Source organism: Filicampus tigris, chromosome 13, assembly GCF_054856515.1.
Source record: "Filicampus tigris isolate MCC_2025a chromosome 13, RoL_Ftig_1.0, whole genome shotgun sequence".
Classification (NCBI taxonomy): domain Eukaryota; kingdom Metazoa; phylum Chordata; class Actinopteri; order Syngnathiformes; family Syngnathidae; genus Filicampus; species Filicampus tigris.
In genome coordinates, this window is record NC_141229.1 from 11,315,290 (window position 1) to 11,459,468 (window position 144,179).

General features: G+C 40.0%; 3 protein-coding genes across 10 annotated transcripts; 2 read left to right on the forward strand and 1 right to left on the reverse strand.

Annotated features, from left to right (window-relative positions):
* The first annotated feature begins 7,190 nt into the window (after positions 1 to 7,190).
* Positions 7,191 to 39,434, forward strand: LOC147137595 (interphotoreceptor matrix proteoglycan 1-like). Of its 6 annotated transcripts, none has more exons than XM_086049111.1 (19): positions 7,191 to 7,299; positions 7,369 to 7,672; positions 16,772 to 16,990; positions 18,852 to 19,018; positions 19,305 to 19,333; positions 19,727 to 19,776; positions 19,863 to 19,909; positions 19,981 to 20,130; positions 21,824 to 21,882; positions 22,116 to 22,300; positions 22,379 to 22,768; positions 22,836 to 24,367; positions 25,469 to 25,558; positions 30,111 to 30,330; positions 31,883 to 32,093; positions 34,492 to 34,677; positions 34,757 to 34,940; positions 37,737 to 37,820; positions 38,828 to 39,434. In XM_086049111.1, exons 2-19 carry the CDS (start codon positions 7,603 to 7,605, stop codon positions 38,909 to 38,911), a joined length of 3,957 nt encoding a protein of 1,318 aa, XP_085905237.1. In that variant the 5' UTR covers positions 7,191 to 7,299; positions 7,369 to 7,602; the 3' UTR covers positions 38,912 to 39,434. The 6 variants fall into 6 exon arrangements, with proteins under 6 accessions (XP_085905237.1, XP_085905239.1, XP_085905238.1 ...); XM_086049113.1 differs by lacking the exon at positions 7,191 to 7,299 and having other exon boundaries at positions 7,310 to 7,672; positions 22,379 to 22,510; positions 22,592 to 22,768; XM_086049112.1 differs by lacking the exon at positions 7,191 to 7,299 and having other exon boundaries at positions 7,310 to 7,672; positions 19,727 to 19,761.
* A 1,425-nt stretch (positions 39,435 to 40,859) lies between these two features.
* LOC147137596 (unconventional myosin-VI-like) lies at positions 40,860 to 86,843 on the reverse strand. Of its 2 annotated transcripts, XM_086049118.1 has the most exons (33): positions 86,623 to 86,843; positions 82,009 to 82,132; positions 78,829 to 78,898; positions 78,680 to 78,753; positions 77,680 to 77,809; positions 76,786 to 76,891; positions 76,612 to 76,667; positions 76,405 to 76,502; positions 76,154 to 76,318; positions 74,429 to 74,509; positions 72,487 to 72,667; positions 70,946 to 71,090; positions 69,502 to 69,659; positions 68,809 to 68,900; positions 68,417 to 68,489; positions 66,727 to 66,854; positions 65,305 to 65,400; positions 64,751 to 64,921; positions 62,686 to 62,724; positions 62,508 to 62,601; positions 61,816 to 61,946; positions 61,647 to 61,724; positions 61,431 to 61,560; positions 60,771 to 60,861; positions 59,574 to 59,724; positions 56,268 to 56,476; positions 56,094 to 56,172; positions 50,476 to 50,636; positions 50,258 to 50,308; positions 45,782 to 45,885; positions 43,906 to 44,040; positions 41,728 to 41,946; positions 40,860 to 41,482 (listed from the first exon to the last, which is right to left on the reverse strand). In XM_086049118.1, exons 2-33 carry the CDS (start codon positions 82,123 to 82,125, stop codon positions 41,283 to 41,285), a joined length of 3,813 nt encoding a protein of 1,270 aa, XP_085905244.1. In that variant the 5' UTR covers positions 82,126 to 82,132; positions 86,623 to 86,843; the 3' UTR covers positions 40,860 to 41,282. The 2 variants fall into 2 exon arrangements, with proteins under 2 accessions (XP_085905244.1, XP_085905245.1); XM_086049119.1 differs by lacking the exon at positions 50,258 to 50,308.
* Positions 86,844 to 89,954: 3,111 nt separating this feature from the next.
* On the forward strand, positions 89,955 to 93,764 carry colec11 (collectin sub-family member 11). 2 transcript variants are annotated; one of them, XM_086049499.1, is made up of 7 exons: positions 89,955 to 90,161; positions 90,701 to 90,855; positions 90,923 to 90,994; positions 91,695 to 91,766; positions 91,995 to 92,048; positions 92,136 to 92,231; positions 92,914 to 93,764. In XM_086049499.1, exons 2-7 carry the CDS (start codon positions 90,726 to 90,728, stop codon positions 93,321 to 93,323), a joined length of 834 nt encoding a protein of 277 aa, XP_085905625.1. In that variant the 5' UTR covers positions 89,955 to 90,161; positions 90,701 to 90,725; the 3' UTR covers positions 93,324 to 93,764. The 2 variants fall into 2 exon arrangements, with proteins under 2 accessions (XP_085905625.1, XP_085905626.1); XM_086049500.1 differs by having other exon boundaries at positions 89,957 to 90,161; positions 92,932 to 93,761.
* The last annotated feature ends 50,415 nt before the right edge of the window (positions 93,765 to 144,179 follow it).

Consider the following 144,179-nt stretch of genomic DNA (forward strand, 5'->3'; position numbering starts at 1 on the left):
CAATCATGATTTCAAATTTCAGCTTTGATTCAAGAGGTTTCACAAAAAAACATGCTATTTAGAAATTAGAGACATTTTGACATGGAGTGGATACGTTACTTACAGGGGCTCCAAAGTATGTTTATTAAGGAATTTTATTGACTGCTTCTAAACATTTAATTGGAATCTATAAAAAAATTTAAAAAAAAAGCAACATTTTTTGGGGTGGATTTTTTTTCAAAGCATACATCAGACCTTCACTATTAGCAGGTGGTAGTGAATATTGACATTCCCCTAAAAATGACTATGTAGTAATTGAGGTGGGCATTTTACTACATTTTACTGGTCAATCATCCGTCATCCGTCAGAGTTTTTGGGTACCCCCACAGTGACGGTGACGGACTGAAGGATCGGTCCGTCAGTCTGACATAACGCCTCTGGTAACTGCCCATATTAGTAGTCCAAACAAGTGGCCCTCAATATGCAACCTATTTGTGGCGCCTGAACTGATACGGTCTTTTCTGAGATGGGCACTCTCAAAGTCATAGTATGAAAGAAGCACCACTTTATTTACTTTGAAAATCACAATGTACCGTGGACCAATCATTCATTGTTTATGTGAGGCATGTGGTGGGTGCACCCAAATTGAAAAATGTTTTCCTTCATTATGTGTCTTGTTTGGGTCAGAGTGTGTATACCAGGACCTGTCTCCATGCCAACGATACACATGCAGACACAAACGCACAGAGTAGCTTGTTACTGGGCCACTGAGTTCACTGCCACTTTTGCTGATATTTTGCCAGGTGGAGGAGTGTAGATTGGACAAAAATGGCATGGTCTGACTTCACTGTTAAACCAAAGTGGAGAGTGAAAATCGGCAATTCATAGAAGAATGGACTGAAAAATTTGCATTCCGTTCCCGTCCAACCAGAAGATCAATGTGCTTAATATTCTGGGAGACTATAGCTGTGATAATCTAATGTCCAATTTGGAATGGCATTATGAGCCAACGCATAGACATTTTGAAGACACAATTATTCAAAATTCAGAGGTAAGAAAGAGAAAAGTAAACGCACTCAAATGATATTTCAAATGAGGCTGCAAGTCAGGTTCTTGTCCCATCTATGACACACACAACATAAAAAGCAACAGTGCTCACTCAGTGGCATGGACTTTTCGAAGATGCAGATATAATAAAACAATGCATGCCTGATGTGATGTACACAATGGGTGAGGGCAAACCAAACGAGAAAATGACAGCTAAAATTAAGCACTCGCACTCCCACACTCCACAGCAATTCCACAGCAACCAGACGTACTGAAGTATTGACTGGTGATTTATTTAAGCAGCTGTGTGATGGAATAAAGAATGCAGAGTGCATTTCCCTAGCTTTGAATGAGTCCACTGACACTCCTGATAATGCACAGTTGATAGGGTTAGGGTGGAGGTTTTATGATGAGTCAAAAAAGAGGAGTTTGCTCGGCACATCAAGTGGAAATGACATTTTCTTTTAGTTCATATTTTGTTGTTGTTTTGAATGAGGATATTTACAGTTTCATCGCGTGTGACCAACCTCAGTAAATTGAACAGAAAAAACATATTTGAATTCGAGTATCTATTCTAAAACATAAATATACAAAACATTTTGTCTATATCAATGTCATATTAAAGTGAGAGCTACTTTTTCAATACAGATTAAAGGGTGTGTGAAGGGCTACCAATATGATACCCACTTTTGAAATAAAACATTTGCTCAAAGTACCTTCATTCATTAACCTTATCATTGTTAGCAGTAATTAATTATATTTATTTATATAAAGACACTGATCATGTTCATAAATTCTCACAATAAATGGGAACCAGATAAATATCAATATGCAACACGCTACTTCTAAAAAATCTCTGCCAAAACGATCTTCTCGACCCCTTTCCTAGAAAATCACAATGTCACATCATCAATGAGCTATTTTTAGAATACGCCCACAGGCTACTCATATGATCCTTGGAGACTTACCTGCGCCTGTGGGCACCACATTGGTGACAGCTGGTATAATGCAAAAAAAAAAAAAAAAAAAAAAAACAAGTATACAACACATTTTGCTGCAAAATGAGATAAAGAAATTTTCATTTTTTACAAATTAGATACATAAAAAATGCCATTTATTCATTCACCTTCTACAACGCTTGCTAACTAGTTAGTTATAAATGCAACTGAATCTGAATTTGTATTCTTGTCTTTACAGGCAACAGCATAATATTAATGAGAAACAAGTTTTTGCAAAAGCTAGAGTAGCCAAAGTAAGAATTTTTTTAATTCAGCATGAGCGTCTTCAAAATGGACTGCACTACTGCATTCTTTCTTTTTAAATTAGCTAAATAATAACAAGTATTTAGACATTTGGTACATATATACAAGGTGCCTAAGAAAAACAGATAATGAAAAAAATGATATCAAATGATATTATAATTGTAAATCAAAAAATAATTAATGCGGATAATAAAAAGAGAACAATAACTTTATCTGCTTTGGTTTTTCATTTTTTTGGTTTCATCTCCACATCATTAAAAATCTATATAAAATAAAAGAAGTAAATTAACCCATTTGAACTTTAAATTTTTTTTTTTTTCGAAATATAAATCTTTATTGACAAGAAAAAATGAAGCTGTAAAAATCACAAAAGAGACAGAATTTCACAACAAGCTGCAGAAAACCAGATTTGTTTTAGTTTTTGCGTTACTTGTATTATTATAAGCTATTCTAGGAAGGGAGAAGTAGTGGTTAGCAATTTTCCCTCACAGTCGAGAGATTCTACGGTTCAAATTGCTATTTTTTCTCCTCTATTCAAAATCAATAAGAAAAACATGCAAATTAGGTTCATTAAAAATTCAAAATCTTTCGTAGGTGTGAATGTGAGTGTACATGATTGTTGGTTTATACGCTAGGCCTTTGTGATCTGTGATTGGCTGGAACAGAGTTCAGTGTTTACTCCGCCTCACACCCAAAGTCAGCTGTCATAGGTTCCAGCTCACCTGTGACCTTATTGAGGACAAGCTCTACAGAAAATGAATAGACACACACGTCCAAACCTACAACTAATATAATAAACGTGCACATGCACCCACACATGCGGCACACCGGCAATAAAACAATTACTTCACAATATAATGTGTTGCGCCTCAGCACTCGCTGGTTCCAAATTGAGATTAGTGTGTCAGAAAAGTGCCAGGAGGGATTAGGCTGCTCTTGAAGAGGCTTATTTACAGCAGCAATTTGTTAGCAACTAACATGAGCGGCTAATCCTCTTCACAGGAGGAGATGAGGGCGGAGACTTGCCACACGGAGACTTCCCGCCCTGATACGCCCCGGCGACAGCCGGGGCCGCACGCCAACATGTCACGCTGTCAAAGCGATGCCAGTCCACAATATTGTTGTTTGTTGTTTTGCTTGTGACATGACCAAACACCTAAACAGGATGAGAGATGCTGAAAATGGATGGAAGAACGAATGGCTTTCTTTTAAAAATTGTAAACTGATAAAAACATGTACATTGGAGAGTTCCACTTTATGTTAGCATTTATTTGCAATACTGCTTTGTAAAACATAATGGTTGAGAGGAGGCGGTCAGCTGTCAGAGAGAGAAAACAAACAGCAGAGGCAACAACTCGGCTAAAATGTGTGTGTGGTTTTGGATGGGAGAGACAGCTAAAATGTTGAAGCTAAAAAGAAATTTGACAATAACAATATACCAAGATAAAAAAACAACAACAACATACAGCAGTAAAAAAATCTACAATACAAATAACAACTGCTTGTATGTAGTGAGAGTCGACTGACAAAAAGCAATTAAAGGGACCAGGAATGCCGCAAACATTGGCACTCATTTTATAGTTCTGTACTTAAAACTGATGGCAGTGCTAAAAATGACCTACCAAAATGACACAGCAGTGAATTTAGGCTTGTTTTGTGACAGTATTCGTCAGTCTTTAAAAACGCCCACTTTCAAAGAAAAAGTGTCAACTTTTTGACGTAGATGCGGGGACAATGCGATGCTGAGTTTCATTTTTTTTTGAAACTCGAAGAATTACAGGTAAGCAAAACAAAACAAATGGGATTGACCAAGCAGAGGAGTGTTTTTTTTTGCAGTGATCACTATAATGATTTTATCTTGAAAGATTAAGTGTTTTTGTTGGAGTTTGGAACTAAATGGCTTACGAATAAATGGCCCCCTCAACTGCAGTCATAGTGCTGCTGTGCGGCTCCTCGGGCTCGGCTATTGTTGAAAATCTCCTTGCACGGATAGCCTTGGTCCCAGGGCTATGGACCTAATCGCCGTCGAGCTCTGTGGCAGTCAGGTAGCAGTGATCTTCTAGCTCAAGGATAGGGAACTCCGATTCCTTGAGAGCCATATCCTGCCTGTTTTGGATCTCTCGCTACTACAACACACCTGATTCTAATGATCAGCTCATCAGCATGCTCGATAGAAGTCGGAAACAGCATGCTCGATAGAAGTCGGAAACAATCCTGATCATTTGAGTCAGGTGTGTTGTAGGAGGGAGGGATCCAAAACAGCCAGGATATGGCTCTCGAGGAACCGGAGTTCCCTACTCCTTTTCTAGCTGCTAATGTGACCAAGGCCAGCCGGACGAACACTGGCTTCTTTCTGGATTCTCATTGCTGACAACCTTGATTTTCTCACCTCACTGCCTTCCTCTCAGTGGAAACGCTGCCGGCAACCCTGCTACTCCTTTTCCCACTTGTTTTTTTTCGGATGCAAAAGCGTCCCTTGGTGTCTTAAAGAGCACTGTTGTAGTGCATTTCTTTGAGAAGTTGGATCCGTCCCAGCATCCCTCCAGAGAAACTGGATGATGGAAATTACTTTACTCACTCAGCTTTGGGTGATCTGAACAATGTTTTATTCTGGCAATGTACAGCTGGTGTGAACGGACTCTAGTCTCCCAAAAGGTGCCCCCCCATAAATATTTTGTGCATCCCTCCTTATAGAGACCTGCATTACCATTCAATATTGCTCGTTACATATTCATCTCTATAAATAAAACACTATAGTCTTTTGATCTCCCACCTGAAAACCTGCAGGAGAGGAAGGTTCAACCTTTGGACCTCCAAATGGTCATCTCAAAGTGCAATAAGGACAATCTTTTCCTGCCTTTGCCAGAGCTGTTTACTCCTCCATGGGAAATCATAAAAGTTTTACAGTGCTCTGGCCCTTTGTTTCCAATTCACTAGAACGAGTTCTGTGCCCTCAGTACATGACACACTGGCCAGATTCTAACTTAAATCAAAATTAAACAAAGAGATAAATGTAATGTTGACATTATTATATATTATCATGTACCCAGCTATATAAATATAATTTCTTATATTTATGAAAAAAAATCAGGTCTGCGTGAGAGAAAAATAGTAAGCACCCCATTTACTAATTTCCTCTCTTATAGTGAACAGTTAAGGAGAAGCTTATCATTGTGAGATTTTCAGAGGTTGAAGTGCGCATAAATATGTCCACATACATTTTAGTGCTGCTTGACCACAGTTTTTTATAAGCGGCGTATGTTCTGTGATTTAGATGTGTGCAAATTGTGTCCAGTTCCTTCGCTGACATCACACCAAGATATAGGGGGACGAAGGTGGTCATGTCCATATTAAAAAGATAATTGGGCTTTTCTAGAGTAGTTAGTTATTTCCAGATGTGGGTATTCCGTCTGATCCACCGGTCCATCTGTCCGTCTATGACGGATGCCCGTTTTGCTGACGTTAGACGATAGACGATACACAGGAAACTTTAAAAAAAGATGGACCAAGCATAGACGGAAGTGGATTTTCCTCCATCTGTGTAATCATAACAAACCTGGTGAAGTCCAAATGGACCTCACAGCTCATTATTGACGGACGCCCGTTTTGCTGAAGAGAGACGGAAACACGACCCAGACTGCATTGAATGTACAGCAGGTGGCGGTATGAAACAAAAAGAGAATCATGTGTTAGTCAGGCTGAGCATCTAACGATCCCAAACGCTTATCTAAGAAGTAATAAAGTACCAATCGGTTTGAATACAGACACAGTTTTACAGAGACGTTCTTGTGAGTTAAGTTTTCCATTTCTATTTTTAGTTTTTCAAGGATTGTGGTTAGAAGTTGTGAAACTGTATTTTTCTGGCCCACACTCCATTTCACAAGGTGGCAGTAATGCACAAATAGTTGTTTGTCAAGCACTAAAAGACGGGGAGGAGAAGATGCAGAAGACAAATTAGAAGAAATAAAAACATTAATTTATTGTAATTCCTGCTTTATGTCTGTTCGCGAGGACTAGGAAGCATTTTAATCCACCAGGATTGTACATTTTGTCAACAATGTGACACAGGATTCTGGTTAAGGTAAGCAACACTTAACCATTTTAATCAGACAATGGATGAATGAATGGATGAAAGTTCTGTTGGAACTTTTTTTTCAGATTGACGGACTGGGGGACCTTTGATGTTTACTGATAGAAGCACGGCTAAAATAACGTGACGGACTGGCCAACAGACGATTACAGTTTGGGTTAGGGTTAGGGTTAACCTAAAAAACAGACAGATTGACGGATGACAAACGGGTACCCAGGCTGTTGACGGAGGACGAATGACGGACAGGCAAACTATAGTAAAATTTCCACCTCTGAGTTATTTCCTGATTTTTCCAAAAACAAATGGATAAAATCTAAAATACAAGCTAGTTTATCCCGATCAAGAGTACATCAAGTTTTTGAGTGGAAAAATTGTACCTTGATGAAAGAGACCACAAAACGCAATAATAATAATAATAATAATAATAATAATAATAATAAAACAATCACAACAGTACAAATAAAATTGGTGGTAGCCTATTTGGTTTGAGAGAGGATAGAAAATGGACAGCAAAAGCAGTAACAGACAACAAATAGAAATGAAGAAATGACACTTGGCCTTTCCCTTGGTGAGTCACTGGAATGATCTGTTTATATCTGCTTGAAATTGACATCATTCAGCAGAGGTTGCAGCACGCATTACCTTGGAGTGCACACGTCCTTCCAAGCCACACGTTTGGTTGTGTAAGGAGTAGGACTGAAGCTCATTGTGCGCATGCATAAATAGAGGCCTTCTGTCCCACTTTGCGCTTCACTTTGTCTCAGCAGGCCGTGCCAGAGCGGAGTGGGCAGCACCATCGAGCAGGTTCTTTGGAAGTGGCCCAAACGTGTGCTCAGCTGACAGGGTTCGCTCGTGTCCAGAAGGCGACTAACAGGATGAGGCCGGGCAGCCACGTGGTGGATTACGAGCCGCGAGAAGAAGGTAAAGAGATTAGAGCCTAAACAGAATCTGCTGTCTTAACCTCATCACTGTTGCCACTCTGACGGGAAGTAGCCTGAGCTCGAGCTGGGATTCCGAGCGTGCCACCCCGTTGCACCTCTTTCCCCCCCTTCGCTCCCTCTGCTCGTCCATCCATGCAGCCGCCTCTCCCGTCCACTGGGATCCCACCGAGGCATCCAGGAACTTAGACAACAACTTTAACGGCACTGATGAGGACACTTGTACACACTCTGCAAGAGAAGACATCCTGGACATCCTATATACCACCTTGGAAATTAACCCACCATGCTTGTTAAATTAGGACTATTCTTCTTCATTTGGTGTCCGCTGGGCCTCCAAGCAAGTCAAGTTAAAGGTAGGACAGCACTAGAGAGGAAGTATGCTTGTTTTTGTCAGGTCTGCATCGTTTTGTGAGAAAGGCGACAACATGAAGTACCTGCACAGTATAATGCAATCTAAAACAAAAGCTGCAGTATATCAAAACATTCATTCTTTTTGATTGTGAAAGGTAAGAATCCATCTTGACAAATTTCACAAGTGGGATCCACTGCATGACTGGTAATTGATCATCCTGATTTTCCAACAAAGACAGCGAAGACCACTTTAAACTTAGCAGTTTTATTATCACTGGTAACTTCAACTTGAGTGTGAGGCGGCACAAGCAGTGAATCAGTGAAGAAAGCTCATGGAGATTTTGTGATAAGAATGAAAGATAAAAAAAGGGAAATAAAATGTGATGAAAGAAAATTACTTTATACTAGAATGTGATTATAAAATAAGGACAATAGTCCTGTAATACGCTATGATGAATTTCTGGCATTAGAATTATAAAGGATTTCTTTCTTACTATGCGATGTACTATGGTTCTTAATGCACCTGCAGATTGCAGTAGTGAAAAACTTTACTGCATCGAACTGCGATCTATTTTTCTTCTATAGTACTGGGTCAATACCATTGTTAACTGCCTTTGGTGTCCTCATCAGAATCACTCAGTCATTCTGAAAATGTAGTGGAATAATGAAACTCTGTAAGCGGCCAAACATTTTCACACATACCAGTACAGTGATAAGAATCTTCAAATGTTTTTCCTTAATTTTATACACGTTTTGTCTTTGTGATTTTGTTACGTCCCACACACTGCTCTGCTAAGTGTTTGTTTAATAAGTGGTTGATTGATACTAAATCAAAGAAGTTTTATGTGTTTTTATTGTAAACAATAAGTTATTTGATAGATGAGTCCTTTTTATAATGTATATTGCGTTTTCATAATCATGTTTTGAGTTTTTTGTAGTGTACTGTATGTGTCCACCCTCTCATTATGAGGTTACAGTCCCTTTAGTACACACTGTGATGTTTTCAGTGACATTAGGACCAACATTTTGTCTTTTTCAACTGAGGCAGAAACAGTGGAGAGTAGCGGAATTATGTTTTGAATTTGTCATATTTAGTATATAGCTGGGTGTTGTCTAGCTTAACATGTCCATGCAGTCATAGTGAAATGTCAATTGATCTAAAAAAATGTCAAGAAATTCAAAATAGTGTCATGTCATGTCATGTCATCTTCCAAACCGCTTATCCTATATAGGGTCGCGGGGAGTTGCTGGAGCCTATCCCAGCCGTCAATGGGCGAAGGCAGACTACACCCCGAACTGGTCGCCAGCCAGTCGCAGGGCACAAAATAGTGTACATTTGTAAATAGCACATAGTCAGCTTGCTTAAGGAAACATATTGTTCAAAAAATGCTAACATCAGCTAAAAATATCCACCCTGGCATTGTGAGAATGGACAATCAGCAAACCAGCAAGCTCACATTTTTTGCTATTTGCATGTACATTCTGTGCTTGCAGTTAGTTAAAGTAAAGAAAAAAAAACAATAAATAAAATGCGGAAGTGTCAAAGGCACATTATGGTTGCCTCTATTATAATTATATCATGATTATTATTGCCATGCAAATGGCTGACAACCAGTCCACCTCTCGACTATAGTCAGGTGGGATAGGCTTATCATCATCTTTATTATTATTGTTATTGTTTTTGTTATTGTTATTGTTATTATTATTATTATTATTATTATTATTATTATCATTATTATTATTATTATTATTATTATTGTTATCCATCCATTATCCAAACTGCTTCTCCTTAAAAGGGTCGCGGGCGTGCTGGAGCCTATCCTAGCTGTCTTTGGGCAGTAGGCAGGGTACACCCTGAACTGGTTGCCACCCAATCACAGGGCACACAGAGACAAACATTCGCACTCACAATCATACCAAGGGACAATTTATAGTGTCCAATCAATATACCATGCATGTTTTTGGAATGTGGGAGAAAACCGGAGTACACGGAGAAAACCCACGCAGGCACGGGGATAACATGCAAACTCCACACAGGAAGGCCAGGGCTGGATACGAACCTCTGCACTGTGAGGCGGACGTGCTAACCAGTCGACCACCATTATTACCACGCATTATTATTATTATTATTATTATTATTAATAGTAGTAGTACTAGTAGTAGTAGTAGTAGTAGTAGTAGAATCATCAATGCTAATGATAGCAATGTAACATAATTAAATATGTTTCCTTTTTAGGTACATTATTTTTTTCAACAACAAAAGGAATAAAAATAATTACAAGTGGCTGTGAAAACACTGCCCTACATTTACCAGCACATGGTAAAAAATGTAATGAATATAAAAATAATTAAATGAACATGCAGAAAGATGGGTTTTAAGGTCTGATTTAATTACAGCAAAATATCATAAATGTCTTGCAGTATACTACAGTGAACACCACGGCAAACTACAATCACAATTGTATTGTAAACAGTGCCAATCAAAGCAGTGCATAAGGCAGAATCTTTGATACTGCCCTTGTGTTGACAAGAGTGTGCAGGTATATCTAATGTTGTGGGCAGTGGTATTTTATTTTCAAGCACGTTGGAAGGCCCACACTGCGGAATGAAAATAGGAACTTTTTATTAGATCCACAAGAGCTAGCTGAAGCTCACAAGTGTTCTCCATGAACAAAACAGGAGGCTGTGTGTGCGTGGATAATATAATGTGATAACGTCTGGTGTCTTGATCGGTGTGATGTGCCCGCTTGAGCTCATTACGCCGAAGGAAACAAAAGCCATTCTGTTCCCGGCGTCACAGGACGCTAATCTTTTCTGGCTCGTAACTCCGCCGGGCGGTCTCCTGCGCCTGCGTCAGCCATTAAGGCCTCTTGTTCTTCCTCCCTGCTCTCACCCCCGTGCCTGTGCATGTGCACAATAAAACAACCCAAAAAACCTTTTCAAAAATCATGCGGGGCCAACTTTAATATTTGGAAGTCTAATCAGTGGTGTTTGCCTGAGAGCCCCCCAAAAAAGGGATATTAGCCCCTTAATGACATTTCATCAATGATTTTTTCATTACATTTTTCAAGAGCACTTTCATTGGGGTCGCAGGTGAGTTGGAGCCTGTTCAAGTGGACTTGAGTCCAGAAGTGAGGTACACCCTGGGCTGGTTGGCAGCTAATCACAAAAGACAAACAAGCATTCACACTCATATTCAGTGCAAACGGATGGATATTAAAATAATGTCACGTGTAATGCAAAGTGAATGATTCATTCCAGGCTCACATTGTCAGAAATCATCCAGCCATGCATCTGCACGACACTTTTTAGTTGTTGTCACTTTTTTTTTTAACAGTATTTTGGGGCGCAAAAGATTCCGCCGCACAAATGCTCCCATACAACAAGCACAAAAGGGTGAGCTGTTGTATCCTGTGACCATGATTCTTTGCACATTGTCAGTTTCAGGCCATTTTGTATTTGGATTTGTGAGTGCATGCTTGTGCAGGGCCAAATAATCCTATTCCTCCATCCCCTTTAGCATACGTATGATGTCAAGGGTGTTTGTCCCACAAGGCAAAACAATACACCGTGCTCATGTAATGCAAAGACATGAACAAAAGAAAGGTTGAATGAAGACACATAATCGTCACAAAAGTTTTGTTCATTGGCAGCTGTTCCCTCACACGGCATGTCAGAGGTGCTCCATTCAAAGTGGAAATCTGAAAGACGTGCTTTGGAGCGTCAATCCTCAAGGCTGACGTAGGAGGAAAACACACCCACGCCGCATCCTTTCTTTCTAAGTCACATTCTGAGCATTTGACATTTTTATCAGGTACCCTTTTCATTGTTGAATTAGCAGTACAGTATGACGCATGAAGAACACACTGTGACCTTGTGTCCATCGTCACGTCACGGTAGAAATGCGCCCAAACCTTAAGCAGCATTACATTTAGCTGTTTTAGCAAAGCTGTGAACATTCATACCACATTCCGTACATAACCCTTTGTCATTGTTTGAATGCAACCAGAAAACAAAGAAAAACATAAATATACACAAATACAAAAAAATACATATAGTTGTTCTCTTGTGCAGTATATATTCCCAAGAATCTGCATGACAAAATGAACTAGTGTCCAAACAAAATGCACACAAGACCAATCTCGGGTGTACCTCGGCTCTCACACAGAGTCAATTGGACAAGGCTCCAGCTCATTCGTGACACTAATGAGGATAAGCCCTATAAGGAAGTGGATGGATGGATGGATGGATGGATGGATGGAGGGATGGATGGATGGATGAATGGATGGATGGAAGGAGGGAGGGAGGCAAAATGCAACTGAACATATTGACCCTTGGCTATTACGTTGAAGATGGAATTGTAAATAATCGATGCCATCGAACTGCGGCCACTGTAAAGCCATTAATAACTGGGCAATACAGGCCTTCTTTTTATGTATTATTGGAATTTTTTCAACCAGACATACAAATGTAAAAAAGAAATAACTAAAAAAAAAGGTGAAGTCTTAGGGCCCAATTTTCATGCCCAGCGCAAGTCTAGTACAAAGTGCAGTCTAACCGTGGGCATGGGTACAGTTTTCTTTCTTTTGGTATTTTCCTGGACTGGCGCAGGTAGAAGGGGCGTTTGCGCGGTTGTGGGAGGGGACTCAGCCGACTTGTTTGTCATCCAATCGAAGCGGCTCCCTTAATTCTCTTTAAATGCAGCATAGAAAGACGCGCACAGTCTACAGTACATGTCGATGCAGGAGATTTAAAAGGAACTGCAAGATCTCCACTTGTGGATGATGTAAAGTTGGCCGTTGCCAAGTGGGCACTTGGAGACAAACTTCAACTCCCGATTGTGCATCAGTGTGTGACGACCCAAGCACCTACAGTACTTATAGATGTGCTGTGGTCAGGGGGTTGCTTTCAAAGGTATTTCAAAGGTGACAATAATAATTATTATTTCAATTAACTGATTTATACAATGATTCAGAAGGATTGTCCCAACACATACGTAAAGCTCAGAATCGATCAAATCCACCAAAATTCCGTTACACCACTTGCGCCACAACTTAGCTTAACTTAACTTAGCCTTTAGCTAAATTCTAGGCTATTTTCTGTCAACAAATTGTCAGGTGCACCAGGGGCATGTAATGAAAAATGCCCTTGGTCTGCCAGAACGCCCAGCAAGGAACAACATGGTCTGCCAAATGACAAAATACAGTAAACTAAACACAGTAGACTTGAAAATGAAGAATGAAACGAAAATGAAGATGCGCCAGTTTTTACGCACGTATGCCTGTCTACCAAAATAGGGCTCTTAATGATGTATCACATCATTCATCTCACTTTCACATCTTTAGCGATTAACCACGATCATTCAAACGGGAAAAAACAACAACAATGAAATTCAAATAATCCGTTGACGGTTCAAACTGTTGCCAACATAACTTTAAAGGCATTTTCGGTCGCCTCATGTTTCTCAGTTAATCATTCTTGTCATACAAGTGTTAGTGTTTTAATTCACATTAGGCCCAGATGCAACACAGAGTAAAATGAATACGAATGTCAAAATTTTTTCTGTCATTCAAAACCAAATTAACCACTGCAAATGTTGAAACGTAAAAACAAGAAAACAATAGTTTAAGCATACAACACATTTATGTTGTTAAAAGTAAAACATTTAAGTAACAATCTATCTTAACTTTATTTCAAATTTAAATAAAAGTGAAAAGAGGTATTTGTTAAACCATGTATCGGTCTATTTCCTAGAGCTGTTTACAGTGTAATGTCAACGAGAGTTCTGTGAGGCCTTTAAAACAACAAAGCTACTGTGCATCTGAGACGTTTGCACAAACAACACAACCTGAGTGCTCAGTGCTGCATGCTGTTTGTCCGCTGTCTGCACACGAGCGTGCATGAGTCGCTTGCCAGAATCGAAAGAGGATCACGTCGCAGAATTGATCTCTCATTTTGTTTTCCTCCCCCAAAAAAACAAAGGACAACAACCCTAAAAAAACTTTAGTTTTCTTTAAGATTGGTAGATAATCCAGAGGTGGCCCGTTTGTTATTTGGGTCTGATGACTTCCCGTCTGTGTTTGGGGGCTCATAAATCCTGGCTTATTGTCTTAAGGAGCCCTCTGAGGGTTGCCACCTGGCATCACAATGCCGGCTTTTCTTCTCAAACAGCTCTGATGCAATACTGACGACTGGCGCACTGGCTTGTGTAACAGCGGGGAATTAGCTTCTGCTCATACCCGCCATCCGAGCCGAGGTCTCCTGCACGTGAGCAGCGTGTCGCACCCTGTCCGTGCCCACATGGCCGTGTTGGAGTTATGCGTCATATTTGTTCCATCCATCCATTATCTGTACCGCTTATCCTCACAAGGGTCGCGGGGCGTGCTGGAGCCTATCCCAGCTGTCTTTGGGCAGTAGGCGGGGGACACCCTGAATTGGTTGCCAGCCAATCGCAGGGCACACAGAGACAAACATCCGCACTCACAATCACACCTAGGAGCAATTTTAGAGTATCCAATCAACTTACCATGCATGTTTTTGGAATGTGGGAGGAAACCGGAGTACCTGGAGGAAACCCACGCAGGCACGGGGAGAACATGCAAACTCCACACAGGGAGGCCGGAGCCGGGATCGAACCCACGGCCTCTGAACTGTGAGGCGGACGTGCTAACCAGTCGACCACCGTGCCGCCCGTCATATTTGTTGATTTTCATAATCTTTTTTGGGCACCTGTTGTGCTAATGGTATAATACTACAATGAATGAGACTATGTATTGTACATGAACGAGGGGGCCTAAAGATACCTTTGGAATCAGGATCGGAATCATTTTGTTTGCTATTTGTGTCAACACCACATCGAAAAACAATTAGCAAGTGACCAGCAGCATACAAACTAAATACACCGCAGAGAACAGCAATAAAACTTGGCTGGGGGAAACATGTCCGCTTGTGGAAAAGACCCATAATGTCCTTACAGAAGGATAAACTACTGCACAGAATAAAATATTTTACAACACCTATCATAGAAAAGGAGAAATGGTCCAAGATACAGTGACAGATAATAAGCACATTATTTTCATTTCATTTCATTTTGAGTTGTTCAGGCTGAGCACAGCACAGGGGAAGAAACTCTCAGCAAAAGGAGAGGTGGAACATTTAATAGAATGGAAACGTTTGCCTGAAGGCACAAGAACAAAAAGGCTGGCTGCAGGTTGACCTGTAGGCTAATTTACAATACTTAAGGCCTGAGACAATATGCCTCAGTTCGGCACATCATTGTCAGTTTTCTGATTCTTTACAGTTAAGCTACCAAACCACACAAAGATTGGACAGGATGCTGTCAATCACACGTCAATAAAAGTTATATACCATATGATTGACGTTCAGACCAGTCAATGACGGCTCCTACAGTCAGGGACCACGCCAAACGGTGATAATGGTCAAAATGCTAATGATGGAGGGGTCTCTTGACACCTGTGTTCTTAGGAACTATTGGCCCATATCTAAGCCTCTGTATCAAAAATTGTCGGAACAAATGTTGTAACACTGTTAGCCACTCTATGTTGAACACATGTACCATTTTTAATTAAGTTCAGTCAGAAAGAGCTCTTCTCAGGTTCTGGAAGACAATTAGATGCTGGTATATGTTTCTGTTTCTGCTTGAACACCGAGCAGCTTTTGATACCATTGATCATCACTTCTTAATAAATAGGCTGAGGAAATGGTAAGTGTCCTGCGGACGGCCCGTATGTGTTTCGTTTCTTAGATATCAACCTGATTTCTTTCTGTAGTTTTTGGCTCCCATGAATCATTTTGTCTCCCTTTCTTGCGGTTCTCCTCAAGGGTCCATCTTAGGGCCCATAATTTTTGCACGCTATATGCTTCCTCTCAGAGATCAATTACGACTCACCTGTTTTCTGAAGCTTAGCCATGATTGGTTGTTATCTGAGCCCTGAGCAACTTCAATGTCATCGTCAGTTGACAGTAGTGACAAAATTGCCGCTCCCTGAGCTAGCTAAAAGCGGGCGTATTTCTCATATTCCACAAACGCAATATTAATCAGAACACCGTGTTTAGACTAGTGGGCCTGCATAGGACATATTCTGGAAGAAAATATGTTTGTGTTGAAAAATGCTTTAAGGAACCCTGGGGCCATATTCAATCAGGCCATGCTTTTTGTTGAACATATTAAACCTGTAACAATTTTGCACTTTTTCCACCTACAAAACATTTCTAAATTTAGGTGCATGTTATGTAATTTTGAACTAGACAAGAACAATTATGTATTTGTCTCCTCTTGACTTGGATAATACCAGTCACTCTTCACCTCTCTCCAACCAAGACTTCAATTATAGTTCAAAGTGTCACCGTAAGGCTTTTGTTTATAGACTAGACATTTTTTTTTTTTTTTATTAGTCCCAAAAGTTTCCAGCCTCACCTTGAAAATGAATACGCACCGCTGATATCTTCATAGAGCAGACAGGCCAAATGTAACAAACAAGGTGCTCCTCAATCACCAGTAATCAAGATGCCAGTACTTTAAAACATTGTGGAAAACTTGAAAGTGGTGCTTGGCTGTTGCAAGATAATGCCCCAGCTCACACAGCACAGGTTTCAGTGAGGACTGCGGGCGACTATGTATACCCGATCCTCCCGCACCTTCCTTATTCACCAGATTTGGCCCCATTGAACTTCTTCCTGTTCCCCAGACTGCAACATGAACTGCATGGTCAATATTTTGATCCTGGTGAAATCATCATAGATGCTGTAGAGGCACTCCTTGAGGGGTGTCATCATACCTGGTTTTGTCATGGAGTTATGTAACTGGAGCATCAAAGGAACAAAGGGATTTAACTCCATTTAACTTTTATGTTGAAAAATAATAAAAGATCAGCATTCTATTTTCCTCTTCTGGGCGGAAATGTTTGAGACACCACTCGTATTTTCTTGATGTGTTTATTCTTATATGACCTGTAAAATGTACTTTGTAAAATGTTGTAATTCTGTATTTTATAGTGTGATTGAATGTGAAACGTGCTATAGAGGTATCCAGAAAATATATATCGGTAACAACAAATGCTTTCTGTTCCTCCTCCTTGCAGACATTCAGCACCACGGTATCTCCGGACTCCGGGATGTGAGATACCGGCACTTTCTAGAAGCTTCCAGAATAACGAAATATAACAGTAACAAAGTGAGAGCTAGCGAGGATGTACATCGAAGGAAGAGGTCGACCATTCTCACCACTGGTGTCAAAGTATGTCCACATGAGACCATGAAAGCTGTCATTGGCAGCCATCGAGCTTACTACAAGCTCCGAGGTAATTGTGCTCATGCTTTTTTTTTTTTTAACTTGAAGTGCATCTCACTCATATACTCAAATGTTGTTTTTAGATTACAATATGTTTTAATGCATTTTAATAATAAGTCCGTTATTATAATAAACCGGCCCAAAACATTTTTTATTTTATTTCATTCATATATTTTGAATATGATTGTAGTCATCTATTTTTACACTGGGAATGTGTGTTTTCTCCTTTTGGTCAGGGACAGCTTTCACTGGTGGCTCTTTAGAAATCTTTGAGCAACCAATTATCTTACAGTTTGCCGTCCTCATCTGTGTCCTTGCCTTGTGTGAGCTTGTTTAGTTTCAACAAGGGTGCTTCCACAAGTTAACCTTGTTTTTTAGTTAAATCGTTTTGGTCTAAATGTGCTTGCACTTTTCACAGAACACTTGGAAAGCGTATTTTTTATTTCAGAAGAAAAATACAAATAATTGACACGTCAATCATGGCATAAGCAAAAGTATGTTTGAGTAAAGACACAAAGAAAGCCTTGATATTCAACATTTGTATGCAAATGGACTCTCTCCAAAAATGGTTTGTGTTTGATTCAAGCAGCGCATTAAAATGGCCGCCTTGGCTGTTACAATACATCAGTTGATAACATGCATGACTCCAATGAGTCATTAAAAAAAAAAGAAGCAAGATGACTTTGGTGTTGTGGACACACTCGCTAGATGCAGAAATTAATTTGCCTGGGAATAAAGATGATGTTGGACACTTTGGACCTTGCAGGCACAAGAAGATTCCATTGTGTTTCGGATATTTATATTCATAAAGATATGCAAATGCGGCAGATTAAAAAACATGAACAAGTTGACCTTTATTGAATTGAACCAACAGCGTTTCGTACTTTATTTATTTATATCATTGCACTGTATTTGGAGTTGTGCTCAAACACTATTCGGAAGCAATCCAGTTTGTACTGTGGATTAACATAATTACATTGATGAATATATGAATAATTATCAGAATGGAATAATTAATTTCAAGTAATTAATTCCAATTTACCACAATAATGTATGCATTCTTGCACATCATTTTTCTGTGCTCCAATTTTCCCATGAAGAAAACTGTAAGAACCCAAGTACACATTTACATTTCATATTAAATGTAATAAAGGGCGGAAACAAACCTGTGAAAATTACCAATCCCAATTCCGATGAAGTTGGGACTTTGTGTAAAAAGTAAATATAAACACAATACAATGATTTGCAAATCCTTTTCGACCTATATTCAGTTGAATACATTGCAAAGAAAAGATATTGAGGGCTTTATATTCGTGCCCATGGCAAGTCTAGGGCAAAACGCTGTCTAACTGTGCGCATGGGTGGTGTTTCCTTACTTTTGTTATTTTCGCAAACACACACAGCTTGAAATGGTGGACCATTGTGGGCATGACAACACGTTCCAAAAAAGCAGAGGCAACAAAAGACTGGGAAATCACGGCTCATGTGACGTTCGCAAGCTGAGACGTGATTGGTCATCACCTGAGCCCAGAGTACATGTGATGTAATTTTCAGTCGACAGCAAGTGGCAAAATGCATTTTTAAATGTGTTCATTGCACATGAAAAATAATGAAGTTATCAAATTCATTATAGATAAAATATTAACTTTTTACTGCTGAAAATTGCAAAATTAATGAAGTATCCCTTAAAAAAAACACCACTTTGCAACATTCCGCAGGTGGACAGATTAATTGGAAACATATGAGTGTCATAAATGGGTATACAAGTTGTCTACAAGCAAGGATATGTTGAGGTTCACCACTTTGTGCCAGTTTTTTCCACCGACATCATTTGGCAATATAATAACACGAAATTGCATCTTCTTTTCAAGTTTGTCAGGAAGCCATTTGGGAGGCCTTTCGCATTTTCCTGGACAGGGTGCCAAACACTGAGGAGTATCAATCTTGGGTCTACACCTGCCAACATGAAAACCTCTGCATGGACGACCTGGCTCAGAACTTCAGTAGTTCGCAGGAGCATCTGGACATGGTGGCCCGAGTGAGTACTACTTTGCTTGTATCTTCATTAACATAAACAAAACCCCAAAATGCAATAAGAAATAATAATAAGAAATGTTAAAAAAATAATAATAAATCAAAAAACAAAACCCAAACAGTCTTAAAGATTAAATGTGAATGTATTGAACTTCAAAGTTAAATACAACTGAATCACATTTGTGGGTGATTTTCTTGTGTACCATTACAGGGAGCTTGAATACCATTAATGTTACACATACTACACTTTTAGAATTACAGATCAAATGTGATTTTTTTTTTACTTTCAGAGAGTGGCTGAGCAGGCTGAACTTGAAGGGTAGGTGCAAACTCAACTTTTTAAATAGCTTTTTATGTGTGTTTCTTGACATTTTTCTTAAAGTAAGTTATGTATTTCAGTATGTACATTGGCCAAGTTAGATCCAGATTTGCGTTTTTTTATTTTTTTAAATACCGTTTCATTGATGTAATAAGCATGTTGTTGGTTGTGTCATTAAAAGTTTTGTCCCTTTACCCATACATCAATACTTGTAATTTTTTCCAAAGTACCATGCAAACTATTACAGCCTAAGATACATAAAAAATTGAAAATATGGTGTCCACTTTCACTGAAGTTTTAGTTACTAAATAGGATTCTTTGTTTAATATAGGACTTCTTTCATAAAACTAAAGTAGAAAGTCATGTTCTAATGGCTAATGTCTCATTTACCAGTGTTGTATTGGAAACACCGGAACCGGGGGTGGAATGTGAGTTAAAAACAAGTGAGCTGATGACATATCAAGTGCAGTACACGTTTAATGTTGATTGAGTAATATTATGTTAATTTGTATATTTACATTGGTCTCAGGCACCTGGACACCCCCCGTGATTCTCATTCCAACAGAAGATGTTGTGGTATTAAAACACAATTTCAGCTTCTTTTAAATTAAAATGGTTGCACTGAATAACGACTTTGTCTTTGCCAGATAAAAGAAGAGCCAAACATGATGAAAGAGAACTATGGGGAGTATATTGTGGAGTTCAATGCTACCATTGTGGAGCCATCTTACATCGAGCTGCTGCATGACCCCCAGGCGGCTAATGCTGATGACATCACTGGAGAAATAACGGACAAGGTACGATCTAATGAGGGATCCACATATTTTGAGAACTTAAGTCTTCCTATGAAACAATTTGGGTGAGTTTGGTTGTTGAAATAAGCACATAATTGTCCAAACTATGAAACCGCTTCAGTCTCACCTACTGGTATAACATCTTCAAGGCTGTATTGGCCTTCCTTTACAGACTGTAGCTACTTCATGACCTGGACTGAATCCAAGTAGCTCTTTTCCCTTACAGCCACATTGGGTTGGTGGAGTGTGTCCACTTTACTCTTGGCCCAAACACAGTCATGAATCAATGTCCACAGGGGGTCCTATAGCTTACAAGCCAGAAGGTTAGGTGTCAAGCTAATTAGGTGAATAAGTACGCCAGTGGCACCTCATACTCTCAATGGTTAGGGAAGGGTACCATCCTTGACATGATTTATTCCCCTATCAACTCAAATTTTCAGCCTTTGGCAGTGCAACAACTTCCAGTGGACTGGAAACTCATAGCTGTATTTGGGCCACACATTTCTTGGCAAGCCCAGCATTGCTATGGAAATGGAAGTAATCAATTAGAGGCACTGATATGGTAGTGATAGTTCCATGCTGGGAGTTGAGATTTGGGAAGGCAGGGAGTCGCAATCTGCATTTCTCAACAGATGTGTTTTTAATTGGGTTTTAAATCAGTTGAGTGATTTAGAGTTGCAGATGTTGTCTGTGGTGGAGTTCCAGAGAGCTGGGGCAGCAACGGCAAAGGTGTTGGGGTGTAACATTGGAGGATGAATTTTTGGGAAGCAAATGTACATGAAACTGTGCTGTACAGAGAGCTAGTTTATAGGTTGGGAGACGGCTGTGATGTGTTCTGGGATTTTACAGAAGTACAATCCAAGCAAGTACTTTATTTGTCAAAGGTACAGCAACATTTGTTGTCTGTGTTTAACCCTAGCATGAGGATTAATCGGCAGAATCAAGATCCCATAGAAATGCCCCAAAATTGGGTTGCGTCTAAAATGGAATTGAACCAGGTAAGGTATCAGGTTTAAATACTAGGACTGGGTGACCACCAACTTTGAGCGAAAAGGTAACAGTAGAGCAGAGGTCACCAACTCCGGTCCTCGAGGGCACCTGTCCTGCAGGTTTTCAATCCCTTCCTGCTGTAACACACCTGTTAAAATGATCAGGATTGTTATCAGGCTTCTCAAGAGCTTGCTGATGAGCTGATCATTTTAACAGGTGTCTTAGAGCAGGGAGAGATTGAACACCTGCAGGACAGGTGCCCTCGAGGACCCGGGTTGGTGACCCCTGCAGTAGAGTTTTGGGCGATGATGACATCTTTTATTGCAACTCAGTTTCAAGAAATTACTGGTCATGGTTGTTTTTGAGTGCGGAACAGATAATAGGACCCATGCATGGTTTTAGTGGAGACAGAAATCTGGGGATCATTAGTATCCCAGCCCAGTTTATGATTTGTCCAAGAGGTAGCATATAGTTGAAGATCACAAGGGGACCACGAACCAAAGTTTATAAAACAGTGTGTGTAACTTGGGCTGCGTGAGATTGAGTGAGATGCATTTAGTGATGGAAATTAATTCAACAAAGTTTAAGAGATAAGATCAAAGTCAGATTAAATGTGACTTAATTTTATGTTTAAGGGGAAAAAAATGATGGTAAGCAGCAATTTTCTGGCTTGTATTTGAGTTTACGCCTCTTCTTCTTCTGGCAGATGCTTCATGCACTTAAAAAAATTCCAGGATTCAAAGAAATTCGCATGTTGGGATTCAGGTGAGTTTACTGTGTTTGTGTGTTTCTTTACGTTAAATTGAATGATGCTTGTATTGTAATAACCAATAGTTAGTACAAAAAAGCAACATAAAAGAACACAATTGTAGCACATTATTTGTTTCCTGAACACATTTTTGTGGTGATTTTGTTGCTGAGTCATCAATGTAGCCCATAGTGCATAAACAGTTGTCACTTTCATGCAGCTTTGTGACTTGACTTGTTGTGCGCTTCAGCTCGGAGGATGCTATTCTGAATTATGCGGTGGTCTTTGATGGAGACACTGAACTCAGTGATGACCCAGAGCCTCCAGATGGCCAGACAAATGTGGATGCTCCTAAAATGAGGCACATGATAATGAAAGCCTTACAAAAGGAGTCATCGCTTCCGCTGGACATCCAGAATTTAATCTTTGAAGCTGGTGAGCACAATTTTCACGCTATTCAAGCAGAGCTGCTGAAGAGAAAGAAAAATTGATTTTTCGTGTGTCTCCTCTCAGTAACTACAGCTTACCCAGATGCAGCACTCAGCATGTACACCACTGGGAGCGGTGATGTCGTCAAGGTCACTGAAGGGGACACCACCCCAAAGTTCTTCCCCACAGTGGCAGCGACAGAAAACACATTTGAAAGTACCCAAATTCAACCTCAAACACACACCTCAGTGCCTTCTATACCGACCAACCTCCCAGAATCCACCTCTGCACCCACAGCCGCCGATGAGGTGCCAGCGGCAGCAGCAGCAGCAGCAGTGGAGGATGCATCCGGAGGTGATCCTTCAGGAGAGATGAGTGACGTCATCGCACCAGCTACAACACCAGAGGCCACCCTAGAACAGGGACAAGAGGCGGAGGTCAAGGACACAAGTGCAATGGATGTTAACAGTGGAGGTGAGGCTACAAATTTAGCATTTCTCTTAGGTTAAACATGTTCTGAAAGTCTTTTTTAATTTGCAAGAACCTGCAGCGGAAGACACAGGAGAGAATGATTACATAACATCGTTACCACCAGATTCCAATCCGGAAGTAGTGATCATTGATGAAGCTCACCTCTCTGACACAGAATCAGCATTGTCTGTTCATGAGGATACCATCATAGGCATGGAACCAGAGCCAGACATGCAGCCTAGACCGCCACCTGCAGACAAAGTTGATGCCCCCATTGACGTCACCAATGAATTAACAAGCGTTGTCTCCACCAAAGCCTCTACCGACACCTCCAGTGTAGCCAACAGCGGCTCCTCCAATGAAGTTTCCATCGAAGGACTCAGCAAAATCTTTAATGAAGCGCCCAGCGAAGCCTCCAGCAAAATTTCTAATGAAGTCTCTAGTGAAATTCCCAGCGAGGTCCCTACCAAGTTCTTCCGCAAATACCCTAGTGATGCTCCTAGTTATGCCCCCAGTGAAGCCCCCATGGAAGTCCCCAGTGATGTGCCCAACAAGGTTTCTAGCGAAGCTTCCAGCGATGTCACCATCAATGTCTCCAGTGAAGTCTCCAGCGAAGCTTCCAGGGAAGTTCATAACACAGTCTCTGTTGAAGCCCCTGATGAAGTATTCAGTGACAATCCCAGCGACGTCACCTACAGTGTGCCCATTGAATCCACCAGTGAAGCCCCCAGTATTGTCCCCAATGTAGCCTCTAGTGAAGCATACAGCAAGGTCCCCATTGAGGCCCATGGCAGGCCACAAGTCGACGTCCTCAACGATGTCTCAACTGAATCTGCCAGCGTGATGGACAACGAAGCTCTCAGTGAAGTCTTCACTGAGGCCTACAGTGAAGCTGCCAACCCAGTGCCCATTGAAGCCCCCAGCATTGTCCCCACTGAAGCCCCCAATGAAGTTTCCAGTGAAGGTTCCGTCGAGGCCCCCAGCGAAGTCCCCAACCCAGTCCCCACGGAAGCCCTCAGCATTGTCTCCAGTGAAGTATCCAGTGAAACCCCTGGCGAATCTCCCGTCAAGTACTCCAGCGAAGTGCCCAACCCAGTCCCCACGGAAGCCCCCAGCATTGTCTCCAGTGAAGTCTCTAGTGAGACCCCTGGCGAAAACCCAGTCCCCACAGAAGCCCTCAGCATTATCTCCAGTGAAGTATCCAGTGAGACCCCTGGCGAATCCCCAATCTCAGTCCCCAGTGAAAGAGTTGGAGTTGATTCAAGTGAAGGACGCAACGGAGTGATCCCAGCCTTGGCGGACCCTCCTTCAGAAAACTCCAACATCCAGGATGATGTGGAGCTGAAACAGGGTGGGTCGGAAGTGACCGAGCATCTAGAAGAGGACAGCAGTAGTGTTAGATATCCTTCAGAGGCTGACGAGCGGTCCACAGCTGCCCCAGCCTCAAGACAAGCCAGCACTCCCGTGATGGCCGCGGTGCAGCAGAGCAGAGAGTTAGTGGTTTTCTTTAGCTTGAGAGTGACGAACATGATGTTTTCTGATGACCTATTCAACAAGACCTCCCCAGAATATAAATCACTGGAGAACACCTTTCTCGAGCTGGTAGGTACACAAGCTTTTGCGCTAGATGTAATTTTGTTGCATGCTACCTTTTGGTACTTTCTTTTTTGAGCTCATCAGTGTGATGAAAATGTTTATTTATTATTTGACAAGGTCATTGGCGCTCAATATGGACTTTGTGAGGCTGCACAAAGTAGCAAGCCTTATCCTCACAGCTGCCAATTGAACCAAACATATCCGAAGAGATTTCTATTTTTTTTCCTTAAATTATATATTTTTTTAATAAAAGTTGAAAAGTTTGATATGGTGTTCAGCAAAGGCCAAATTTGTAAAAGTGTGCTGTTGCCAGCAAATAGTAATTACAGAACTGAGCACTCTGTGAGTTACGAGTGGAAGCTCAGCAATAAATGTGTTTGATGTCATTTTATTGATTTATTTTTTACTTGGTGGCTGCCCCTACAGTTGTTAAGTGTATTTGCTTTTTCTACTGTGTTGAAATGCAAATTGTCTGTGACAATCATTTATTTGCTAACTGGCAGACCGGGTCAAAGCTAAAAGAAGCTAAAGAAGCCAAGCCAATGAATGTATGTGCTAAACACTAACAAAACTTACATAAACGTTGTGTGATCATGTGAGCATGCATACCAAAAGTTTATGTGAGTACTGCACACGCCTCTTGACAAAGACTTTAGCACCAACACTAGCGCAGAATACACCAGTGTCCTGGATCGTCCTGAATAATTTAGACCAGGTGTCTTCAATCCTGTTCCGCGAGGGCTGGCGTCTTGCTTGTTTTCCACCCCTCCCTGCTGCAACACACACCTGATTCAAATGAACAGGATCGTTATACAGCTTCTGCAGACCTTGCTGATTATCTGATCATTTGAATCAGGTGTGTTGTAGCAGGGAGAGATGGAATACAGGAAGGACACCGGCCCTTGAGGAACAGGATTGAAAACCCCTGATTCAGACTATTATGCCAGGTGATTTGGGGTCGCTTCTGTTTTGTCCTCTCATTACAAGCCAGCGTTCCAGCACACTGATTTTAAAGCTGTTATTTTAAGGTCAAACGATTACTTAGTTTTAGTCAAGTGTCGACAAAGACGAATGAAAAAGTTCTGCCAATAATTCTGTTTCACTCAGACTCAACACTCTGGGCCCAGAAAGCCGCCAAATCCTGGAGCATCCAGTAAATCTGGGCCTAGGAGACAGACAACTTTAGCCTCCATACCGGTATTTTTCTTCCATATTGGAACTCACATGTGTGACATCTCAGAGAGAGCACAAACCTTTCTACCTAACCAATTCCTAATTCATCTTTCCTAACTCAGTATTACGAATTGAAGGCGCACTAACACACTTTTCACCATAGTCATCACTGTAGCTGCCTTTATATTTAGCTTTGGGTCATCTTGAGTGTTGCCTTAATTCTGTCTTCAGCATATAGAAAGTTAATTAACAAATTGTGGCTGTCTGTTTAACGGACTGTGAGGGAAAAGTTACTCACATAAAAAAAAGAAAGAAAAAAAATTACCACTAAGGCTCATTTATTAGCATGCTACATTGTGATTTGTTTTAACCTCTATAAAAATGAGAAACATGCAGATTTTTATTAATTCACAAATTTTCAATTACACTCTAAACCTATAGGGGGCAGCACACATTTTCTTGTAATACAAAATAATGAGAATTAATCGCTAAATTTGTCCCAAAATATACTTATATATGTATAGTTTAGTAGTAGTATATAGTATAGTTATTGAGGATAAGAATATCAAAATAACTTGTAGGCTACTCTTTTTTTTTTAGCAATATGCATACATCAATATAAATAAATTTAACTTGAGCTAGCTGTTAAGTCTAAACATAAATAACCCATTTTTCGTTCAGAATTTGGACTTTATTTTATATTCATGTGTGGAATAAAGCTACATTTTTGCTGTTGCATAGGAAGTACAGTATGTTTTTTTTCATTTATTTTATTGTGAGTGAAACTTATAACTCATAACATGGCCTTATCAATAATACTAATACAAGGAGTCTTGTTCGTGTTCTTGTGTGAAGTTGTAAGATTTCATACAAACAGTAATGTACTGTAATTATTAGATAACATCAATAATGAAAATAGTTTTTGTTAATTGTGTTTTTATGAATGCATTGTGTTAAAAAAAATTACAAACACCACAACCATTTTCAAATGATGAAAAATTATGGCATTGCTTGTCCAACAATTGGAGTATGTCGCGCAGTAGGCTACTACCACAATTCCGTTAAATAGTGGTTGTCACTTTAATAGACGCTGCACATCTCTCCATATTTACCAATTTTTCTAAACTTCATAACATAGATCTGCATCCACATCTGCAGTGTAGTCAATACCAATTGCACTATTAACAGAAATACAGTAATTGTATTGAATAGCCGATATCGGGAAAAAAAAAGTTGGTGCTTGAGTTTCACAGTGATTAAATTCTCTTAAAACCAATGTTAGCAGTTGTATACAGCATATGATTATCATTATAATAACCTTTCGGAGAGAGGGTTCCCATTTTTCATTTGCTTTGGGGTGCTACAGGTGTGTTGTTTGTTGCTGTTTGGGGCTGCAAACCGGCCCACGCACTGTAGTCTGAATCATGAGACCTTGGTCTGCCTTAGTCATTGTGGAGGTTTGTCATTTGTGTATGCTAAGAAGCTTTCTGTTATTCAGGTCAGTTCCTGCCCTACACACGTACACACACGTTATTAAAGGTTTCAAGCTGCTTTGCGCCATGTGTGGGCATCTGCATGTGTGTTGACACTCTCTACCCTGCGTGTGCTTGTTTGGATATGAAGACAAACGTCATGTATAATGTGAATAAAAGTGAACAACTGTTACTGGTTGAGGTTTTGTTGAATAACTCTTCTGGGTGAACATACTATACTTTGTATCTACTGTAGCAACTAACCAGTATACTACCAAGCATGAACCTCAAAGGACCAACACAAACCAATTGCTTTGGATTGGGAAACATTTCACACCCAGTAAATAAAGGACCATCCAACCAACGATCTTAAAACCTTTAACTTGTACTGTTCATCATTCACTAATACAAGTATGGAAGGTTTATTGAAAAGTTAGCGGTCGCCTCTCATTTTTGTGACTCATCTAGGTCATTTTCTATTGCAAAAAAATGAAATGAAGTTAATAGCAAAATGTAAAACAAAAAACTTCACTTTAATGACTCAGGCGTGATGGGAAGGTGAGTTTCCTGAGGAATCTCACTTTCTGACGTTCTCACCTGTTAGACAGGAGTAAACGGAGGTTATCCACTGTTAACATTAAAACGTAAAAAAAATACAAAACACTTGATTTTAGTCTTTAGACAACAAAAAGTAATGCATTGCTGTTAGCCAGTATTCATAGTAAAAATGCAACAAAACTGTCAAGTATAATGAAGGAGGATTCATCTTATTGAGTTGTTGCCTCATCCGTATTACCTTTTATCATCTTTACATGTGTAAAAGGAAGCTAACCATGGCGAAATGTAAAGCAAAAAAACAAAAGCCAGCCATTTTGTCACAAACGGGTGGATTAACTCTTATTCCACAAATGCAATTTAAAAAAAATATGTTCGTGGTGACTTCCCCTTTCAATAAAAATAGCTAATATATCGAATTAGTACACATCTTTCATCCACTACAATAGCAAAATATAAACCCAATGAAACTCTTATTATTAATGTATGACGTTAAGGGAGACGTATCACTTCATTTCACTTCTTTATATTCTTACTTGTCATACAAGCATAAAAAAAAGTTTACCTTGAAAAACTTACATTCAATCGATAGTGAAATCTCATGAGATTTGAGGCGTTTCATTCTCCCCCAAAAATTCTCAAATCGTATGTCCACCGGTTTTTTAGCCTGAGGCGAGCCTGCAGGCCACAGAGCTTATTACTTCTCACTATTCTGTTGGTTTACTTTGAGCTTCTTGCTGAAATGAACTTATCCTGTTGATGATGTCAATTTATTTTCCCACAGAGAAGCAAACCCTCTCCCGTCTGTCTGAAAACACATTATCAAATTTTCAAAGGAAAATGATAAGTATTCATTCACAAACATGGACAGAAAAAATAAAAATCCTCTCCATCTCCATTCTTTAATGGTTGCCCAAACAAAGGTTTGTGCAGTTTATCCTCATCATTCCTTGTGTTTAACTTCCTGGAAGCACAAACAATAATGTGGTCAGACGTTTGAGATGGTAAGTATTTACTGCCTTTAATCAATAATAGTCCATTAGAATAGTCCTTTAAATGGGCTATTTGGAAAAAAGAAGGGAACATTTGACATAAAACAGCCCATTTAAATGCTTTGCCAGACCCCCATTAGTGATGCTGCACACCCAATGTTTGACATGTATAAGTTTGTATACATGAAAATCTCCTTTTGTTGCTGTTGTGGTTGTTGGACTTCCTCCATTACTGTACTCCTGTACCTACTGGTTTGTGAAGCAACCACTAAAAACTGGACATGGAGGTTGGAATAACTGATGGACAATGATGCAATTTTTGAATAGCAGGTTCCTATTCGTTGTGACGTTTGGCCTTGTGACACCAGACAAGGGATGTTTCACTGGGAACCAGTAGATACAAATAGTAGTAGTTTCTCCTGCCTAGATGGGACTGTTGTGAGGTTTTGCGATAAAACCACCACTTCGACCTTCTGCGTGCGAGACCGCCAAGGCACTGATTGGTCTCTAATCCATTGTTCACAGTTAATTTGACATCGACGCTCGGGCTCGGAAACGAACGGTTGGGAATTGGGGATAACAACCTTGCCACTCCTGCCGTAGACCGTTAGCCAAAGGGAAGTGGCTGTCACTAACGTGTCGGCCGGCGAGATGCGAGGTAACCCCATCAGAGGCGAGCTCCTTAAGTCCTCCTTATCTCCCGCTCCGCAGCCCATCCAGCTAAGGCCTAATCTCCTCCGCTTGGTGTTTGCCTTCGTCTGCAGCACGACATGAAGCGGCTGGGGGGTGGGAGTGCGATCGATGCCCATTGATGCGGGGCCATTACTTGAATCGGTTGAAATCCTTCGCCGCTAAATATCGCCAGAACCATCAGTTTCTATAGTCTTACGAGGTTTCCCCCCAGCCTCAACCCCCCCTGCCCCCCCCCCCCACCCTTGGTTGTATTGCAGCTGCAGGCTGCTTTATATAAAAGCGGCATTTGTGGTCTGCTGTGTATGTGTGTTAGCTTTTGGTTGCCTTTGCATGCGAGGCCTTGATTGTTACACTTGCCTTTTGCTAAGCGGTTGATCCCTCTCCATCTCTATATTGCGTGACTACAATTAGCACATTCTGTGCCGCGATACGCGATATGCAATCCCTAATTTTGCCTCTCGATATTATTATGCAGAATGCCGTCATGGCGGGATTTCATGCTCGCATTAAAAATTAAACCACAAACTATTCATAGCTATCGCACTGTGTAATGTGACCTGATTAGCTTCTGGATCGGACCATGCGGTGTCAACCTCAACAGCAAGACGATTCAAAGTAGATCCTGTTGCTGTGCGCTACTTCTGAGGGCGAACGTAGATGTTGAATGCGTCTTGTCTTCCCAGGATCAGGACACTATTCCTACTTGCTCTGATCTTACCTTCAAATACTTATTTCACAGCCCCTTTTTCAGTTTTTCTCACGTACTAACCGAGCTTGTAACCACATAGAAATCCAAGAAAATCAAATCATGCTTCAACTTTTTGTCAGGACAAACTCATCAAAAATGAATTTGCCTCCCTGCAGCTTTTACCCTACCTCGAGTCCAATCTGACTGGATTCAAGCAACTGGAAATCCTCAACTTTCGCAACGGCAGCGTGGTGGTGAACAGCAGGCTTAAGATGGACAAGGAGGTGCCGTACAACGTGACCGAGGCGGTGCACTGCGTGCTTGAAGACTTCTGTAGTGCCGCGTCCAAGCGGCTCGACATTGAGATTGATAGCCGCTCCCTGGAGATAGAACAAGGTGAGGTGTCCTTGCTGATAGAATCTCTGCTTCGCTCCCTGAAAATAAGTTTTTATTGCTTTCTCTGTCCTTTTACTCGTACAACCAGAAAAAACTAGTGCAACTCTCAGAAAATGGAAAAAAGCCTCAAACCTCTGTTGCATCTCAATGCTGAAATGTTGTGAGAAATTAGTCGTTTGGATGCATCAAGGTCCTTCCACGTACATTTTTCTGTCTATGATCTGCTATGCGAATTCAGTTGCATCATGGACATGTCCGCCCAATTTTGTGTCGACCTGTACGACTGGCGTCTGAGGCTAATTGTAACTTTCCTTGGACCCCTACTGAGTGAGTGTGGCAGGTTATGTTTGGGTCCCTTAAATTGCATATATTTTACCAGGCTACACAAAGCTGAGCCTCCTAAAAAGGCAATTCATTAGTCTGACGAAATATGGCCACTGGCTGGTGCTTGGGACACTTTCTGAACGGCAATACCAGGGCTGCGTTGTCACATCCTTGTTTATCTATGATCTTGTTCTTGTCTGTGATCTTCTTGCAAAAAAATGTCCAATTTTGCATATGAATGCTGAGAGATGCTGTCATCAAATTGATATGCCAAAGGAATAAATGAATCAGCGCATATAATGCACGATTGGGCGCTTAGCAGACACATTATGGCAATGCTGCTACATCTTTTGAGCAATTATCTTGCCCATGATCTCAACGACGGTATACCATGCTTGATTGAAATTGTCAATATCTATCATGGAAACTGTGTTGAAGCAAGAAAAAAAAGATGAGGTTTTACAGTTGTTATAGCTCACAGCTTAGCATGCAAATACTGTATGGTGCCGGCCATTTCCACATGCTCTCCATTCATCTTTTTTCTCTAGTGCTTGTCCTCATTAGGGTCGCAGGTGAGCTGGAGCTCATCCCAGCCGACTAAGTCAATAGGTGGGATACACCCTGGGTTGGTCAAAACTAAATTGCAGGTCAGCAGGCAATTTAGTCTTGATTACCGGTAACCATGGTTTGGAATATGAGAGGAAGTCAGATTACCCGGAGAAAGCCCACACAAGCACAGGGGTGACAATGCACACTCCACACATGAAGGCCTGAGGGATTAGAATCCTCAAACTCACAATTGAGAGTCAGATATGCAAACAAAATGGCATTTGGTGTTTTGATTGAGAAAAGTTGGAGCTCTTTACATTCTTGTATTGACTTCACATCCGATAGCGCGGTCATGAATAGTAATACAAAATTTATGGAGCTTGACTCGTTCTTCTCTAATGAAGTTCAGTGAGTTCTGGGCTCAAGTCGTATGCTTATTCATGCCACAAGGTCAAAGTCCCCAGTCGTCCCTCGTACTCGCACTGCAGCATAAACGTGATGCATCTTGTTTGCACGCACGAGCTCCCGACTGTATATCTTATTAAAAGTCGCCGCTTCGCCGCTCATCGATCAAAGCGCCCTTTCATTTCTCCTCTGAACCTGGAGATGGCAGTTGGCTGGCTGGCTGACTGTGCACGCCGCTCTCATGCTAATGTCGCTCTCCTGCTTTTTCCCGCAGCTGACGAAGCGGACCCATGCAAGTTCCTGGCCTGTAATGAGTTTTCACACTGTGTGGAGAACAGTTGGAACAACGAGGCCGAGTGTCTGTGCGAGCCGGGCTACAGAGCAGTGGATGGCCTTCCTTGTCAGAGTGCATGCGACCTGCAGCCAGACTACTGCCTCAATGGAGGCCTGTGTGAAATCATTCCTGGCCATGGAGCAACATGCAGGTACAGTACTTGGAAAAAAGCACTTAGCTATTGCAGCTAATGTATTTCTTGTTTGACAATAAACGCAAATGCACGCAGAAACCTCTTTCCAGAGAAGTATTGAAGGATATCTTAGAGTCAAGGATTGTCATCTCGATGAACATATTGTATAATGTTGCCAGACAGAAAAATAATCCATAAAAATCCATCCATCCACCAATTTTCTGAACCGCTTATCCTCATTCAGGTCGCGGGTATGCTGGAGCAAATCCCAGCTGACTTCAGGCGAGAGGCAAAGTACACTGCGGTCTAGTCGCCAACCAATGGCAGGGCACATATACACAAAAAAATATAGACAACCAATTACATTCACATTCACACCTCAGGACAATGGGCCCACACAGTGCAGTGATGCCATATCCATTCCAGAGGTTTATCCTCTTCCGGTTTGTGGAACTGCGAAGAAAAATAAACAGGAGTGAGCCTTATTAAAGATTGATGACATGAGGTCTAGAAATTCGAGTTATTAACTCTTGATAATGCACAGCTGTGAACTGAAAGTCGTTCCAGGTCATAAAGCATCATCCGCATCATAAAGTTGACTGAGAAAATACCAAGATATGTAAAGCTGTTATCTGGGCAAAAGGTGCGTAAGAATGTAAATTTGAAAACATATTGTTTTAATTAAAATTGTTTAAATAATTCCATCAAAATTTCTTCAAAGAGTCGATGACTTAAATTATTAATCTACGTTGCAGATTTTTTTTTTTAAATAATGAACAACACAGAATGAGAGGGTGTTTCAAAACTTTTGACTGCTACTCGAAATAGCGCATTTCATACATATGGTAACTCAATGTGCTTCACATAACAAAACAACATTTAAAGCAGGGGCAGAGCCAGAACGTGGCTAATGGGTGGGCCTGGAAAAATCAGGGTGGGCCTGAACATTTCTCTCACTGAGCACAATCCTCCTGACCCGACACATCGCATATTCAAATAAAACGACAAACTGAATAATATGAAGTTCGGAAATCCCTTAGACAACCACAATTATGACATTTTTAATATTCAATAAAATAAAAAACACAACGAAACACTAATTAAAAATAATTCAATAATAATTTACTTTAATAATTAATTTAAAAGATTTTTTTTTTTTTCATGAATCCTACTGGGTGGGCAGTCTGTCAATCTGGGTGGGCCTGTGCCCACCCAGGCCCACCCATGGCTCCGGCCCTGATTTAAAGGCAACATTTACTGCCAAAATTACCAAAAGAACATACAGCGCAAAAACATGATTTTGGAAAAATGTATTATAAAAATGTTCTCGTCTAAAAGACCTTAATCATAGGCGGAATTTAAAAAAAAGTATTCAGGACCCACACACCATTCAGTGATTTAACGACTAATAGAATCATTTTCAAATCTATTCTAAAGCTGACTGGGAGCCATTGTAAAGTCTTTAGGACTGGAGTAATATGTTCTGATCTATGTTCTGGTCAGAACATGAGCTGCAGCGTTTTGAATGAGCTGCAGCTATTTGATGCTCTTTTGAGGGAGTCCAGTAAGACCATTACAATAATCAAGTCTTCTCGAGATAAAAGTATAAGCTTCTCCTGGTCTGCTTGGAGCATGTAATCCTTCAATCTGGGTATGTTTTTTCAGATGGTAAAAGGCTGTCTTTGTGATTAATACAATACTACACTTCTATGTAAGTGTTACAAAAACCCAAAGAAAACACAAACCAATAATTGTTTTGTTAATTTCTGAAACTCATTAATGGGTAAAACACACTAATCGAGGAGGAGGCGGCACTCAGTGCCACTGTCACATTCAGCACAGGCTGCTTCATATTTTCTCCCAATATATATTTTATACAGTACATTACAGATGACTGAGTGAGTTGAAAAATCAATTTCCATAGGGCGTCTTCCTGACTTTCAGTTCCCGCGGACTCTCTGTTCCTGTTCCTGCGCAACATCGTCAGCCATTACGTTTGCCACTCAAAGAGCATGTTTGAACACTTCTCTGCCTAGCGACAAGTGACTGCGCCACGACAGAAACAGAAACAAGATTCTGAGCCGCTCTGTTAATCTGTTTCTGATTCTGTAAAAGTATAAATAATCCATAAGGAATTATGCCCGTTTGTGTTGTTTTGTAAACTGACTGAAGAAAATTGGAATTAAACATGTATATAATATACACATTCTCTAGATTTTAACCTACTTTTGATTTGTTATTCCCATAAAGCATAACAATATGGAAGTATATTCACTTACATGGCAACCCAACATTCCTTCCCATAAAGCATGGCTGTTGGGTGGCATATTCACTAAAATGATGACAAAATATTTAGGAAGTGGTTTGTTGTATATGTGCCCTATTCTAGCTAACCTAGATAATTTCCATGTTCCAGATGCCCTGTGGGCAAATATTGGCACTACCATGGGGAGCGCTGCAGCGAGCTGGTGTCGGTACCACTCGACCCGTCGCTAATTATAACCTGCCTCGTGGGGAGCCTCTGCCTCGTTTGCGCCATCATCGGCATTCTGGTGTTCATTAACAAGAAGTGCACAACGACGAGGAAGGCGCTGACTTTGGTGTAAGTCGGAAACGCTTCAGCGTTCTCGTTATTGTTGTGATGTGAGGCTTTTGAAAAACGACTTTCCACCCCCCACTAGGCACAGCCTTGCTCCCTATGGCTTTGAAAATACTTTGAGGGTCAACCCGGTGTATGAGAATGACGATGGCATTTTAAGCCAAGTGTCCACACTGCCGTGGCCCTCCAGTTCGGCCTCATCTGGCTCTCAACAGTCTGAGCAGGAAGTGTATGCCTCAGTTGAAAACATACATCTCAGTATTGAGGTACATGGTGCTGAGCGAAACGAGCACTTGGACTAACAACCACTCTACTAACCGCTCAAGTAGCCCACTCACTGCTCTAACAGACTCTCAGTCATCTTTGACATCAGAATGTCTAACTGCCAATTGGTTTGGGTTTTGAAACAGTTTTTCCCATAGGAAATAATGGGAATAGAATTAATCCGTTTCACACCGCAGAACAAATGCAATGAAAAATGACAGCGGTCCTTTTTTGGGGAAAAGTCTGAAAAAAAAGTCACGATATTTCAAATGAAATGGCAAAACGTGCTCATTGCTAAAAGGCGTTAATCACTTCAATGCTAACCTTTGATGCTCAGTTGTCTTTCAGCTGAGCTCTCACGAGAAGCGCTGTGATGTCTCGCAGGTAATGAAAAAGCATGACAGTGGCCCATTTTAGAAAGTCCTGAAAAGCCAAATGTTGAACGATAAAAGGGGATAACTGTCAAAACAAGCTTAGGTGATTCAATTGCAAAATTTGCTCTCATTCGTTTGCGTCTGCATTTTCTGATCCTGTTGCTGCAAACATTTTTAGACCCTAGCATGTCTTTCAAACAGCCAAGACTTGCTACTATTTTTTTTTCCAGTGAGACATAAATTCTACCTCGACACAAGTGGCAGACGTATGATGAGAACAGGGACACAAATCTGAGCAATTAAGTCGATGTTCGTCGCTGTGGAAAATGGCCGCGTAGTTGTTATGGTGAATTATGCACGTCTGTGTTGTTTATTACCGTGCTGTTTGGCAGGAGGCCATCTCACCGCAAGTCATGCATAACAGCGGTTCATTTCTGACAGCCACAAGTCAGAGATAAAGCATTCATCATTAACTTGAATCACTAAAAGGCGCTAATTGTTTTTTGATGTCTAATACAGAGCAGTGATAAGATAAGATAAGATAAGATAAGAATGGCTTTATTGATCCCACAGTGGGGAAATTTTCATTGTTACAGCAGCAAAGATATAGGTCACACAGGGACGGCGGCATAATGTAGCCATTAATGTATAACATTGACGGCAAACATTCAGGATCAAACCTATGTAAATATACGCAGTAACATGTGTATATACACATGTATATACACACCAACATACATCTACATAAAAAGTATGAGGAACACTCATTTTGGCCTGTACATAGTACAGAGGAAAAATACTCTTAAGTAAGTGACAGTGCTGCAGTGCTGTAGTGAAATGTATTGGACAGCCTAGATAACATTTCAAAATTCATGTTCATGAATATCATTCATTTCATGGTGTGCATTTTTTTTTGAATGGGCAATAATTTTTGTCTAACGGAACATAAGTAACAAAAGTATGATGACAACAGGAACAGGAATCCGAGCAACTATATCGAACTACATTGCCACATCTGCAATTTTGCTCCTAAAATTTGAGCAATTACATGTTTCATCTGCTTGGACTGTGCAACTAGTAAGTTTGCAGACTTTTAAAAAAAAAGTTAATATTTTTGAATCTTATTTTGTTGCTAACAAACCGCTGCCCCACATTTCAACCCATTTATCCATTCTATAGTGAAAATAAGAGGAATGAGTGATTAGTGTTTTGCAAGTCGACTTACCTAAATTTTCCCCTAAATTTTCTACTTGGACCCCTCAAATTTCAGGTTAGGAGCCATTGTGTTGCTCGTAAAATAGTTAGTTTGGAGCCCTGAAAAATGGTTTGTGTGGGTTACTGTAAATAAATTATGCACATCTGTGCTGTTGGGAAACATACCGTGAGAGAAAAAATACAAGGCAAATGCTAAGGTCTCATGACGCTTCGTCGCAAGTCATGCAATGACAATGGTCCATGTAATTGGAATATGTGTTGCCAAAATACAACAAAAATCCAAAGGAAGCGAAGAATATGGAAATTGTTATACACCCCAATCCTTCAAATATGTTTTCATTTTTTTTAAACTCACAGAACTGATTTCTGTCATGTATGCAAACTATCTTATTGTGGATTAGGTGTTGCAGAAAAGACCAAAGTAAATAATGTACCCAGAATTCACCACTCGCTGACATTATGACATTGTAGACGTATATTTTTCATAAATATCACTGGCCAACAACTTTTTACTTAATTTTTAAAATCAGCGATTCAAGTAAACGTTTTGAGATTTTTCCTTTTTTTTTTTTGCGCTGATGCCAAATCTGCCAGAAATATACTATGTAATATAGCAAAATATTTAGTAATATTTATTTATGAAGGGTTTCAGCAACAGTTGGATTTTTGTTCGGAAACATCATAACTAAATTACAATGCATGGTAAAATCCTTATTTCGCAAGCTTCTATATAGGTCAAATTTAAAAACAGAAAAATGAAACTCTCTTAAAGACCTGATGTGCGAGGAAGTAGTAAAGACACTTTTGAAATGGGCGTCAAAAATACATTTAGGGGCACATAAAGCCATCCGTGGTTAAAATTTGCTGCTGCTGAGAGTATTTTGCAAGAATAGCAATCCCAACTTTCCAGGTATTTAAACTGTTTAAAGGATCTGCTCTGAGGACACAAAACACAGATGAGGCTCCCTACAATGTCGCAAAACTTCCAAATCTGCTGTGCAAAACCCTCCGAAGATGACATCTGCTGTGTAGTTATAGCTGTAGGTCAAAATGCTTGTTGTACTGTAGCTCTCGTCACTTTTTATTTACTCTCCATCTGCTTACGTGCTCTCCAGGCGCCTCTGCTGGCATGAGAAATTAATGAAGCGTGTTGTAAACTCAGCGGGTGCCCACTTTGTGGGCACGTGTGTGTGCTTGTCTTTCTCACAGATCCCCCGACAACTCTACACCACAAGATCCGAAAAGTTAGTATCGGAGCTGGTGGACTTCCATCAATGCATCCCGCACAATGAGGTGAGAAAACCACACGCTGTCAAATGACACCCGGGGATAGTAGAGTCGGAGTTGCAATGAGATGGACTCATGATTAAAAAATGCTTTACTCCCTTCAGGTTAAATATGCACCTTATCTTCAAGTATGACTGTAAATCTTTTATCACGTTTGCATGAAATATGCTGTGACGCACGCAAAGGAAAATGTGTGCATGAGACAAACCCAATCATTCCCAATGATTTTCCTAAAATCATTTGTGCATTAGAGCTCTGCTCAGAACAATGACAAATTATCTCCAGATCTCCTTACAGGTTTTCAAACTAGATTTATGTGTGGGATTTGACTGGGACGCTCCAAGACTTCATGTGTGATTTGGGCAATTTTAGCCTGGCTTGTTCATTGTTCGACCCCACCAACCAGACTTATGGAAATACCGGAGATTGTTGTTGTTGTTGTTGTTGCCAAAAAGGTCAAGCTTGGTTTCATCAGCTCATAAGACATTGGTCCTAAAACATTTAATGTTGCTTTAGACCTGCTTGCAGCCTCCCTGAGCAGTTTTCTGAGTGTTGCAAAAAGCCACTAAAATGGCCCAAAAGCTCTGATATATAACGGATGGAAGATATTCTTGTCAGTAGGAGACAGCCAATACCTGCCAGAAATTTCTGCAGCTCCTAAATGCTGCTGTAGGCTTCCATCGCAGCTTCCATGATGAATTTTGTGGGGAAGTCCAGTCCTCAGTCACATCACAGTACATGCCTTGGATATTCCTTTGTACCTTTCTGCTAACTGATGCCTTTTAAAAATGAGATCCCTCAGATTCTTTCAATCTCTCTGTGGACCATATGGCTTTTGAAAATGGAAATGTCAGGAAATTCCGCAACAACAGCAGAACGTTGTGTGGGCTTAATGAGAGGGTGTGCATCGTGCACAGTTACATTGAATGTGGAAACACTTTTGAAATTATGGCATTTCAAAAGAAGTGTACGGACTTCTTTTTATCTATTGTATCTCTTTTTCCTACTCTCAGACGTGGCGACTGCCAAATGAATACAGAGCGTGTTTTCTTCTTTGGACATCAGACAGCGAAGGCGGTGAGGCCACCGTGGTGTGATGGCGAGGCGGCGTCCCGGGGCCTCAGTTGCCACGGCAACAAACCGAGCGAAGGATCTATGCTTAACTGTATCTTTGATGCCACGCCCCCCCGAAGCCCCCATAGAGTGTTAGGTCATGAATTGTTCATAGTGATGAATGTGTCTTGCTAGACGGAGAGCTATGGATATTCCAGCGCGTGCGGTTTGACGCTGTTTTCACGTGGAATCGAATATTTATTACACATAATGAAAGGTAGGAAAATTGCCTGTATGGCTGTTCTTTCCTCACAATGAGGTATTTATTATTTACAAAGTGACACACTTGGTGGTATTTCACTTTAGGCATTCTTTTTATGCGCCAATGAATGTATTAGTTGATATATTAAAAAAAAAAAAACAAAGGCAAATATAAAAGGCAAATAAAAAAGGCTTAGGTGTTCTCTAAGTTCTTCAAACCATCTCTAAGTCTGATCATTCATCTTTGAAGATGAGTTTTTTGGTACACATTTTACTATTAAAATAAACAAAATGTTTTTGCATTAAGTGTATTTGTTTCTTTTTTGTGGCAGCTGAAAGGGTTTGAATATATCCAATCTGCAATAATAGATTGTTGGGTATACTGTTCACTGAAACTAATAAATGCCTTCGTTCTTCAGGTAAAAATATTTCTGCTAACAGGCACCATGCCTCAAATAATGGTTGCATCAAGTAAAACACCTCACCTCAATTAAAAGACTCCTTCAGCCCCATTCAAAAAAAAGAGGACATTCCTCAAATAATCACAGGGTGTGCTGACCACTGAATCAAATAAATGCCTCACTTCAAATAAACACCTACTTTTTTACGATCAGAGGAAATATTTGCTCAGACGCCATGCCTCAAGTATGTTTGCAGGGTGTGTTGTTAATAAATACCTCACATCAACTAGATTAATCCTTTTAATCCTCCATCAGTTAAAAATCTATTTGTGCAGACCATGCTGCAAATAAGCACAAGTTCTTCCGTTGACTGAAATAAATAGCTCACTGCAAAGAGACACCTCCTTTTTTCCTAGGAAAAAAACGTATGCGTTAAAGTATGCCGCAAGTAAAAGATGCAGGTCTCATACAAATAAATGCTCACCTCAAATAAAAAATAAAAAAACTGAAGCAAATATATCCCTCAAAGATGAAATAAAACCTCCTTTTTTCCAATGAGGAAATGTGCTGACCAACACTTTTCAACTAATCAAAAGGTGTTACGTCAACTGAAAAAACGAATCATCACTTCAAATAGATGCTTTCCTTTTTCCCCGTGAAGAAAAACAATATTTCCACTCACAAATGCCATTCCTCAAATAATTGTTGGCCATGTCTCCTCAAACAAGTACATGCCTCACTCATAGAATTACACTTTTTTTTTCTATTCAGTAAAACAAAAACAAAAAAAATCTGTCAACAACAACCATGCCTCAAATAATTGTCATCCACTGAAACAAACACATCACGCATAATTAAAAACATTTTTTTTCCTATCAGGATTTTATTTTCTCAATCACAGATGCCTTCCCTCATATAACCGCAGGAAGGCAACAATTCCCCTTTGATAAATAACCAGAAAACACACATTTGGAAATCTGTTAATTGTGACAAATGATCGTTTTGCTAAGATAATTAACCATGTTTATCTTGTCCAAGCACAATAAACGTGCAAGTTGAAGAACAAATGCCTGCAGTGACCCTTTAATCTGACTTTAACGCCACTGATCACCTCGTGTGCGTGTGAGCCCCGGATGAACATCAGCCACACATTTGCCTTCGTTTAAAATTATCTGTACGTTAATCTTGTTTGCCGCAATGCCCATTAGGATGTCAAGTCCAGTTAGGACTTACTTGTGCGTAACTGCTGCACTACTCACGATTCTTCACACTTTGACTTTAATGAGCTCAAGCGGTACAGGACGAAGAGTAAAACGTACAATGAAGAATATAGAGGTAATATATTTTATTCTCTACAGTGTTGCAGTGCAAATACAAACAAAACACAAAGATGAAAGATAATGTGTGAGCGTTTTGAAGAAGCAAACATAAACACACTGCAAACATGAAAAGCAAAAGGTCCTCCTGCATATCAAATGAGCATCAATACAAAATGATTAAAGACTGAGATGAAACGATGAATGTAGCATTATGTTTTAAGCTTCAAGAAACAACATAAGACGCTTACACGTGATTAAAACAACAATGAATGCACCGCTCATTAAGGTCTCAGGTTGGACTTTTTGGTGAGGTGCAATTTTAAGGCCTCTTCAAGGGGGGTGAACACAAACGACACAGCGTGAAAGGAGACTGGTAAGATTGCATGATCTATCACATCCCGCTTGTCTTCTGACATGCGTTGCCTTGCACAAGTTCACTTGAGAAGATTCTGCAGCATGGCGGTGGCGTACGTGGGCCGCGCCTGCTTGTTCTCGATGGCTTTCTTCAGGTAATGGATTCCGTCGCAGCGCTCCCAGATTTCCTCAAACTGCCTGGGCAGGATCTCGGCACCCCTCTTCCTGGTCAGACCGGTCTCTTCTAGACTCAGCTCGCACATCTCCATATCATCTTTCCCTGAGGCGGGAGAAAATTCCACATGGAGTAAATTGCGCTTGCCTCAGCAAGTTAAGCGTGAAGACAGCGACATGTTGAAAGAAATGACCTGCCATGCATATTTGGCTAAAGTGTTGTCAGTTGTGGTTGCAGGTCTGTTTGAATGGAATCTTTTTGGATGTGTTTTCATCTGTTTGACATTAAACTTTTTAATAGCTCAATTTCCTTTCTTCATTACATCCTTGTTGCGTATATTCTTGACTCACCTGCTACCAACACAATGGGCCGCTTGTCCGGGTGCAGCTCCATCTGTCGGGCGATCCACGGCCCATCAAAGTGGGCGTACCACCAGCCCTTCTTCTTATTCTGCGGGTCCTTGTACTGGTCGGCGGGTCGGATGAAAGGGATGCGGAAATAGCGCTGCTGCCGGTTCATAGCCACTTCCTGTTGCTGGGCCATCATGGTGGGGGCGGGGTTCTGTTGCGCTGTAGAGGGAGCACAGAGCCCGATTTAGTCGAAAATTACAGTCTGAACTCGACACACAAGGAAAAACGTCTCCCATAATTTACCGGCCAAAGTTAAGAGTGTTTAAATGGTGTTTTATCCTTTGCAACACATTAATATTAGACTTGCTATCATCTGCTAATAGTTGTATGACAAGAATAATGTTAAAATGTGATTTAAAACATTACCTTGCAACCTGTAAAAAAATATGATTTGGTAACAATGGGGAACAATTTTGAAAAAGAAATCTGTTGAGTTAGATTTTTATGTTGCTTAAAACTAAAAGTGGCATACTGATTGATGTTGAAAATTGCAGTCAGTTTTTTTTTTTTTTTTAGCACGTCAATTTTTTTTTTCTCCACAGACAGTGCGGTGAGAGGTGAGTGCAGCTCCCTGTAGGTCCGTACGTTATCTACAAACAGAAAGATAGCATAGTAGGAATTAAGAGGATTAGTGCTGCCTTTTCTCTTAACCTTGTAACCACGGGCTGTTAAGTTCTATTTCATTTTATACATCTTATTTATTTACACACATACACATTTATTTCATGTTTCAAGTAGATGATAGTGATAGATAAAAAACTGAGATCAGTTTTGGATTTCGCACCACAAAAATGAGGTAAAAACAACTGTCAGACCTAATGAAGGAATAATTACGAAATAGTTATCCCACATTTGCTTATTGTTAATCCCCAAATAGCAGCCACACATTTGCCTATCATACTGAGGGTGAATGAACATATAATCCTGAGTGATTGATTGCATTATATAGTGTTGAGTCATTTAGTAAAATGTAGTTTTGGATTAGAGCAATGCTATTAATGGTTTGCAAAATATAGATTTGTGTGAAATGTTATTGCCCTGCAATGGAGAAATTGCTTCTGCTGCAAAGAGAGGGCGTCTGCCGTTTTCATATCATTACTCAACAGCTGAATTAACGCCTCTGAAATGCTGATATGATAACACATGTACACAGTAATACACACACATAGAGAAACAAGTTCACGTGCTTCCAACGGCTCGCATGAACCCCACCCTTATGTTGGAAACCTATCAGGGACCCTGAAACTCAAGAAAAAGAAAGGGGAGCGAAGCTTTTGCAGAACTTAGAGAAAAGTATTGCTTCGCGGACTGTGCGCAGCAATAAATTGAGTTTTCTCTTCACTCTCCTTGCAAGCTGGTAACAAAGAAAATGAGCGCCTTCTCTCTCTTTTTGGTGTCTTATTTTGAAATTTCTAATTGATGAACCTGACACCTAACTCAACAAAAATTGTGTTCCTCGTTGTAATTTGGACACTGGGGAAAAAAAAGTAAGTAGAATTAAGATCAATGGGATATTTTGCTTTAAAAGTTGACCGGATCCAGCTTCACAGATCGGATGGCAAATGATGTTTTACACAAATCATAACAAAAACTAAAGTCTTCTGAAAACAGTCTTCAGAGAGTTGAGAACCATCATATAAATATTCGATATGAGAAAATGTGTTGTTTTTTTATAGGCCAAACTAGCATCAAAGGGTCAAACATGCTCCCATTCCTTATTAACGTCAACAATCCATTTTTGTTGTGTAAAATTCCAAAATGCAGATCAGCAGTATGCTTTCATGCATCTAAACAATGTACAATGTGTGTGTTGGTGGGGGTTGGGGGGTTACAAAGCAAAGCGGTGAGCTGTCACATTAGCGTCTGCTGAACCTGACAAAGCATGACAGGCAGTTACTTGTTCATTAGAATAAATATTTTTCAGCACATAGGAGGCGGCTGCATTTTCCGGCCGCAGTATTTTGTCGACTAATTGAATTTTGCCAAGCACAGGCATCTTATTTACAGGCAGGTCATTAATCCCTGCCAATGAATGTGAGAGGTGGAGAAAATAAACAAAACCATGCTCATGAGGTATGCAAATGCATCGGAAGGTAGGGAAATATTTCCTGAACTAACCATAGTCAGTGACAGATTTCGGAGCCCTCTGATCGCTTCCGTCGTCATTGCGTTTCTTATTCTTGGATTTCCACGCGTGATAGACCTTGAGGCGCCGGTGGAACTCTTCTCTGCAGGCCGCCAACAGGTCGATGTCTGTCCCAAAAAAAACAGACATACAATATGTACAATAGATCAGTTTTGAAAACTGAGCACTATTTCTTGGTGTACTGATTAATTCGACGGCTACCGGTTTCATATACTCTTCTGAAATAACCCATTTGCTCAAATTCCTTTTTATTATATGCTATTAATAATTCATGATATTCATCTATGCAGAGCCACTGACCAGGCTAATACTTTCTCACAACGGTGATCAACAATGATTTAATGTTATGATATTGGGAGTCCAATTGTTTACTGTGCAAACTTTTGGGCCACCTCTAGTTTTTGTTGTTGTGATGATGCAGGTGCAGGGATGTACGTATTTATTAGTATTCATTTTTTGGTATCAATGGAACAGTTCACCCTGGAGAATCAAGTTAGTCATCCTCCATAAACCAGAAAGGAGCCTGCCAACCAACAAACAGATGGACAAATGAACACAACCATGACATTTGTTAACAATTAACGGGTCTGCAGTCCATTGAGTGACATTTTAGTTCGACATGGTCATTAAAGGATTGCTAAAGCAGCAAATGCAATGGGGCGGCTAATCTACCGGTAATGGAGTTTCGCACAGTACTGTATTATGTACCATAAAGGTTGTTCAATGGATCAATTCAATCCCACCTCTAATGAAAAGTAACTTTTTGAATGTCACTGATGCCATGAGGGGAAAATGTCCAAGTTTATTTGACCCAAGTTGACATCTGATACCTTTACTTTTACAAAGGCATTACATTGAAACATGATGAAGATAAAAGTGATACGTGTACACTGAAAAAAAAAAGATCCTTGGCTTTGGATTTACTTGATTCGAACATGTACACTGGTTACACATGATTAAAATGTGGTAGGATGATGTAATTTTCACGTGTTTTCCTCAACACTGAACAAATGATATGTGTTAGTTTAACACACTTAAATCATGTGCAACCGAAAAGCAAGTACCTTTTTTTTCCAGTACACTACACAGCAAAACAAAAACATAACTTCATCTGATTTTACTGGACAGGGATATGAACCTCTGAAAAACTTGAACCTTTTAGATTAGATTTTCTTTGTTAAATTTCTGAAAAATGGGGGATTTTGATGAAAATTGACATTATGGTTAAAGAAAGATGAGCCATCATCATTTAACGGGAATATTCTCGGATGAAACCTGTACTAAAAATACAGGTTGATAAATCCAAAACTAAGTTGAACACAGACACTCTCCTACGTGGAGGCAATTGACTCTTGAGGAGTTGGATGAGAAAATATTGGGCTGAAATAATTTATTGGCCTTCAAAAACGGATTTATGTAAGTGGCTTTCACAGATTATCCAGATGTCCTTGGGATCCCACAGGAAGTATAGGAGTTGCTTGACTTAACAGTGTGGGCCATAAAGACATTTTCTGAAAAATGTTCTGATCTTTTTTCTGACTGAGAAGAAGTTGGCTCAGAATAAGTTGGAAGGGCAGAGGTCCGTCATCCTCCATAATGGCGATCACTTCTTTTCTGTGCCACTTAAAGAAAAAAAAAAAGACAGCCTAATGAGCAGCAGCAGCTGTAGGAGCACCCACTGATCCGTCTTTTCATTTGATGGGCACGCGACCTCATGTGTCCGCGTGCTTCGCACAGCTGCAGGCTCGGCTTTTTTGGCAACCGCTTTGGATACTTTAAAGCAATGACTGCAAGAAATGCACAAAAGTGCAAATGACACACACAAACAAGCGAGCTGGGTTTTCTCACCACAGGAAGTGTTGATGACATCTCGCAGCTCGGCATACTTCCACTTGCTGAGGTCATATTTTTTCACGCCAGCAGCGGCTTTGGTTGCCTGCACCTGAGGGCCCCTGTGGACGGAGACCAGGTAATGATAGTGTGTGTGACGCATACAGAAGGAAACAATGACAGTGCACAAAAAGTAGACTGTCTGCCAATGTTGAGACATTGCTGTGAGGCTGTTACCAGGAGCGTGACTAGGTCTGACGGACAAGGATGGGTTTGCGCAGGACGTGAGCGAGTGCAGCGCGCGAGCGCAAAGCTTCACAAGCAGATAACGAAGACGGATAACACTGTGTAAAAGTTTCAAGTCAACATTAGATTTACGGTGCTAGTTATGTCAGTGTTTGAATGCAGTACACAAACACAGCAAGTACGGTATGTGTACAGCATCAACCGCACACATAAGAAGTTGTTACAGTGCATGCAAAACTGATTGCAAACAAAGGTCGGTGTTGCGACAAAATAAGCCGAGCATATCATTTTCAATTAAGAAAAAATTACAGAGGAAAGTTCCTCTTTGAGGAGTTAATAATGTAATCAAAATCTAATTAACAGCTGCAATTGGTGGAAGAACGCATAAAAGAATGTCATCTGTTTGTAAGGGTGGCTATTAGCCCACTTACTCTGTTGGGACTCAGTGCATAGAGGCTAATGTCAGGACTTTGGCTCACAACACACGGTTTGCTCCGAAATACTTTTGAAGGTGCAGAGATTGCATTTTGGCACAACGTGTCTAAATGGTAGAAGAAAAAGATTACCCGATGGGGTTCAAATTACATAATAAAAGTCATATTGTCATCTTGAAAATATCTGGGACAGGCTAATTTGGCTTTCATTTATCTCTTGTGTGTCTCCACTTTCTAATCATTACGTTCCTAAATAAAATTTCATGTAATATAAGTCTTACATGATGCGCCTCGCCTGAAATGTTTCATATTTCATATCAATATTGAGCTCGATATAATTCTGGACTGCCTGCCTCACAAACGGCTTTATCTGTGAAATCCTTTCGGCTCACATTTCTAGTATTAAACATCAACTCATGTCCTAATTACTCCAGTTCAATATGGATGGCGGCGTGATGTTAGTCCATTATTATTGTTGTTGTTATTGTCATTATTATCATGATCCACTGACGACAACCATAAGTGAATAAGCTCAGCTCCTCTTGATGGACTGTAAATAGCCAGTAGCTTCACAAAGCATTTCAGATTACTGGTAAGTGACAATCTAGCATGGGAACTTTCTTACTTTCTTCTTTTGTCCATCCTTCACGTTCTTTTTCCGTTTCATGCTTTTAATCGTCTGTCTGTGCCAAGGCAATCAGATGCCATTGATGTTTGCACTTTTATTCTTTATACACACAATAATCGAATGCTGGCTAATGAATTTTTACCGGTCTCTTCCTTTAACGGGCATTACATTATAGAAAATGCATCGATTAATGCTTTTCTCATTAGCATTGTGGTGAATTCAAACTTTCTTTATAATCACAAATGCCACAACTGTGCTACAGTGAGCCATTGTTGGCTTGGTTGCGATGTATTCACAACATCATTTGTGTTTATTCACTTTTACTCTGAAACAAATATTCCATGATTGAAAAAAAACACACGTTTCTATCAGTTTACAATTGCACTCTAGCATAAACTGTCCCTTCCTAGTCCCCGACTCTTTGAGGCGGAAGTCAACATATTTTTTTCAAGAATATGTTCCCAGCAGGCCCACTGGTTGAAACAGGGCATTCTGATTAATGTTGCGTTTTTGGAATATTAAGTGAAGAATATAAGTTAAGCACTCATTTTTAGCTATCTCTGGGGGCGGCCATTTTGTCTTTTGGCGACTGAAAATAACATCACAACTGCTCACAACGACCAATCATGGCTCAAATTCAGAAAACAGGTCAGCCCTGATTGGTTGTTGTGAGCAGTTGTGATGTCATTTTCAGTCGACAGAAGACAAAATGGCCGCCCCCACAGATGGCTAAAAACGAGTCGATTAACACTTATTCCACAAACGCAATTTATATCAGAATGCCCTGTTTCAACTAGGGGGCTTGCATAGAACATATTCTTGAAAAAAAATGTTTGCATTGACTTACTCTTTAAGGACTCCCTCCCTGACAGTCTCTTTATTCATTGGCCACTTTCCAGAAGTCTGCAGGAGGGCAGCTTCCCTGTGCCTGCAGTCAATGAAGTTATAAAGACTTCCCACCAAGTCTGCGCTAATGTCTCATGCGTTTGCTAACACACACATTTCACGCGTGCTTAATTCATTTCTTGGTTGCTGTGGTCTATGTTTGCTTCGACAATGGATTCCTCATAATGGGTCCTATCAAGAAAAGGGAGGCTTTTCACAGGATTCAAGCCACATCACAAGCACGTCAGCAGGAGGGCTATGCAGCACTTTCCCCCCCATCTTCGCTGCTGACTGTTTCAGTGTGTTTACAATCAGTTTGACAACAACGTACATCTGCAGGCGTTTAGCTCCCTAGTTTAATTTATGAATCAAACGGGGGGTGCATACCTTCAGACAGTTAACAGCAAGTCTGAGCACACATCCCCATGCCGTCCTGCAGAGTCGTGCCGGCTAATTCAATAATACTGAGGAATTAAGTCCCCTATTTACAATCATCCAGATTACCATTTATAATGGATGCTGACTAAAACATTGAAACGGAGTGAGAACCATCACCAGTCTAGCTGGGACATGGGGAAGACCATGATGAGGAGGATTGTGCAGGCAGGAAACAAGCCGTGGGAGTGAAGCGATGGGCTGTTGCTAATAGGAAATGGTTGGTTGGAGCAACAAGGGAGCAGACAGAGTCCAAAATGCTTATTTTGGTCAATTACAATATGACACAACACCAGTAAAGCCTAGAAGCGGGTGTACGTGTGCTGCATGCATAAGTACCGGTAATTGTGCTTTAGCTTTGCGTGTTGCATTTTGTCGCTGTCCCGTGAAAAGCACTTATGAGCAATTTTGGGATTTTTAAAAAAATGTTCACACTTAATGCGATGTCTGGACTGCTTAAACACCATTCACGTAAAAATAAGAAAATTGAAAAAAGTGGACATAAGTGTTTTTCACATGACAGCGATGATATGCAAACACATGCATGAGCAGATTTGTGGGTAGACTCCTTCTGTGCTTAGCTCCTTGGTTTTGAGCAACCAGTTGTACCAATTGGAAACTATGCTAGAAAGCTAGGTGAACAAGGGTCAGCTTTTTGTTTTTGTTTTTGTATCTCGGATTTCTTACGAGGAGAACGAAGGCGGCGAGAAAACATAACGCTATGGAAAAGTGGAAAGTGTCGAGTGTAATACTTGCAGTTTCTACAAATTAAGATAAGGATTAAGGAACATCTGTCTTTGTCATTCCGAGCTGTGTAAAATGAAAAAAAGTGATAATTATGATATTAAATTAAAGATTTGTATGACTCCTTTCAACGGATCCAAAAATGCTTGACCACTAACTAATATCTCAATAGCGCCTTGTTAGCAGAGGAGTAGTTCGCATCGGCCACCAGCTGATAACCGGCCAGCTTGACACCAAACAGCTGCATGATGGATGATTCAAGTATAATTCAGACAAGAAGGGGAGGCTCCTTGTAGGATTAATACAGGAGAAAGCAGGGTGGTAACTTTCTCAAGATTGTTGTAGAGCAAGGTCGATATATGTACGGGATTAAAAAAATAGAAAATAAAAGAGTTTTACGTATGTATCACTGAGTTAGTATTTTTACACGTTGCAAAGCAGCTACCTACACAGCAGTATTGTGACACTCCTGTAACTCAACAGTTACGACGCAGTGATGGTGAATTTGCTCAACAGCTCATGGGTGACAAGTTGTGTTTTACTGCATGTCACTCATACTGGCATCTACAGGTATGGTATTGGACTTGGTACCTAGCAATAGCTAGGTTTACCGATTGAAAAGCTTCAATAGTGAGTACCGGCAGATTTGCTGTGGAAAAGGGAATATACTTGTGTTGCTGGGTTGCAACAATTAAAAGACCACTGTCTCCTTTTTGAATGCAATCAACACCAATTCATGCAGAATTATGATGCAAATCAATCGTTATAAAAGAATGAAACCGGCTCCCATATTGAGTAGTTACAATCCATCTTCTGAGTATGTGATGCCCAAACATCAATGTGTGAGCAAAACAGCAAACTGGGCAAACACAGAGAGTAAATAGTATGCTGAGGGCCTTTGATCAAACACAAATATCCTCGGCACATCACATCAAGTGATTCTTTCTAATCAAAAACTCTATTGTTGCATTTAATATGTGATTGTGGGTTTGGTGGGATGAACCACGAGCTTTGCTTTGCTGATCTACTCAAAGCAGTTCAGAGATGGCTATGACTGGGGTTATGGCACTAAAGTGAGAAAATAAGTGAGTGATTTATACACTAGTTGTCCAGAGGTCTTACATGGCTCTGGCTGAGGATGCAGAAATAGGAAGATCCGAAAAAGCCTCATCACTATGACAGGACAGAGTAGTAGGAGAAAAGCAGTTACTTGAATGCAAAACAACCAGACAGTAGGTTTAACTGTTTAACTTGATGCTTGTCCATTCATTTCATTGTGAGATTAATGCAATCACATGCATCAACCCCCTGTAACCCTTTTTTTGTTTTACATCTAATACCTGCGCAGACTCGGGTCCAGCTGACCATCTTCAGTGATCAGCTCGGCCTCGCTCTGAGCAATCCTCATGGCAAGCTCCCTGTCACGTCTCTCCTGCTCCAGCATGGCAGTCCGCTGGACCTGCTCCTCACGCTCCAGAGCAAACTGGATTTCAAGCTCCGCCTGTAAAATCACACCCCCACACGCACACACACCCACACACGCCCCCCCCCCCCCCCCCCAACACACACACACAGGCACACAAACAAAGCACATGTTGGCTTAATATGGATGGTCTGTTCATTGCCAGAATCTATATAACAATTAAAACTCTGCTGTCTGCTTGAGTCTGATTAAAGCTATTAATCCACTATTAAGAAAGCTTTATTGGTCGTGTGTCTAGACAAACACAGCAATGCAATTTGAGAGCGCTTTCACAACAACAGTTTTCTCCAAGCGGATTGACTGGGAGGGTCCTCAAAGAATGTGCAGGCCAGCTGGCCAGGGGCCTCAGTAAGATCTTCAATGCATCATTGTCCTAGTGACCTAGTCCCTCATCGAACCATGTGTGAAGTCGGCTAAAGTTGGCCCGATGCCCAAGACCACCATCAGCAGCCTCAACTACTGACCAATTGCTCTTATTCGATGTTAATCATGTCCTGTCTCCCATCTTTATTCAGCTTACCTCAGTTTGCATACAGAACTTACAGATCGGATGCCATTGTCACAGCACTCCAAACTGCCATCTTCCACCTGGAACACTGGCGCTATGCTAGGTTGAGTTTTGTTGACTTTAACTCCGCTTTTAACATAATATTCACAGACTGAAGTTTAGGATATTGGACTTCTCTTCATCACCTGCTGCATCAGAGACTTTCGCTCTGACAGTGTACAGTGCAAGAAGATTTTCGAAAACATAATAAAAATACTGAACGACCGTAATCTTTGGTAGGGGAAAAGAGCATAATTTTTAATCTGGATTTAAAAGCATTCATACTTTATTGGTATGTTTTGAATGTTTATTCATTCACTATTCACACTTATATCATAGGGGACCATCAAATCGTGGGACCGTATTAGACACAATATTATACGGCAAATTATAAAGGCCCGGGAGCTACCTTGTGCCTGTGGGTATCATGTTAGTGACCCCTGCCCAAGAAACTTTCCAGACTTGTTGGTTTGTGCAGCAAAAAATGCCCCACAGGTATAAAATCACCCAAAGGTTCAGGATGATATACTATATTGAACTGTGAAACATTTCTGTCACTTCTACAACCATTGATGAAGTCCTTGTAGGGTCGTTTCCTTTAAGGAGCTTTAAATATGAATAACCGCGCAGTCAATAATGTATTATTCATGCTGGTGGATGGTCAAATCAGCAGCTATGACACACGACCAGAGTGAAACATGGAGCGATCTGAGTGTTGAGCTGCTCTGCAGTCACAGAGCACAAGAAAAAAAATTATGGTTCCCAACAAAGCCTAGTGTGGCCCTCGGAGGAGCTATTCCACAGGTTTTGTAATTCTAAAGCGGACCTAAATCACAAAGCCTCTCTCTCGGAACTTCCCTAATGACACCACAACATAAAGATTTAAGGACTGAAGGGGCCAAGATATTATGATGTGAGCCCTTGATGCAGCAGAAAATAAATGTGAGGGAAGTAACTTTTTGCACACCCTTGGGCAGTCTGTTGGTTGCAAAGTTTGGTGAAAAAGTTGAGTGGGAAAAAAATGACAATGGTTTTAAGCGAGTGTATACAGAGACAAATACTTTGAATGAGTTTAGGATTTAAATCAGTCTGAGGAGAAAATGTGCAGAAACTCTGATCTAAGAAGATATGAGAAAAATAAGGAAGAAGGAACCAAAAAGTGTTAAATCTTGAGTGAGTAAAACAGGCCAAGACGGATGGATTTAACAAATAACACATGGGAGTATAGCAGATAACAGAACAAATCAGAGAACGCAATAGTAGTAAATTAGTTTAGTTAGAGGAAGATTGTCAGGGAATAAGATCATCAATCAACACCACATGCAAAGCCTTCTGGGAATTGGTCCAAGGTCAAGACCAGTCTTCATTTAGGTAACGTGGGATATGTTAGAAAAACACACTGTATAAAACATACACTCATAAAATAGAGACACATACATATAATAAACACAAATAAATAAATAAAACATAACATAACAAATAAAACTAACCTGTCTCACGACGGTCTAATCCCAGCTCACGTTCCCTATTAGTGGGTGGACATTTTTCGGTCTTTTAGCATTTCGATAGACTTTGCTAGATAGACCCCATTTTTACGCCGAGCGCAGACTCCTTTCTGGTACCAAATTTTCGGGTGAGTCAGGGACGAGGCAGCTTTGGGTGCCAGAACACCCAGAGAGGTGCAATACGGCCCCAAACACCGTAGACTAGGCTTGACGCTAGTACGAAAATGAAGTTACGCCCGTTTTTACGCCGAGCGCACATGTGCCAGGGTAACAAAATAGGGCTCTTAGAGTCAGTTCCTATGATGGGATATCAAGCTCTCTAGTTAGGAAGCAATAAAAACTATGAAACAATTTCACCTAATATGCCGTGCAAATTGGACGGACAAGAGGTGGTAAGTCGTGGCAATTTGCAAGACAAATTCTATGAAAGATTGGTTTTGCAGGTGGTGGTTTCTGGAGCCCAGCGAAATTGCTTAGTGCAGGTTGTACTGCATCGCACTATGGCTACTAACACACTATCAAGAGCAAAGAAGAGATACAAGCAGACAGGCCAAAACACTAAGAGAGGCAGAGAGCTCTAGAGGAGCAATAATAACCATGCTTCTCTAATATGCTTCTTCTTTCTGTTGCTCCTTGAGTGGAACAGTTCAAGAGCCCTACAATTAGCAACGTGACAGGATTTCCCAAATATGAAAATCTGTCAAAATGCAGAGTCTGGTTGGAAAGGCCACTTCAACCTGAGTACAACACTGCAAGAATTTTGAAAATCGGGTGAAACAGGCTGGAGAAAATCAGCTTTTTGTGTGGGGAAAATGGCATTTTTGGGGAATGCTTTTGTGTTATATTACCTACTGAAAATATGGTAAAAAAAAAAGCACCTTCAAATTAGAGTAAAACAGTATAACTTCATGATCTCTCAACATATTTCGACAAAACTTTGATTACTTACTAACATTGACCAAAAAGTTTGAATATTTTAAAGGGGTGGATGGTATTTATTTCAAAATTGAAAATAATAGCGCTAAGCTAGTCATACTTTGACATAATATATGAAACTATAACGTAATTTGAAAAACAGAAACGTTTAAAATATCAGCCTTGGTTGCCAAGGTAATAGGGACTATTAGATTTAAGTGATTTCAGTAGTAATGCTATTTCTCAGGAAATAGTGGATGGATTTGGCTTAAACTTGTTATACACCTACCTATAAAGCAATTCTGTGCAACTATTAAGTTTGGTGGTACACAGTTAATTCTAGCTGATGCTATATTTTCCTTCAATTGTAAGACGCCCCCACAAAGCTCATCTTTCGTAACCTTAACAACAAAATCTTGGGAAATGGCTATAAATAGATGAACAATCGTATTCACCATAAGAAAAGTATAATGCAAAAGCTGTAAATATTTAAAGCTGTTATCGTGAGGTGACATAAATTATATTAAAGTTAGTTGTGACGGTTTCAACTGACGTCCTGTTTTATGGATTAAGCTTGAATTCGTCCGTCCATCGCCATGCAAAATGACGGCATTCTTCAAAAGATGACTCAAGATGGGATATTTTGCTGAATGATGTGAGTAGTATTTTATTAAGCACATTCATCTACGTCAATACTTCAGTTCTATGTGGACCAGTAGTCTTAGGTAGTTTAGCAAATGGTTCATGCTTGGTCATTGGTCAAAACTACAAGACTCCACATATTTTATTTTCTGTACATCCCGCTTTGTTAGTGGAAGAAACTAAATCGATCACTCCGATAATTGAGGGGGACCGGCATGTTTTGTTTTGTTTTCTCTCCCCGAGGACGTGGCAATTCAGTGTGCAGGTCTGCAAGGGGACAATTGGCGAGACGTGTCTGCTTGTAAAACCACTTGTTTCTATGTTCGACCCTAAGCATAAAAGTCACCGATTCATGACATTTTGGATATTAATAGTTGCTGTAGGTTTCAAGGAATATACTGAAATGTGGAAGACATGTCAGCGCTCACACAGAAAGGTTACATTTTCCTTCAACTTTGAGGCTGCTGTACGGATGTCCACAGCTAAAATTGATCCTTTCATTTTAACAGCTAGTCGGAGAACCCCTACTTCCATTAGCTGACACGTTTCATCCAAATGTATCCCCAAATAAGCTCATATGGGATAACATTTCTAGGTGTGCTCCAAGTGGCACCTTAAAATTACTGTGACGTTTCAAACTGAGTCACTTGCCCTAAAAACTCTCGCTAATTAAACAGTCATGAGAAGAACAGTGTAGGCAGTAGAATAGGTCATGTACACTATGCGATCAATAAAGAGTTCATTCCTTGAAGTGTGGGATGTGCGATTTAATTTCATGTTTTTTTTTTCAGTCTGTTCAGTGAACTGTATGCACAGTTTTGATTAGCAATTTAAATTAGAAGACTTGGACAGCATTCTTGGATGGAAGTAGTAGATGCATAAGCCTTGATGTGTTGTCAAAAAAAGATCAAATAAAATGTTTTTCCCTTTTTACACAAAACTATATAATTTCTTATTGGGCTGCTTATGTGACTGTATAAGATACAATGCTTCACCATATACCGTGTTCAAATTATTATTATTATTATTACATTTAAATGTGTATGTTTACTGTAGTGCACAGTTGGTTTATGTCATGCTTCCTCTGGGTAAACTTCAGCGTGCATTGTTATCCAAATAAAAAGACTATGAGAGTAATGGGAGTGAACCCAACACAGTAAATTTGTTGCATGGAGCAGTATAAAGTCAGACAGATTCCCTGGTACACTCTTAATTTAATGTAATTTTAAACTTTATAATATACTCATTATGATGCCCCAAGGGGAAATTAAATTAGTGACTTTACTTTAATTGCAAATCACATGGAAAAACGCAATTTGCTTTTTGCAGGGGAGGATGAGCATGATGGGTGATGACTAACTACCCGAGCTGGGTTTGGGGGCATGCTCCCAATTCCATCAAGACGTCAACAGTCTTTAGGATGCAGACTGGCATGTCTCTCACAACTATTGTAGTTGTTAGGTACAAACCAACCCTTACAGATGATCTATTCTTGCCGCAATACTGGTAAGCACCTCATAAGAAAGGTAGATCATCTGTAATTTTGCTGGGTTGATTTTTTTAAGACATTGAAGTGAAACATCAGCAACATTTCCTAAATGCATGATGCTCCTTTCAAGTAAGCTCCAGTTCATCCCATGATTCAGATAGAAATGCTGTCTGAATGACTGACATTTGACTGGGTCTAAGTATCTTAGAAGTGGAGTGGGTAAAAGTGGTATTCTATAGAGAGATGGATGCAGTCCAGACAAAGTATGTTGTTTGACTCAAACACAGTTTTGCTTTCTTCAGTTGTACAGTTGTCATGCAGACGTCAATATGTTGAATACAAAACAGACATATATAACAAATGAGAACTTCCCAAACCTGCAGAACCTTCTCCTCCTCCTCTCTCTTTTTTCTGTCCTCCTCTTCCTGCTTCCGCTTCAGCTCCATCTCTGATTTCCTAAAAAAAAAAAAAAAAAGAGTTGATACAGACCAAATCCTGTTACAAAAATTACAACATATTTTATACTAATATTTCTCCTCGTTGCCACGTACAGTCTTCGTTCCTCTTCCTCGTTTTGGCGTCGTTGCTCTTCCATCTCCCGCCTCTTCCTCTCTTTCTCCATCTCCTCCTCAATGCGCTTCAGCCTCTCAGATTCCTCTTCCTGCTGTTTCTTCTTCTGCATGGAGCACAGTAGCTGCTCTGAGCGCTTCACCAACACCTGGTACTCGGTGTCAATCTCCTTCCAGTTCATTATTGAACTCTGTTGGAGGGGAGACGCGGTCACAAGAAAGATTAATGAGCTAGCTGATACAGTATAGCTGTCTTTTAGTTTTGTTCGGTTGCAATTAATTCTAATGGTGTTGTTCTTCTTGTTCAGTTCATCTGGTGAAATGTGAACAACTGAACTCTATTATTTGAACTGTGGCGCACACATTTTCGCATGAATGCTGTGCAGCGCGAGTTGAAGCTCTGCATAAGTGGTGGGTTAGAACCAGTGTTGGTAATTTCAGGGACAAGCGCAGGTTGGCGGATCTGAGAAAGGGAGGTCTGCACCACTGTAGGAGTGATCACAGCTCACTACAATTATGGCCAATCAAAGCGGCTCCTCTCATTCCCTTTAAATGCTACGCACTAGTCATACACTTACCGTCTGGACGTGGCGCAACGCCAAATCGTTTTTGTAGGGTTTCGCAGAGCTCGGTATCTGATTATGACCTGTATATCTCTATCACAATCTGATCAAATTCACCCAAATCATGTTAGACCAGTGGTCTACCTTGTGTCAGCACTTACATGTGGTCTGAGCAGATGTAAGTTTAGATTGGGTTTATGCCACTAAATTGCTACTCCACCAGGCGCATCTCTAACAACGCACCCACTGCGCACCAACCCTTGTGCTGGCACGAACATCAGGATCGGCCAGCATTTATGTCCATACGCAGATGTGCTGCCTAGTAAAAGAGAGCTCAAAGACTGTTTGAAAAGGTGGTCTCAGGCTGCTTACAAATGAAATCTTGTGTGGTTTGGTTCAAATCAGCTCAAGTGTGACTGTCCACGGACCAAGGAAATGGATTAGTAACAAATTAACAATAGAACACATAGAGATAGATCACAAATAAAGAGATGTAAAGATAGGAGTAGGAACCACATATCAATTTGCATGTAAGGAGGAACTCCCATTGCATTTTAAAGTGGACATTGTTATGAAAGCTTGACTGTTAGTGTCACTGTCATCAATGTCTGAAATTACAAAAACAAGTAAATGCTTTGTGAACCACCGCCACAGCCCATAAAAAACGTCATTACCAATGGTAAAAAACAAACCAGGTGCTTAGGTCCAGTGTGAACACTGCCTAACAGTTCATTGTCTAATCCACTCACAGATCAAGCAAACATGAAAGCTGATAAGTTAGTTATCAGCTGATATACTGATAGTTAATGAAGGTATTAAGATGGCACCAGTTTGAGTGCAACAGGTTAATTTTAATTCAATGACTTCCATCCATCCATAATGCCCCACGTATCCTCACTAGGTAGGGTAGGTGAAGCATTATCAGTGAATGATATACAATTAGCATTTCTTTTAAATCGGTAAAATTGTGACAATTCAGTAAGATTTTTTTCCACCATTTTCCCATTATAAAATGGTGTTGGATCCTTATTTTAAATGTAAAAATCTGCTATAAGATGGAGACAGATAGTTGCATACAAAAACAAACCCAACCATCAAAACATAACCTTTACAAAGGTAATAAAAATGGAATAATCTTTTTTTTTTTTTTAAATATAAAAGGTAGCTCAAACTTTGAATAACTTTTAGTGACGGTATGACCTTTGTTTGGTGCCAACATTTTTCCATGCACAAAAAGAATGAAAAACTACCAAAAAAAAGATGTTGACTGACTGGCTGCTGGACCTGTCAGACAATTAATGAGTGCAGTAGAGGTCAGTAGATTGTGCAGATTCATTAGAGTGAGTCACTAACAGGAACACAAAGACGGGAGGTGACAAGGTCTTGTCCCCAAAGTATAGAGGCCTGAATGACAGGCATTGGCATCCCATGAATTATTCACTCAGCGACAGAGTGCTCAGAGCACTGTGAGTGTTGTTATTGGGCTGCTAATAGGCTAACGGAAGAATAAGGCAGTTGAGAGGCTGACTGAGATGAAGCGAAGGATAGGAAGGGTCAGGAATCACCGCTGCGTCACTGTCAGGCAGGACGCTTAAGGCATCATCACCTCTCATTTATTGGAGCTGCTAATGGTGGACGAGGAGCAATAGTTTGAAGAAAAGCCACACTTGAGGGGAATGCACACTGGAAGGAATGTAGATTGGTTGGTGATCTGCTATGCATCTCCAATAAAAGGTGTGTTCGCTGCACGGGGTGGACTGGGATTTTGCTAATCAAGTTTGATCATTTAAGGAACAGCCATACTAAGTGACATTATTGAAGAGAGGATTTCATCCACGTGAGCTGAAAATATTGATCGAGAGACGAAACATGAGGATTGGGCACTTAGCAAACAAGACTTCTGTGAGCACAAGTGTAAACATAAAGTGGGTCTACATTTGTAGACAGCGCAGCTGAGCTCAAGTGTAAAAACGGGCATATCCAGATTTTGCTGCCAAGGTAAACCTCGATGCACATGTTTGGGAATTTGGTTAATGTCTCCAAAGGCTCCATGCTAGGCCCTCTGGCGCACCTGACAATTTGATGTCTGAAAGTCGACTTTACGCCTGCTGGAACCACGTACACCTGGAGTGGGTAGTCTAACGCAATTTTGGTGAATTTGATCGAGGTGCAGGCAGACAGATTCGGATCTCTATGGACATGTGTTGTGGATGTCATCATATTTCACAGAATGCATCTGAACCATTGAAGAAATCAGTTTATAGAAACACGTTATTATTATCATCGTTATTACGCATTTTAAAAATCATCACACAGGCTACGGCACAGCTATGGAGGGCTTCGATTGACGGGCAATCAAGTCTGTGTTCACGCCTACAACGGTGCAAAACACAATTTTTTGAATACATAACACTTCGCTCGCTTGTACGGTCCGCAAAAATGCCCAAACTTAGTCTAGCCCGCCTCTGTGCATATTCAAACCCCACCTCGTGCCAGACTTGCGCTTACACAAAAATAGAGCCGATAAAGTTCAACACTTATACCTGAAGCAAACTGAAAAACAAATAGTTCATGCACACCTTGATAAAGGCTTTAAGCAAATAGAGCATCTGGAAGACATATGATATAAGCAGCTTTACAGTCACTATAAAAGGGTTAGTCTTTACAATTGGACAATAATCCCTGGATGCCGTGAGAGAGGATGACAAAGTTTGTGATGACTCACCTTTATCTTGGCTGACAGAGAGTCTATACAGGTTGCCAGCTCCTGGACCTGCTTGGCCATCTCCTGCTTGCCCTCTTTTAGCCCGTTGACCACCTCGTTGAAACGTTCCATGTGCTTCTTCAGGTTTTTCACCTTCACCATACCATCGATGCTATAATGATATAAAACCACATTTTTGGAATGGCTACCTTTACTAGCTTTGTAAAAAATAGAATCCCCTCAAAAAGAGGGATGAGTAATGTTTTGTTTTTTCAGAAAGGCAAAGTAAACACTTTAAGAAGTTGAGACTGCCGTGGCAATATATTCTGCATTAATAAAATAAACACTGGAAAACACGAAGCAACTGTACAGAGAAAACACATTGAATTCAGTTTCCAATGTCTTCTGATTTACACGGTAGATGCTGTCCCATTAATACTAATAATATGATAACATACAGTAATTATTTACAGGTACTTGAAACCAGGCGTACCAAATAACCTTGTGTAATTGGCCACATGCTGCTTCACCAAATCCAAAGACAAATTAGATTAATAACAGATTATTGTCTGATCATGCAGCGTGTTCTAGTTAATTCCCATTACAGAGCGAAACAGAGATTGAAGCACTGTTACGAAGTGGGACTTCATTAAAGACCTCAAAATAATAACTAAGCCTGTGTTTTGCTTTTTCTATGGCTATTTGTGATTTTTTTTCTTCAGAGAAAGCAGTCTCAACAAGATGCGATAAGAGAATCAGAATGTGATAAGAGAAGAAGAATAATGTACACTGGACTGTAGTCAGATTTTATTAATTTATTTACAAACTTTGTCGCTGACGAACGAAAATCACATATTTCCAAATTTGTGAAGAATGTTAAAATGGTCTTTGTACTGTACAGGTAAAAGGTTAATAATGGTGTCAGTTAGAAACCAGAATGGATTTTTCTATTTTAAATATTTATATAGAAAAACCTTTTTCGAAATCCCAACAAATCTGAGGTTGACTAGAGTGTGGCCCAGTGTGTGTTTTTTGGATTTTAGAGCATCCATGTTATATCATTACATAATACTCCATTTGATTTCTTTTTTTTTTTTTTTTAATTTCAAGTGTTCTGAAGGGAACTGTCTAACATCTGTGTTTCTACTCAGCATGTGACAATAAACACTGCGAGTCTTGAATTACTAAAATGAGTAGAACATCGAGGGTGAGACTCACCGTGGCTTGTGCTTCCGCTTACATAACCACATGCGCACCGTCTTCTGAATCTTAATGCACGCCAAAGCCCTGTAGCTCATCTTGTTCCTGACTGGTGACAGTGGAAAAAGAGAAACACTCAGAATACATCTGTAGCCTATGCAAAAATATTCTATCACATAGAAATCTGATAACATCATACATGGTGTAATGGGATTCAGCACTAAGGCCCCTAAAAGCATATCTTAACCCCATGGGAAATCCTGTTTTTCTTACATACACACAAAAAGAAAACCCTAAAATAAATGGCAACGGAAATACAATAGAGTACTTGTATGGTCTGTTATGCAGGAAGTGCCTCATCAAGCAGGCAATTTTCCTCCATGATTTAATTGAATGCTTTCAAAACAAAGAGCAGAATGCATGCTGTTTAATGGTAGGACTCCACAAGCAAACGCAGCATCAAAACTGTTTCAGTGTTGACTGCTTTGAGAGTACAATTTCAAATTGCTTGAAGCTAATTTCCACATTATGAAGAAATTCAAGGGTGTGAAGTATGACTTTAGTAACGCCGTCAGGGCACTAGAATTTGCTTGGGGAAGTGAATATGTAACCATATACTGTTGTTACAGCTTTGTGACACTTGCGTAGGAGACATTATGTGTGGTCGACTGGACCCACGTTTGATCACAGACAGGCTACACCACTGGACCTTCTTCCAACAGCTGCACACCAGCCACTTGTTGACTTTCTTCAACAGCTCAGCCAGGTGGTCCGGATCCGACTTCATGATCTGGTCAAACTCTGCAAACTGAGAACACACAATCAACAATTACGTTTCCCTGGGCTATTTTAGCGCATATTCGTGTTTTTGAGGATATCAACTTTTTCCGGTACCTTTCTGGGGCGGAAGAACACTCTGGTCAACCCAAATTTAAAGTCATTGTCATTCAGTCCCAGCGCTTTGAACAAAGCCTACAGAACAACATATACTCAGAAGTTAACATCGAAATAGTGGTCAACAAGTGGGAATCACAGCAGTGGGGTAAAATAATTAGCATTACACCTTGCAGAAGAGCCGTGGATTCAGTCGCGTAAGCTTATCAGGCATGTACTGTTTATACATGTTATAAAGCTCATGGAAAGGGGCTCTGGAGGGGAACCCACCCTGCATCAGGTCAAGCACGGACACCATTCCTGAATGAAAAATAAATAAATAAGTAAATAAAAAAAGGCATCTTCATACAAATAGGCTAAGAAATTGACAAATGATGACCTGACAAACACAAACTCCAAAATTTTATAGTGTTTCATGTTCTGGCGTTTCCTCCAACAGATTGAGCCTTATTTATGTTACATTCATTTTTCATAATTTTCTTATTTTTTATGTTCTACTTCAATTTACTAATTGTTTTGAAATATTTTAAATATCCTCATATCTTTGGCTTCAATTCTGGGTCCTTCATGTGTCTATCAATCAGCTTCCCGCCCTCCATCCAGCTCTTTTACCAACTGTATGTCTTGTTTGATAATTAGTCGAGGTCTTAACTGTCACTGTCAAAAAAAATCCACTCAAAACAGTTTTGTTTATCATTACATTTTTGCAGTCTTTTTGTTCCAATGAGTCAATTTGCCTGCACCCTTTTGGCTATTAAGTGATTTATAGACTCAATTTTGGCTGTTTGTTTAAGTCTATCAGATTGCGTTCTAACACAGTAGTCGGGACTATACTAGCGGACAAACTTCAAAACATGTTACCCGAGCACTGCAGCTGTGAGAGAATGAGAGCGCCTTCAAAGTGGTGGCTGACCATTTTCAGGTTGGGTTTGACACAGCGGATAAAACTGGAGCCCTGCACACAAAGAGGGCTGTTAAAATAATGTTTCTGCCAGTAGAAGCTAGGATTTGAGTCTACAATACAATAGTGATAACTCACAGTGCTGCGTAGCTTTTCCAGCAGTAAGTTGAGCTGCATCTGCGAACAGAAGCAGACAAGGATTCATACATAAGTTTTAGTTTGAGGAGTGTGAGCTGGCCACATGAGCTGTGGGCACCACACATCCCCCTGCAACACTCTCTGGCCACCAGCACCTTATTGAACGGCATTATCTTTGTGCGAGAGTCCGTGTCTGGTGCATTAGTGATGAAAGCCCTGCAGCAGTCTCAGCAGTGATAAAGTCTGTTGAAAAACACAGCGCGTATTTTGTACCTGACTGGGGGGTGGGGGCAGACTTCTTGAAACAAACAGAATATGTGAGCACTGTGTACTTGTGGTTCAATAAACACTCTTTTGTGAGTGTCTCATTTCAGGTGTTTGTTTCCGGCTTTCTTTTCAGTTTTGCCATCACTGCTCTGTAATAACTGAAGCTGACTTCACTCTGCTTTATTCTCTCCCAAGGAAAAGAGACTCAGATGCCTAGAAATCAAAAGTATACCTGTACTTGTCTAAAGAAGCATGGGGAAATGTATGCAGGACTGGAAAATAAAACAGTGGAACCTCGAAACTCAAACACAATCTGTTCGGTGACGCTGATTGTAATTTCTCTAAAGACAGTGTACCGGTAACCTCGATTTAACAGACTAATGGAGGGGAGGGGTCATCTGTTAAACTGATTGTTTGTTAAATTGAAGTACTTTATTTTGTGGCCTAAAAACACCCAAGACAGCCCAATATTGTTTTGTACTATTGCCGTGGCTGAAATCTCTCAGCAGAGTCCAAAATTATTGTAAATAAATATAAAGGAAGCTTGAAAATGTTTGAAATTTATTCCAGACCAATACCAATAGCTGGTGCTTGAGGGGGTGATAGTAGCGTGCATCAGGCACTTTCATGTTAGCACATTTCCTTTTTTTCCACCTCCATTATGATTGGATTCGTTACCATTAGAGAAGGGGTTTAAAAACAACTGTGCACTGCACTAAAAATAGCATGTTTAAGAGATGTGAACATGTACTACATGGAGAGCTCCCTCCGTTCTAGAAACATTGATGGTTCTGAATGTGAACCGTGGTTATTACGAGTTATTAGTAATTTTGCGTTCAACTAAATGTTTCACGTTAGCATCTGCTTTTCAACATTTATTTGTTGATACATTAATATCGGTTAAAACAATTGTTTTACTCACGTTACTGAGCAAGTACTGTAAAACCTTACTTATGTAGTAATATGTTCCGTTGCAGGATCTAGGCTTATCGTCACACTTCTTTGATGCCTAGTAATAGGTTTTGTTTGACTTTTGAGGTACACTGTATTCCACAACATTTTGATTTTAGAGGTTCCGCTGTCCTACTAATAGTGTAGTGAAAAGAATGTACAAGGAACATTGTGATATTTTTGTGCTTTACTTGGTTCTCGCACTTCAGTTGTGTCAATTATTCAGTCTTTTTATCGGATTCACATCATTCCAAATTCAACCTTTTCCAAAAATTCACACCTTACAGGCGATTACGGTATTTTCATACATTCCAAAAATCATAGTTTGCCCAAAATTCAACATTTTTAACCAACAATTCCCTATTCATTCCCAATTTGACATTAAGTAACGCATTCATAACAGATTAACATCATTCCCATTTGAAAATCAAAACATTCAGCTCATTCAATTCACCTTGGGAACAATTTTCAACTTGCCTAAAATTACCAGTGACCAAAAAAGTTTACATTTTCAGCACTAAAATTCCCACCAAATATCTGTATTAATTACCAATGACACATTCAACAGGAGATTTGCATCATTTTTCCAATTGAAACTCAAAACACAAACAATTTTCAACTCACCAAAAATGTCCACATCCCACAAAAAAATTCCCCATTCCCATTACAAATCATTCCATATCATTAGCTATGATCCATTCCACATGCCTCTATATTTTCTGATTCAGCATTTGAGCATTCATGCAATTTCTCCAGAGCTTGCAAATGTCTATTCTTTTGGTAAAACTGATAACTTAACACTAGGAGCATTTCAATGTAGTGTGACAAATTCTGGGGCCTCTCTGACCTTGAATTTGTTTCCAACGCTGATGAAGCTGAGTTTTCCCGCTTTGTGTTTGGAGTCCTTGTTAGTCGTGGAGGTCTCAAACAGCTCTCGAACAAAATTGTCCTTGGATTCACACACTAAGCTCTCCAAGGACATGTGGAGGGCGTCATTGTTCTTCTCGACAAATCGAGTCTGTTGGCACAAACACACAGTCAGTATTTGACCTTCTGGAGAAAAAAACAAGTTACACATCGAGGAAATAAAGAAGCATCTAGTACTGTCCATCAATGAAAGCAGCTGACATAAATTGCATTCATAATAACTATCTTACAATAGCCATTTATGCCAAGATGACAGATGATTTTTTAAGGAGGTTGAGGCTAAAATGAGAAGCTGCAGATTCCACACCCATTTAGAACCTGCTGTAATATTTCATCCAAAACGTCAAGCTGCAACGCTCACTGTTAATTTTCCATTGTAGTTTTCACTGACGCCATCGTCACTGTATAACACAGCCCTTGCATATTTATGATGGCAACACTGCTCCATATATTAGAGACTGAGGGACAAATTACCGTTTCATAGCAGACAGCTCCAGCAAAGTGTCTGATGATAAAGCCTTCATCATCCCGGAGATTCCGATGAATAGCCAGTTTGGACTTCCTAGGAACCTGAGAGGCATAGCAAGAGAGAGACATCAAATTTGAACTATTGACAGTGTTGAACCCCAAATGTAATGATTACACTCTTGAATTATCCATCACTGTCTATGCAGAAGAACATTCTTTATCCACTGTATGCTGCTACAGTATTGATTGCGGAAGCGTTGTTTGGCTTAAAGGAGTTAGACGAAAATCAGGCAAAAATGCAATTCATTGTGCATTGCATAGCAAGCATATTCTTAAAAAAGGATCGTTTGCATTCATTTGGCTGCCAAGCAGCCGTAATGAATCATGTTGTCTTGCACATGTATTACAAGGTACACTTGAAGTGCATTACCATAAATCTATATAATTATCCAATACACTTCGGTTTTATAAGAGAACCTGCATAATTGGTACTTGTGAAAATGGAGCACATTTGGCTTGACTCAGGTAGAGGTGGTTGCCTTTCAAACCGCAGGTTGTTGCTTTGATCCCTGAGAAAGATATCGAGTCCCAAGGTGTTCCCTCCATGGCAGCATATGCCACTATCATTATTTAGTGGGTGAACGAGATGACATTAAAAGTGCTTCAAGTGCCTTAAAGGAAGAAAAGCACTGGAAAAGTGGAGCCCATTTCCTAGGCGATGAACCATATTTGGTAACTTAAGTGTATATTAAAAATCGACCCTTTGAGACTAAGTAACAATGCGGCATAGAACTGCATGATTTCTCCCAGCCAATTGATGATAATGAAAAATTCACAATAAAATATTTTAAGGATATTTCATAATAGTGAAGGAAATATATTGCCTTATGTAGTGAAAGAGCACTTATTTGACTGCAGAAATGACCACACGTCTGTTGAGGGTAACATTAAAAATTTGTGTAATTAGCAGTTTCAGCGTAACGTAAGAACGTCCTTAATTTTATGCAGGGGCCTCATTTAAAACATCTGAATTGCAGCCGGTAAAACTTTTTAATTAATCTGAGAGACTATTTACGTGTTTGGGACAGTATTTATCCACACATTATCTGTCCATGAATAAAGTCACCTTTTTTTAAGCGAGTATCTATGAGTTTCTTACAAAAGTTGAACAAGTGTCAAGGACGCAATATAAAAGAATTTCACGCATGCAAGGAGATGGATGAGGAAAACGAGAGCATCAAAAGCAGAGAGAGGCAGGGACTAAGTGTGTGCGTCAGTCACGTAACAGCTGTAGCACACAGGCCTAGCAAAAACGACCATAAACAGGAAACTAATGCCCACACAAAGGCAGACAATGACGATAGAAGACAGAGAGACATGTGTGTGTGTGTTTATGGAGTGGGGAAGGAAGACATTAAGATGCCGAACCGTAAGTCTGAAGTGGTCTTTATGCTTGCTGTGAACTGCCAGTGCAAAGTGTTGGTCGCTGGGCTGGGGAAGACGGTTCTCTTCGTCCAGAATGTCCAGAATGCCCACCAGTTTTGCTTCAACGAGGTCTGCAAATGAATCAAGACACTCATCCCAATGGCTAAATGCTGGAACACTGTAATAAGATGAATCCTGTAACATTTATTAGAAATGTCCACTCTATCTGAATATTCAAAGCTCAAAATGTGTTCATCAGGATGCTCATTGAGTATCATGGCTGAATTATTCATATGACATGCTGTGTTTGGAATATAATCTAATAGCCAAGGACCTCCCGGAAATATTTGCATGAACAAGCACCTGTGCATGAATCCTGAAGACTGATGAGTGAATTAATGCGCAGCCCGAATGGTCATTTGCAAGTCATAAATGTTATTCATGGCTGTCAGTTAACCTCACACCTGAATAATCACAGTCTTTGAAATACAAATCAAAATGCTTCACCCTGATACGCGGACTACTTCATCCTATTAATTCTGGGATTAATTTGACATGTGGGACAACAATAAACAAGATTGTATCATTTCTCCTGCCTTCAAGTGCCACGGAAGAATCCACAAAAGCCACAAAGATTCATTATATGGCCTCCCTTCAGACAGACGCTTCTCGGATAATGAGAAATATGTGCTTTTGTAGCAGTGACAGGTACACTTTTGCCACTCTGACAGAGATCTGAGCAAGAGAAATGGCCTAAATGAACCCTACGTGGGCGAACTGATGTCATACGTTCAGCATCCTTAGTACTGTGGTGTGTGGGGCTCGAATGTGGGCTCTCCAGACAGTACTCTCTGTCTGTGCGCTGTAGTTTGCATATCTTAGCCCTCATAGGCATACCTTCATCTTAATAGTGTCCTCGAGTGGCTTGTTTTAATGTCAGAAGACCACGAAAGGTAAAGATATATGGTTTGTGTAATGCGTTTCATCCTATAAGCATGACTGTGATTCATGGCGTTTCAAAAACAGCACTGCTCCTGACCAGATTATGTGGTCCCTTGCTGAAAAGCACAACCGGGAGAATGCACTCTTGAATAAGATATCAGTGAAGCGTCAAAAGTGAACTTTAGATCGCTGTATTGTTACTCTAATATTGATGTACAAGTTAGTGGAAATTTGGATACTACGGCGCTAAATAATAGATATTTTATAGAATAATGTAAAAATATGACATGAAAAAAAAGGTGTGTTTTTTTTGAGACAGAAACAAGTTGCAATATTACAAGACTAAAGTCAGAATATTAAGAGGGATAACACTAATGAGGATAGGGTAGTATTAATGACAAAAAATATATGTTTTTCTTTGTCAAAGGCAAAGTCAACCCCAAATTTATTTTAGTACTATGTTCGCACGGCCGCCGGGCCCGCACGCATGATCCGTTGGGTTAGCTGCTTCTTCATTTGTTTAACTTCTTCGTGTTTGAATATGGATGCGCGCTGCCTACATCATGCACCATGCCGCGATCTGCGATTGTTTTAAAATTTCTTTCTATCTAACGCTTTATCTAAGGTATTTTCTACTGATATCGCTCACATGACAATCGGGGTACATATTGATATTGAATTATCGGTCCAGCCCTACTAGGTTCCTTTGTGGATTGTCTCTGTTGTACCCAAGGAATGAAAGTGAACCTACCAATGCAGTCCTGGTTGTCAACATAATGCACTTCATTCACTCCCAGTCCTTCCTTTTGATAGAGCTCTTGTTCCTGCGCAAAAAGTAGTCCGAAATGCATATTAGAAATTGTTGAAAGTGCCTAAAGTAACTTAAAAACTGCACTCCTTTAACTGGAGCCCTTAGAAGAAAATAACATTCAGAGATCACAGGAGAGAAACAAGTCTGATCAAATCCCTTGGGAAATTAGCATTCTAATTTCGTCGGGAACACAGCGAGACAAATACAGTACACAGTACAGGGAAGATGTCATCCACAGTGTCCTGCTGCATTTAAAGAGTAAATAAGTTGTCACTTTGTGACATGACAGGGAAGGTTTCTGAGGACAAAACATAAACATGCTGCTTATTTACCTCTTTCAGGATGCGCTCATTGAAGAACTGCTGTAATTTTTCATTGCAGTAATTGATGCAGAACTGCTCAAAGCTGTTGTGTTCAAAGTACTCTGAGGATAAGAAATATCACAGCACAAATACAACTTGACTTAGGTTTAAAAATTAACGTGGACAAATTTTCTCACATTTTATATACATGTACTAATTAATTTGATATAAAATAAAGACCACAGAAGTCCCTTATCTTAATTATTATTAAGAATTAATTCAAAACGAGGTGAAGTGGTTATCCTAAAGGACTTTGAGATTTAAGATTAACTGCGGCAATGTTTTGGGCTTTTTCTATGCAACGGTATCACAGAGAGATACAAAAGGAGACAAAATTTAATCACACTGAACATAGAACTAGAAATGGAACTTAGTGCAGCATAGCTTAGTGCTTGGCTTCTCAGTATAAAATGCCACCAAGTGCAAACACCTTCCCATTCCCTCTCGATTATATGGCTGTCTGGTGTCTTCCATGTGTGAGTAGTTTAACTATTTTAATTTAATAATACAAAGGTTAAAGATTGTATTGAAATTAGAAGTGCTTGGAGGTCAACCATGTGTCACGGAAAAGACTACTTTGGAACTTCGGTTGAACTAAAAAAACTGCTACAAGTCATTTAGAAGAAGCAGTCAATCACTCATTATTTGGCGGATTATACTTACCAAAGCCAGCAATGTCCAGCACCCCGATGAAGTTTGAGGAGGACTTGAAAGGGAAACACTGGTTGACCCGTTTCACCACATGATCGAAGAGGCGGCTGTACACCGCCTTGGCAAGGGCATCACGGGCATTATTAGCTTGTTCCACCTTTAGAGGTACCCTAAAAGGGCACAAGGTATGGCATGACAGACAGCCTAGAAGTGGAACATCCTTCTCTCCAGGAATTTTTTTTTCTGCATTAGCCTATTTTTTTCAACACAACTTTGTGTAAGCGGGGTGGTTGTTGTCTCTTCAGGTGTTTTTGCATAAAGCTGCCAAATTTCCAGTCAAATTTCTTAGCCATGGATGAATGGGAACGACAGCGTGAACCTTGACCTCCCCTTGACTTTCTAATGGCATCTTAACGTTTTTTTTTTTTCAAATTCATTATTTATAAGGGCTGACTGTGAGGACAAAGTGCACACCCACGGTGACCCAGAGTTCAACTTGGATATTCCAGCTGGGAGAACTGGGGGAATTTAATATTAATATATGTGCCTTTTAGCAATCATGGATCTTTTGACATTTTCCCACTCTTTTAACTTCCAAATATTCAGCGCTCCATAAAAAAAAGAAATAGGCGCTCTGCCAATCGTTCACTTCCTCCATTTTGTTTTAAATGCTGCAGGTCGTATAAAACTCATCCGATGTTAGAGAGATCTGACAAGCATTTTTATCCATGGCAATGTTTCACATCCCCTCTGGAGAGAGACTCAGCATGAGTGATACAATAACAGCGTCCACAGCTTTATGCTGCAGTCAAACTCCCCAAGGCAGCGTGAATCAGTCTGGGCCTTTATGACAAAGGCAGGCCCCTCCTCCCTCCTCCAGACAGTGGGGCCCTTTTTTTTTTTTGTACGGTGTTGAAGCCACACTTGCCTGTCTCCTCAGATACCTGCTGCATTATTCATATGGGGGAAACACTTCCAGGCCAGGCCAGCATCTGGCCCTCTTCAAATATTAATCGACCAAGCCTGGTCCAATCACTCAAATACCATAACTCCACTGCATATACACGGGAGCAATGCCAGTATGGCCTTTAATGTATTCTGCTCTGATACATGTGATACATGGATAAAATACAATAAGCAAGACATCCACAGCAGCTTGCAATATTTGTGTTTTATGAATACGTATATACACTTATATACTTAATGTATGACACTCACAAAGGGCATTATTCATGTAACAAATTCAGTCTTTTGTCAGTGCATACAAGCATTCAAGAAAAAAACTATTTCCTCTACTTCTTTCATGAATTGACTATTCTTTCTAACTTGTCATCTTTGAAAGTCCAGAAAAGCGCTATATTAATCTGATGCATTATTATTATTGGCTTTATAGTGGACTTATTGCCTTAAGCAAATTCATATATTAAGCAGCTGACCACAATGCGTCAGTTCTTACTTGATAACTGTTCCTTTAGCGCCCCCTGCTGTCGTGAGCATGACCCTTGTTGTGAGGCTGACCTTCAAATCATCCTGATCCAGACCCAGCAGATCTGCGCAATACTCCAGAGTCTCTCTGGATTGATTCTTCAGAATGCAGCCCCCTATACGATATGGAGAAACACACCAATTAGAATATAAAATCAGCTAAATATATTCCTACTTTGCTTAATTCTCATTGTGGATTTGATGGAACGGCAAACAAATGTCAACTTAAACCTCTAAAATAAATCAATAAAATTGAAATGAATAAAATTCAGATTAGATTTTATTGGAATATTAAATGTAAATAAGACAATATAATAAAGTGAGATAAAGATGAACAACATTAACAATACATTTTATTTCAATTTGAATATACATTTAAAAATCTAAATTAAAACTGAATAACATCTTTTAAAATATACATTTGAATATAAATTGATTAATAGAAAATAAAACTATGATGTAAACTAATAAAAATAAAACGTTTTATTTAAATATATAAAAATTAACAAAGCTAAATTATGACAAACTAAAATGTAAATTGAAAAACAATAAACTGGGTATATGCAAGTTCCAAGAAGCTATATTTGAAATGAATATTTTGTCGAAATATTTTAAGAATGTTTGTATAATTTTTATATATGGTACAACCAGTATATGAAATATTAATATTTATTTACAATTCATATTAATATTGAGCATAGCATGGGGAAAAAAAAAAAAATCAACAAAACAATCGCTGTGAAATTTAAACCTAATCCCTGCATGAAGTCCCGATTCACGATACTGATATGATATATTATAAGTTTGTTCTTTGAGAGGCTGTCATTACTTCATACAGAGATCCTAGCATAAAACACGTACTGATAACAGCGATGTCTGCAAAACCTGAACAGAAGTTATCAGTAACAGTGGCAACATAAGACGGCTGCCCTCGGGCTTCAGCCGCAAGGGGATGATTGTCAGTCCATCATACACAAGTCAGTTAGACACTGCGATGTCATTTTCAGTCGACAGCAAGTGGGAAAATGGCCGCCCCAAGAAAACATTATTGCGGCTTTAGAGATGATTGGGGGGGGGGGAATAAAATCAAAGACTTTTTAAAATTGTGAAGTCAACCCAAACATTTTTTTCCAGAATAGTCTAAACACGGACTTCTGATGAATATTGCATTTGTTGAATACGAGAAATCCACCCGTTTTTAGCTAGCTCGGGATGCGGCCATTTTGCCACTTCTGTCAACTGAAGATGACATGGAAGTTGCTCAGGGCTCAGATAACGACCAACCATGGCTGTGCTTCAGAAAACAGGTGAGCCGTAATTGGCCGTTACCAGAGCCTTGAGCAGTTGTGATGTCATTTTCAGTCGACAGAAGTTACAAAATGGCCGCCCCCTGAGATGGCTAAAAGTGGGTGCATTTTGCTGCTTAACTTATATTATAATATATTAGAATATTAGGTTATATAGGATTCACGGGTACCCTGTTAAATCGTAAAGGAACTCAAGCTGTCGAACCTGAGCTACTTCCTGTTTCCTCAAAGTCAATGTTGCCGAGGTGCAGAACGCCGGCAACCACCCTAAACAGGTCGAGCTTCTCTGCGTCATCCAGACCAATCTTCTTCATGGCCACGCACATCCTATTAAAGTCACCCTGGTCGTCGAGAAGAGGGTCCTTCAGAGCGCCCAGTTTCACATGCTGCAGAAAGAAGTAGAGGAGAAACTGATTTAGGAAATAAAGCGTGTGAGGGGTCTCATACTTCAGTGCTCTCTTCAGCATCCAAAAACTAAATAGCACACAGCAAACATTCCTTCCAAACAGACATACTGCTCTGAGCTTACAGTTCATGCAAAAATAATGAAAGCATAAGCAAACAGTGTGAAATGTGATGGATAGGTTTGCTCCACAAGGACCTCTCTGCTAAGTACCCTAAGGAAAAAAGCTGCATAGTTACACTTTCCAAAATTGAAAATTTAAATCTATAATAAAACCAGAAAAAGATGAATAAGCACCACAGGGCATGCAATTATTCATGTCTGCAGTATGTCTTGCACAAAATTAAACAGAAACACTCATTTTAATTTGAAGGGAAAAAAATAAGTAAAAAAGACATCACCTGATTGTTCTTTATATCACAAACGGTGCGGGATAGAGAAATAAATAATTAGCCGACTTAATTAGCAATGCACTTAAAGAAGAAGTCGACCCAAACATACATTTTTTTTCCAAAATATGTTGTATGCCGGCCCGCTAGTTGAAACAGGGCATTCTGATTAATATTGTGTTTATGGAATACAGCAAAATCCACCTGTTTCTGTCCATCGCAGGGGGCGGCCATTTTGTCACTTCTGTCGACTGAAAATGATATCACAGTTGCTCAGGGCTCAGGTAACGACCAATCCCAGCTCACCTGTTTTCTGAAGCTGAGCCATGATTGGTCGTTATCTGAGTCCTGAGCAACCGCGATGTCACTATCAGTCAACAGAACTGACAAAATGGCTGAGATGGCTAAAAACGGATGGATCTTGGATCTTAACTCATATTCCACAAACACAATACCAATCAGAATGCCGTGTTTAGACTAGTGGGCCTGAACAGAACATACAACACTTTAAAAAAAGATGTTTGTACGTGTTCTTGAAAAAAAAAAAAGTGTTCTATGCAGCCCCACTGGTCTAAAAACGGTACTGTAGTCTAATAGAGCAACATAGTTTAGGGCTGCTCGATTATGAAAAAAACTATTAATCGTGATAGTTGAAATCACGGTTATTCAAACGATCATTTATTTTTTGGTTCAAAATTAAGAAAATATTCAAACATAAAAAAAACAAAGGAAAATACATTTTTTTGAAACACTATAATTATGCCAGTTCCAACCAAAATGGATACACCGAGTTATTATAAAATAAACATTTGGTCAAGTTTGCTTTCCTTGGGTATAAATGCATATTAACAATCATTTTTTTAACGATCATGGAGTGTCATAATCGTAATTGTAATTGAATTTCAATTAATTGCACAGCCCCAGCACAGGTTTTACTCAATTCCCATGTCATCACTAGACATTATTAGGAATGGAATATTTCTCTGCTTACCGTTATTTTCCCATATAATGTAACTCTTTTTATCATGAACTAAAATACAACACTTGGATTTACTGATGGGGAGCAAACATACTGTCACACTTGTATTTTCAATTGTTTCGAGAGATTCGGTTCCACATCTCCTGCAGGGTTTAAGGCAACAAAAGCAAGCGTTCCCATCTGTGTTGTACGTCATTCATCAAACACATATTGAGCAAACGTACGCTTTTTTTTTTTTACCGTTGCTGCTGACATTGTGCCCTCAGCATTTGGCGCTTCCTCACCGTTGTTGGTGAAACAATTTGGAAAAGGATAGTCTACTTTTTTTTTTTTTTTTTGCAACGTGAATCCACGCAAGCAGCGAAATGAACTTTACCTCAGGACTCTTGCGGTTCTGCATGATTTGCTTATCGGAGTTCGTGCTGGCAAAGTATCTGGTGCAGCCTCGGTTCAAATACTGCAACGTAGAAAGAAAATAATTGCAAACATTCCAACACAATCATCTGCGCTTAATTAAATCTCAACTTAGCATGAGTGCATTTCAGCCTTGTGGCAAAACCTGAGGGAGATATTCCTATTGATTGTCACCGAGTGAACGATTTTCTCTCGTGTCTCTTAATATTGCCTCTCACAGTTCACTGGAAGGCAATAGTGTGGAGTAATTGCCTGTGTTGATGTTGCCGCCACCGTGGGACCTCATTTCATGACGAATATCTAAACTGAGAGCTGCTTGCTGCCGTCGCGCTTGTTATTTTAGCATGCAGAAGGACATGTTGGGGCTGGGATGAGCATGTTTAATGTGCTCCATTGCGTATGCACCACCCCGAGTTGATTATGGCATTAAATAACATGCAATTTACAAATCAGCTTCAATCCAGTTTGCGAAGAGGTCTTGGGTTTGAATCGTATCTTAGAACCTTGTGACTTTGCATGTTGCCCATGTGTCTGTGTGGGTTTTCTGCAGGTAGTTCAGCTTCCAACTCCACCCCTTCCACCTCTTGCCCAAAGTCAGCTGGGTTAGGCTCCAATGTGCGCAAGCAGAATAGAAAAAGGACGGATGATTGTGAAGATATCGGAAAATGAAAATAGCCTACAACGATGCCCCGGGATTATCACCCATTAGACCTAGATGGACCAGTGCAAGTGAAAGCAGGCTGCTCCAAGAAATCGAATTCATCTGCCGGCTAATTGACTTAATGAAATCACCGCACACTTGTCAAACATTAGCTTAAGTGCTACACGATACCAGTCCCAGATCTAGAAACATTGGAAATGATGCCACTTAAATATGTTATCTGGGTGTTTGTCCATATATATATATATATATGTATATATATATTCATATTTTTACATTGTGTGGGCTGTATGTCTGAGTAATTCAATTGATATTACAAAATGTACCACTCTGACATCTAGTGGGCTTTCACGGAATTGACAGTCTACCTCCACTCCATATATATATATATATATATATATATATATATATATATATATATATATATATATATATATATATATATATATATATATATATATATATATATATATATATATATATATATACACACACACACACACACACACACACACACACACACACGGTGCATACAGTATATCCACAGATAGGTTAGTTAAGGTTAGTGGAAACTGTAACCTATCCCAGCTGACTTCAGGCAAGAGGTGCTCTTCAATGAACATAAAACGCATGTTTGTTTTTTTTTTTATGTGGGAGGAAACTGAAAATGCCCTTTAAGAACAGGGAGAACATACAAAAAGTTAAAAAGTAGCAAAACTGCGACAAAAAGGTTGTAATTTTACAAAAATAAAATCCAGAAATGGATAAAGTTGTATTATTAATGTTAACATGAATCCTCCTTTTAAGAGACGAAATTAAGCATAATATGAGGAAAATATTTTATGAGAATACAATTGTAATATTACAAGAAAAAGACGTGACGTTAACGACACGACTCATAATTTGGCTACATTTAGTAACTCTAAGCATTAAAAGTGTTTTCTTTTTTTAATCACTGTGGCCCTAGTATTGTAAAGTATAAAGTGACATCATCTCAATGCTTATATAAGAAGCGAAAAGACGAACTCTGAAGCTGTCTGGTGAGTCGAGGTGCAGTTTCTTCTTGATGTCTTCAGATGCTCCGGCACAAAGCCTGTAGAAGATGTGGTAGTTCCTCTCCTCGTTACTTTGCATGCAAATCCTCGACTTCTCCAGCAAATAATGGGAGACAAATCCACCCACAACGGAATTCTGACAACATGGGAGGGAAAAGCCGCACAGATTGAATTGTCTGTCCTACGTACGTAAGAGCAGTCGGAGCAAGTTGATCTCATCACCTTCTCATTGAAATGGATTTCGACAAATTTCCCGAATCGACTGCTGTTGTTATTACGGACCGTCTTGGCATTTCCAAAAGCCTCCAGGAGGGGATTTGCTGAAGGGGGGGGAGGGGGGGGGGGGAAGAACAGACTGTACAGGTCAACATCACACTGGCATTCTGTAGACATTGAGGCACATTGAGTTCTTGGTTCATTTCATTGTACCTTCAACAATTCTCTCATCAATATCTTGCCCGCTTCCATAAGTTGTGGTCAGATATCTACAGGATGGAGATGAAGTTAAGATGAAGAAAATGATGACAATGCAAACCGAAAGATGAGATGTTAGCTTGAAGTCTGGGAAAAGGTCAAAATTGCTCTTCTCGTTAAGGATCATACCTGAGAACAAACTTGGTGTTTTCAGTTTTGCCGGCGCCCGATTCCCCAGAAACGATGATGGACTGACTCATTTTCAGAACCTTCATGTCTCTGTAGGCTTTGTCGGCTAAAGCAAGTGAGACAAACACATCAGGCAACGAGCTTTCTCTGCCAATAAAAGAGTAAGGTGAACGATTATTCCAAGTTGTTGTTACTCTCAACATTCTCGGCCGTAGGAAACGTTAATTAGACTCTTCAAGGCTCAAACTGCTCTTACCATAAAACCTTTGTATGAACCATATCTTCAATGACATGTTAACATTCTAACAGGTACTGCTTGAGTCAATGTGTTTCGCAGTGCATATATTAGGGATGGAACGATTCACTCAAGCCCCGATTCGATTCGATTTTCAGTTCCCAATTTTCGATTAGATTTTTTTTTTTTTTTTTTTTTTAAATCGCTACCGTGCTTGTCTCTGTGCGCTAGTGTGGTGCCGCAGCCATCCACAAACACAATATGCAAAGAGGTTTGGCACAAGCGCATCATTTGATCTACACATTCAAAATGTGGTATGCATCTGGAATGGAAAAAAAAATAAAGGCATCATTTTTTAGCACTCTTAATCAGCAGATTGTAATGAGCTAATAAATATTGTCTTTTGTTAGGTGTTGCTGTACAGGGCTTGTGAGTGCTGAGATGTGCGTGCTCGATTCGAAACGATTATTCAATTAATCGGTTTGAATCGATTTGTATTCAATTTTCAATGAACTGTTAGATCCCTAGTATATACAATAAGTGTATTTATATTACCAACGGTTTGCTAAAATGAATGTGTGTAATTTATATTTATTTTGCAGCGACAATGAATCAATGTGATACCCAAACCGTTTTTTTTTTAACTTGTAAGCTCTCACCAATTGCATAGACGTGGGGGGGCTGAGTCCCCAAAGACTTGCCCTGGTACGACTTGATGGCTTCAAGGCCATACAGTTTGGGGATGTCGTAGTATGGATTGACAGCTATCAATATATTGGCCACATAAGTCTGTAAAAGAAACAATAAAAAGCAGATTAGAGTGGCCCAAACATAAATTGAAGAATCTTTGTGAGACAAAGCTGTTAGAGAAGCCACCTTGACTTGTTTTCTTGCCTTTCTTTTATCATTCCCCAGCTGGCCCTCATTTGCTAAGTGAGTGACTGGAATCGGTTTGACAGTCACTGTGTCAACATCAGCTAACGGCCCTTTCCTCTTAAACACCTGGCCCTTTCTCTCCTTGGTTAATGATAGAAATCAATTTTCTACCTCTGCCTTCTAACTTGCAATGTCCTCTTGTAATGCAAAAGCCGAGAGCTAAATTTGAGAGCTATCGAATATTTTTAGCATCGATTATTCTGTCGATTATCCCATCGATTGGTCGGATAAAATTGCATTTTTAATTTGAGCGTATTACAAAACTATTTTTCCCCCAAATTACTGTTTATTAACCAATTATTGATGTTTATTTGGCAATGTTTAGGGATAAAGAACAATTAAACAACAATCAAGCAATATCACACGAAAGGGATTGATGTACTCGCCGACCTATCTGAAACTTACTCAGTGACTGGTTTGGTCTTTGTTTTCCAAAGTAAATACAGATGTTTGCAAATGTCTTATTTTGATTCAACACAAAAGATAACCAGTCTGCTTTCATGAAGAACTACAGAAATCAGAGAATAATTACTGTTGAGAAGTTGAAATCAGAGGATTTGTGCAATTTTAAGTGAAACGATGGCTGTAAACGCTTAGTCATTTATTAAATGAATTGTGGATTATTTTCATAATCGATTAGCTGCCGATTAATTTGGACACCTCTAATACATACGCTCCAATGACGCTAATGTCAGTAAATGTAAGAGCGGGTGGAAGACATACATAGATGTGTTCCTTAGTGTATCGCACTTTGACGTTGTTGAGTAGAGTGGCTTCATTCAAATACATAAGGGAGCCTGAAAAGACAAAAACAAATAATACGATTATTTGGTCGACAACAGGTGGAGAGACGAACACGGAGTTTAACTTACAGTTGTCCTCAACATGTTTGTTGACATCGTCTTCTGCTGGAAACACTTGGCTCATCGGCGCAAGAAACGTCTGTAATGGGACGGGCATCGTCGATGAATTAAGTCATTACGAATTGAGTCGATTGTGCTGAATTTATGGCTGACAAATCAAGTCTTAAAGAAAAATTGAATAACCATTGATGATAAGCGGTTCAGATAATAGATGGATGGATAGCCCACAAAATTAAAATTGTATAAAAAGAAAAGAAGACAGGGCACACGAGAATAAAAATCCCCAAATATCTATGTACATAATTACAATGTCAGGAAATGAGACTAAGCAGGAGCAGTTTTTGTGGCAACCCCTGCCAGAGGGTGGCGCTGCCACCTTTGGGCTTCCACCTTTTGCTCACATGCGCAAAAATTGCTTTGAAATTGGAACAATTGTGTCACATACAGACTTGTTCAACTTTGTACGCTCCACTGTAATCGATTAACTGACGATGATTAATTTCCATGAATCAATCCAGGAAATCTGGACAAATGAATCCCACTCTATAGTCTTGTTTACTTTTCGAATAAGAATAATTCCTCCAAAGTTCTTTGACTAGCTAATGACAAATACACAATGTTCATTAAAGTTTTGGAAAATGGAGCCGTATTAAACATCATCAAGATCTAAGATAAGAATGCATAATCATGAATCATTTATCACACTTTAATATCACAGTAATGGCATCTGAAGGAATACGGTCGCCGGGCATGTGATATTCTCTCCCTCTATTGTGAAGCATTAATGAAAATGAACTCAATAGAAGAAGCCAGCTGTGAGAGGAACAAGGGCAGACATGGCGTGATGATGAATAATTTGGTGTGAAGTGCAACAGGAGCTGAACACCTGATTGACTGAGTGAACAAGTGATGAAAAAAAAATGGATGCATTATTAAAGCAAGACAGTCTCTAAACATAACAATTACACAGCTGGAGTCAATGAACTAGTATTCCATCTGGACCTGCCTAACTCAGAGTAACCCCAATTGCCTTAAAGTAGGGATGTAACGATTCACTCAAGCCCCGATTCGATTTTCACTTCCCGATGTTCAATTCGATTAAAAAAAAAAAAAAAAAAAGAAAAAATCGCTACCGTGCTCATCTCTGTGCGCTAGTGTCGTGCTGCAGCCATTCACAAAAATCAATACGCAATGACGTTTGGCGCAAGCGCATAATTTCATCTACACATTCAAAATGTGGTATGCATCTGAAATAGAACAAAAATTAAAGGCATCATTTTTTAGCACTCTAAATTTGTATATTTAATGACCTAGGTATATTATCTTTTGTTAAGATTGTTGCTGTATAGGGCTACTGAGTGCTGAGATGTCTGAGCTTCCAATCGATTATTCGATTAATCGGTTTGAATCGATTTTTAATCGCTTTCCAATTAATCTTTACATCCATACCTTAAAGCAAATAAAATTCGGACTTCGTCTACAATTACTTGGGGGGGTGGGGGGTGGGGGCGGAGCCTAGTAAGATGTACCGTTAATGCAGGTGTTATAATGGGTGATAGTTTATAAATAAATAAATAAATAAAATTGATGGTAAATGTAGATTGGGAAGTTTGACCAGCATCACACATTGTGTTGGACCTTCAAGGCAACACTGCAATGAAGTAATCAAGCCCAGCAACTCGATGTTCCTGTTCATACACTCTGCACTGACGCACAGTTTATTATCACAAAACAGACTGAAAAGCACACACCAAAATCCAATTTGTGTACTCACTGAACTAACTTGGCTTGAATTGGCCACAATAAAAACCACATGACAGATGTCTTAGCAATAAAACTGACAAAGAAGCGGTATCCAGGCCGACGGTTGTGTACGCAGCTCAGCCGCTAATGAGCTCAGCATTGCAATAAGGAGAAAGGGAGAGAGCGGGCGAGAGAGAGAGAAACACTCAATGGGCCTTTCATTCCCTCACTGAATGGGACAGTAAAGCATAAACTGATGATCAAGTTCATGGCCATGCCAAGTGAGGCTTAATTCAGTGCATTCCAGCTGAGTGCCGCAGTTATTAAAAGGAACAAATCGTTTCAGTAGGGATGTAAAGATTCATCGAAAATCGATTTAGATTGCTTCAAATATGAATCGATCTAAAAAAATAAATAAAGAGAATCGATTCTCAACGCCCGGCGGATTCAACATAAATGCAGATGTTCAAAGTAAAATTTGGATCACAAAAGGATTTTCTATTTTTGTGTTTAGTTCTGGCACTAACAAACCACTGATAAGACAAAAATGTAGTTAAACAGTGAAATGTATCAGTTCATTTTCATTATTTTTTTTAAAATGTAAACATTACTGGTTGTCACAAGGACAAAATGCAGAAGTTAAAATCAAACCATCTTATGATTATATAATGAGTCATTAATGTGGTCGAAATAAAGATTTTTTTTTTTTAAATCGAATCCAATCGAAATCGGGAATTGAAAATTTTATAATCGAATCGGGGCTTGAGTGAATCATTACACCCTAACATTTCAGTCATGTCAGAGCATTTGAGTTGCTTATTACCAGTGCAACGCTGTTACGGGCGGGGCTAAATTGTTTGGACTTAAAATGAATTGTGCATGTGAAACTATTGCTAATTGACTGTGTCTTGAAGAAAGTGAACCTGACTGAATTTGCCTATATTGACAGATTTTGTTTTGAAAACTACCCCCGTTGCAAAACGCAACCATTTGCTGTTCCCGCGCTCAGGCCACAGCAATAAAAATATGACATTGGCACCATCTTGTGGATTATCGGTGCTGCTTTCATTCTATGATGCTGTTTTTTTCCTTTGCGTTTGAGATGTCCCGTTTGGCTTCATGCTGCTATAAACATGCGAGCCACGTGACGGCTCAGGTGTGACAGGTGGCCTCTATTGTCTAATGAGCTGCTCTCTTATAGGCAACACTATCAGGCACCTGCTCCCGCCTTTATTTATTCATGCCCGGTGAAAACTTGCCTTCTCTCGTGTTTCGCTTATTACACGTGGCTTTGTAGGTTCTACTTTTGTCAGAGTGAAACGTGGTTAATCGCGTGAATTTTTGTCCGTGCATATTCGGTGCTGAGTGGGTCACATTGCAATTTTCAACCATCGCATTACAGTCATTCCTGCTTTTTTTTTGGGTGCGGGATGGCCGATGACCCACCTTGCCCTTCTGGCTCAGGGGTTCTATGGTGAGCGTGTCGGCTCCGATGTCCACGATAGTGCCCAGCTGGAACCCGTCTGTAGGGTGGGGGGCCCACACCGGCTTCCCATCCTCCATGGCTTAGCTGTGGACGAACACACACGATTACAATCAATACTAGGGATGTAAAGATTCATCGAAAATTGCCATTTGAAATCAAATTGAACTGCTTAAAGTATGCATCTTTCGAATAAATAAAATAATCGAATCGCAACGGCAGGTTGATCAAACATAAATGCAGATGTTCAAAGTAAAATTTTGAAACACAGAGAACCCCAAAATGTAGTTTAACAGTGAAAATTATTAGTTCATTTTCAATGATTTTTTTTAAAAGTTAAAAAAGTTTCGATTAATCGTTACATCCCTACAATTGGTACATGAGCCAATGTCAAGTGGCATTTGTGTGTGGCTTACAGTCAACCGGCTATCACTCACTAGTACACTCCATGAGCCTGTTGTTTTCTTAGCAATCGTGAGAGAGGATTTTCCTGGAGCTTGATTTGACTTGATTTGAGACGGAGGTTCCAAATGAGGAAAATCTATTGCTTTTCTGTGATTGTTTGGTCAACAAAATAAAGCAGAATAACCCATAGCTGAGCAGACGTTTTGTTGTTTGGTTTGGATGCAGTTGTTCAAGTTGTGGCTTGGTCTACAATATCACACTACAGACTACTAATTCTTTGACTCTGATCTGAATCCGTTATTGTATGAAATTCAGTAACACAAAAGATAATCCCGGAACAGGCTACAATCAATTGAGTGCGTGGCAAACGTCTCACCGTCCGCACTGTTAGTGCGGAAGCTTTACAGCACATCGATGTCATTAACAGCTCTCGAGCGTTAATCCTAAAACAACTACATGGCCGCTCAGACCTGACGTTATGCTGCAATATCCAATTAGGTGAGAGATTGTGGTCAAATGTCAAAGGCGATCGGTGTTGGAAAGTGCTGACACGGCTTTCAAACAAAAATCTATTCAGCAGGTTCACTTGGCACATTCAGTGTGAGCGGTAACTTGCAGTCTATGTACCTGGATTTTTGTCCTTTCTTGGGGACACGCAGTACTCGGAATTACAGTAAATCCGCATTTCTTTTGCCCTCTCCTTTAGACATACTGCGCATAATCTAAATTAATGTACATATCGCAAAAAATACACCAAATAGATTGCCTTTGAATAATGCTGGTCTCCTCCAGTAAAACACACTGATCCAGGGATGTAACGATTAATCGAAAAGCGATTCAACATCTATTCAAACCAATTAATCGAATAATCGATTCGAATTGAGACAAATCAAACTCGGACATCTCAGCACTCATATACCCTATACAGCGACACGTAACAAAAGACAACATAGCTAGGGCATTAAAATATACTAATTTAGAGTGCTAACCCTAGTACAGAACAAGCTAATGTTACAGGTAGTTGAAATAATTTAAATGCTGTTTGCATTGCCCGCCTTTGTTTTGGAAAACTGCAGCTGCACGTCACGGCCTGGTTTACGCACACTCGGGTGGTTACTATTTCACCTCCACAACCTCACATTTATATTAAGAAGTGACGTGCCAGCAGAGTCAACAGAACTATGGTGGAGGTCAGCGACGCTAAACAAATTTCCGCTGGAACAGAGATTGCACGTACAGGGACATTTATCACAAATATGACCTTTATATTATCAGAATACCCTTATCTTCACAAAGACATGCAATATGAGCACGGGCATAAACAAAAAGTATGACTATTGTGTACCAGGATCGGATAAGATCAAACTTTTTTTCCCCCCCGTGTGTTATCTTCAAACTCCCAAAGTTAGATCAAGGCTGAAGTTTCAGATTTCCCACACTTGTCTACTTCAAATGGTCAACTCAATCATAATGCAATATGTGTTTATTTGGCATTTTCTTTGAGGGAAGGGCTTCATTTGTGCAAACGCTGCAGTAAAGGTGATAAAAGACGCTGCTGTGTTGTTACTTCCATGTTAAAATGTAAGTGGAACGCATAAATGCCTTACATCACATAGTTTCTATTCACGTATCATAGCGATGTAAGAATTAATAGAAAATCGATTAAAAATGTATTCAAACCCATTGATCGAAATCCATTCGAATCGAGACAAACTGAACCCTGACATGCAAGCATTCACAAGCCCTATACAGCAACACCTAACAAAAGACTTAACTTTAGAGTGCTAAAAAATGTCTTTACATTTTTTTTTCCATTCCAGATGCATACCACATTTTGAATGCGTAGATCAAATTATACAAACATTGTATTGCGCTTGTGGATGGCTGCAGCACCACACTAGCGCACTAGCGTCAAGCATGGTAGCAATTTTTAAAATCGAATTGAATCAAAAATTGGGACCTGAAAATCGAATTGAATCGGGGTTTGAGTCAATTGAATGAATCCCTAGTGTCTTATTTTATTCTTGGTTGCGATCAATAATGCAGTGAAAATGGAGTCTGAATTAATTGTCTCCTACTTAAGATGTCACATATGATAGTTGCAGACGGCTGTGGGGAGCTGGAAAAGTTTATTCAGTTGTATTCATTTGCGCTGGGCAGCAGGGCTGTAACACAATGCCGATGTGGATTTTGTCCATGATGTGGTTTTTTTTCAACCATCTTCATGGGTTGGTTTGGTGTCAAGCACAATAAACCTTTTTTTAAACAAAGAACAACAGATTTGTGAGCGATAGGGATGGTAAAGAACAGTACTAGGGATGTAACGATGAATGAAAAATTTATTAAAAATTGATTCAAACCGATTAATCGAATAATCGATTCGAATCAAGCTCGGACATCTCAACATTCACAAGCCCTATACACAGCATTGTGTTTGTCGATAGCTGCAGCACCACACTAGCGTACAGAGACAGGCACAGTGGCAATTTTTTTAAAAAATTTAATCGAATCAAAAATCAGGAACTGAAAATCGAAAATCCAATCAAATCTGGGCTTGACTGAATCGTTACGTCCCTAAACAGCATGATAACAAAACAGCCCTTAAGAAAAAGCAACCGGTAATGATTAGAGATAGACCAATATGTTTTTTCATTGCCGATATCGATCATTGGTAGTCAAGAGGGCCGATAACCGATAGTTGGAGCCAATATTCATTTTCAGTAAAAAGGCATAAAAAAAATGTTTATTGCACATTTTTTTCAGATTTGCATAATGTTGTTTTTTAAAGTATTATTATTACTATTCATTTTTGACAATATACATTTTGTTATAAAATTCTAACAAAAAGTTCAAGGAGCACCCGGGGTTGTCAGCATGTCAGCAAAAACTCAAACAATAGCTCCATATAGTTTTCTACAGTAAATGACAGAAATGTTAAACTTTCACATATATTTGTTTTGATTTCAACGCGGTTTTAAATGTGTTTATTATCGGCCATCAGATATTTAAATGGCCTGGCATCCCTACTAATGATTGTCATGTTTATTGTCGTCCTGTTTCTGATGTCATGCTATTTACAGAGCTCATGCAGTTACATGTTAAGAAAGTTAAGATAAAGTGACCGTGGGCTGAACTGAACTGTACTACTTGGGTGACTGGAAATATGGTTGTAGCTACCAAGTGGCAGCACCTGATATTTTTTTCCTATATGAAAAACGGGGGCATCTATTTGAGGTGTGGTACCGATTCATTTAAGCAGCAATAAATTGAGGCAATTAGAGTCGAGCGTTTGATAACATTGGGTACATGATGTTTTGTGATTCACAGCAAGGTCTTTGGTTTCTTCATGTAATATGCCACATTCAAAGGAAGCTGTCAAACAATGTGCTACAGTATATGACTTTAAGGAGGGCCTTATCCTAAAAGTGGCATCTTGAACCAAATACGCTCCACACACGCCTTCAATCCTATTACTATCTGACCCTAATCCAGACAATGGAGGCGAGAGAGACTTCGGGGGGGGGATGCTTAAAACCTAACAAATAAAAAGTCAAGTGATTATTTGAGTAAATGCCAATCAGTGAGACATGTCTGGCGCTGTGATGCAGAGTTCGAAATATGGGAATGGATATTGTGCCTGACAGGAACACACTCTTGTTTCCTGCCTCCTGCTTCCTGTTCCCTGCTGGGCATAGGCACATGGAAAACGAATCAGGATGAAGAGAATCGTGCACAAATGTTGTGCTTTTATGAGGTGTACATCTTTAAAATAGAGTAGAATAGAGAGCCCATTCAAGGCCATACGGAAGACTTAAAAAGAGAGAGAGGCGCACTATTGAATACAATTTCATGAATAAAGGCATGACACTTTTAGAATGTGTCACGGGAGAGGGTCTCAAAACACGAATTTAAATGTGGCAAGTTGAGGGCACCCCTATTTCCATAAGCCCCTCAAATCTCCAGCAGCACCCCTGCGTTGTTCTGACGTCATCGTAGTTCAAAAGTAGTGATTTATGTCAAATCGTCGCCGTTTAACCCAGATTAAGAACAAAGATTAATTAATTTAGCTAATTTGTTGTTTTTATTTGACCAACGGTGACATTCAAGCAGTTCGATTTAGTTAATTAAAGGCAATTAGTAAAGTAACCGAGTTAGATGTAACTACAGCCTACCTGTTGCTCGGACTATCCTCCAATTTGCGCCGTGTATCCTTTAAACAGTGGAATTTACGTTTGCGGGGCGCTGGTGACGACTTCAACTTCCGTCATTCGCTCATTCAACTGCAAGAGAGTTCAGTGCCGCCGGTGTTTCTCGCTGGGTCCCCCCAGGACTGACCGAGTGCGACCTGAAGACTCAATGGATGTCAGACAGGCAGTAGAGTAGAGCACAGAGGAGGAGAGATAGGTCGGGGCCGCGGTGCGTTTAGGTGCAGCTCGGAATATCTTGATCAACTAGTTTTGATCCTGGGATATACTCCCACTAAAATATACGACGGACCATTGTTCGCTTTAAAATTAACACAATGTCTATGTTTTTTCTTCTTCTAGATTCAACGTTTCTCTAATTGTCTCATTTGGTCATGAGGGACTTTTTTTTCCTCGTCGGAAGGGGCAGCTGCTGCATACTACTGTACTGTACATCAATAAGACAATTAAACACCACATGCGATTCGTGCAATAAATCCAAATGATTGTTCATCCTGATTAATTGGTTAACTAGGAAATGAATTAACCGAGGAATGAATGAGTTTTTACACCTGTTATTTTGGATTTTGGCATAGTGGTAATTTAGATTTTTCACACATTCACGGGGTCTGATGAGATTTTGTTTGTTTATTTCTTTGACTGTTTGATGTTCAATTCAAATGTTAATTGAGGGGGTGTTCAGAGGTGTGTACATACCCATAAAATATTTCTGTTGTTTTTATTAACCAAAATATAACCCCCCCCCCCCCCCCCCCCCCACCCTAAATTTAAGCTACTGAAATAGGGGGCGATCCAATATGTCATGTAGAGATTCTATACTTACTCTTAAAAAATCATCCTATGTTTTATGTCATGATTTTTTTATCTCATAATTTTGGCATTAATTTAATACACATTCATTTAAGAGTCGATTCAAAACTGGAATTGCAATGCAAGGGTACCACGGTGACTCATACGCCAATAAATTTCGCAATTTAGAGTATACACTTTAAAAACATTAAATAATAATCTCATCTTTAAAAGGGGAACTGGGAGCAAAATTGAAGCAGAATTGCAACGAAAAGACTGCAAATGTTGCCTTGAGAGTCATGAATACTTGATGGTATGTCACCTAAAACCTTTAGGAGGATCTGTGAAGGAGACACTCAATCCACCTTTGAAAGCCACCACCGGGTTTGTGGATCTAATTCGGACATGTGATACTCCAGGTTTTAGACCGTATCTCATTACTGTCACTGGACGACAGCATGGAGGCACTAGCTTGACCATTTTTAGTTTTAAATTCCACTTTGAATGTTATTGAACACAACATGTTGTTACACATTATCAGAACAAAATTAGTGTAACAGTATTCAGGTTTCAAACACAGTATTGATAATTATGAAACTTTAAATGCAGATTTTTATTTCTTGTTATATTTAGCTTCTTGTTATCATGCCAATCATGAGCTGCGATATTATTTACAATTTATTTAGAATTTATGCTAGTCTGACTGACATCTTAATCGTGCATTCAAGACAATATTTCATTTTTAGGACCCACTTTACTTGAACAACACCCCCATCAAGTGGACAAAGTCATCTGTGGGGCAGGACCCACATTGTTTGCCCATAAAACATGGGCGCAGCCAGAACGTGGCTAATGGGTGGGCCTGGAAAAATCAGGGTGGGTCTGAATATTTCTCTCACTTCGCACAATCCTCCTGTCCCGACATATCATATATTCAAATAAAATGACAAACCGAACAATATGAAGATCAGATATTCCTTAGACAACCACAATTATGCCATTCGTAATATATATATATATATATATATATATATATATATATATATATATATATATATATATATATATATATATATATATATATATATATAGTTATATATACGAAATATATAAGTATATATTTTTTCATGAATCTCACCGGGTGGGCAGTCTGTAAATCTGGGTAGGCCTGGGTGTACACAGGCACATGGCTCCGCCCCTGCCATACAAGTGCAAATTATTTGTTCAGTATGTCAAACCAAAATCTGAATAGTTTTGGATGCCATCTCAAGATGTGTTTGTTCACATAAGTATTTATACAGTGCTTATAATGTATTACCACTCCCTTCAGGGCAACTGGATTTTGGCCTAATAAATGTGTTAAACATTGCAGATGATTTAAAAGGATGAAGAAAAAGCAAAACACACACTCAACTGTAGGAAATTATATCAAAGAGCTCACAAATTAAAGTAGTATGGTGCCAGGCCTACTGCAGTACTTGAGTTCAATAAGAGATGGATAACTGGCGGCTCGCGTCCACACTCAGAGTGGCCCCTAGATTATTTGTGAAAATTATACAAATGTCAAATCAGAAGCAGATTACTGTCTATGATCACCAAATGTAAAGACAAACTAATGTTCTATAAGAGAAACCATCAACCTCTCCAATACTCTCGCTCTGTTTATTGAGCTTATTCAAAGCAAAGAAGTCCACATTTGTTAAGCGGTGTTATATGAAAATTTCCAGAGCTTTTGCTGATGCTAATCTAGTTAAAAAACAACAACTTTGATGCGGTCTCTTTGTCTTGTCACTGACTTGTAGAATTTTTTGACATTCACGATTATGTGGAGGGAAATTAAACACATTATGCATGACTGCAAATACTTCTCCCAGGCCTTGTAGTACATGATGGATGTCAGCCAGCTAATGATTTTCACGTGAACCGTTGACGGTTTGTTTGACGTGCATGAGGAGTTGTGGATATATTCAACACTGTTAAAACTGTTGCAAATGCACATGGTGGACAAGCAGCTGCTGTGACGGATGGAGCACCGCAAGGCTTCAACAACTCAGAGTGAACCGCTGCCCTATTGCAGCGCATCTGGCAGGTGAGTAAGGCCTCGTGGATTTTGAATGACATGCAGGACAAACGTATTAAAATCGTGGAGTGAGTTGGGTTTTGTGAAAAAAAAAATGCAGCAAATTAGTTATTGCACTTTTTATACTGGTTTACTGTTTGGCAGTTTTGTGCTACAGTAACTGAATTTTTATGCACAAGAGCGCTTCAATAAAAGAACAGGCGTGCACATATTTTGGTCTTTTTTTTTTTGTTCTCTTGTATTTGGTTTGGAGTTACCCATGAGTCCTATGTGGCCCCACCGTAGCGCTGAAGAAAGATTATGGCCCCTCCACCATTTAAGTTGCCCAACCCTAAGTTAGATAGTTGATAGTTCTGTTGAATTTTTGACATCCTGAAAATTTCACTTTTTGGTCCGGCTAAGTTTGAGGTTCAGTGACCATCAGTCACCTCCCACCCTACACTCTTCTTGTCAATCACTCTGCAACTTTCCCAGCCAATTATCTGCGGAGCTCGACGTTATCTGTGTTTATGAATGTTTAAACCCCAACATTCCTTGACGCTTGTGTTAGATCCTTCTTCACATGTTTTTAAGCTGACCAATTCTCTGCCAAGCTGCTTGTACGCTCTACTTCAGACTGGAAAATATACAGCTACAGGTGAGCCATGCATGGGATCTAAAAAAGTTATATCATTTTCTAGATATTTGTTATTTATTGAATAGTTTATTTTATGAATATATTCGAGTATATACAAATGTGATATTTTTACAAGACCTCTTTTATAATTATTATTGTTATTATTATTGCATTGCACTCTATTATTTATTGATTAATTATGGTATTATTTTTGCAAATAAAAGCTGCAAGTTTTAGTAGTAGAAAAATGGTGAGAGCCTGCTACAAATCTATACTTGGGATACACTGGTCACAACATACTGGTCACAACATTAGGCACACAAGGGCAATCTGATATAAAAAAAAAAGGAGTTGGAGTTGTGATGCATTTATTTCCGCTGGTTTAACATTTTATGTTTGCTCTAATTTGTTACTTTGTTGTCATAAAGACAGATTGCATTGAATTTTAATGTCTAATGTCTATGACTAATTGTATTATCACAGCTCATTTATTAATCTCATCTATTAAGATTGTGATGTTTTCTGTTTAAGTGAGTAATTTATACTTTCCACCTTTACAGACTACTACATAGTCCATGTACAATTATGAAAGTACAGAAGCACATACAATCATTCCTTGTCATGTATGTAGTGACTTTATTGACATTACATACATCAGGACAACACCTGACAGAGGAGACCTGCACTGTTCAGCTCCTTGTCCCTGGCCTAAAAGGTAAGGTGTTCAAAAAGGCTTGACACATTACAGTTTTTTTTCTTATTTGTGACATTTTTCTCAAAAGGAGAACCGGGTGAGAAAGGACCAAAGGGAGCCCCAGGGAGACCAGGAAGAGTGGGCCCACCGGGGGAAATTGGTATAATTTTGCCCATTCTATTCTCATTGTAAGAAATATACATTGTAATCAAATGGCTCTTTGATTACACACACACATGCACGCATGCATGCACACGCACGCACACAAATGGGCTACGGATCACATTGCTTGGGTTGTTGATGTGCTGTGTGTCAAGCTAATCAGAGCTGGTCAAGTGTTTACGTTTGGATGAGAAATGACTCGCACAATCCAAAGCAGTAGACGTGTTTACTGAAGGCTTTAATGAGAAGTGGGCTCTGTTCAAGCTCATTACACACGTACAAAATTTGAATGTGTGCTCCCATTCCAGGTTTGAATAGATATCTGTGGGGCATGAAATTTAAAGAAAATTAGATGTGATATATACTGTGCTGATATTGCGGCACAGTGGTTGACTTGTTAGCACGTCCGGCTCATGGTCAAAGCTTGTGGGTTCGAATCTGGGCTTCAGCCTTCCTGTGTGGAGTTTGCATTTTTCTTCCCGTGCTTGTGTAGGTTTTCTCCAGGTACTTGGTTTCCTCCCACATTCCAAAAACATGCATGGTAGTTTAATTGAAGACTCTAAATTGTCCTTATGAATGTGAGTGTGAATGATTGTTTGTCTATATGTGTTCTGCACAGTATAGAAGATGGATGAATGGATGTACTGTGTAGGGAATAGTTTTTTGTAATACATACTCCCATCGCCCATACGTTTCAGGTCAACCTGGGCTTAAAGGACAGAAAGGCATTATGGGACATCATGGAAAAGTGGGACCAAGTGGAATGAAAGGTTAGTATAAGTTTTTTTTAACACAACAAGTATTTTCATGAAAAAAAATGGAAATGGGAAATGACTAAACCACGCACACCGTGACAATGAGAGCACCACTGTCACCTATTGTAGTGGATGTGCAATTACACTTTATTCTAGTAAGGCAAATAAAAAGCAAGTTCCCTGGCGTCACACCCACTATTTGAGTTGCTGTAGACTAATAATAACATAGACATATTTTCACAGGCATAAAAGGAGACATGGGAGATCCAGGACCTAGAGGCCCTGACGGAGAGCCAGGTATCACAGAGTAATTACCATTGGGTGGAGTTTTTAAACCCATGATTAATTTTAATTTTGATAATATATGATAACTGGGCTCAATAGGCATCCCATGTGAGTGCTCACCAATAAGAAAGATGATTGGTGAAATGGACATCATTGTGGCCCAGCTATCTTCTGAACTGAAGTTCATCAAAAATGGTAAGGTTTTTATTTCCTTGATCTGGTGTGTGTGTCTGTGTGCGTGTGCTTGTGTGAGTGTGTAGAGTATCCCAAGAGCTTTCTTAAAGTGAAAGTCAACCCAAACATAACTTTTTTTTCAAGAATATGTTCTATGCAGGCCCACTAGTTGAAATACGACATTCTGATATTGAATATTGCGTTCGTGGATTATAAATTAAGCAGCAAAATGCACCCACTTTTAGCCATCTCAAGGGGCGGCCATTTTATCACTTCTGTCGACTGGAGATTACATCAAAGTTGCTCAGGGCTCAGATAACGACCAATCACGGCTCACCTGTTTTCTGAAGCTGAGCCATAACGACTAATCACGGCTCACCTGTTTTCTGAAGCTGAGCCATGATTGGTTGTTATCTGAGCCCTGAGCAACTTCCATGTCATCTTCAGTCGACAGAAATGACAAAATGTCCGCCCCCTGAGATTGCTAAAAGCAGGTGGATTTTGCTGCTTAACTCATACTCCACAAACTCAATCATAATCAGAATGCCATGTTTCAACTAGTGGGCCTATAGAACATATTCTTAAAAAGAACATGTTTGGGTTGAATTCCCCTTTAAATACTTCACTTGTCAACCTCAAAGACATGCAAATGCAGGCCATGTCAAATGTGAAATTTATAGAAATACAAGTGCTCATTTTTCAGCACTGCCCTCCCCTGCAGCTGTCGCTGGCATAAAAGAGACAGACACTAAGGTGTATCTGCTGGTGAAGGAGGAGAAACGTTATTCCGATGCCGAGCGCTATTGCCAGATGAGGGGAGGGCACCTGGCCATGCCCAAGGATGAAGGCGCCAACACAGCCTTGGCTGGCTACATCACGGAAACGGGCCTAAGCAGAGTCTACATTGGCATTCACGACTTGGAGGTGGAAGGAGTGTTCACCTATGTGGACCGCTCTCCCATGTCCACCTTCAGTAAGTGGAGAAAAGGGGAGCCCAATAATGCGTATGACGATGAGGACTGTGCTGAGATGGTGGCCTCTGGAGAGTGGACTGATGTTGCGTGCCACCCAACAATGTATTTTGTATGTGAATTTGACAAGGATGCTGTCTGAGTTTCCATTGCATAAGATGGACTGTTAGACTTTCAGTGATAAAATGATGCAAAACTACAACTTTTTGGTCCGACTTTATAATAAAGATACATTTTTGAAAGGTATCAACATAGATTATAAACTCATTATTTAGTGGTTTGTTAACCCATGGTTGATATTTTTTTCTCATAGGTAACCAAGGAAATAGAAATCTGTTTCAGTGTCAAACTGTCACCATTATAAAGCCTTTATTAACTGTACAGGTGTGAGCATGGTTTAAAGTTGTATGTTTGTTAACAAAAGGATATTATTTATAATAAACTTTTTCACTCATAGGAAATAATGGAACTCAAAATAATTGGTCCCAGGGTGGGATCGTCCGCATAATAAAAGCTTTTATAAACTGTACAGAAAGTGTTATTAGTAACATGAAAACATTCTTGACTCTCACAGAAGTGTAAAGACAAGTTATCTGCTTCTTTTTTAAAAGTAACATGTGGTGGCCAACAGTCATAAAAGTTTAGAAATAAGTCACCGTTAATATTGAAATCTAAAAATAATAACACACAAGAATGAATATCTGAGGTTATGGATACTTTGGGTCCTTATTACTGCTAAAAAATACATTTTACATCCCTGAAACATTTCTATGCTTTAGAGAATGTGAGATGTTTCATTCAAACATTTTTTAAGGTCACATGATCCACAAGGTGAACTTAATTGTCAAAAGGTCAAGTTACTTAAATATGCATCAGTCTTCTAAATTATTGCAGATTTTGAATCCTCGTTGAATTCCATTTCCAACAATACCTGTTTTGTGAAGATCTTTGAGTGAGTTGAGTTTTGTGAAAAAAAATGCAGCAAATGAGTTATTGCACTATTTATACTGGTGACTACTGACCCAGTAGTTTCTGAGACATACAGGTTCAAAGGAAAGTGGCCACGCCCCTTTTTGTCAAAATGCACATTATGGTTGACTACAAAACAATGTCTTGTCACAAAACCCCTATCTCTAACACAGTTAATCTAAATTAAACTGACAAACATTGAATGTACTTTATCCATTAAATGCTTTATTGCACTTAACCCTGGGGTGGTAATGGTGGCTACACTCTTGCTGTGCATGGATGTTTTTAAAATGCACAAGAGACTTAAATAATAATAATATGAAGATTAATAATACACTAGCAGTTTGAAAGTGTAATGATTGCAGTGTGACAAAAACAAGAGGTCACATACTTTGGGGTGTGTGGCATTTCCTGCTTTAAAGGATCTTTTGTTTAGTTGTGTCATTAATAATCATTCATCATCTTTGCATCTCTGGCTGCTGCTGCTGTTGTTTTTTTGGGGTGGATGTCCCTGCTGAGGTATCCTACTGACCCCTCTAAGAAAAAAAGCATTTGAATATGCATGATGCAGTCTTAATAAAGCACAGCATCGCTCCCTTAAGAAATGAATAATTAATGCTGAGATGAATTATGCATTTAATTGACCAAGAACTGTTTGACACAAACTAATTAGGAACCATTGTTTGTGCAATCTCCTGTTACCTTTTTACTAAGCTATATGTAGTGTGCAACAATGTAACCGTGTGACGAAAAAAAGTCAATGGAAGTGACGACCATGTACGGAATTGTATTTATTGTTAGTCAATCAGCTACAGTTTTTATTAAAATAGTTGAGGTTTTCTCACATTTTTGGCGTCAAATTTATGTTGTAATGAATACACACGCACAGAGATAATTTGACTTTGTAAACTGGTTGTGTTTAAAGGAACCAATTGCCTAAACCACACTCTGTAAATGCAGACTGGCCAATAATAGCACAGAACAAAGGCCCGTCACTTTTCTGTAGACACTTTTTGACAGATTCTCTCGGTTTGAGACACATTTTGCTTGCTTGTTGAATATGACATGCTATTTTGCAAGATTGAAGGGAAATGTGTTCCCTGGTCCATTTCCAAAAATCAAAACCAATCCAGACACATAAATGCAGGCTCAGGGTAGAGTAGGGGTCACCAATTTTTTTGAAACTGAGAGCTACTTCTACATATTAAAGCAAAGACCTACTAGTTTGATACACAATTAAAATAGCTTGAAACTTGAAATAGCAAATTTGCTCAAATTACTTTTAATAATTTATTAACAATTAATGATAATCATTTATGTGAAGACATTTATCATGTTAATGATTCTTAGATGAGCTTCAACGAAACAGTTTCTTACAGTGTGTGCCAAATTCCATCGATAGAATGCACCTGTGTTCATTGTCTGCAACGTATGCCTTTTATATATACACCACAACGCCACCGTGATGCAACTGGATGTGTTTAGATTTGCATAATGTGTCTCCCAAGAAGAAGAGTTTGTTGTTACCAGATTGAACAGCTGAGCTACTTATACAATATTTCCTCCTCTACAACTACTCGGCACTATGACAGACATCTGGTTTGGAAGAGGAGGCTCGCATTTGCCAGAAGAGATCGCTATGTGTGTGGTCAGGTGAGCAGATTTGGTCAGCTTGTTTACAGTATACACTGTACGAGCAGTACACAAGTACACACTTGTCGTTTTGTCACTTGGGTTGCTCACATTTTAAAAATCAGTGGTGTCAAAAGTTGGTATGTGTGTACCCCACCTAAATTATCTATGTAATTTATAATCCCCAAAAGTCATACTGATTAGACAACATGCACACTGGTCGCGTTGTGGTGAATGCTATCACATCAGAATTGGGTGTCAAGCTGGATTCAAGAATAATTTGGCTTCTGGTGAAATTGCGCAAACATGTTGCTGTGACAGCCTGCTCGTGTGATACAGGACAAGCGTGTCTACTCTGTATCCCCATCGTTTCAATTAACATTTCCCCACGTACGGGACGTATTGTACGAGTGCAATTGGTTATAAAACACCACTATCATCCATCACTGTCTGCAGAAGGCACTGACTTACCGTTTGGTTCCACTTTGATGGGTAATCCCAAATGCAGAGGGACTCGTGCACAGATCATTTGCACCAAGAGCACCACTCCTCAGAGTGAAAAACAACAACAACAACAAAAATACATTCATATTGTGATTAAGTAGACAGTGGAGTGTTTTGAATCCATATGAGGATTGCATGGCATGGTGGAGACGAGAACAAGCACATTCAGCAGATTGGCTGTCACCTAACGTGAGATGATTCTAACCATGAAAGATGACAATGCTGTGGCACATGTCAATTTTACACCTGGAGGAAAATGAGCCATGCATCAATTGACACCTTTTCTATTCTATCTATCTATCTATCTATCTATCTATCTATCTATCTATCTATCTATCTATCTATCTATCTATCTATCTATCTATCTATCTATCTATCTATCTATCTATCTATCTATCTATCTATCTATCTATCTATCTATCCATCCATCCATCCATCCATCCATCCATCCATCCATCCATCCATCCATCCATCCATCTATCTATCTATCTATCTATCTATCTATCTATCTATCTATCTATCTATCTATCTATCTATCTATCTATCTATCTATCTATCTATCTATCTATCTATCTATCTATCAAAAAACGGGTGAAAATGGGTTTATAACTAAATGGAAATAGAAATGAAAACAAAACTGTTGCTTTTTCCTATTGTACCACTAGGTGGAGACAGAGACAACGGTATGGCTGCGGTTTGCTTGCACCAGCCTGAGTCTGAGCATAACTCATCTAGCGGACATGATGGTGCCACATTTGAATCCTTTCACTGATCCCTTATGAATATCTGTAAACATGATGTGACCGCTTAACAAGACCCTTTGAGGTGGCTAAAAAGATTCCGGCCCTCCCTGGCTCGAGCTGTCACCTGTTAAGTCGTCCATTAACTGGGTCGTCGCCATCATTAATTTCAGTTTGACCTCGCAAAGCAACAGCAGTCTGCTTAGAAATGCCCATAAAAAGATGCTTTAAAATGTGCCCACATAGGATGTGTAAAATTTAACCTTGCCTGAGGTGTGTGGGAAATGTGTGTGAGGTACAATGTGTGTCAACTGAATTGGACATCTGCAGCAGAGGCTTTACGTGACTGCTCCGTGCAAAGATGACATCATCTAGCACACAATGTTCCTGTTGGTCTTGCAACGCTGAGTTAGATGTTTCCCTGAATGCTTAAATTAAATATGTTTCCATGAATCTTATTGGCTTCAGTTCTTATCCTTAATCTTACAATGCTGACCTAAAGGATTGTAGTACAACGCAGGTGCGTAACTCACTGAAAAAAGTTCACTGTGAGTTTTAAGTTAAAAATGAATCTCATCGTTCAGTCTGGTGGAGATTTGGCTTGCCATCCAGTCACTGAGCATTACGGTTAATTAGAAATAGGGGATAAGTTCATGATGTCTTTCTGACAAACAGTGATAAGTGCCGGCAGCATCAGCTAAACTGCTTCTCTTTGCTGATTAAAACGAGTTACCGCGGAGCTTGAATGATTGTGCATCATAAGTTGTAAGAATTAAGAGTGGCTTGCCAAATGTTTCTTGATAATCGTGCGTCATATTTTACTGCCATATACTAGGTGAATGCAAAATATGAATAAATGAGAACTACCCTGCAAATCATAAACAACAGTGAGTAATGAAACACTGAATCACTGGACAGTCTTATAAGATGGCCTACATAAAAATGATCATTCATAAAGATAACTAAATGGGCAGTTACTCAAGTCAAGCATTGACCTAACGAATGTGGGGAAAATGTATGGGATCTGTACCATAATCTCAATTGGTCCGACTTTCAATTGAACTTTTTTATTACCTTTTAAAGGGAAAGTCAACCTAAACGTACTTTTTCCCCCACAATATGTTCTATGCAGGCCCACTAGTCTAAACACGGCATTCTGATTAATATTGCGTTTTTGGAATATGAGAAATCCACCTGTTTTTAGCTAGGTCAAGGGGCGGCCATTTTGTCACTTCTGTCGACTGAAAATGACATCACATTTGCTCTGGACTCAGATAACAACCAATTAGCTTCAGAAAACTGGTGAGCCGTGATTGATCATTATCTCAAACATCCGTCCATCCATTTTGTTTGTTTGCATTCCCACCCCCTGTGAATAAGAACCTCCTGTGTTTAGTACAGGAGTGTTTAACGGCAACCCCAGAAGGAAGAACAAATCTTGATATGGTCTTCACCTCCTAGCATGTGTGTAAAAAAGATCCAGGAAAGGATGAATAAATCTCCCCACAGTTGTCAATTTCACCACTATTGCGAAACAGCTTCACGGGGCTGATAGGTGAGGGGAATACTAGTAGCGCCCTGTGGAAAACTACACCTCCTGCTGCTGCCAGTGCGTCTGCTCCCCAAGGAGCACCGGGCCAAGGAGTGGCTCCTGCTGATACCGTAGCTTGCATGCTAGCTGGAGGCTGCTGGGCCCGCTTGGTCTGGACCTCCATCACAGCCCCCCACCCACCCACCATCTCCAGGCCTCTAAGCTATCATATCACAGTGTCCGCTCGTTGACTCCTCTCCTGTGACACTAGAGAGTACGACCGATTACTACTCAGTCCACCCATCCAGTATCTGTTGCGCTGTTTCTCCCTCATGCTTGGGGCCTCCTAATGCACACTTCCATGCGGATGACCTCACCTTCTCCACTGCTAGTGTTTCCTGATAGCTGCCACTTGTACTGTAATCTCATCGTGACACATGAAAAGAACTGGTAGTAGTAGTGGTAGTAGACGTTTTGATGCTCAGACTGCTATTTGCATTATATACGTTTCATAAGGGCAGCACTATGAAGCAGTTGTTGTGTCACAAATGATCACAAGTGCTTCATGAAGCTTCATTTGTCCATCACTACTAGAACCATCTCACCTCTCTTCCCAAAGTCAGAGTATTTCCATTTTACTCTGTTAATTTAAATAACATCTATCACATTGAAATGTAAACATGGAGACCAGATTGGTGATTATTTTTTGTAACCTTTTTGGGCTTGTCAAGGTGTATTTTGATTTCACTCATGAATTGAGGTTATGAAATTGAATTAGCACTCTGTACCTCTGTGACAGTGCCACTTGCTCTTCTCGTCTTTCATCTCGTCTTTTTGTGGACACAGCCGAGCTTGCAAGCGTGAACTCTATTTCAACCCATCCTTTTCGTCAACGCGCCAAGCAAACTTCGCTCCTTTGTTTTTATCCCCCCCGCTCCCCACCTCTCGGCCCACCAGCGGCTGCATGGAATTCAAAAGAATATCAACAGCATGTACATTAAAGGGAGCAAACAAGTGAGTAGTGACAATGCTGCCTTTCCCCCAGACTCCGTGTTAGTGAGCTTGCAAAGACTCACTGCCACAAGTGCAGTCTGGTGGAAGCTTGAGATCACTACACCACACTACTCCATGCCCCCACTGCCCCCAGAGCCTGCACAGGGACGGCAGGCAGTAAAAAAAAAAAAAGAGCGATGCTGCTGCAAAGACACATTAAGTCTGTGTGTGCCTCTCATTCTCTGTAAGGCAGCTCACCTTTCTACCTACAAGAGAGAGGATGAGGAGAAAATTGCCTTTTCAGGGAAGCTTTAATTCAGATGTGCCTCCTGCTGTCTGAACATCACTCTGAATCCCCCCACCTCTTCCTTGCAAAGTGAGTCCCAAACCTCGCTTTTCTCCCATCCTCTTGATCAACACCCCACCGCTGTCTGCTTCCTTAAAGCTTGTTTGGATTTTCATTGTTTGATCTGCCTTGGTAAATAAGACAAATGCAGTTCGAAATTCATAGCTGCCCCTCCACTCCCCCTGCTTCATCAATAAATGATTAGTTTGCCACACTCCCCGGTGATTGATAGGTTGTGCACATAGGTTGTATTGGAAGCGGATGAATTCGATCGAGTAGGAGTCACAGGGGAACTACAAAGTGCATGAAAAATGGAGGTCAGTGGAGAATGTTAAAAAGAGTGTTGGGACAAGTTGTGTTTTGTCTTTTTTCCTATGATCAGCAACATGTCAATAATGAATCATAGAGAAATGGAAGGACGTACTGTGTGTCTCAATCTGTCTTTGTGTTAAATTTGTTTGCTGGTGGTCTCAGCTGAGGATCTTGACAACACAGCCAGGGGCCGGTAAGACACTGCCAGGAATAAATGATGGATAGGAGTAAACAACTGTTTCACAATCAGTACTCATGATCATGCCTCAGCAGGAGGAACGTGGACTACAATATCACTCGTCCTATTCACCCCTTTTTATATTCATTCATGCTCTCATGTTGGTTTGATGCATATGTAATGCGCTTTAATAGGTGCAACTGTCTTATCAGTAACAAAGAAAGCCTATGAAAATGTTACTAATGCTGTCTCAACAGCTTGGTCACACAATGCCGTGGGGTACTTGGTCATACTTTTGTGGGGTGCCTGTTACACACTGCATTGAGATGTATCGTCAAATATTACTGTGGGATGGCATCACACTCAAACCAGACAATGTCAGCCAACATGGTTGTGAGCAGCACAGCCAATATGATCTTTTGAGTTGATTGGGGACTTTGTTGACAAGAGACAAAGGTGTTGGCCCCTGCTAATTAGGTCATTTGATCTATTGCAAGAATCAGCATGCAACGCTTGTCTGATCTACACCCGTCTACTCAACAATCTTTGGTGGTTCAGTGGTAGAGTTCTCTCAACTCTTTTGTACTGTGGGATCAACTCCTGATCATCAGCTCAGGCATGCTGTTCGTACTAGGGTGACCATCACAACCATTTTGCTGACATGGAACGTCTGCTGTCTAAGGAGGGGGAATGCTGTCCCACAGCAAGAGTGTGCCCGGGCTGTTGTGACTATGTATGCTTCTTACACACATTACTGGGGCTCCAAACTGTTTGTTAAAGTAGTTTATTAATGGCCAATATCTTTTTATCTATTCTGTGTTACTAATAAGGCTTAAAATAAAAATCCTCCTGCTTATCCCACAAGTCTATCTAACAAGAAGCATTGCAATCCAAAATACGATCAATCTACCAAACAAACATTTCTAAACGTAATCTTCTTCTACTTCTTCTTCATTGGTGTAAAAGGGAGTGTGAATGTTTTTTTTTCAGTCTATATTAGCTCTCCGACTGACTGGAGACCAGTCTCAAAGTGTACACTGCCGCACGCCCAGAGTCAGCTGGGATTGGCTCAACCAACATGCCGCATCACCCAAACGTCCAGCGAGGCATAGCGCGTCTACCAAATTCAGAAAATCGCTAAACTAGACTTGCCCCAGCACGAAAATGAAAATGCGCTTGTTTGTACGCTGAGCACACAGGTGCTTTCCTACCAATATAGAGCCCTCTGAATCTAAAGTGATCCTTATTTCTTGCAAAGCAAATTCATACTTACAGTATATGCTACATGAATCACAGTTACGTTTTAATATGGGTCAAATGTGGGTTTTTTTTCAGAACACATATTTGAAAACCATTCTTCTCAACAAGTGCAGTACGCTTTAAAGTCCAAACAGAACATGGCCCCCTGCTGTTTGCGGTGTGAACATGGGTTCTTCTGAATATTAATAACTACTAGAACAAGACTTCAAACACCGTCATGCAGGCTTAAATCATGAATGAAGTCAATCAGGCCATTTTGTTGAATATTTATCTAGAAAGGCTTGTTAGTTAACTTGTGTGGAAGGGAAAAACAAAACACTAATTTTCCACAGATGCGGGAATGAAAATGGTAATCAGTTCAGAATCATACTGACAAAGAGTCATAAAACCATCATATCAAAAGGCATTCATGGGGCTGATCACTAGCAATTTTCCAGTTTAACATTCATATAGGCTAGGCCAATTATTAATAGTCTGTACTGGTGTATTTGTTGGCCTGAAACCTCTTATATGAGGCTGGTGTTTTTTTTTTTTTTTTTTTTACCATCTGCGCACAATGATGCAATGCAACCACATTACATACAGACATATTTGTAGTAATTCAAATATTTTGATAAGGCTAATATGTTCTAAGTATAACAACTGCCATTCTTCTCATTGATTATTTTGTTGTTCTCTCTGCAGCGTTTTTACTCAAATGTGACATTGTGATGTTCTGGTGTAGCGCATGTTCAAGTGTTTAGCCCGTCTACCTCACCGTCAAGAGGTTTTATGTTCGAATCTTAGCTCTGGTCTGCAACTGTGGAGTTTGCATGTTCTTCGCGCATGTTCTTTGTGTGGCTTTTCTACAGGTCCTCCAGCTTCCTTCCACATGTCAAAAACATGCATGTTAGGTTCAATTTAGAATACTCTAAATTGCCCATACAGTATGTGCGAAAGCAAGTGTGAATAGTTGATTGTCTACGGCTATGCCCTGCGATTGCCTGGCAACAAGTCAGAGTTGTCAGATGGGACAGGCTCACATTTGAATTTATGAATCTGGATTTCTTAATCCCTATAATGAAATAATCCTGGAAATAAAACTCAGAATTGACCATAAAACTAAAAACAACAACAACTAAAATCAACGTGTCCGCTATGACATTATAAACACCAATACCATCGTCTTGTCCTCGTTTTGTGGGTTTGCTGGAACCTATCCCATGTGCCTTAGAGTGAGAGGAACCCTGGACTGGTCTCCAGCCAATCGCAGGGCATATCTAAACAAACCACCATTCAGACACACGTAAGGAGTATTTAGACTCTTCAATTAATCCAATGTGCATGTTTTGTCACAGTAGACAGTGCTAAACACTCGTCACCATGTCACCTAATGAGATTCACTGCATCATTTACTATTTCTTGACCAGTTGGAATCTGAAAATATTGCTTAATTTTTTTTTTCTTTTCTTGTCTTAAAAAACATTTCACATTTTAACAGTGGTCAACTTCTCTTTGCATTTGGATGACGTCTAAGAATGATAAAATGTTACTTAATAAAGTTAATGTTTTTACATTTTACCGTCACATAGGATCCAGCTCAGTTGAGACCATAATGACAAGCGCTCTAGAAATTGGCCGAATAAAAAAACCTTGCATGGACAGTTGAATGGTACAGTTTCTATGCTGGAAATAGTTTGGGCCTGGAACGGACAATTTCTATTCACTGTTGACCTGTGTCAGAACAGATTGTGTTTAATTTTAGAGATTCGGATTTTCATTTGATCAGCCTGCTAGCTGCGTATTAAACGGAATCTAAATCATTTTCTATATGTTGCTCTCAGATATTAATCCGGCAGCTACAGACTAAAGCCATTTAAATGAAATGACTTGAGGCTAATGAAGTAGATTCATGTCTTATAGTGTTTTCTATTAATCTAGTGCAGACAAGGAGGAATTTGTTTAACAGAAAAGCAGTTTGACGTATCTGTACAAGCACTTGCCTCAAGAGTGACCTGTTACTGTCAAGAGCCAACCCCAAAGTGAAAGTTCACGCTGGCCGGGCCGGGCCATGACATTCCGTGGCCCTCTTTTTCTGTCCTCGGGACCAGACTAAATAAATAAAATTGCTTGACGGCGGCATTGATCTCTGGTGAAGTTGAAGGAGGAAATGGAAAGGGAGAAGACAGGAGGCCAGTGAGGGATTGAGGGGGAGCGAGCATGCAGAAGAAAGAGGCGGAGGCTGCCAGCCGATGAGGTAATTGTGATTAATCACTTTTCTCAGAGGGCAGCATGTCGAATGCGCCAAACAAAAGGAAAGAAAGAGACAGAAGGAGTGCTGGTGTTGCAGTTAAAAGTGTACCTGCCCATTGCTCAGGTGAAAGGTCTGAAGACAAGATACCTTTAGAAATCTTTGCTTTGACATCAGAGATAAGGAAATAATGGATTAACTTTCAGAAAAATAGTCCGACACGGCACTCAATTGTTTTCATCATGTCTTATCAATAGAGGTAAAACAAAGTTACATTACTTCCGGTTCCGCACGTCTAATGTATCAAAACAGTCAAAGCTGTGTTGAAAAAAAAATAAATCTGTTTAATTTTTTGCTATATGTTTTTCTGAGCAGCCATTTTCTTCGTCTTTCCTATGTCACAGTGAGTTCAATTCCAGGTTCTATGGTTATTGTAAACATTTTCCTCTTTGACATCACTGCTAATGAAAAAGGTTTAGTTTTAGATGCTCACTGAGCTGATTCATTGCATGAATCAAATAAAATCAAAACTCTACTGAGGAGATACGTAAAGTCAAACAAAGAACAACAGCAACGCACATCAACAACAATTAAGAAATGTTTTTTTTTTAAGTCCAGCCCAAAAAAAAACATTAGTGACGTTTTACCTTACAAAGTGTACGGAAAGTGCTTATAAGTTCATTATGTAGCCACTTTTCATTGTTTATAGTTCTTTTTTAAGAGTATGTCATAGGAACACAGCCCAACTCGCAATTATGGTCAACACAAATCCCGTATTATTATTTTCTCTCGTGCACATAACAGGCTTAATGTTAACTGTGTTTTATTTTGAAGTCATTTTTTGGGGCTCAAAGAGTCATTAAAGACAGCATCGTGTATAGTAAACAGAATGTTGCTCCACTCTCGCGTCCTGTGAGACTACTGTGTCAAGCTTTAAAAACACTTGTGTGTGTTTATGATCATAGAAGGCCGTGCTCGCTGTGTGTAGCCTGTAATTGAAGTGTGTGCTTTTTTTTTTGTACATTTGCAGTGATAAAGTGCAGCCAAGCTTTCCCCCCAACCTTAGCATGGATCTGTGCCTCATTGAAATTACACTCATTTAAATACACTTATTTCTCTCTGATAATCCTCGAGGGACAGCAATATGCGTCACCCTAACGTGGAAATGAATGTGCACAACAGTTGGCCGATATTACCATTCCTGGCAATTTCATTCGCCTTTGAAATGAGAAGATATTGAGTCTTATTTAAGCAATCAATAACCTTGAACGTTCCATTTTAATGAAAACTATAATTCCAAGCGGTGGCAATTACACCGCGGGGGAATGTTTTGGTGTGGCGAAGATTTTGCTGCCGTATACACTTTTGTAATAAAGATATTCTTATCGGGATAATTATTGACTTCTGGGGGGCAGTTATGACCCTGGCTAAGGACCTCATCAATATCTTCGTTCATTACTTATTGTTTTAAGTCCTACACAAATGTTGCTGATTCAGATTGGCTGTGGAATAACATACTGTACATATCACACTCTCTTCCTGACAGGGAACTCGGGGAAATATCAGTGAGATTTTGGAATGTGCCACAAAACTAGTACAGCACTGTAGTGTGTTTTCTTTTCCTTAACTTGTTTTTATTGTACATTATTTTGGGATCCCACCGCATAAAGTTACCATGGTAAAGAGGAAAAAGTATGATAATTAGCAAGGACATAAGGGGATCATTGTGAAGAAAGTAAAATGTCTCTGTCCTGGCTGCTCAACACAGCATGGTGAAGTCAACAGTAATAATAAAACAAGAAAAGCGGGATGCATGGGGTAAAGTAAATTATGGTTAATCTTGGTGTGACAATTTCTATCTTTGATCCAAGCATGTAAAAGCAGTATTATACAATGGTTAACTTCTTTTTACACTTGTATGACCATTCAGGATATCTAAAAAGCATGACACATGAAATTGACTCTCCACCAGTCAAATCGTTGTTGTCACACATTTGGCACACATCATCAAAGGATGGGTCGGCAATCTATGTGTTGAAATATTACTATACTACAGCTAATTTCTGTTTTATACAATTTTACATTTGTTTGGCAGATCAGCGTATTCAAATATGATTACATTTTTTTTTTATAGTTTTCATGCGCTTTCTCCTATTTTTTTTCCCCCTTTGAGGCCAAACATAGCGAGGCCGTGTGTTGGTCAGCGGCCTCATCATGAAAAGAGCACTGTGAATATTAATGAGGGAAAATTGTGACTCGTTGACTTGAGATTGAAACCACATTCCCTCCTGCTTGTGAAATTCCCCTGCGTGGTCTGTACCATACGCTAGATATTGATGATCATATCCAATTACATGATTACATTTTCAGCAGAAGCTTTAAATGATTCATCGCGTTTAATTCGCAACTGTCCGAACAGACACAATGCATTTTACACTGTGTGTATATGTGTGTGTCGGTGTGTTCGTGCGCATGTGATATTGATCTGTATGGTGGTGGCCAAATAACGAATAATGCAACTCAGCATTCGCGACTTGCTGCCAAGTGGAGCTGTCCAATGGGAGCCAATGTGAACAATCTGGCTGGTCACATTCGTCAAAGCTTTTCTTATATTCACTTGACTGCCCTTTGTTGGACTTTTTGCAGGCTTATAGAAGCTGATTGATTCGGTGACTGCAGTGGCACTTGTGTGTGCCTGTGCGGTATGTGTTTTCCTCCATGTCACACCCATTGAGAAAATATATCGGGGCAGACTTGATCATTTGTTTTGATTTAACAATATTGGCTGATTTATCAAGCAGTCAGCAAAGCATTTTTTCTTAATTAATATTGTTTGAAATGCCAATTCCACCGGGGACGCCTTGATCAATCGTCTTCCTTTCCTTAAGAATTTGGCGATAAGAAATCAAACCGGTATTGACCACCCCATTGATCCGTTCTGTTCCCTCTCCAAAGCGAGTCACATTCATTTGTCTCCGAGCTCTTTCCTGTGCTCCTATTCCCCAAAGCTCACGCTGGCCATTGCAAAGGCTCTCGTCTTGGCATGCAAGGTCAACTATAATCAAGTGGAGACAATGTCACTTGCATTTCCACAGACAGCACAAGACGGCTCCTCTGGGTTTTAAGGGCCGACTGAATTATACCATTCAATTACTGCTCATTAGACAGTGTACAGCCATTAATCAGGCCGAGATGTTATTCAGGTCCTCAGTGGGGAATGGGGAAATTCATTCCGACTTCCAGCTGAGAGATGAGCTGCACTCTCTGTTTTCCAGTGAACTTCTCCACTTCTCCAGAATTGACAGAAAAGTGGGCTTTATTGGAGATTTATTACATATGTGCGAGAGTATTACGAGTCTGATATATCACTAAAAGAAGAGGAAGCTGACAGATTTACTGATTAAGGTTGCATATGCATTGGATATGACTAGATGATGATATGGAAAAACTGATTTATTTCTTCCAGGAAGCGAGAGTGCGAGGTGTCTTCTCACGGAGGCTCTCCCTCGCCTTTTCAAGGGTAGGTGCATCAAAGCGTAAAGCCGGGCCGTAGCTCACTCGTGGCGGCCCACGCGTTTCCCCCCTGTGCAGTATCTATTGCGCCCATAAAGAGGCCGCTAATACACCCTGCATTAGCAGGTCCTCCCTTGCATTGCATGTCACCACAACCACAAGCACCTTTCAACATCTGGAGCAGCTTTAGCACCTATGCTTTACGGACACCATCTGCTTGAAAGGTTTTCTCCTTTAATCTCAGATGACTTACTTTTAGTGTTAAAGGCACCTGCGTGTCAAGGTGTGCTACTCTTTATATTTCCCATGCATCTTATAATTTCAACAGCCTATATGCAGCCTATCTGTTGTGACGGTGCTAGGGAATACACAGTGTACCATCGGTCACTTCAGTTCGTACAACTGCAGAAATACAATGGAAGATGTAAAAGTGTACATTTTTATATACCACTTCTGTTGTTTTTACAGTTCCATTTAGATTTTTTAAATATATGTATTATTTTGTCATCTAATGATCAATTTCATTTGATTTCCATTGATTGTATTTACCATCTGTCCTCACGAGGGTAATGGTGGAGCCAAGGTAACTTAGGCAGGGAGGTGGGGTACACCCTGGACTTATTGCTAATCAATCAAAAGCCCAAATATTAGAATCACCACTCGTATTGGATTTTTGGTTTGAGGCTTAAGGCTAATTTAAAAATTAAAATTAAAAAGAAATCGTCATTTCAATTTCATTAATTATTTAATTCAAGGAATTATATTTGTATTGAATAGAAGTTATTCAAGCAAATGCTTTATAATTATTTGCTATGTCTTCGTCATACTCAGAATAAACCATATTGACTACGCTGTATAGAAACTGATAGATGCGACTACAGCATGCTGCATTTGGTGGAGATTCTCCTTCAAAAGTTATTGGCAGCACGCACAATGGCCTTGTAATTTATGAGAGCTGTTAGGGTCCCTGACAGAAGGTGTAAAGCATCTTGACTGATTGGTCGGATGCAAGACGTGTACAGTGACGGTATATTGTCTCCCCGTTGAGACTTGCATGGCTCCCTCTGTGGCAGATAAATGACTCCACACAGTCAAATTAAGTTGTTGTAAATCACTTGGTGGACTCCGAACTATTCCTGAGTGATGACCTTTATGCCTATTTGACTTCGACTCTTATTTATGTTAATCACATATGTATTATACAGACATTAAATGGGTGCCATATTCACAAAGGTCAGTGTTTGGCAGTACAGCACATGGCGACTAAAACAGAGGTTTTGTCTATTGTCAGGAAAAATGTCAAAGGATGATACTTTGACTGATAAACAGGAAACAGACCGTAAACAGTAGAACAATTGAAATGAACAGGATATCCTTCAATTATGCCAGAAAATTGTTATTGACCTGATTATGATTAAATGTTGGTTGGAATTTTCACAACAATAAATAACTGCAGCTTCCAAGCTGGGTGTACTGGTGCAGTGAGGCTGTATCCTTGGAGATGCATACAGCAAAGTGACGTTTAGTGGTAGAAAGTTGGTCTGAACTCATGACTGCTAATACCACATCTAAATATTGAAAGAGATGATCTAGAGCAATTTTGATGAATTTGATTGGGCACAGGCAGACAGACTCTGAGAAGGACGTGTGGTGAATGTCAGACGTATTTCATTCATAAATATATGAAGAAAAATTCGGAATCATTTTATTATATTTGTTAAATTATCCCACCGGGTGGCTGTGACCATTCCCACAGCAGCACAGCCCTCCTTGCAGATATATATTTTGTCAGAATATTTTGTTAAACTCAACATCGCCGTGCAAATTTTACTCCGGTCACGACAATAGAGCCCTTAGTCTTTACTTTCACAATTTGGAAGTAATTTAAAAAATCCTGGATACATTCTGTGTCAAAAATATTTGACCAATAAGAATTAAGAGTAGAGCACATTATATAAATAAAATTCAGTAATTGAAAAACCAATGCCAATTGTAATGCACTGCCTTGGTTATGAAAAACATTTTCGCTTTCAACTAATGACAGTTTTTTCCGGATCTTTGTGGAAGAGGCTACTACTCAAAATTTGCATAACAAAGTGGTGTTTTGAACACCTTCGACAATTTTTTTCTTTCTTCTTTCTTTTGTCTCTTTTTTTTCCACACAAAGTATCCCATACGTTTTCCGTCTCCACCTATCAGTCATACAATCGTTCATTCAATTGCAAAAAAAGAATCATCCTTGAGCATAGCCACATGGAAGAAGAATACCACAGTCAAATTGGATAAAAACGTCTGTTTCTCATTCATTATGTTTTAAAATGTGGCAGCTCCCGCTAACAGTAATCTCATATGGTGTAAAATGATAAGACATGAAAATCAGCCATTGTGATGCGAGCGTCGCCTGGGCGTGTGATCTGTGCCACGGCCCAGACAACGGGCCTTGTGAAGTGCAACGCTGCCCGGTTATTGCCCGGGCTTTGATTGGCGGTTTGTTGCGCGCTTCGCCTGTCGCTTTGAAGCGCATCTCAAGATGAAAGCCAACCTTGTCCGCAGTGTGTCCACAGTAGACCGCTGCTGTTGCTTATTTGCTTCAGGCACCATCAAGGGCTTTTCTTTCTTCCCCCTACAATCCAATTCATCCCAATAGAGCGACGCTGTTTTCATACAGCGCTTCGACTCTACTGTCTTCATGCTGTACTGTGCTGACTGAAGTCCACTAATGTGTCTTTGTTGTCCGGCAAATAGGCTTCATTATTAGCAGCGTCCTATAGCAGAATCATCACCACTCAGTGCTTATCTCCCACTCCCTTTTTCTTCCCTCGATGAGCGGGTATCACAGTGCCAAGGGCCAGACGTCCTCGTTCTCTACTGTCTCCACAAGCCAGCTGCTCATGTATAAGATGAAACAGTGTTACAAAGCAAATAAAAATGTCTTGGCTCCTGACAAGCCCGCTGTGGATATATGGCCTCTTATTTCAGTGAATATATTGCATAATTACGCCTGGTTATGAATATTGCATGGAACCCCACACGGATCCCATGCTAAGATGCCTAATTGCGGACTTTAATTATTAAGAAGTGATAGTCCCAAGCAGTGTTTTGTGTGTAGAGTTCTGATAAATGATGTTCTTGCAAATGTTTTTTTTTTTCCATTTTTGGAAAAGGCATATGTCAAATCAACGGGCCTAGTGGACAACATATCGACTCTTGAGAGAGGCTTATCTTCCCACAGAAAGGAATTACCATGCTGATTAAATCAGATGAAATTAACTAAAAACGAAATAAGGGGATAGTGAAACAGACAAAAGAAAAATCTCTTCTTATCAAACTGAGGATGATCTGGAAAATGTGTCCGATGGAATTCTGGTCATTTATGGTCATCTATAGTCCTAAAGATATTTTGCATATCACACTGAGCTAGACCTATGTGTAAAATTTCAAGTTAATAACAAATTTCAGTGTGTTTGCCACGGCATTTTCTTAACAAGTACTTTTGTATTGAATTTGTCTCATTTTATATAGCATTATAGTTTGTGAGATTAAAATGATCTTTGGTACTTCAGTTATCAACGGCACAATTTACCCCAGTGATTTCTGACTAATGGCACAATTTACCCCGCACTAGGGGAAAGTTGTGCCACAAAAACACTTTTTTTCTAAAGCTATATTTCTCAAAGAGTTTATTTAAGATACAAAGTGATTGCTCCCAGGGATGCACAACATCCAAAACTATATGGATATATTTTAGTTGGAGGCATTCCTGTGATCCCCTTGCGTAAAAGGCACTTTAAGTAAACATTGGCACTCTCCCCGGGGAGAGTGGGGCAATTTGTGCCAATGGGCAAGTAGTACCACCCCAGTTATTTAGAAAACCATAGAAGAAGTTGGTCTTGAAGGGGCAACCATTTCGCTCATCCTGCAAAGAAGGGATACACATCGCTTGATGGGTAAACACAGTCAAGTTAAAAAAAAAACATTTCAAGTAGTCAAATTGTGAGGTGAGGGGCTAGATAACAAAACCACCATGGGACGAAAAGCCTGTATGAAGATGATAGCATGGCCCAAAAGGAGGCGACGCATGTTTTGTACATTTTAACATATCTGCATTTTGAGGTTCAGCAAGAGCAGTGACTAGAAAAAAATGGTAATAGGACATAGCAAGATAGAAAGCTCTCCAGGCCCTGAGTTAGCAAGGTACAATTTCAAAAGTGCAGCAATGAGCATTCTGTTCAGTTATTTTTTTAAGACTTCATTTGCCGGACTGCCACTCTTGGGAACATAAACAATAGTGCTGAACTTTCTCCATCCATCCATTTATCGACAATTTGTCTTGAACTGATGAACATCAAGACTTGTTCAGATAATTGTGTACGCTTTTCCATCTTAATACAGTGCAAGTTTCTACATAAAGTCATGATGTCAACTTGATTGAGATGCTGTGGCATGACCTCATGAGAGCTATTCAGAAAGTACTTGGTTAGAGGAGTTTTAAACCTATGGTTTGGGCTCAAAATCATTTGGGGGACATGCTTCTAGATTGAAAAAGAAGAGAATATTGAGATGAACCCAAACGCAGTACACCAGACGACAGTAATCATTGGAGATGGCCTTTAATGTCCGATGTAACAGTTCCATAGAATGACAGGTGAGTAACAACAAATCTTTAAAACCAGTGCAGACCAAGAGTCTCTGTTGACCTGGGAAGGGTTTGGGGTACTGGACAGGTAATGTTCTGCAATATCCTGGAAGCAGAACAGGAAGTCTCACACTGCAATTTTCGTTGTACCACAGCACCAAACAGCCACGGGGAGAAGAAAAACAAGACAAGAAGAAAAAGAAAATGTGGAAGGTGGAGGTGGAAGAAGAGGAATAAGCTGCCAAAAGACTGAACAGTATCTATCCAACTGAGAGGAACAGAGGAGGTGATAGAATGTACTGAGGCAATCTGATATTAAACACGACATAGTCAAACTTTGTTTTGGAAGAACATCAAGAAAAAAGTTTGTATACTATATACTGTATGAGGTGTGCAGTCCAAAATATTCTTCCCTCAAGTGTGCAGTTCAAAGTTGAAGCTCAATTTGGAATGAATAAAACAGGCTTCTCTCCATGTTGTACTTGAAAACTAGAGCTATCGTGCATTATGTATTCCTCCATAAAAGCTAATAGCCATAATGCAGACAATGGGAATCATTGACCCACTTAATCGCAGCTCTGTCAAAGTGTGACAGGCTGAAAGTCATTTCAGCACAGCAGTGGGTGCACGACTTGCTCCTACAAAATGTATACTGGTCTCGCACTCGTCGCAATGCAGGCGAGCTGCTTTTCGCAAGCTAGCGCAAATCTGTGAATAATTGATCACTATTGATGGGAGGATCACCTCAAGTGTATCCAGTTGTTTGGTTTAGACGTCTGCTGCGGGGAGGGCAGGGGGCCCGGCCATCTGTCAATAACGCACCGGTCACCGCACACAACGGGCACTCTTCTCAGACCACCCGAAACGCTCCAGTGAACAGCTGAACAATTGTTCTCCGCATGATGTTAAATCAGCCCGTGTGTGCTGACTGGAGGACGGATGCTTAAGTGCTGCATTTCTCTTTCAGCGAGGGTCACCAAAGTAATGGAGTGATTCTCTTTTACACCCTAGCATATTTGTTTTTAAGGTACCTTTCATAGAGACTTTGTTTATTCATATATATAAGACACACTTCAGAGCAATAGGGGGCATCATATAGCTTGATTTCTTTACAACGTTAATATACATTGGTTGGGGTCATGGTACACTGGATATCATCATTCGGCACATACCTTGGTTGTTATGTCAATTGTTAACTTTCAATGATGGACTATTGTGTATTCTGGAAACCAATAACAAATGGTGGCTTATTGTAATGTAAGCTTATTGAGCATGTGGGTGCTCCAAATTTAATGACAACACACATCTGGGTGATCTGGCATCACCATCCTGTGTTATGATCCATTATCCTGACTTGTGTCGCTTGTGATCAATTTCTGCTCAAATGTCTTGCTCAATGGCATAATGTGGATGTAATGGAGGTTTTATAGCATCCTGCTGCCACAGGTAGAACTCAAAAAAACAGTTTTTATCCCCCCCCCCCCCCCCTCGAAAACAAAATAAAATAAAGTAAAACAAAACAAAGTGATGTTAAAATGCCTATGGTAATTTTCCAGAGAGGTTCAGCAGGAGATCTGCAATGGGCCACACCAGGATGGACAGGCTGTATTATAAAAAGTCCTTCTCACCAATGACATCATCCAAAGGCACTGGGAGGCCACTTTTCTCTCTCTGCTCACTGCCTGCCGTCTCAAGCTAATGGCTGAATGCACAGCTAAAAGCTTTCAGTGTGATAAGGTAATATGGAGTGCAGTGTCAGTGGAGCCATCTATACTGATTATACAGTGATGAGGAAACAGTCTAAAAATAAAAACAAATGGAGAGTGCTAGATAGTATCACGACCGCATACAATTTGCTGACTGTGGTATTTGGCATTGTTTACAGATGGTTATGACTATCTGCTGTCCTTTCAACTGACCTTCCCGACTGTCCTGTCCGCATTAAAATATACTGTAATATATTACGGGTGCAATGCTACATGTATTTCTTAATGTTCGATGGAGTGGTCAGGGTTCAGTGTGCAATACGCTTTATTTATATATTTATTTATTTTTGTCAACAGCACTGCAACGCTACAGCCATTGTGAAATTAGCGAAGAAAGCATCTGTGGTAATACCTGCATGATGTGTGATTAAAGCAGGCCATTGAAATATATATCGCAATACCTCATTCTTAGAGTGACAGCAGAAGTTAAAATAATTAAATACCAAAAGCAGCAAAAATTGTATATGAATAGAAATAACAGCCTTATAATTGTACAAAATAACGAAGCTGGGCATTCCGTCTATGTGCCGAATCGGTCAGTCTATCCGTCACTGATGGACGACCGTTTTGCTGATGGTTGACGAATGATGGGAAAAAAATTAAAATAGACTAATTAAACATGGACGGAAACCCCTTTATTTCATCCGTTATTTGTCTGCAGTCCGTCATCAGTCTATTTTTCGCGGCGAGGCTTTGATGGCCGAGAAAAATAATGAGTTGTTGTTGCCTGGGGGACAGATTTGACCAGGCTGTCAAAGCAAGCGAGCAGGTTTCCAAAGGGCATGAGTCACTATTTCTGTTCAAATATCATCTAGCTGGGGGAATGGGTTGTGAGTGCAACTATAGTCGGACTCTCCGAGGGACAGCCTTATAAAATTAGAGCTGGACTGGCCTATAGATGGTTACTAATTTTTTCCCCCGGGAACAAAAGCCGAATGACGGACAACGGAAGGGTACGCTGCAGACGGATGACGAATAACGGATGCCCAATTTTTAGTAAAATGCCTAGCGCTGCAAAATAAGACAGTCAAAAGTGTCTGTTATAACTACAGCAATATATGATGGGAATGCCACTTCATTAAGGGGTCGTTGTGATGCATATATACTGTAGATCAGGGGTCACCAACTCCGGTCCTCGAGGGCACCTGTCCTGCCGGTTTTCAATCTCTCCCTGCTGTAACACACCTGATTCAAATGATCAGCTCATCAGCAAACTCTTGAGAAGCCTGATAACGACCCTGATCATTTTAACAGGTGTGTTACAGCAGGAAGAGATTGAAAACCTGCAGGGCAGGTGCCCTCCAGGACCGGAGTTGGTGACCCCTGCTGTAGATAGATAGATGGATGGATGGATGGATGGATGGATGGATGGATGGATGGATGGATGGATGGATGGATGGATGGATGGATAGATAGATAGATAGATGGATAGATTAATTACTAAAGAATTAATGCTACTACAACAGAAGGAACCCGCATTGCTTGCGTTCAGTTCACACTAGTCCACCTTTCGTCAGTTTTGGGTTGGCTCCAAAACCTTGCAACTCTGGACAGAGTAAGTGGCATGGATGGATGGAAAATGGATGGATGGAAATTGAGAGGTATAAATAACAAAAAACAGTCAAATGGTCTGACTGGCTGCTTTCATTTGCCTTTAGTAGTTAGAATTTGAGTATCAAAACATCCACACTCTAATGTTTAGCCCTTGTGTGATTGCTGAAGGTAAACAACTTTTTACCAGAATAAATTTCAGCCTTGGTTGGTAGTGAGCGTTCATGAAAACTCACTTTTTTTACTTTATTATTGTAGATACCGCTGAAAGTATTGCAATGTATGAGGCGGTTCAACATGTCTACATGACTGCTGCATTACTGGCACCTTCCCTGACTGCATTTCACCTTGTCCTCACCTACAGTATTTGCTCCGACGCTGCTCTTTCTCCCGTCCCACTTGTGTTCCTTATCTATTCCCAGACTTGCTGTCCTCAGTAAAATGGATGTTTGCATTCCCAGGGCAGATGGCCCTGCTATTCCTCGGTGTACCCATTCTGCACTTTAACACGGGGTGTGCTTGTTGGCTGTGATGAGGCGCTGCTTGGGGGAAAATAACTCGTACTTGTACACAGTGCAGGCAAACCTCACAGACCAGGGGTGTCAAACTCATTTTACATTGTGGGCCACATACGGCCTCTGTAGATGTCAAGTGGGCCGGACCATTAAAATTATACCATACTCATCTATAAATAACGAAAATATAATGTATTTCCTCTGTTTTGGTGTAAAGAAGCACAAGAACATTAGGAAAATGTTGAAATTTAATGAACATTCCTTTTACAAAACATTTCATGGAACACCTTGGATTTCCTTAGACAAATGTGCAAAATACTTTTATCATTCACAGATATGCATTGCAACTGATCCCGCTGATTGTACAAAGGCACACAATTTTAACAAGTAAATAGTATCGAAAAATAGAGTAATTCACTTTAAGATTAAACGAGATTTATAAAGAAAGGAATTCTTAAATGACGTCTTCTACACTGATCAAAACAGTGTGCCTTCTAGCGGAAAATTCATGAATTGCATCGTATTAAAAATATTAATTCCGTGTCTTTTATGCATTTTTTTTCACATTTAAATAATCCTGCGGGGATGATCGAACCTCCTTGGGGGTCGGTTCCGGCCCGCGGGCCGGATGTTTGACTGTCATAGACTCACAGCTCTTTTTTGTCAATTACACAGATGAATTTAGTTTAGTTTAATACTGTTCATTTGACATGTCTTTGATCACTGTTTTGAAATCATCTCCTTCTTCCAGTCTGGCATTCCTACATGATCTCTGTGTGTAAAAAGTCATTTGGCACCTTAGTGTTCATACAGTCCTTTGCCTATGTGAAGTACAAAAGGAAAGTAGGCCTTGTTTGGCACTGTTCTCTGACAGGACATCAGTGAAAACCAAATTACAATCTATATAATACTCTCTATCTAAAATGCATCCTCTTTATGTATTCTTCTTTTAACAGCCAAAGACTCCAAATAACTAGTTATTTACTTGTAGTTTAAATGGATTATGTTAGTAGTTCACTTGGCTGATTTGGGGGCCGGCAATGTTGAATTTGAGTGTGAATGGTTTTCTATCGCTGTACACTGTATGTGCATTGTGATTGAATGGTGACTAAGACAGAAGTCATCTGATATAGGCTCCATCTGCCCATCACTTTGAACAGGATAAGCAAGATAGAAAATGGTTATTGAAATAAGTTATTCTCTCATACTGGAATTTAGCTAACTGTGACACTGTGTAATTGACTATTTTTCTTAATTTACAGTATTTTAGTTTGACTGCTTAATCGTTGATGGTGAGTTGTGCAAAAGTGTCCGTCTGTGCCTCCAACCATACAGTTTATTCCATTTGGATCTCAGCAAGAAAAATTACTTTTTGTGCAATCAAACATTGTCCCTTAGCTGCTCCCATCAAACGTAATGAATGTGTGGCCCCAAAGGTGAGAGCCATAATTGATTAAAAACCGTACTGTTTCTGCATGCCTCAGTCTAGTCACACCTAAGGATATCTGGCATGCATGTGGATGTGGATGTGTGTTGCGTGTGTGTAGGCAGGACATCAAAGTTGCTTCTGTGGCTCCATTTCATGGCAGCTAATGAAGAAGCTGCGAGTGTGCTTTCAGGTCGCCGTCTGAACATGACGGGCGAGGTCACTTCAAAGGCGGGATAATGACGGATTAAGTCAAAATCATAGGCGTGCTCCAGTCGCTTTGCATTTTATTAACAAATCATCAACGTATGATGCGACAAAATAGGCCTGCCTTCATTTCCCTTGTCTGTCTTACTCAGGAAAAATCCACACCATCCTCATTAGTGCATCGCGGTAGGTCAAAGTTTTTTTTCCCTCTTTTCTGACTAAAGCCTTAATGTTGATGACACTTTCTCTGTCCCTGTGCATTAGTTTTTAAATGTCCCCTTCCAAAATGGCTTTATGCTAGTGTTGAATTAAACTATAATATGAAGAAATATGTCCTTGAAATAGTAGGTTCACAAACATGGTAGTGCACTGGCTTCAATGATAACTATAATAATAATGATAATAATAATAATAATAATAATAATAATAATAATAATAATAATAATAATAATAATAATAATAATAATATAATAATAATAACAATAATAATAATGATAATAATAATATACAGTGATTCTCATTGTGTGGTGCATGTACCATTGGTGGTACGCAGGCTTGCTCTCGTGGTACATGAAGAATGTTATGTTTATCTTTTTAGTACAACACATTTACATCTTTAAAGTGGGAAATCAACCCAAACACATTTTTTTTCAAGAATATGTTACCAGCAGGCCCACTAGTTGAAACACGGCATTCTGATTAATGTTGCGTTTGTGGAATATGAGTTAAGCAGCAAAATCTACTCCTTTTTAGCCAACTCAGGGGGCGGCCATTTTGTCACTTCTGTCAACTGAAAATGGTATCACAGTTGCTCAGGGCTTTGATAACGACCAGTCATGGCTCAGCTTCAGAAAACAGGTCAGCCATGATTGGTCGTTAGCTGAGCCCTAAGCAGTTGTGATGTTATTTTCAGTCAAAAGAAATGACAAAATGGCCACACCCTGAGATGGCTAGAAAATGGGTGGATTAATCTTATATGCCTTGTTTCAACTACTGGGCTTGTATAAAACATATTCTAGAAAAAAATATGTTTGGGTTGACTTGAATAGTTTTTTTTAACTTTTATTTACAATCATCTTTAGTTAAGTTTTATGTGTGATGCATTTTTACTGAATCATTATTTACATATATTTTCCCCTATAAATAAGTTCAATGCCAGTGTGGCACTTTGTATAGTGTTACACTGGCTTACAATAATATTAAATACAATTTTTAGGTGTCACCTTCTATTATAAAAATACCAAAAAAAAAGAATAATTGTTCTATAATGTTGGTGAACTAGCCAGGATGCCGCCTATGCTGCTTGTGCCATTGCTAATATTAGGAGTCATAGGCAGTGTTTGTACAAACTGTTTGACCCATCAAAAAAACTCAGGTTCGTTTTTTTTTTTTTTTTTTTTTTAATAAATGATGATAATAATACTTTTAATCAGTGGTTTTTTTTTTTTTGGCAATTGGCAAGCGTATTTAGTCTATTATGCATTGGGATTCTTTAGCTAATGACTAATTACTGAACCGGCCTGGACATATCCAAAGTTGTGTGAGTGCTAATGTTGCTACCTAGAATTATGTGCAGTGCTGGCTATAAAGTTTTCCATCCATTAAAATGAAGAGACAATGTCTAGTTTATTTATGTGCCCTGCTGTCATCTGGGATAGGCTCCAACCCACCCACCTAATTAAGACAAGCAGTTTAGAAAATTCATGTTATTAAGACACCTGGGAGCTTTTTTTAAATGATGAAAAAAAAAATCACAACAACTCTTCGTTAACTTGCTTCAGGCCTGTGTGGGTAAAGCTCAGATGTTCACAGTAAGAAACATAATTTGATAACCCTTGGACACGTACATTATATGTAAACCAAAAATACATGTATACTCTTCGGCTGCCATCCATCTTGTTGAGATATGACTCTTGTGAACTTTAACCCCCCAGTGTGCCTGCCAAGCCCGTGTTTACATGTATGGCAGAGGCACTCAGGAAGGTCTAATTGCAGCTGGAAAGATTTATCCTCTCCTAGGCACTCCAGTGGCACTCTAATGCTCACATGCTCTTGTCAACAACGCGTTCCATCAGTTACCATCAAGGGGACCTTTGGCAACTCAAAATTTTGTTGGTGGCGAAGAGGCGTAACATGAGGAGCTAACTGTAAATAATGTGGGTCAGGGATGCAGTATTTACTCAAATGGATGCAGAGAAAATAATTATTGAAAGTAAAACTCGGGCATTGCTACAAAACAACCTACATTATTTGACTGAAATCCAAATATAAGTACATACAATTTCCATCCATTCATTCATGATTGATAGCTCTTGTGTAAGCCGGAACCTAACTAAGTTGACTTTGGACGAGATGTGAGGCACTCTGGATTGGCTGAAAACGTATTGCGAAGCACTTATAGACAAACAACCATTCACACTCAAATTTACATCTATGGACAACGAAGAGTCTTCAATAAACCCAACTAGCATTATTTGGGGGTGTGGGAGGAAGCTGGAGAAAACCCATGCAAGCATGATGAACATGCAGACTCCACACAGAAGGCCAAAGCCGAGATTCACCCCCAAATTGACTGACCATACACATAAGGATTTGCCATTGTAAATGCTGAACATTATTAACATTCAAGTTTGTCGGCACTAGCCGTTTTAAAAGCAGTTTGGGGAGGTTATCAAATCCACTCTCGACACACCTCACATATTCTGTCGGACATGACAACAATCAGACTTTTGTGGACTTTGATCAAAAGGGGGGGGGGACTCGGGGTCAAACACGTCCTGATATACGGTATGTGTGTTCACCACTTAAAGATTTTATGAAATGAAATAGAGTATCAACATTACAGGCTTATAGGTTAGTATAATTCTCATAAAATCTGTTGCCATTACTCTGACTTTACATGTGCATGACCATAACATTTTATCACCCTCATGCTGGTGCTGCGGTTCCCCTAATAAATGTTGCTGTTGTCCTCAGCTGAGGGACTGTGCTGAAGTAACAACACAATTTCACTTGACTTTTCTTCCTCTGGAGGACAATGCAGTCTAGTGTAGATGTACATGCAAATGCACCACTTCAGATAAATACGAGAAAAAAGACCACCAGAGGACCATTGGGTTGCTGTCCAGCCCGTGTCCAGAGGGAATCGGCCAGCTCATTTGTTGAAGGCTCAGTGGCAGCTCCCATTTTGTCCGACTTCCGCCGATGTTTAATTGGCCTCATTATGTGATTAACTTGGCAAATTTACCTCTCACCCCTCAGGCGTGACTCTGACACAGCGGCAGCCCACAAAAAAACTCCCAAAGTCACTCCATCTGCCAAAGCGCAATGTCAGCGCTGAGGCTGTCCTTCACATTTCACTGGAAAGTTTTTCCCTTTACATTGAATTTTGAATGACTGGCAATACAGCATTTCCAAATGATGACTTACCGCTGGTCAAATGCAGTCTGCTTCAATATGTATGTTTCGGATTTGTTCATACAGTATTTTGAAACATTTTCTCCCACAGGAAATAATTAATTTGTTTCAGCGTCAAACTGTCACATTTATTAAACCTGAATTGGCTGTACAAGCATTTTCCATGTAACATTTTAACAAATATAAACAATATAATAGCTATATATATATACATATATATATATATATATATATATATATATCCATCCATTATCTATACCGCTTATCCCCACAGTGAAATCACTCATGCTTAGATGCGAGAGAAGAAAGTGAGTGGAAAGCAATGACCCCTGGAAGTTTGCATTGTCCTTTTTGAACAACTATTATGAGTATAAAAACAATTTAACCACAATCCATTAAGATGTATTTAACATAATTGTGTTCAATGGACCCCCGCATAGTTGCAGTTTGGTACCCGCGGATTCACCTATTTGCTGATTTCCCCCCCCCCCATTTTTTAATGAGTAAGTCAACCCAAAAATCTTCTTTATAATAATATGTTGTATGTGCTCCCACTAGTCTAAACACGGCATAACAATTGTATTTGTGGAATATGAGTTAAGAAGCAAAATCTACCCATTTTTATCCATCTCAGGGGGCGGCCATTTTGTCACTTGCTGTCAACTGAAAATGACATCACAGTTGCTCAGGGCTCAGATAACAACGAATCACAGTTCACCTGTTTTCTGTAGCTGAGTCGTGATTGATTATTACCCAAGCCCTGAGCAACTGTGTCATTTTCAGTTGACAGCAAGTGGCAAAATGGACGCCCCGTGACATGGACAAAAATGGAGTTCACTGCTTAACTCATATTCCACAAACACAATATTAATCAGAATATCAAGTTTAGACTAGTGGGGCTGGGTTGTTTTTCACTATAAAATACTTGTTAATATTTTTTTAGTGGGTGGGGCAACCCCAGTTTTTCATGGAAAACATTTATTGGTGGTATGTCCTTGCTGATTCAAGAATAGAATTTGTGGGATTTTCTTTTTCAATGAAATTATAATGGAAATCAATTATATGCAGATTTTCTCTATTTGCGGACCGGCCCGGTCCCTATCCCTTAGGTCCACTGTACTTGCCAGTAACTAATGATGTGGTGGTAAATATTCGGAAGGAGACTGCAGATTACTTCTAATAATAATAATGGTATTATTACATCGGTGCCCTATGTTGTAACAAGACCCATTTCCTGCTCTATGATCAGAATATTTTTAGCAGACTATTGCTACTTTAAAATAAGGGTGGATGATTAATTGATTTTTAATTATTAGTTTATTGCACAATATATGTATTAACCTTTTGAAAAATTGGTATCCCCAACCACTCAACCACAGCTATCCTAGTAGAGGGTTTGTCAATGAACTGAGTCTACAACCTCTTGTCATAAAATAAGATATAAATCAAATCTATTTTGTGGTATGAAAAGCTGTTGTTTTTGCAGCACTGAGCTCATCTTCAGTTCATTTGACAGATCAAGGAGTTACGATTGGTTCTTAACTCACTTTTGAGAAAGGGGAGCCTCAGCAATCGAATCCTTAAAATTTAATGTTTGAAAAAAAATTGGTAGCTGTTTGAGTTTTCATTTTATTGATGTCCTCTGAGAATAGTGTGGAAAATGAAAGAATGATGAAAAAAAACAATGGCCCCAACGTTAATCTATCCTGTCATGTTTCAGATCTTCCCGGTCCTTTTGCTGTCCCTGCCACTCAATTGGAATGGCCACTGAAGTGTCAATTTTACCAGACCACTTGCTATTTGCAGGCAAAGTCATAGGTTTTCTTCCTTGTTTAATAGCCAGTGGCGGGGGGTGGGAAAATTGGTGGTTGGGGGTGGGGTACGCATTTGTCCATGAGGCTGAGCGCGCCGGGAGGCGGGATAAAGGAGAAGTTTACAAATGGGATCCATCATTTTTCATGCACGTGGGGTGACATCCCTCCGTCAGCCTATTTCGCTGCGATAGCCCAGTCCCCTGCTTCATTGATATCTGCATTAGGGACCTTTTGTTAAAGGTCTCATCTAAATGCATTGAAAAACACCTTGCTCCCTCTCTTGTGTCGCTCCTATACTGTTAAGTGTGCACATGCATCCAAAGATTTGCCGACTTGGCTTTGTCTATGCTGTGCTTAGCCTTTTGTGGTCAAAGTGTAGTTGTGTCACTGAATGTGGAAATAGCAGAAAGAGCTTGTGAAAAAATGTCAACAGTGGGTTCTATCAGGTTATCTGAAAATGTGTCATATGCGATCAACAAAATTGGCAAAATATCAGTCCAGCTACAGAAATGGTAGAAAGGATGAATGGACACCTGCTTGTCCTCCTAGGCTAAAATGTATAAAATATTTGTTGTATACTGTATTTGGGGTTTGGAATTGTTTGATGTTCATTAATGCCCTGTTCTGAAGGTGATGTACTGGACCTGCACGGTGTTGGGTGTAAAATTTTTTGTCTACTGACAGCTGATTTTATGTCATCCGGGTGAATGTTCGGAAGTCATTTCAATATTATCAAGCAGAATAATTCAGTAATTTCACACCATGGCCAAATGGTTAAGACTGGCACCTGCCACGGGGATTACGTTTCAGGTCATCGACTGTCAGAAGAGTCTCCAACATCCCCACGGACTTCTGTGGTGTCAAATATCGATACCCTAAACTGGTCCAAAGACGTCAAGTCGCAACCTTCTCAGATGTGCGCCACTAACAATTTTTGTTAAACGTTTCCACTACTGTGAAGCGGTAAATGTCGTGGTCATATTTTCAAAATCTTTCAAATTAATGAATATATACAAGTTCATGAAAAAGATGATTCTTCTCCTGCCTTATCGTAAACCCCGACATGATTAATCAACAATCAATTTGTCACAATCAACTGAGTTCATAACGATCATTTCATCAAATGCATCCCACTTTTGTTTTTTAATGTTTTTTTATGATCAAACTCTGACTCTGGATCTGCATTATTTTTTATTATTTGATTTATTTTGTTATGTTTTACCTGCTTTTAATAATGTTAATCTAATTCTACATGATTTAGATTTTTGTCATTCTTAATGTTTTATTTCTCTTTCTGTAATGCTTTTGCTTTTATACGTAAAGCACTTCGAATTGTCTTGTGCATGAAATGTGCTATACAAATAAACTTGGCTTGACTATTTTGCAAACAGTGCCGTGATGCTAGGGGTGGGCTATATGAGCAAAAAAAAAAATATCTTAGCTTCTGCAAAACATAATAATATTCTACGACAATATCTAAAGATAAAGTACAAAAAATTGCATATAGACTTACAATTGATTTTTGGGAATATTTATGTCATTTAAATGTCTCTGCTGTTATTCCATAATGATGTGACATTTTGAGTTGCAGTAAGTACTGGTGTACCATTGCCAACTACTAGAGCAATCAGAATGAGAAAAAGGTGTTAACTACAGCAATCAGAATGAGGAAAAAATTATTTAATATGTGACGTGTGACGAAGTGTCACCCAGCGAGAGAAAAAAAAGACGTTGTCATGCCAGCACCCGAAAAGTGCATTTTCCCACTCATTTAACGCTGTGATATGTAGACTTAATTGTGACTTTATTCATGTTTGGGTGTATGCTGGTGTCACACTAATAGGCCGTCGTGGTTTGTGCAACAACATGCCTCGGGAATAGAAGCTAGTTATGAATGATGCGGACTACAAGCGTATAAACTGAATGTTAACCGATCATCCAGGATGTCACGTTTGACCTGCTAGCTAAAGTACTGAGTTTGTGCGTGCGTGAGTGGGTGCGTGCGTTTATATTTATTGGTTCAACTCGGCGACTGTTTTCTGATTGTGTGTTTAAGCTTTTGTTTAGCGTGCTTGCGCTGTTGCCAAGTTTTCCTCGTAATTCATATGGCTCGTGGTGGAACAAAATGCTCTTCACGGTGACTGTTTTGGCACATCTAACAATGTTCTTCCCACCGACGTCAGTCTTGTTAACCCCAAACCATTTACAGACTACGGATGACCTGGACTCGCGCCTCGCTAATATGAATCTCCGCTCGAGGCTCGACACTCCTCTGTTAGAAACAGCTCCGCTGCAGTGCGGACAGAGTCACGTGACCAGGTCCTGCCCACTGATTCGACGAATGATCATCACTTCCTCCTCCTCTGCCATCAATGCACACTGATTTGCAGCATTTCCTCATACTTTGCGGCCGCTGACTGACTTGAGTCGTGATGCTTTTAGAGGCAGTATTAATACTCGATAATGTAAAATTACACATCGTGAAAGCAAGATTGACGATGATATCGATAACGATATCTATATATCACCCACCTCTACGTGATGCATATCTAAACTTGGCCACCTGAGAGAAAAGAAATCTGAATTGTAAACTACATAGCATAAATACAACCGTGGTGTCATTCCGCGTTTGTAATGAAGCCAATGAATATCAAAATGAATTGTCTATGACCTTTTGAACTAATTTGAAGTATAGTTCGATGAGCCTTACGCTCCAGTTCATTTAAATTAATATAAATGTGTGTGTGCGTGTGCGTGTGTGTGTGTGTGTTTGTGTGTGGGGGGGTGTTTGTGTATGTGTGAAGTTGGCTGCTGTATGCCAATTAGCAAAAACACTTCACAGCCTCTTGATGCCGTTGCGCTAAAAACACGACACTTCATTTCTGGCTCTCGTGCAGTCCAACAGTTCAAACCAACCACACTGTAAATCCCTGGCTGCTATTAAGAGGAGTTAATTTGCCATCCGTGTCTATCGTTTTTCAAGGCGCCATCGTGTGATGCAACCGAGGTGCCGAGGGGCTAATGTCACTGTCAATCCTCCATCCCCTCTGCTACAATCTCACGTCTTAATTTCCATATAGCCACAAGTACCCTCCACATTCAAGAGGTCTCATATGCGTACTTGAATCAAAATTGCCTCAAATTCTCTTGTTGAGTAATTTATCACAGGCTATGAGCAATGTTGCACTTTGGTAGCTCCTAACTCTTTACGCAGGTGGAGGATCATGAAAGTACAGGTGCTCTGAATACACTTAAAAATGGAAAACTTAATTGACTGCCTTTTCAGAAGCTGCGGAAGCTTCCTCCTGGCGCTTTCACCTAAGATATATTAAGAAAAGTAATTAATAAAATTGATAATATGAGACTAACTAATAATTTGGCGCTGGAGGACATCACTACACTGTAGTCCCAAAGGGTTGTGCAATATATCTCAGCAATTTTATACTTTGAAATGACTTTGAAACGAATAATTTACATGATGATTGTGGACCCTGTCATATCGGCACAAGAGCCATTTCAATACAGTGTCGCGCAATGTTTACAATGTGAAGTGCACATGGGAGCGTCTGTCATCGCTTGTCACTAGAGTTGAAAGGGAGAATGGGAGTGTTTGACACATGTTATTACTGGTTTGTTGCTGTCCTGATTCCACAGGTAGTGAGATGTTCTTCACTCTGAGATCCTATAGACCTTCCAAAGTCAAATTTAGAGGATGAAAAAAAATTCAATCAGGTCCATAAAGATTGGGACATCGGGCCCTATTGTTTGTAGCCAGCGCACATCTAACTGTGTGCATGGGTGGACTTTTCCTTCTGTTGGTGTTTTCGTAAATATGTGCAGTTAGAAATAGAGGTTTGCGCCGTTGTGGGAGTGAACACAGGCAACTTGCTTCTGGAAATTGGAAGTGGCACCTCTCGTTCCCTTTGAATTTAGTGCAGTACGGTTTAGTGCACGGCTTCATACTCGCTGGAGTCCATGCAGGAGATCTGCGCACACAAAGTACATTTATAAGGAACTGCAATGAGATGTCCACTTGCAAATGAAGTCAAGCTGGCCGCTGTGAAGTGAGCACTTGGAGACCGCCTTGCATCCCTTGATCGTGCGTCTATATGTGACAGTTACAGCAGTTTCATCAGCAAAAAATACAAGGGAAACATTTCCATACATGGCCATGCCAGGGCACTACCACCAGCATGCTTGGTACAGTGTGCCTTATGTTATACACATTTCGGACATCATCATCATCATCATCATCATCATATATACACAAGATGTCAATTTAATTTTATCCAGCGTAATGCTATTAACTCTGTATTTATTATTTTTCTTATGTGTTGCTTTTATTTTGGAGGTTGAGGGGCATCACATAATAATAAATTGTGCACGACCATCAGGTTACCTCTGTAATGTGTTTTTTTCCCCCAATATGAATTGTGAAGAAATTTCCCACTCAGATTAATATGATCTTAGCCGATGCATCACTCTCTTTTAAATAAAGCTATCGCCTCTGTTGTCCTTCATCATGTGAAGCGGAAATGCCAGGGCCAGCTTAAACAGGCCTTCCCAAACGTGCTGAGATTGAATGCGAAGGCAGTGCAGGGGTCACTGACAAATGAAATTGGGTTTTATGCAGAGCGTGCCTCCAGTACACAACACTCCCAAAGCAAAACCAAAAGCACAACCCTTAACTGTTTTTTCTTGACCCATCATTATTCCTCATAAATCCCAAACCAGCCAATACCAGTGCCTTTGACAGCATGACTGATGAGTTTGCCATCATGAATGTCAAGAGAAATGGTCTCCCGCACCTTATCTCCCTCCTATTTCTCATTGTGAGTGAGAGTTGGGAGTGGGGAGTGGGTTGGGGGAGAAAAGACATTGTGATGAGCATTACTCGGTGATAATGAAGGGCATGCCGCTGTACTGTCAAGCCGCTGCGGACAGGCGGGCGGCCAGGGAGGCAGGTCTGGGTAGACAAGTCCATTCATGCGTTTATGCACCCTTATGTCTTTATCTACAAGCAGGATGAATGAGCATATTCATATATTTACACTATGTCAGTGCCATGATTGCCTTATCAACATCTGCCTTCACTCTCGGAGGGGGAAAATGCCAAGTGGTAATCAAGTCAAATGGGCCTTCCATGCATCACAAATGGCATATCGAAAATATTTGGATGATGGCTCAGTGAAATGCTCGTTTCTCCATGTACTTCATTTCACTCGAGATGCTTCCATAATGTTTGGTTTATTCATATGAGCTACTTTTTTTCAAACCACATATAGTGGAATCCATAATGGAGAATAAAAAAGGGAGAAACCATACATTCTTAATGTTTGTGTTTCCACTCCAAAAGTCTCATTGCTCATTGAACAATTACGGTTTGTTGGCATGCAATGGATGATTTAACCAATCTTCACAAGTCAAGCAAAAATTTAACTGCAAAGCCTCTTCTTGACGATCCTGCTTTGTGATTCTGAAAGACAGCCAAGAATTCCACTGAGTGCAACCTTAAGGGTTTTTCATAAGTGATCCTGCCTGTAACTTGGCATGCAAACCTGCCAGTATACAGTCCAAGGATAATGAGGTTGAACCAGAAGCTCAAAGTAGTAAGCTGAATATTCATGATGGGTTTCACAAGCATTTATTGCCTGGTTTTCATCAGAACATGGGCTGGAGAGACCTTTGACAGTGTACTCAAGGGATACATTCCAAAGAAGAATTGATATTCAAATCACCACAATGCACCGGGCTAGTCGCCTTCTCAGGCGAGGGTGAGGTAGAGAGTGAGCCAGTTTGTCGCTTAAAGTTGGTAAAACTGTTAGAGGCATAGCCGCCGCTCCCTATGAGCAGATAACGCACAGTGCGTCCGGCACCATAATCCGTGGGGGGCCCCATTTGCGTGAGGCGATGCTTTGCGACATCATCGAGTTTGCATGAACGGCGTGAACGCGCCGACATGCACTTGACAGGTCATTTAAATACCTGTCAGTCCCCAAAATGTTTCGGGGTGGGTGCACCATCTGACTTTTCATCTTAGGGCACCCAAAGGGATTACGACGGTACTGGTTTGAGGTCTCCCAGTACTGGGGAGCCTTGAGTCTCACTCGCATTAGATGTATAATTCCATTTTTTCCTGAGACAACCCTGACTTATATCCTGATCAGAGGGTTGAGGTGGTTGGGTTTTGGGGCATTGGCCAGGAACTGAACCCACAATTCCTGCATTAAAGGCAGACCCACACAATATAGTTTACAGATAGTACTGGATCACCAAGTCTGGCTACTTGGAATCAAATTAGTGTTAAACTATTTGTAGAAGAATGAAACTCACTGCTCAATGTCAAGGATGAGGGGAGTTAGGAAAGGAGCAGTTTTGCAATTTAAGGTCATCTTGTGACTGATATTGTCAAAAAGCCCTGGAAGATGGTTACACAATCTATACTCGAGAGGCTGCTCCAACTCTTCTTTTTTTTCAATCAAGAAATTAGTATTATTGAGAACATCCCTCCAACACTAATAAAACAATTTGGTCAGGTAATTTAGATTGCCATACATCCACACAAGAGCCCATGTGCCTGTCAGCCTGCACTGAATAGTTCACACAGGCAAAAAAATGCATCGCAAAATGTTTATTTTAATGTCTAAACACAGAAAACACATCACCTTGTCAGCTATGTGGCCTCCAGTCGGACACGCTTGCTACCGGTTGCTGAGTACCTCAAGTATGAGCCACATGATTGTTTCATGAGCCGTCATGGCATCTGCTGGCCTTTCATTGCGCCGCTCTTTGAGCACTTAATCAATAGCTGTCATCTCTAGCTCATCCGCTAAAGTGGGATCCTGTTATTTGTCTATCTGTGATCCATCTCCGTGCTGCTATTTGAATTTTCATTACACACTGAGAGGGCCTTCTTCACAACCAGAAGACTTAACAGATTGTTTAAGGACTCTCTATGTATTTTCATTTACACAAGACCTGCATTATAAAATCTATACATGGGCCTGCAGGCAATACGCAGTGGCACGCAGGGTAAGCCCAGAACGTGTGGAGAATTTGAGGCCCCTGAGGAAAGCAATTTCAGCGTCTTGCCTTTTCTGATTATTTACTAAAGCTGCTTTTATTGCTGGTGTCCAGCACCTATCTGTCTGTCTAGATGTGTATTTGCTTTGGCTTTAAGGAGTCACCATAGATAATTTATAGCACCCCCCTCCTCCTTAGAAAAGTATTTGATAAAGCACTTGTGAGGCTGCCCGGCTGCAGGCTTGTTACGCTTGCTTGGGATTCTGCATGCGTATAGTTTCTAAATCACCTCTTGTGATTGGGAGTCATATCTGCCAGCAAAGACGGATTGTACTCCCGGCGCAACAGTGGAGTGATTTGTGGTTTTGAGTTTATCTGAAGTAAACATTGATAATATTGGAAGCACAAAGCCTGTTTTTCCAAGAAACAACCGTGCAGCGATCCATGCTCGGAACATCGTTAAGAAAACAGTTTTTGAAAATTGGACCTTGAAGAATTCAGAGTGGCCGAGTAATTGGAGGTCAATAGAAAGCAATGCTCCACGACCGAGCTGAGTGTGAGGCAGTGAACAAGAGAAGGGGGGGGGGGGGGGGGCAGCAGAGTGTCAATCAGCAAGCGCTTTGCCCGCATTGCCCCTTAATTTAATCACTGTTTAATTACTGCTGTCCCCTGAGGGCTGCTCTGTGAGCTTCGGTTACTGAGCTCTTTGCCTTCTTCTTCGTCTCCGTCTCTCGGTGGGTATTTAGCCCTCGGACACTCTCTCTGAAGCGGGCTGCTTTCTCAGAAGCCTCAGCAGTATTTCAACCTAACCTCGGGGCTCCTTGTGCAAATCTGCTGATGATAATGTCAAGGGCAAGTACATATATGTGCATGGGGGTGATAGGGACTGCGGGCAGCTGAGGAGACCCAATATACATCCAACTATGTCCTGTTGAGCAATGGCAAGAAAAGCTTGACAATATCTTGCCCATATACAAACACCTTTCGCAGTCACAAAACTAGTAAAGGCTTTCCAAAAGGCTGTTGGATTTGGTAGATACTTTATTGATTGCAAAGAAATGCTGGTCCTGAGGAAATGCAGGAAAAAATTGCTTTCCATTAGTCATCTAAAGTCCCAATTGTACGTGAGACAATTTTGTTTCGCTTACTGTATATTCAATTGTGATATCTCCAGTCAACATGAATGGATTTTCCTTGTCCTTAATTTATCATAGTTGCTTTTGTCTTTTCCTTAAGTCACTGATTGATGAAAATGACCACAGATCAAGATTAAATTGCCAGCTATGGGTTTGGCATGGGCTGAACTAGAGACACTTTTTAGAGTACATTGGTATAGAGTAGACAGAGAGGATAGTGTATATGTAACCCGCTGAGATTTAAAAATGCCCTGTGTGTGTTGCTGTGGTTGGTCATCAGTGAAACCACTTCCTGAAGCTGTGGTCAGGTTGACATTGACTGTTTAATGCTTACCACCTTATCTATGGCCAAACACAGTCTACATGTTGTGGTTTCGCTGGATTACCAGTAGCCCACCACCACAGATCCAACACAGAGCTCTACCGGGGGAATAGCTCTCGTTTAGCTTTTTACTCTCCATCGGTCGATACAAATTTAACATGCCAATGATCAGGTGCAAGGGGTGCGGGGTCTCTGGTGCCTTGCACTATCTTGTCCCGCTCTCGGAGACCCACTAAGGCGCGTGTCTTCTGATCAATGAGGATTACGGCCAGGAGACAAACATGGTAAAATGCGATTGTATGTGTTTGTAACGGCAACACTGACTTGATCTCAACAGTTCCCTTCCTGGTGCAGCTGGCATATAGCAGACTGTGTTGTTGAAAGAAAAAAAAAAATAATGGAAATGATGGGAAGTGCAGGGTGTATTGTGTTCTGACTGACTGATAGATGAGACGCTGTCTCTCAGGAGAGTCCACGTTGATGCATATTGCCAAGGGAGGAGAGTTGAGACAGTTGTGGCTCCTGGGTATTCAAATTTGAGTGTTGACAGGTTTATTATTGAAGTTTTGTTTGCGCTGGACGGGTATCGTTGGGGTGCAACAGTCATCGTCTTCCTTTTAGCTGGCATCTTGACAGCCACCAACACAAGGCTGCTTCTTCTACCAGCTGTTGTTTTACCACCTCAGCGACCATTTTAACACATTGAAAGAAAGCTCGTTCTATGATAAAAACGAAAGGTGTAATGCTTACATTTGAGCTTTATATCATACCCTAGGTGTATTTTACTCTTTGGGATGCTTCATATAAAGCTGCCTTAACACAAGACTAAATTGAAATTGGCTGGAGAATTGTGCCCAATGTAATCCCATGTAAGATGGCTCTGTGGCCTCATTTGTGTCAAGCAGGAGCAGCGAGACCTCTAATGCAATTTATGACCTGCTGCCTCTGACATTAATAAAGACGGAACATGTACAGGAAATTAAACTCTCACTTTCCCCCCTTGTAATGAGATCTTATCCATCACAGCGCTGTTTACCCGTGCAATCAGATAAAAACGATCAAATTTGGAGCTCAGTCGCAGCCTCACGCGGTGCTCCTGCAGCAACCTGCTGGCATTACTCTTTGAAATGGATGGAAAAGTGAATGGGATTGAAATAAAGACTCTATATGTTAATAGGCATGGTTTAGCTCCCCTGGTGATGCACAGAATATCAGTGCAGTGTTTTCGTGTTACACATTTCTAATTGTAGACAGGACCATAAAGTGAACATGTGGACCTCATCTGCGTGTGCTAGTTGGCCACAAGAGGGGAGTAGAAAGCTGAGGAGACAGGAGAGGGCAGGCCACAACAGGTTTATTATAGTGCTGGAAAGCTATAAGGTATATATTAACTAAAAGCTGTAATAATTGTGTCTTTCTTTGATATAAATGAGGGGATAGAAAGCACTATGCACAGGGATGGAGGAAATCTAATAGTATTGGGTTTTATAGGTAATAAGAGTGAGATGATCAAAGGTTCTCGATACTCAAAAGCAGCAAGGTTGCACTCGAGGGGGAACTGAGTGCTCTCCACATCGGCGCAGTAAAGTGCCAGATCAGCTAATCAGAATTCAACTGGAGAAGATGTAAGTTTGTGGAGACTAATTGAAGACAGATTTAAGGGGCATCCATCTGGAGGTAGCGACCCTCTACTGCTCTTCTTGGCAATTTCTGGTGAATATTAATAATGCTTTATATATAGTGAGCAAGAGGAGAGGAGAGGGGGATCCAATTGAAACCCTTAAAAAGCATCAAACATGCCAGAGTGAAATTACTCAGACAATTTCTCAAGCGGACCATCCATTTATGTGCCCTCTTGGTTGCATGGAGGGCCATGCACTCATGGAAAAAAAACGTTATCAACACCTGCTCAACATGGCCATATGAGCCAATTAAACAAGTATGGCCGTACAGTATGTTGTCCTCTTCTAAATGATTAATCTGCGGATGCGTGGTGCTGCTTGACCCAGCTGGCATTAGATTGAACATTCCCTGAAAAAAATGAAATAACCAGGTAGAGTTAATGATAGGCCAGAATAGATGGAGGAGCAGTTTAATGAAGTCTCAGCGATAAGAACGGTTTGATTTGCATAAGGCAATTGCAAAGAATTAATGACATTACGTATGGAATACAGGTAGCTTAAAGCCACAGTAAGGAATAATTAGGTTGTTTTGCCCCAGGGCTCCTCTTTTTCTATATAAAACTAAAACTGTCATTAAAGTTAATTTTAAGGGTTTTATAAGCCCTGCATGCAACCCTGAACTATACCATTAGCACTGATGCTAGTGTGCTGGCTCTCTCTCTCATATATATATATATATATATATATATATATATATATATATATATATATATATATATATATATATATATATATATATATATAAAATTATTTATTTATTTTTTACCATAAATCGATCCGACTAAACTTTCAGGGAAAATTAACATTAAATGAATCTGCCATATTTTTAATGTGAAAAATCTGTCATTACATGTTCTGAACTCCTGTGTCCAGTCCTGTATAGTATTGAACAACCTCAGAGGGCTTGCCAATGTGTGGATGTAGCTTGACTGCCATCATGTATGTGTTCTTTAGAGATTAGACTCTACTAGTTGACATTAAATCAAGAGCTCTTCTACTAGTTTCACCCAAGTAGTGCTATCGATTAATTTAATACTTGATTAATCTTCAATCAATTTAACTTACTATGGTAGCAACTAAAATATAGGGGAAATAACTTGTTTATCCAGATGCATGTCATTGAATGTTGGAAGGAAAATGGTTTTGCTATTTCATTTTATTTTTTCGAAATCCTGCTTACTCAGTCTTACTGTGCAGCGCCAGATTATTTCCTCTGTTTAAAGCACAAACCTGGCTTTAAAACACTTCACACGACTCCTGTTTTCAGTTGGATATTCCGCTGTGTGACCCTATGACATCATCAGTTTTTCTTTTTTTCACCATGATCTGATTGTGAGAACACCGAAGCAAACGACGCTGTCAATATGGCATTCTGCAGTGCTGTTATTTCCCCCAGGACTTGCTCACAGACATTTGATGCCGACCTCCTGGGACAAATTTAGACAATGGTTGCATCCTCATTGCTGCTAGCTCAAAGATTACTGAGCTTCATATTCATTTTTTTTTTTTTTTTAGAAAAATTACTCAAACGAACTGTATCACTTTTGCTTTTTTTGTCCAGAAACTTACATGGATAGAAATTGGCCATTATGAAGTCCCCTTTTAGGTTTGTTTCGCCTCTCGTCACTGCTGAGTTGCCATTGAAGGTTTGATCTACATTTTGGAAATTGTGCCATTAGTTTCCAATAACCAGAGCATATAATACTGCTCTTATTTTACAACCTGAAGTACCTTTCTCTTACTCCTCAAGGAGACATTTTCACTCCACTGCTTTGATATGCTTGGCTGCTCAGTAACTGTTGAAGTGTGTGGGGGGTGGTGGTGGGGGGGATAAAAATAAATAAAGCCTCCCAGCGCAGACAGGTGTCTGATTCTCATTCCCGTGCAAAATGATAGTGTGTGTGTGGAGACGTTGGCCCTAGCTGGGACCATTTTTACAGAGCTTCAAATATGATGTGTGCTCCAGAGGAGATGATACAACAGTGAGGGAGCGATTGCCATAATGATAGAATCCTAACCAGACATTTTTCATAAATGGAAACTTCAGAGCTTTGACAAGAATCAAGAATGGGCACAGTGACCTGTCAGGCAATTTGGAGAAAATGTTGTGGGTTTTTTTTGTGTTGTAAATTACCATGCTGTGTATACTTTTGCAGAGGTTCACGCCAGGTGGAATCAAGGAAAGTTTGAAAAGAGTCCTGTTGATAGGCTTGAAGAAGTTTAGTGTAGTTTTTATTTTACTTTTCTATGGTGTGAAATGCACATTGGGCAAATGAATGTACTTCTGTAATACAGCAACCTCTAATGTCAATAACAATCTGTTCCATGAGTGTAATGACTTTGATTTGGACTCTGATGTGGCAATTTTGCAAAATCTCTCCGTAAAATATACTTCTGATTGTTAGTATGCTACAAGCATAAGTCAAACATTGCTTTAACAATTACTTTGATTTGATTCCATTTTACTCCGATTATCATGACGCTGAAAACCTCCTAACATAGACATACATAGAGTCTCCTTCCTTGACGTTTTTGTCCCTATTTTCATGCCCAGTGCAAGTCTTGCAAAAAATGCAGTCTAACTGTGAGCATGGGTGGAGTTTTAACTCTTCTATCGTTTTGGTAGACGGGCGCAGGTAGAGGTTTGCGCTGTTGTGAGCCGTTGTGGGAGGGAAAACAGCTGACGTGTTTGCCATCCAATGGAAGCGGCTTTAAATTCAGCGCACGAGGGGGACATGGCGGACGGACTCCATAAGATCAGCGTGCGCAACGTACATTTAAAACGAATTACAAGAAGATCTCTACTTGATCGTATGATGTCAAGTTGGCCACTCTAGAGTGGGCTCGTGGAGACGGCCTCCTACCCCCGATCGCGCATCCATGTGTGAACTCCAGCCCACCAAACCTTAGTTGTGCCACACATGGGGTGCTTGTAAATAAATATTTTAGGTTATAATAATAATAGTAATAATAATAATAATTTTGAGGGTCACTGATGGTGTAGTGGTACACACGCCTGAGTTGTGTGCAGGCAGGGTGGGATCGGTTCCCGCTCAGTGACGGTGTCTGTGTGTCCCCTGCGACTGGCTGGCGACCAGTTCAGGGTGTAATCTGCCTTTCGCCCATTGTCAGCTGGGCTAGGCTCCAGCACCTCCCCGCGACCCTGTAAAGGATAAGCGGTTTGGAAGCTGACACATAATTTGGTCAATTAATTGATTTATGGAATGATTCAGAGGTATCGACACATGCTGTTGTTATATTTATGAATGAAATACGATGTCATTCACCACATACGTCCACAGAGTTCATAGAATCTGTCTGCCTGCACTTCGATCAAAGCGTTACATCACTTGTGCCACAACTTAGACCTGATTTTAGCCGGTCTAAATTTTACGACTGTACTCTGTCACCAAATTGTCAGGTGTGCCCAGAGCACGTATTACAACATGCCTGGCCTGTCGAAACGGCAAGCCAAATTCCTAAACACGGTAAACTTGACTTGCCCTGGCAGAAAAATGATGTGCCAGTTTCTATGCTAAGCGCACATGAACCTGCCTATAAAAATAGGCTCCTTTAAGTCCGTTTACTTCACAGTAACTTTCAGTGGGTAAGCTTCTTCTCTCATCACCATCCATCTTTCATAAAAAGTGTCGCCCAATGAAGCAGGGTTTATCTTTTTTGATGCTGGCTGAAAAGAGCTCATTTGAGTTGTTCTGATGGATTGGATGGTATACGAGTTTGATAAGATTTGTACATTTACAGCATAGATTTTGGTCAAACTTTAAAAGGACCAAGCTTTGAGACATTTGACTCCGCTGTGTCAAGTCTATCTTTTAAAGCTTTTTTCTCTGGTATGCAAAATGGGATCACCTACCTCAGGGTATGATTAGCATGGGAAGTCATTCCACCTACCCTCATGGCCACTGTGATAAAAATATAGGAAAGTGATTAGAGCAGATAGAGGGGGGAGAAAAGGCATGATTCATTTATATTTTATGACATATGAAAAAGTAATCCGACCTATAGACGCTATGGCTCACTCTAGATGGGAAACTAAAGGAGCCTACATCTGTTTAAAACTGCTTAATTTCAATGGCAGTACTGCATTATTTACATCATTAAAAAACAAGACTGCTGTATAACTCATTCAGGAGACAGATGCATTAATCCGAGAAAATAAGGTGACAGCATGGGCTCACTCTCGCTCCACAGAGCCATCTTCACTCTGCCTGGTCAATCTAGCATAATGTGATGGTTATTGCATTCAGGTTGCGTCGATGGATATCTGTCAGTGAATATGGCATTCTGTTAGTGCCCTATCACATCACTTGGAATGGAAATGTGTAATTTGATGGACAGTTCTGGTGGCCAGTGGAGAGCCTTTGTCAAAATGTTGAAACATCTTGTTATACCACATCATTTCATCAACTGTTTCACTATACAGTCTTAGCGAACATGAGAGGGAATATGGATAAACTCAAACCAAAATTGTCATTAAGCGGATTTGCAGGGTTTTCATTGGATAAGTCCTCATTAATGTCACAAGGCAAAATTGTAAGAATTAAATGTGGTTTCTCTGACCACATGGTAAATTTATTTGAAAGTAATCCCACCATTTTGACTTTGTTTACTCCCAGTTTTATAATTATCTAAAATGTATCTCTCACTCGAGCACGGCAGTGACATTTCAGACTTGTTTTTGTTTTTTCCAGAAAAACAAAAGCTGACGAAGAAAATGACACCGCCGAGGGCAGTAAAAGGAATACCAAAACAACTATTAAAAAGACACTTTGATGGTCCATAGCACTAAAGGGAACCACAAAGTCAGGTGACAGGTGCATGCTGCTTTGTCATGCCTATGGTCCCATTTAGCCATTATGGGATTTGTAGTGCTATAAAAATGTTGCTTAGAGCTGTTTGTAATGTTGCTCGTTCCACCTCTACCTTTTAAATTTTACATTAAGGCATTGCATAAAATCTGCTCATTTTTGGCAGTAATTTTTTTTTTTTTTTTTTTTTACAATGATGACTGACTTTCCTTGGTCATACCTTCACAAAATGTTTATTACATTGTTAAAGCAGTTTTTACTTATGCTTGTAGCATACTAAGAATCAGAAGATGTCTTTTATGCAGAGATTTTGCGAAATTCCCACATCAGAGTACTCGAACAACAAATCTCCAAGCAGAAGACTTGGTATTAATCCGCCAGTGAATTTTACACAAAAGTGATCTGTTGCAACAACTGTGGTGCATTCATGCAGCAACATAGCACCGCACAATCACATAATCAGATGCCCGACATAGTTTGTACCAGAGACCGACAATTGCTTTCAATATGAAATGGCGGTATAGTTGAGTGTCGGGTATGAATTTCACAACCCAGTCCCAATGTTGTAGAATGTCCTTACATACATGTGTCTTGTCCCACTCGCGTTACGGCTCTGAGACTACCCTCAAAGGTAGAAAAATGTCTAGCTGACTTTTTTCACCTGTCGATGTGGGAAAAAGGCAGAAAATGTCTGCTTTCTCACACAATGATGTTTAGTGCAGATTAGGCAATCGTATCTGCTTCATGTTAAAGCAGGATACTTGGGTGCATCAACTTGTACTAACAGCCCTCCTCCCCAATTCGCATACAAAAACATGACAGACTTGTGATATGCCCGTCATGTCTCAGTGACAGAGTGTCATTGTGACAATACTTGTATTGTGCTGTATGCCTATGAGCAATTTTGTGTACACCCATCAGACAGGCACTTTGGAGAGTTGTGTGGTGGTTGTAGTGCTGCATTTTTTGTCTTTTGATGCGTATGGTTGTATTAAAGCAGCATCATTTTGACAGCGTTGGTCCAGCTCCATCTTTTCAGGTCAGCTGGGGTTTAATTGTCAGCCTTAAATATTCATGGGCACGTTGAGTGGATAAATGAAGGTATAAGCACACTGTAAAATGTTCAATAGGGCAAGTGTCACTGACTTCCTCAGATACAATTTACTGTACGTGCCGACATTTACTGTAATGCCAATTAATATATTAAGAGCACAGAAAGAAAGCCGAATGGCATTTTCCATTTTTACATTATAGACTAATCTTGAATGAGATGGATACCATTAAGACTGAAGGTGCACCGCAATGAAAGGAGCACTTTATGAGGGTGTTTTATAAAAGGTATGAATCTATGTAATTCTAACACTCAATCTCCCCTTTGATTCTTTCACTCATTACTTTTTACCGGAGGAAGTGATAACCTCAGGCCATTTTTTTTTACAGCACAGGGGAACCTCCAAAGTTGATGTATTTGTTTGTATTGTAATGCTCATATTGTACTTAGCAATCATACACGTTCATATTATGCAGTCATTAGACTTCTGCTTGATGAAGATGAAGAAAAAGAAAAGCACACTGCTGGACTTCCTCTGATAGGATTTACTGATATCTTGCATGATAATGGTTTGAACTCAAAGTTTTGACGTTCGAGGAATATTTTTCCAGAAAACTGTGGTTGAACTCCATATTTTACCATTTTTGGGTGTTCTACTTGGCTAGATCCACTGCAATGTATGCATGTATGGAGTGTTTTGTTTTTGTATCACCAAAATGCCATTTTCCCCCACTATAGTTTGTACCCAGAATTTTTTTCGAGTCACAATATGTAACTTAGCAACAACCAAAGCGGACATAACCGCACCCAGCTGTCATCCCGCCTCCATTTACCTCTCTTGCCAAGGTTAGTATCCCCTCATCTTCCACGCTTCCATCCTTCTCCTTAATGGCTTATTTGATGATAATTAACCCTGAATCCAACAGAGACGGGCCAGTGAAAGATTGATGGCCTCGTCGGCCTGCAACACCTGTTCTTCCTGCGAGGGTTCCCACTTACCAAACCGTGGCCAAATATGGCTGCCCTTAAGGCCCCCGCATGTTAATGTCAAAGACAAACACGGGTCCTCCCCAGTGTCCTGGGTGCTCTGTATAGGGTGACACTGCGACCACAACCTCTGATTACACTCATTATTCCACTCAAGCCAGGCTGTTCTAAGGGGGCATCTTGCAGTCCCTTTTGTCCCAATTATCTACAGTGGCCCATAAAATGTCTATTCATCTGCTGCCACACACCCTTTGCATACAGATGATCCGACTCACTGGAGAGCATCTTTCATCAGGCCAGTCCTCTTGTCAGGGAATCCATTTGGGCAAGGGAGCAAGTGCACATTTGGGAGCCTTGCACATGGGGGTCGTATAATTGAGGAGTCATGTGAAACTACTCTAGTGTAATAATGGTGAAAGTTATGCAATTTTCAGGCTACATGCTACATATACACACTACATATTCACTGGCATTAGGCGGAATCTTAATAGCTCTAAAATCATCATCATTTTCAGGAGATGCCAAAACGGCATGTTTGTTCAGCTATTAACATTTCATCATCAAAAAGAGCATCAAAAAGAGCATGCCATTTTAGATTGGTCAATAATTTGTAAAAAGAAAAAACTCCACAAAAAAAAAATAAAAATGCCCACACGCGTTGACCAGCCAATACGATAGATTTGTGAAAAAATATAAAATGTACCAAATTGTGACATACGTAGGAGTCCCACGTGATATTTCAGCTTTCCCACGCAATCGCTTCAGAAATTCATCCATTCATTATCTATACCGCTTATCGTCACAAGGGTCGAGGGCGTGCTGGAGCCTATTCCAGCTGTCTTCGGGCAGTAGGCGGGGGACACTCTGAATTGGTTGCCAGCCAATCGCAGGGTACACAGAGACAAACATCCGCACTCACAATCACACCTAGGGGCAATTTAGAGTGATCAATTAACCTGCCATGTATGTTTTTTGGAATGTGGGAGGAAACCGGAGTACCCGGAGTAAACCCACGCAGGCACGGGGAGAACATGCAAACTCCACACAGGGAGGCCAGAGCCGGTATCAAACCCACGACCTCTGAACTGTGAGGCAGACGTGCTAACCAGTCGACCACTGTGCCGCCCTCTCAGAAATTGCATTCTCCAATTATTATTATTATTATTATTATTATTATTATTATTATTATTATTATTATTATAGCTATTATGTTTTACTGCAGTTGTCAAAAGTGCTCTATAAAAAAAGTTGAGTCGCGTTGAGTTTCCCTCTGTTTAGAGTCTATCTGGACTCTTCAAAGGATGTGCGGTTCTACTTATATTTATCCATCCATCCATTATCCGAGCCGCTTAACAATTGTATTTCATTTTACAATGCATATTCGCTTTACACTCGCATGAAAGTAGAGAACCGAAATACCTTTGTATTACAAGCAAAAGAAAACATTGCCTGGAGATCAGTTTCACATTACACTATGTCCAATGGAAAGATGGTTTTGAAATTCCAAAATGAAATTAACCTGTGTCATTAGAGGTTGCACTGTACTTTGTATCGCGTATACCTAATGTTGTGGCCATGAGTGTATTTCTCATGAGGTGGGTAACTGCTGTGAGAATCTGGTCTTTATGAGAGTGTTGAGAAATAATTCCATACTTCACACATGTGCTCACTATTATCCTAAACAGATGTTAATTATTTCCTTTACTCCCCCCAAATTTACTTGAGATGTTCCCCACTCCTGTTGATGTCAGGGTGACGCATCCCCCCCCGTCGTGTTTACTGCAGTCGAGACGTTCGGGAATTGAGGACTAATCCAATGCAAGGAAGTGTTTAATTTTTCATAAGCAGAGGAACCACAAAATGCACACAACTAACAATGCACCCCAAAGCAGATGTAGGGCGTTTTTAATTTATGGAGAATGGAGAGAAATGGGCAGATGGAACAAGAGGAGGTGGAGGCATGCTGAGGGACTCTACTTTTTCTCTCTTCTCACCTCACAAACAAGAAGAGCCTGTGAGCGTGTGCCACAACACACACACACTCCCACACTCTGCTTAAAAGATGCAACCACTTGCACAAATGCACCACCCCCACAAGTTGCGCACTTCCCACTCCCGACGTCTCATCATCACACACTCACAAACAAACAATCCCCCCACCGCCCCATCTTTAAAAACAATCTCACTTTCCCCTGCAACCGCCAAGAAAACACACACATACACACATCCTAATCCCCCAAAATACACACCACAATTCCTCGTCCGGACCTGATGTAGAGCATCTAGTAATGAGCATCCTTGTGTTTTCTACAGGAAAGGAGATGGGCTTTGTGTGGGGTGGGCCATATATAGATATGAATATGCATAAGAAGCTGTCATACAGGCAACAGGCACTGCACATACAATATATGTGATGCCAAAGGTCACCAGAGTGAGGCGTGAAAATTAGCTCTTCGTCGGGCATTTGGCGACATTGAATAAGTGTTCGGAGGGCGTGGGTGGGCTGTGAGTTATGCTAAAGCATGAAAGTAGTCCTTGGCTCACTTTTAGAGGACGCTATTGATTTGAAGTTTAGCCTAGTTTTTTTTGTAGTTTGAGTTCACAGAATACCCAATGACATCATGTAACAATGCTACACAGTGAAAAAATCAACTGTATTAAAAATGTTTCGATTCTATTTTCAAAACAAACAAAAAGAAATTCATTCATCAAGCAGGCACATTAAGGGGTATTAATTTGTCAATGAGAGACAAGTGTCACGGTTGCGGGATAGAGGACCCAAATGCAAGGAGGCAGAAGAAACAGGGGATACCGAAGAAAATATTAACAAAAACGAGCACAAAGAAATCTTGAAAAGTCCAATACTCAAAGTAGCAAAGACACACTAGAGAACTAAAACACAACTCCAGGAGAAACAAAGAACATGACAGAGACAATGATCTGAATGAACAAAAACTAGGAACTTAAATACAAGCATACTGACAAGACAACGAGAAACACCTGGATGGGACACACAAGGTAGGAGGGAGTTGATTGGCTAACAAGGGGGTGGAATGCAGACAGGTGCACACAATCTTTGACGAGACAAATGCTGAAAATAAAAAACTTTTTAAAAAAAACAAACAAACACAACAACAAGGGGGGAACTAACTGTCTGTCTTTCTTTCTTCTTTCTTTCTTTCTTTCTTTCTTTCTTTCTTTCTTTCTTTCTTTCTTTCTTTCTGTCTTTCTTTCTTTCTTTCTTTCTTTCTTTCTTTCTGTCTGTTTTTCTTTTTTCTTTCTTTCTTTCTTTCTTTCTTTCTTTCTTTCTTTCTTTCTTTCTTTCTTTCTTTCTTTCTTTCTTTCTTTCTTTCTGTCTTTCTTTATTTATTTATTTGCAAATGTTGGAACAGTTTAGTTGTGCAACAGTGGAGTTTGCTTGCATTGTGATATTTATTGTTAATGCCCTTGGGCAGAACAAGGCTTGTGAAGGCACAGACAGGGCACAAGGGGCAAAACCAAATGAAAAAAACAAAACCAGTATAACGCAGAATAACACAGTGTACAATTACTTTAATGTTACATAATCTACTGTAGTTTGTGAAGGAAATACAGTGTCGGACATAAAAGGGTAGTGAGCCTTGCAGTGCTGTCAATCTGTCATTTTAAAAATGTATATATTTAAGGGGTACTAAACACAGTCCCCCAAAACTCACTCAAGAGCAACCTCTGGAAAGTTTGCAAGAAAATAGCCCCCAAACTCACATATTGACACTGACTGCCCGCATTTTAAAAGAAAGTCTGGCATTTTTGGTTTGAAGAAACCAGTTTGACCAAAATACAGAACTCGTACTTTTTTACCCATGCCATCTAACATAGGCCAGCATGCCATCAAATTTTGATGATCGTTATGAGTATTTGAGGAAAAAAGGGGTGCATTCCTCATTGCTTGCAGCTTTACAGTAATCATTATTTCACTCATTAAATACTGTACATCAGTGTTGCCCAACCTTTACTGAGCCAGGTCATATATTTTACATTGAAAAATATCACGGCACCACCACCAAATGGAAATGTCACAAACAGTATATATTCTCAAATACTGATGATCTCATCTCAATTTATTCACAAATTGACTTGCAAAATCTAGCCCTGTTTAGTTGAAAGCTATATTCTTTTATATAAATGGCAACAGGTGGATACATGGGTTAATTGTATTTGCTGTAATCAAGTAGATCATCAGTCTCTTAAAATAATGGCAAAATAATAATTTTGACAACAAATATTTTGTTGCCGTAAACATTTCAGGATGCTGGCCATCGCTCTTAAAATCAAATTATTAATGAATAGAATCTAGTCAGAATGTGGTTCAGCTTTTTGTGTTTTCTAAAAAAAAAAAAAAAAATGACTTCGGCTAATATTTTAGGAGAAAGACAAAATGCAGTACAT

What these genes read in the sequence shown, in the direction of transcription:
- LOC147137596 (XM_086049118.1), bottom strand. Translation starts at nt 82,125, where the DNA reads ATGGAGGATGGGAAGCCGGTGTGGGCCCCCCACCCTACAGACGGGTTC. An exon ending in CAAACATGTTGAGGACAACT is followed by an intron (nt 78,754 to 78,828) that starts GTAAGTTAAACT and finishes TTGTCTTTTCAG; the next exon opens with GCTCCCTTATGTATTTGAAT. An exon ending in AAGCGGAAGCACAAGCCACG is followed by an intron (nt 59,725 to 60,770) that starts GTGAGTCTCACC and finishes ATATCATTATAG; the next exon opens with CATCGATGGTATGGTGAAGG.
- colec11 (XM_086049499.1), top strand. Translation starts at nt 90,726, where the DNA reads ATGAAAGTACAGAAGCACATACAATCATTCCTTGTCATGTATGTAGTG. An exon ending in GGGCCCACCGGGGGAAATTG is followed by an intron (nt 90,995 to 91,694) that starts GTATAATTTTGC and finishes CATACGTTTCAG; the next exon opens with GTCAACCTGGGCTTAAAGGA. An exon ending in ACTGAAGTTCATCAAAAATG is followed by an intron (nt 92,232 to 92,913) that starts GTAAGGTTTTTA and finishes CTCATTTTTCAG; the next exon opens with CACTGCCCTCCCCTGCAGCT.
- LOC147137595 (XM_086049111.1), top strand. Translation starts at nt 7,603, where the DNA reads ATGCTTGTTAAATTAGGACTATTCTTCTTCATTTGGTGTCCGCTGGGC. An exon ending in ATTCGCATGTTGGGATTCAG is followed by an intron (nt 21,883 to 22,115) that starts GTGAGTTTACTG and finishes TGTGCGCTTCAG; the next exon opens with CTCGGAGGATGCTATTCTGA. An exon ending in CTCCCTGGAGATAGAACAAG is followed by an intron (nt 30,331 to 31,882) that starts GTGAGGTGTCCT and finishes TTTTTCCCGCAG; the next exon opens with CTGACGAAGCGGACCCATGC.